A 118,920-nucleotide genomic window follows, 5' to 3' on the forward strand; every position below is an offset into this window, starting at 1 on the left:
ATGGAGCTTAATGACAGGACAGATCTGCCCAAAGATAACGCTGCTGAAGTTTCACCTCAGCTGGTTTACTTTCACAGGGAAGTGACTCCCAGCTGCCAAACACAAGGCCATCAGTCAGACAAGCTGTGTTTACAGTGTCACCACGGTGGATGACTACAGCTGAACAGCCCCATCTACTGCTGAGAAGTAAAAAGACCAGTGGTGGGGAAAAGTACTCAGATTATAGAAGTAAAATGAGCAAATGGCATATAAATCAGCAAAAATCATTTTATTGTGTTATCACAGCATGAGTACAGTCAATACAAAGCATCACTCAATCTGGCACTCAGAAATGTTACGATACATGATGTAAACATTTACAAATGAGTGAGAGCAGCTGTAATGCCTCGATGTTTAGTTATACATATGTTTACATATTTATGCTATATAGAACACAACAAATGCTCATACACAATATATGTAATTGGTCTTATAAAAAAAAAAAAAAACACACAATAGAAAAGTGTAGTTACAGTGTGCTGCCTAATACTCAGATCCAACGTGAAAGTGTCAACAATTCAACCAACACAAGTATAAAAGTTTGAGGAATATAAAGCACAAGTTTTGTGTACATAAACAGCAAAGACAGGTAAGAACCCCAGTGTTCCTTGTAAGTCATAGACATTATACCCTGATTGATATCCCTTTAAAACCGACATTAAAAGGTGTTAATATGTCCTATTAAATGTGCAAAATGAATGCCAGTCACCAAAAATGTTGGAAATTGCTGGTTGGAATTGGCATTTTTTCCCCAGCTGGTGACTTTCAATGAATGAAAGATTCAATGCAGAAAAAAAAAAAAAAAACAGCTATTACAGCAGATACATTCCCCTGCCCTGGTCGCACTGAGCATGGACCAACAGTAAAAACCGAGATAAATAAAACAAAGTATGGAAGTGTTAAGAAAATAACATAGACTGCAATGTAAATTAGAAAAATAAACTTTTAAAAAGTCAACAGGTGCACAGATGGGCTGCTTAAAAGGCACTGACAGGCAATGAATCTTGTGTTTCTCTCCCATAACAGCATTAAGTGAAATAGTGTCTGGCGCCTATTCACTGCTTTACCATTCATGTCCTAAATCCTTGAAAAAGTTACTGTTATTTCTTTTACCATCTCTCATGAAAGCAACAGCAGTAGTGCTTATTCAGTATTTTAACCATTCTTACGTTATTCCTTTTTTGCAGGCTGCTCGATCAGTTTCCCCCTGTGGTACTTTTGTCCGATCCCATAGGGGACGTGTGCAGATATGGTTCCCAGTTCCTTGGCCCCCTCAATGTGGAACATCTGGTCATCAAAGAAGATGTGGGGCTTTATTTTCTGCAGCAGGGGCCCTTTAGGAGCCCCGGCCAGGAAGAGAGCCTCGTCGATCTCCAGGCCCCAGCTGCGGAGAGTCTTCAGGACACGAGCGCCGGAGCTGGCAGCACTGCGGGCCGTGACCAGGAAGGTTCGGATGGGACAGTTCATGCGCTCGTTCTTGCCGTAGAATTTTCTCTGGAGCTTCCCCAAAGCCTCCAGGAAACACTTTAAGGGACCCTGAAAGAGCCAAAGAATGAAGTTTTTTTTACAATTGGGACGCTGTGTAAAACGTGTGTTCCTGAATGCATGTACAAATATCCTTTACACAATCATGTGTTCACAAAGTGGTGAACCTCGAGGACGCCCCTTTCAGACGTGTTGCTTCATCAAATTCAGAAAAATGTTTACAAAGCAACGAATCCAACACGTTCTGCCTATAAATACACAGAAACAACCATCAGTTACCTGAGCGAGTGGTTTGTTCTCAAACTCCTTCTCGTGCTCAAAGAAGGTGTCCAGGCCGTGCTTCTTCACAATGACCTCCGACTCGTCTGAGAAGATGACGGCGTCGCCATCAAACGCCACTCTCAGCTGAGTGTCGCTCAACTCATTCTCTGTGTCTGGCATAAACATCGTGGCTGCGGCGATACCTGAAGGGAAGGCCAAAAACACACTTTTTAATCCAACACGGATCAGAAACCTTTTCTCTGCTACCCTTCATGAAGAGATTCAAATGTAGAGGGAGCGTGCCGATCAAAGCGAGCCCGTTTTGATCATCCACTGAGGTATAAACAAATCTGGAGCCTTTAGGTTGAGGTACACATCAGAAACCCGTCTATCAAACAGTAACACAAGTGAGCAACAGAACAAGAGCACATTCTGTCTGTTCATATGGTTGCTCATAAGCAAGGACAGATGCAAATTTACATTTTAAATATTTGTTGTGTGAAAAGAGACTCTCACACATGCTTCCTGTGATGAGCATGCAGGTGATGTGTTGCCTGGCCTGAAGATTTCACTGTTACTCAGCTGTATTTCAAGTCTGTCCATGTACATTACGGGTCAGGTGGGTCTGATTTGAAAACCTGACGCGGTTGAGGCAGTGTTAGCATGCAACACATGTACTGCATGTGCACAAATTCAGCCTTCGATATGGATATCTTTTCTCATACAGCTGAAGAAGGATGAAATCTGATCACGGCTATACTGATGTTGAAAATGAGTGACGACAAAAAAGGTTAGGAGCAACAAAAGGATGTGATACAGCGTCTGTTACGTGATCTAAATGATCTGCAAATGTGTATTTACGAGTCTAAGCTGTGCATTTAATGTGGCTGCTGAAGAACAGATGCTCAGCTTCTGAAACGTTGATGTTACACACATCGTATCTGGGGGATAATGTCCGTGAATTCGAGTAAAATACAGAGGTTCTCTGCTAATACTCATCTCCTGCGAGTGGGATTATGGTCTTGTTTTCTTCCTCTGTACCTAATTTTAAATAGTAGCAGGAACAGGTCAGTATCTAATTGGTACCTAATTCATACAACACAATTACACAGTGAATCACAAGCTGTGTCATTAAGCGTTACCATCACAATCAGTTCCCCAGAGTGACGTCTTGAAATACCTTGTCAAAGCCCAAAGATATTCAGTTTACAGTGACAGAAAACAAAAGGAAATCATCAGATTTTAGCAACTAGAACTTGCAAATGTTAAGCATTTTTGCCTATTAACCACCTTTAACCATATGGCAAAATCTGCTTGACTTTGACTTATCAAAACTGCTGTCAATCAACTAATTAGTTAATTTCAGCACTATAACCAGATTCAAATTAGTGGGGAAACTGAAAAACCACTCTGTAATTATGCAACTGCTTTTTGATTGGATTGAGGATATCGATAATACAAATACACATATGAGGCCACACAAATCATGTGTTCACAAAGTGGACGCATGATTTGAGTATACGTCAAAAAGGATTAGCAAGTTACCAACATCCTGTTTTATTTCTGTTTTACGTCCCAACTTGTTTGAATGTTTTATGTCTCTCTTTGTTCATGGAGCCACAAATCACACTGCGTCTTCGACAAGCAGCAGGGGGTCTGAGAGCGAGTCACACACAAAGTCAACATCAAAGTGTTTGATTATCAGTGTAGTGCAAACACACCTCGAGGCTGCAAACATACAAAAAGTTTCAAAAAAGTGTGTGTGTGATGGAAATCAGGGTTATAACCTGACCTACCTTCCTCTATGGCCTCTGTGACTTTCTCTGGGTCCTTGGAGAGGTACAGGTTCGTCATGTAGGCCTTCAGGTAGCCTATAGGACTTTTCCCTCCTGTCATACAGAATCTCTCTATGGTCAAATCTGAAAAGTAAAGCAAGCTGAAGATGTGTGAACAAAGAAATCCCATTGTACTTACACTATAACAGCTCTTCTTCACTTCTAGTGTGTAATTACAAGACTGAGTGCTGGTCTTGATTATGCCTGCTGCTGCAACGGGCGAGCCGCCGCCGCCGCCACCGTACTAAGACAATCAACCGTGTTTGCTTCAGGACGCAGCGTACCGTAGTGATTAATGCTGTTTATGAGGCGCACTCCAACTTGGGCATGATTGTTAGTCATTAAGACGATGTCAAACAGCTCCTCGCTGTCTGGGTAGAGCTCCCTCAGTCGAGAGTTGACATGCATCAGCGCCTGTGTGAGAGGACAGACGGCGAAAGACAGGATGTTGTGTCAGAGCGTTCAACATGAGGTTACAACACAAACGTTACAACACATGAACACGGTTTCACGGTTCCTAAAAGAGAATACAGAGGCGTTATTATTATTATGTTATCACAGATATATGGGTATCAGTCTATACATCAGCTGATAGGTAACCAGATATGACAGAACACAAATGCTGAGGGTATGATTTGAGGTAGTAACTGATGGCATGGCATAGTTTGTCCACCATGTAAAATGTTCACTAATTTCACTAAAATGTTCTAATGTTCTCTTTTTCTTGAAGGGGTGCATGAATTTTATAGCCATTTTGGAGGCTGTAGTCTGTGGTGTTGTTGAGTTGCATTTTTCTGTGAAGTGTTCCTAATATTTTGTCCACTGAGCTTAAACAACAACAACAACATCACAAACTGCAGCCTCCAACTGGTAAGTGGCCACATATCTAAAAATGTAGTCATTCACATGAAGGAAATCAACACCTGCCAGCAAATATGTTTCATTGTGGGCTTCACAAAGCTGAAACTGGGGTATTTTCACCAGTATTTTTAGTGCTGCTAAATGCTTCTAATTCAAATACTGCACGCGTGATCTGTAAGTAGCATGAAAGGTCTACAACTTTCATTTCATTGAGCAGCCTTGTGTCGCAAAATGGCAAAAAATGAACCTTGATAAGTTAAGAAACTGCTTCTAGAGAAGAAAAGGAGTGAATTAGCATTAACATTGCTCCAGTGAGTCATTGATCACGTCACACCTGACATCAAGGTAGGTTTACATTTGGAGAAAGCCAAATGAAGCCTTAAACATGCAGTATTTGTTTCCAGCCGTTGTAGCAGGTCTCCATCCGTTCTCACCGAGTAACTGCACAACAGACAAGGAGCACGCATTCATTTTACAGCCGCAGGGTGCAATCACTGCATGGTGATCACGCCCATGAACAAGTTGCTAAACACATTCGGGGCTGCACAATCCCCAGCTGTGAACATTAACTAACCTTTATGGGCAGTTGTACAGCAGTTTTTCCATCTCCCTCATCTTTCAAAACATGTGGTATATTTGTATGACTGCATTCCAGGAAGGAGCGATGCAGTTTTTGAAGGCAGAGTGAGTACTGAACAACACCTTTCTGACAACGATTCAAACTATTTGGGCCTGACACTGTACTTATGGCAGCAGAGGAACATCTGGGTCAGTTTAACATTGAATGAGGAATTTACAAGTCAATGAGGATCCTCCATCAATGAGGATCCTCCATCATATGCTTCCTGATAGCTGACATTTAGAGAATGAATGAACAGACAGACACGAAAATGACCTGCTTCTACATGACTTTTTGAGGTGTGGTCTTCAGTGCAATGTGGTTTAAGATCTCTCCACTAGACTCTTGACACAAGGCTTGAAAGTATGACAGATGCAGCACATTATAATTTTTGAAAGCAAGTTTTTCCTGCTGTGGACTGTGTAAACGAAGTGCTTTCAGGCGTTTCTTGGACAACACCCTGCACAGGCTTCCTGCATGCGGGCAACCCCGGGGCTCAGGCCTACCTTGACGAAGGGGAAAGCAGGTCCTGGCTTCAGAGGCTCGTTTTCATGCTCCACCTGATGAGCCACGTACTTCTCCAGCCCTTCATCCTCATAGATCTTCCTCTCTGCCACCATGTTGAAGAGGGTGCGCGAGGACACGGCGATGGTGACAGCAAACCGAGGTTTGGGCTGGCAGAGGATGGAAAGGCGGTAAAAACATTATATAAAGCATCATAGTGCAATCACTCTAGGCTTGTTTGGCATTTAAAAAAACAACGAAGTGTGTGTTAGAAAGTACGTGCAGCTTAAAACCAAAGCTTCTGGTGATAAACTTTTCCGCAGAACACTTACTGGTCTCGGTTTGTTTGTTTTGAGGTTGTCAAAGAAAGCTTTGGCCGCTGCCCAGTCTTTCTCCTCTCCGCTATCCTCGGGAGGAGCTAAGTCGTTCGGCTTGATTTCACTCATTTTTAGAAGCTTTTCAGAGTCCGAGGACCTTCACGAAGCCCGAGTGAGTGAAAGATGAGGCAGCTCCAACAGCTCGTAAACTTCCCGGAAGTCTTCTCAAAGAAAGTGTGGGTGCGGTGGTCCGGTCTGTCCTCCAGCAGTGACGTAGGCAGGTTGCGTGGTGGGCGTGTCCTCCAGCAGTGACGTTGGCAGGTTGGACGACAGTGAGTAAACGTACATACATGTCATACAGTGATGTTTTAGACCATAGGGTGCTTCCAGCTTTGTGGCAACAGTTTAGGTAAAGTAATATACTCTTTGTGCTGGAGTGCAACTAAGTACATTTACTCAAGTACTGTACTGAAGAACAAATTTGAGATACCTCATGCAGCCCTATACTTCTATTTATTACACTATATCTCAGAGGCAAATATTGTACTTTTCACTCAATACATTTGCCTGACAATTTTAGTTACTGGTTACTTTTCAGGTTACAATTTTTCACACCCTTTTTTATCATTGCTCCCTCATGAGTTAAGAAAATTCTCCTACTTCTTAAAACAAATAAAGTTCGTTTTTTAAAAACTTGGATTAGCTGCAAAATGTATCGTCACAAGCATTAAAATGAGGCTGTATTTGACTTTTTAGAAAGACGTGGTTCTCACAGGACAGTGATGCTGAAAACAGTATCAGTGGTAACAACTGCACAGACTGATTTATCTACTACTATCTGATGATTACAAGTGATTAAATAAAAAATTTCATGTCTTGTGATCACATGAACGTAATGCTAAATACTGTATGTGAACTCAACTTGAACTCAACTTCCTTATAAAAAATATGTATTTCATCATTTAGTTTTGTTATTATAATACTAATAATAACATGACTTGAAATATTTCTTTGAAATATTTATTCATCTTTCTGATGTTTGATGTCTGGGAATCAATAAAGGCTCATCCTATCTTATCTTATCTTATCTTATCTTATCTTATCTTATCTTAACTCATGTTTACATTTTTACATATCGTGTGTTTAACATGACTGTCTTATACAGTTATTGAAATAGAAAATGCTTACACAATCCCTCTCCGTCTCACACACACACACACACACACACACACACACACACACACACACACACACACACACACACACACACACACACCATCCACTGGCACATGAATGACCTCCCTCCTCCATCACACCCCCCCACAGTTGGTAGAGTCCGGGACGGAGCATCATGGCGATAGACGGTAAGTACTCGGTCTCAGGTGTACTGCGGGACATGTGTGAAACTTTGCTGTGGGCAGAATGACAACGCCGTTAAAAAGTCACATTTTACATTCAGCGAGTCTCTTATTTTCCCACCCAGTTTATTTTAAAGACGCCGCCGTGAGTACCGCAGTGCTCCGGAGCTGGGACAGCTAGCAGCGCGGGGCTGATGCTGAAGTGCGGACACCCGCACCGATGCAGGAATGTTGTGATCCCTTCATGGGATGCGCGCGTGCTCTCTCAGCCCCGCGAAGTGATGCTAAAGTGGACAGTGGCACAGATAGTCCCCGTGCTTTGATTAACCGTTTGAAGACGTTTGTGAAATATCTGATTAACGCAGGGCAGTGTAACGATTGATCCAAATATATAAATATATATGTTTTGGCTTTAACCGAAAATCACGGCAGGCGACTTAACGTGGAAACTACTTTGTTAGGCTACTGTTCGGCCACTTGGCGGATGAATATGGTGTAATATCATCGATGAAACAGAACGCTTGAGTTTGATAAACGACCCCGCTGTTGTCAAACCGTTATTTTGTGAATTTGCACGTGACAGTGATGCCCTCCCTCGTCTCTACGGGTAATGTGTGCAGCCAATATAAAAAAAAAACACACGACGACACAAAAGTGCCTCCTCAAGGTTTTTACTGAAAGTGACCGGAGCACATCGCCGAGCAGTGACGCAAGTACGGAGCCAGTGAGGAGTAGGCGCGTGCCTTGCCCGTTGTCCCGCTATGGGCGCAGTTCTTATTGTGTCACGTGCAGCCATGCGTGCAGCAGTGTTTGTTGACACACCGTGACACCTGAGAGAGGGGCTACGGTTTCATAACTTTAGCAGTGCCTCACCATGGGCACCAGCGGTACAGGGCACCGACATGAATACATCCTGAATTCACATTTCACATATTCACAGTCGAACTGTGTGAAATGCCTCATTTTTACGAGTCATATTATATCTTAGACTTCAATTTTGACTAAGATGTAATCAGGGATCTCTTGAATCAATGCAGTTGTACGTTCTTTATAGTTTTTTTTGTTTGTTTTTTTGTAGAAGCAGAATGATGCATGTGCAATGATTGACACTTGAAGGCTGTTTTCATATTCATTTACTAAAGGAGAAAAGTTTCTTATTTCTTATTGAGTTTAATATTTGGACGTAGGAGCGTGATTTTTATGATCCCATATGTGCAACTTACTGCAATGTGATGTATGAACTTCAAACCTCCAGTGCAGAATGGACTTTACAAGGCTTATTATGGCTAAAAGTAGTTTTAAAATATAATGCAAAATCTAATTCTTATTCATTACGTGGAGAAGGAGTACATGCAGTACACGTGGACAGAGGCGTTGCTGCAGTTTGAAACTTTCAGTTTTACTTTAAAACAATCAGCACAAACTAGTGGCTCAGCAATACGCGGCTTGTTCTAGAAGCCAGAAGATCCGCTGATGTTCAAAACACAGAAGAAATACTCCAAAAATAAATGAATTGCAACTGCTTCTTTGCTTTTAAACTGTCATTAAATTGGCATCATGAGGATGGCTTGAAAGTAAAACAACTTTATATTAGTGAAGAAGTAGACAGTGAAAATATCCTCCTATGACTGTATGAAGCTCTCGTCAGAGTATCAGGGGTTTTATGGAAAGCTTATTACTGATTGCCACATTTTTGCAAGCGTTTGTCTCTGCGAGAATAGCCAACAGAGAGTTTCTCTATCATTAAGTGAATTGGTCCCAAGAGGGTCTGTCTGCTCTATGAGAGAAGAAGAGTCTGCTTCAGAGCGTTTTCTCTTCCCTCTGACACCGAGATGTCGCTTCAGACCATTTTCAGCAGCCTGTCCTTGATGTGAGGGAACTGGAACAATAAGTCCACAGATGATTTGTTTACATTTTATGAGTGGAGTTCAGGGGAGGACAATATCGTTTCTCAGGTTTCAAAACAGGAAGAAGCAACGACGCTACCCAAAGTCTTCCTATTTAGACTGTTATAGAGCCAAATCTGTGTCTCAAACTCTAGATACCTGAATTATTAAATACTGAGTTTCTCAGCCAAGACAGATAATATGTGTATGCATGTCTGTATATACATAATCCTCTGGGTGTGTGAGGCAGAGTATCATTCCTATTAGGCCTCATGGGGATTAAAGTAACTCATGTCATAATTACCAGGTAACAACAATGTGATATAAAAATGTCCCATTAACTGAGTAAAAATTGTAAAATCTTAAAGATATTTCCAGATAATATAGAAAGATCATATTATTTGTTGTATGTGTTGAAGCACACTTAGTTAACAAATAACATCCAAATAATGAAACAGTTATAGTCTTTCATTTCTGGAGTCTTGACTCAAAAAACCTGGCTACAGCACTAACTATAACAAAATTATGACTTTCGATCTAATGAAAGACACCACGAAGTACTAATTGCTGCATTTAATATGAATAATTAATGACACTGATGGGCTTCAGCTCAGTTTTGGCCCATTTAGAGAGAGATATTTAAATATATTCCACAGGAGGTAGTGCTGCTGTGGAGATGGTAGCTTACAGTGTACTCATGTATTTATTTAGAGTTATTTTGATTACCCCTGAATATACATAATATTTGAAAGGAAGAGCTCAGCAGTTTGGGAAATGTGCTTATTTGCTAGGCTCGTTTGAGGCCTGAACCAGGAGACGTTAGCTTAGCTTAGCATTGAGACTGGAAGGAGTAGGAACAGCTAGCTTGTTTCTGTCTGAAGTTAAGAAAAGTTTACTTACGACCACCCCTGAGGCTCAATGATGAACACAGCTGAGAAATAGTCCTTAGCCAGCTGTTACTACCTGCTCCCAGTCTAGTTTGCACTAAGCTAAGCTAACTGGCTAACTGTCCAGGTTTACATTTAATGGACAAATAAAAAAGTGCTATTAATCTTCTGATCTACCTCTATGCCTTTTTTCTCAAGTATCTCCCTCTCATGGTGCATTTAAGTTCACTCTGATTATGAGTTGTCTCATCTGGTACCAGCAACTCACTTTTATATTTCTTGGCATAACCATCTGGCAGCCTGAATAACCTGAGGCTGAACATATGTTTCTTCATCACATGGATTCATATTTTAACGTTCGGATTCTCAACTCTTCATCTCTCTCTCTCTCTCTACCAGGAGGGGGGAGGAACTGTGGTGTCCATGAGCTCATCTGTGCCAGACGAGGTAAGGCCATGTCACGGCCCAGCGTGCCCCCGCACTTTTGTGTCCCAGTCAGCTCAAGAGTACATTTTTGTGCGTGTGTTTTGTCTGTTTAATGACGTGCATGCTCGGCTGTTCTCCGCCACATCGCTTTAAAAGCGCGGCTGATTGATATGTCCAAATATTTAGCTGTCAGCCTCCCTTGTTCCTGCGAATTTCAGCTGAAGTTTGGTGTGCAGAAAGCGTCTCTATATAGACCTCAGAAAGCATAATGTCTGTGTGTGAATTATGCATGGCATATCAAGTTTTGGCTCACTTCAGCAAAAGAAGGCAGCTGTGTGTTCATGATTTATTCAGCTCGCAGGTTTTGTTTCGTATCGGAGGTCCATGTGTAAGCAACATTTCCAGATTGCCTACCTACTTTTTAAACAAGCATGCCCTATAAACTACAGCCAAGTTACATACGCACTGCTGTAAAACCCCAAAAGTGGGACGAGTAATTATATGAATAAATTAATGAAAGTTAATGCTCACCATGAGGAAACGAGATGATGTGTTTCTGTCTTGCGTCCCATCGATGTAGAAACATGACAGAATCATTTGTATCCCTTTGTTTGTTTGAAAACGTTTTATGTAAATGATTATTATTGATTTGATTTTTTACATTGAATGCTTCAGGGGCTGTGTTTTCATGTTTAGTCAGTATGTTAAAAAAAAGAAGAAAAAAAAAAAAAGAAAGCAGACTGAATCCGGAGGCTCAGTTCAGAGTCCTGAGTTCAGCCTCAGTTCACATGCTGAAAAAAAAACAGATTTATTTAGTTATATTTTCTTGTTTATTCTGCTCAGGCACACAAATTGTACACGCACACACTCAGAGAGGATGGGATAGGGTGAAAGAGAAAGTGGCTGAGAAGGAAAAAAAAAAAACACTTAATCTGCTTTGCTATTAAGAGAAATATCAGACTTTCCTGAGAATGACGGGTATTATAATAAAAATAACTGATAGCGGGTGAGCGGCTTCGACGGCCGGCTCGCTCCCGTTCCACTTTCCAGTGTACATCGACAGAGGGATCGGGTTTCCTCAGGCGTCTAAATTATTCAGCTGTCGTTGACATTTACAGAACAGGGCCATGTATGAGGTGTCATCGCGGCCCGGGGCACGGGGCCATAAGCTGTTCACTTGGACAGGAGGCTGCTGCGCCCGTGGCTGCAGAGGTCATTCTGCCTCAATCAACACAACTGTCAGCAGTGAGAGTTGATACGTAAGCCTGGCAAGTGCTGGACCGGACTAAGTGTAAGGGATTTATTACATGTCGGATTACTCCAGAGCAGGATAACTTTGTTTTCCCCTCTTCTTAGATCATTTACTATGTATAGCAACAGAAGTACTGATAGTGCTTTTTGGGAACAGCTGGCTTTAAAGAGGATATTCACTTAGAGAAGGTAAGCCTCCGCTGCCACAACGCTCTCTTATCTCTCTCCTACTTCTCTTGCCATTCTTGGGGGGGGTTTAGCATTCATCATTTTGGCAGGCTGCAGCAGCACTGGCTGTCAGGCTGCAGTGGTCTCTGCCTGTTTCCATGGTGAAACGAGTCCGTCCGTAAGTTCAGTCTGTAGTCAGGAGGTTTGAGAAACTGTGCCTCTGTTTTTCTCTCCTCCGCTCTCGTTTGTGCTCTCAGGGAGATGCAAGGATTCACACTGCTGACTGTTTTAATCCGTGACTGGTGATGGTGGTTGTTTCTGAAATGAGCACCTGCTACAGACCGCATGCTCCGACATTTGGGCCGTGTCCGCTTCACCAGACGCGTTGGCCTTAAACGCACTGCTGTTTTATGTCTTTGTTTTTGTTCACAGGGCTGCAACTAACAAATATTTTCATTATTGATTCATCTGAAATGTTCATTCTATAAAATGTCAGTTTTATCTTTTTCAGTTTTGTCATCTGGTTGCCAAAATAGTTCCCTGATAATTACCTGTCATTCATATAATTAACTGCCCAATTCAGCTCGAGCTGTTTAACCACAGACAGTGATGAACCCGTCGAGAATTATTGTGCAATTCTGCAGTCCCATTTTAGCATCTCTTAGCTCATTGTTTTGGTGACTTCAGTCTGCTCACTGTTCTCATCAATGTCATTTCCAGACACAAACCTCTGATAAACCCTCTGAACATGACTCGCTCAGCACCAAACAGTTAAAAGTCAGGGACTAGCTGGTGAGTGTAGTGGAGCATTTAGCCGCTACAGGATCAGGTATTTCACTCAGGCAATGCTGGAGGCTTAAAGGACAATCAATACTGGACAAACAGTCATCAGTTGGTCAGAAACATAACAACAGATGAATGCTAATGTTGCAACACAGAGGTCACAGTTTTGGGGTTATTGCTTGTACATGTATTCAAACAGTAGCTCTGTCCAATATGGAGCAAGTCTGTTAGCTTCCGGGATCGGCTTCCACACAGTGAGAAAACACTGCAGAGTGGAGAGCTCGTCCTCATCGGGCCTTTTTCCACTGTGACCTGTAACAACACAAACTGATGTAGTTAGTAAATGATGTACTGACTAGATAAGACTGTGGGTAGGAAGCTAGTTAGCCAGACATGCTAACTTTTGCAGCTAAGCGTGTGTGAGAGCAAAATAAAACCCTTGCTTACAGTTTTTTTCTTGCGTCTCAGTTTAAAAAACACCTCCCTCCCGACTCTTGAAGTGCAGAGTGTTGCTCTGAAGCTCCATATTCACCGCCTGAACATGTGGAGAAACCCAAAGCCTGACAGGCCTGCCTACAGTTGCTACGCTACGATTTGACACTCGTTGTTCACGGGAGGGGTTCGGTGAACGGTCAGCTGAAAACACCTGTGTGGGTGTGCAAAGCCTTTATGGTGTCTCTAATAAAATACTGAGGGATTCACTGTTGAATACGTCCATATAATTGCGGGATCAAGTGCTTTAACTTGAAATTCAGACAGCTCACATCACAAAGTGTGCTTCATTTTACAAGCTGCCCTTTCCGCTGAGGCATTTGGTCTTAAGAAATGCTGTTCATGCTTCATTGTCCGCCGACTTCTCCTTTTCTTCCGTTATTGCACTGCAGTGTGTCTGTGTTGTAGCCTATCAAGTGCAGGCCCAGTGCGGTTTGGCTGGTTTACTGAGTCTACATTTCAGTAAGATACAGTCCCTTTGAGGCTCTCATAAAAATAGCGCATCAGCAGCAGAGGGCTGCATGGTTACATGAAGTATGGTTGGCCTACATACACTGCTGTAGATTGTATCTGGTTTGCCTTTGAAGTGGAAAAACCACTGAGTGTTTAAAAGTACAGCAGCTAATGCTCCCCTGACAAGGCAGCATTTGAAGAGTTGATTCCAAAATAAGATGCCGATCATCAGACCGAGTTATTTATGGAATCAAAGTGGCCTTGTTTACAGCCTTGTTTAGTGTTTAGTTCAAACTAGCTTCTTTTTTTTTTTTTAGCTTGCAGCCATCTGTGTTTCTTTGTATTTATAGCCATTGGGACATTTTTTTCTTAAAAATTAAAGGCTTTGCTTTGGAAAGTTACATACCTCCATCATCGGTATTACTTGTGCTTGTCGATGTCTAATTTTGGATTTCTCCTTTTCTGTCTGCCTCTCCTTTTCCTCCCCCGTCTCCTCTCTTCCCTCCCTCTCCCTTTTGTTTCTCTTCTCTTTCTCCTCAGTCTCTCCTGAGCTTCTGGGTGTCCTATCTTCCATTGCAGCCTTCATGGCGTTGATGGCTCTGTTTTTTCTTTACCTCAGCAACAAGCTGTCAGTGGAGAGTCCTGACGATCTGTCACATCTCAGTGGCTATAAGAACAACCAGCCAGGTACTCAACACACACACACACACACACACACACACACACACACACACACACACACACATTAGGAGGATTATTGGCCTTGTTCTAGTTTCATTTGAAGACCTTAAAGTTCACCTTGTTGTTTCTCATCCTCAGACATGTGTCCCATATGACAACAAATCCAAGAAAAGACAGCTTGCATACACCAGGCTTGCAGGCTTAAATAGAAACTGGATACATCCTTTGATAATACCCCTCTGCATCACTGTAAAACATAACAACAATCCACATCTACTTACATGAAATTGAGGTTTTCATGATCCACATTTAATCTTACATCTTCAGCGCTGCATGAAGACTGATATTAATATGCGTATTCTGAGCAAAACGTGCATTTCTTGTGAGTGACACTGATGTGCTGCCAAAATGATAACAGCTGATGAGCCTTCATTAAAGAACCACAAGAGTTGTATCCCCCTTCTTTCATAGAGAACAACAAATCAACCCATCTGTGTAGCGGAGGTCCTGACTTTTTGCCAGAATGAACAATAATATCTCTTAATATGTCTTCATTAAAGGCCTACAAACACAAGGGAGCACAGCTTTGCATAGAGAATTTGTTATGAGTATGAGTAAAAAAATTAACTTTAAGGACTGGAACATCCTCAATGATGGCAGACCTCGATCAATATCCAGGTCACGGGCCGGAGGAGGATGGAAGGAAGCATGATTAGCAGTATGAAAAACACCCAGAAATGAGAACAGAGTCAGCACTGGGGGAAAACAAGGAGGATGAGAAGCAAACGTGTAAAGACTGAGACCACAGTTTTGATACTGTCTTGTGTTTTTGGAGTGCTGCTGTCCCAGTTCATAAATTAATGTACATTCGATTGTGGTTGCTTCCTAAAAATCATATCATAATGTTTGAGTATGAGACTTTAGAGTGAGAGAGCTCATAACCTCTACAGTCGCCATCATGTTTAGTGTGTGCATGCACGCGTTGGTCTCAGCACACGCTGTGATGCGGACACCACACCCTGCTAACAACCACATGTCCGTGTCAGTGCCTCTGATGAGCTAATCTAACGGTCAGCGTGGTGACGGGATCCCCGGCTGAGAGATGGCCTTCTTCAAGAGCTTCCAGCACAACCTCCCATCTGTCAATATTTCCTCCATCTTGGACTCAGTCACCAGTCGCGTGGACGACCTGGCCAACGCCGTGAGCGATGTCACTTACGCTGTCAGCGATCAGCTGACTGAGCAGGTCACCACTATCATCAACAAGGTGCAAGATGAGGAGGATGGGGAGAACACCAGCAGCCAGGAGCTGGGTCAGAGTTCCACCGCACAGGAAGGCAAAGCGAGCAATAAAAGCATGTGGCAAATGTCGAGAGAGCCAGAAACAGGCAACACAGCCTCAAAGACTAACCAGGGCAGTGATACTACAGAGGCAGAGTCCACTCAGAGCCAGCTGGAGTGGGAATGGAGGGACGGATGCTGGCGGGTTAAGAAGACAGAAGCTGAGCTAGCGGAGGAAGAGAAGAGGAAGAAAGAGGAGATGGAGCTGCAGGAGAAGAGAGAGCAGAGGAGAAAAGAAAGGAGAGAGAAGCAGCTGGAGAAAGAGGCCAAGTTGCAGAAAAACAAAGAGGAGTCCAAAGATGGAGAGCCAGAGGGGGAAACGGAGAACAGTGGACAAGACAGGACGCCGAGTGACAGCGGAGACCAATCCGCTGCTCAGCAAAGAGCCAATGACTGCCATGAACCTCCTCAGTCACCTGGTCCAGAGACTGAGAGCAGCTTACCAGAGCAGGCAAAGCGAAAAGAAGAGGGCGAAGAAGAGGAGACGATGGAGGACGGCCTCGAGAGAGAGGGAGATGATGAGGAGGAAGAGGAGGTGTCTAAGTCTTCCTCCACAGTGAAAAAGAAAAAGTCAGACAAGAAGAAGGGGAAAGGGGTGAAGAGGGGTTCGAAGAAATCGGAGGAAACACCGGACGTGGAGAAAAAGAAGGAGAAAGGGAAGAAAGGCAAGAAGAAAAAGAAAGGCAAACAAGGTTAGATGGTGTGCTGCTTCTCGTCCACCGCCTGGGTCTCTTCTTCTTCTCTTGCTTTCAGACTCTCAAGCTGAACCTTTCCAGAGTGCTGTGTGCTGCTTTTCAAGCATCTTCATCTTTGCTCTCATCTTCTGCATTACTTTAAAGGCTGCACATATTATGATTTATGAGATAAATGCAGTGTTTGACCTACAGTCTGTGTCCTGTCCAGAGGGAGTTTTATCAGACAGCGAGGAAGACAAAGACCCCGAGGCTGTGGCCCAGCAGAACACCACCTCTGTGTGGAGCAACAAACGCAAACAGTCCACTGAGCAGGGAGGCTACAGCAGCGAAGCCTCCAGCGAACGGGGTGAGAGTGTGCACATGTTCTGCTCTCATGTGAAAACATGGTTTTATTTTAACCGGGGGGAGTTACAGGAGAGTCCCCGGCCATGATAACAGCAGCACACACGCTGTAGAACACACAAGACGCTCACAGTGGATTGGATCAAAATAATCAAGGAGCACAAAATACATCACATAAAAAGATTCAAGTTGATTCGATGCATATAAAACATACAAACATTTACTTAAATGAACCTACATGATGATTACACATAGTAAAACATTCAAAACTCAAGATGCCAGATGTTTTGTTGGATGCATCATTACATGAAATATGATTTCCTTCTTTGAGTTTGAACAACTCTTGGCCCTTTTACTTTGGAAGGCTCGTCTCTCAGCCTGTGGGTCCGGCACAGTTTAAGACAGTAGCTTGACTCCGTGGTAGACTGTATGTTGAATACCTAATGAGCACAGAGCACAGTACGTCTCCACTGACGCACCTTTCATATCACATTACTGCTTCTGTATCCCTCTCTGTTACTGTCGTGAAAACAGCCAACAGCATCCAGAGGATAAAGAAAGATTCCTCCTTCAGCGAGCACAAGCCTCCCCCGTACCAGGACGAGGGCTCGGCGGCGCGGGCGTCCTCGCGTTCCCGCCCCGAGCGAGGGGTCAGGAGGGGGTCGTCCCCACAGCGCTGCGACAGCCCCCGCTGCTCCAGTGAGGCCAGCGTGGACCAGGACACCGAGAGCTACCTCAACAAAGGCTGTGAGGAGGACATACCCAGTGACAGCACAGCTGTGCTGGGACCAGAGGTGGGATCAGAGTCACTGAATGTTCCCCCTTTTCTGAGTCCTTCAGCAGCACATGACAATTCGTACCATAAACACACTATAAAAAGTCATCATCATTCCAGTAAAACACCACTGTAACCAGATAACCTGTTCACTGCACAAATGCTACTTCCCTAACAGTGTCAGTTACACTCACAGGTGATGACTGGCTCGTTAAAATGTCTAAAAGCGACTCGACCTATGTCACATATTGTGTGGAGTTTTCTTTTTATATAATCCTAAATGTTTCCAACAGTCTCCAAACCCAGAGGAATCTGTAATTTTAGGTAATGTTTCATTTTGTCACGTCGTGCTATAACTTTCAGGGGAACAGCAGATGACTCGTCAGAGAGCGAGGAAGGAAATCGGTGGTCGTGACTAAATGCAGCGTCGATAAAACTTTGATACACAACCTCGTCTGTGAACACGATCTCTGCTTGAGTCACGCCAGATAGATTTTCATTGGCAGTGACGGGAAGGAAGACAACAACTGCCAAGATCTCACGCTACTTCACACTCATCAAACTACGTCTGTTGTTTCCATTATTTTGATTGAGACGTAAAAACCTACAAGCTTTAAACAGACAATCAGTGCCAGAGAGCTATCTTTTTACCCACGTCTGTGTGAGACAAAAGTACATTAAGTGAATAGGAGGAAGTTGATGAAGGTTGATGAACACCTCAGATTCCCCATCACCATTCCTCTCATTCTCTCTATCGTTCAGGATGGCTCCGGTCCTCAGCTCCCTACAGCCTACGAGCCAGAGCCGCTCGCCAAATACGGCACGCTGGACGTCGCCTTCGAGTACGACTCCAGTGAGCAGTACTTGGCCGTCACTGTCACGGCGGCAACAGACATTCCTGCTCTCAAACAGACGGGCAACATCGCGTGGCAGGTCCACCTGGTCCTGCTGCCCACCAAGAAACAACGGGCCAAGACCGGCGTGCAGAAGGGCCCGTGTCCCGTGTTCACGGAAACGTTCAAGTTCTCCAGGGTGGAACAGGAGGCTCTGGGGGACTACGCTGTTCGCTTCCGCCTGTACAGCATCAGGCGGATGAAAAAAGAGAAGGTCCTGGGAGAGAAGGTGTTCTACCTGACTAAGCTCAACCTGCAGGGCAAGATCGCTCTACCTGTCACCCTGGAGCCAGGCTCTGAACTTACAGTGAGAACACTTTGTGCATTTATATCCCTGGCTGTGCACAGCTCTCTCTGAGGCATTGGGATATTGCATACAATAAAGATACCAACTGCAGAGCTGTTTCATTCAATTGCAAATTAGTCTAGGGCTTCAACTAAGGACTATTTTCATTATTCATTCATGTCGGCATTGTTAATTGATTAATCTTCTTCTTATTTTCTCAATAATTAATTAGTTTTTTGGCCTGTGAAACTATAAAGCAGTGGAAAATACCCATTTAAGACAAAGAAATGAAGGAAATCCTCATATTCGAGACACTGGAACCAATTTTTCCTAGATTATCTTCTGCAGTGAAGGCCAAACTATCTTGGAATGCTCTCTTTTTTGTAGTGTGTACAAAGTATAAAAACCCCGCTGATGCTTTCTTTCTTTGAGTATGTCCCTGTGTGTGTGTGTGTCATCTTTGCCAGGGTTGCGGCTCTCTGGTTAGTGTGTCTCGCAGTGCAGGAGCTCTGTCCTATCGCTCCACTGAAGACTCTTCCTTGCCAGAGATCCTCCTGGGTCTCATTTACAACTCTGCCACGGGACAGTTGTCGGCTGAGGTCATCCAGGGATGCCACTTCAAAACCACAGCGTCTGATAAACCCGTCAGTACGTACAAACGCTTCGTGTTGAGTCGTTTGAGTTCTTGAGTTTTGTGCCAGTGAAATTCTCCTTGCAATGTGCTGACACTCAAGGCAATTGTTTAGGCAAACCAGACTCTCAACTAGCGTGTAACAACAACGAATTGCGCACCATTTAAATGTTTCCTGGCAACAGCGCCAGCTTTTTAATAACCTAAGCGATTAGAGCCATGATGCTGAAGCAATTGCTGCTGAAGAGAGTTCCCATAAAAGGTGACCTTCTGCTGTGTATCAGTCTTTCACTTGAATTCTGACTGCTTCCTCTCTTTCTTCTTTCCAACCTTGTGTGCTGTGGTGTGTGCCTCAGACGGTCTGTTCTGCTGTATAAAACACTTTGTAGGGGGCCAACTTTATATCATGAGAGGTAAGTCAGCAGTGAATTACATGTAATCTTTGGGTCATCAATGTTTGAAGTATTTGAAATATGTCTTTGTTAGAAGTTCAAAGCCCAGAATGCTACATTAAATGTTGTGGATGAAGTTCCAGCAGTGTGTAAATAAACAGTGAAACTAGAGTTGGGACTGATCAGATCTAACATCAGTATCAGGTGCAGATGTTTACATGATTCACTCATCAGATATCGGACTGACGTCACTGATTCATGAACTGAGTCCAAAGTTTTAATTGTTTTTTGTGAACTGGCCCTTTAAAAACCACATATTCTAATGTACAGCACTGGACTTCAATCCCTGTCTTCACTGAGACCAGAGTTTGAGTTTACTTCCAGATGTTGTCTCTGCTTCTGAGGTTTAAATTGCTCTTTGCTTTAAGCAGAAGAGAAACATGCACCTATTTCAAACTTGTGCTGCAATCTAATGTCTAGTATTTGTTGCAGTACTGCTATCCCACCACTTGATGGCACTCTCTCACCGCTCTCCCACACCTCCTTTCAGACACCTACGTGAAGCTGACCATGCTGGACTCCAAAGGGAAAGAGATGTCCAAGTGTAAGACGGCCGTGTGCCGCGGTCAGCCCAACCCCACCTACAAGGAGACGTTTGTGTTCCAGGTGGCGCTCTTCCAGCTGTCCGAGGTGTCGCTGGTGCTGTCGGTGTTCTGCCGCCGGAGCAGCATGAGGCCCAGGGAGAGGCTGGGCTGGGTCTCCCTGGGCCTCAACAGCTCCAGCGAGGAGCAGCAGGCCCACTGGACAGAGATGAAAGAGGCGGAGGGACAGCAGGTCTGCCACTGGCACACACTTACTGACACATAGGAGGAAGATTCACGCAGGCTGAACTTCACGGCATTGACAGTCAGAGTGTGATGTGCGTGTGTGTGCTGCATACAGGTGTGAGGACAGGCATGGGTTCCCAGTCTTCACTGCCAGAGACTGCATGAGTTCCCTTTAATCTGCCACTTTTCTCTGAGGTAGACAGACTTAATTGGTTGAGGGGGAAGCTCCAGCTCCAGCCTTTGTATCGACAGAAAACGGCACCGGCAGACTGAAAATTAATGACATTTTAATCACTGAACTAACCAAGAATAGACGGAAACGCTTTGTTTTCCAGTAAATCTGCCTACAGCAAGATCTGCATGTGCACTAACTGTTTACAGGACAATGTGAAGACACTTCCAAACATTCTCTGTCTCTGAATCTTGGACCAAAGAGCTCGGTCCAGGACTAGCAGACTCCTCCCTGTTTCTTCTGGGCTTCTCTGGACTTCAGCTGCCACCAGCATACCAGACATTTCTCTATCAGCCATTGACAAAAGAGAAGGCAATGAAAAGACTGTTACAAAGGGCCTGCAACATGCTGCAACTATGCTTATAAGCTATGCTTTGTACAGTTTGTTTACATGCACATGACATTATGCAAGATCCATTTTTTCCCCTTTTATGTTTTTGGATCATCAGTCAAATGGTTTACCAGTTTTATGGCTGTTTCTCTGGGGTATGTGTTACACAAAGACAGATTTTTTTTTTCATTGTGGTCTTGCATAACTCAGTACACTATGCATCTGACGCCACTTTAAACGAGAGGAATGAAATTCTGTCTTGTGCTCGCCGAGTCTCTTACAGAATTGGACACAGCTCTGCATGCCACTGGTATCAAAGAGCAGCTTCCTTTCCTGTGTAATACAGATTGAGCCTCTCTCACCATTCAGCCTTCTGACAACTCAGCCATGTTCATTCATGTAGAAACACGGTGCTTCCCGCTGAGGAGGAATATGCAAAAGCCTGCGCAGTCCAATAAACCTGGGCTGTTTCTGTGAGGCAGTGCCGATGACAGCTGCGGCTGTGTTGGCTGTGAAGTGAGCTGGAGTGGCAAAATGAAAGTACGGGAAAAAAAAAAAAAAAGGTAAATCATATTTTCTCATTACAAGTGAATGGAAGATGTATTATTAAATAAAGGTAAAACAAATGAAAACATTGTCCAGAGCTATGAGAAATCACAATATACCTGTCCTGTCCTCGTGGGGAGCAAAGCCAATCTTGAACCCTCATCAGAAGAGAAAAGCTATGAGTCAGAAAATCCCCAAAAAGACGGCTGAAGACTACACAGCCACACCCGTGCTTCAGTGAAAAGTATAAAACCCTCTCTCTCTCTGCTGGCTGGAGCTGTGGGGTGTGGGACGCATTTTTCTCCATTCCTCGTCCCACTGATGTCAGAGCTGACCCCCTCCTCTGAGTTTGGGGTGCTTCAACCACACCTTCACTTCTGCTGCAGGGCCAAATTCTACAAAGTCAAATTTTATTCATTATCAGATGAATGAAAACCACATGTGTAACATTCCTACCAGATAAACAATCGGCTCTTGGTTGCAGAAAGGGGAATTAACAGCCACTGGAGGTTTTTTTTTTTTTAATTACATGTTTGGCTTGCATTATGGTCCAGGCGCAATTTGTGCATAACCAGCATTTCTAGTTAGAGCAGCTGGAGGAGTAAGCCAGGGGTCCTCGATGAACTTTAACCAAGGGCCTGATTTGTCTCAGCATTGTCAGGGCTGGACTTGCAAATAAAAAAAAACTTTTATTTGGCTCTAATTAGCCTATTATAGTTTAATATTTTTACTTTCTTACAAAAATAATGTTATTTTTATGGGGCAGTGTGAACAGACTTATAAAAACATGGGAAATCTTCTCATAACTAGAAAATGGTCTCAGACCTCCACCAAGGAGGTGCTCAATACAAAACCCCATCAGTCCTTAACGGGACCAAAAACTCCTCTTCAGGGTACCAGGAAGCAAACAAAAACTTCACTCAAAACAACAACTGGCCAACGAAAACAAACCAAAGTGACGCCTCTTGCCTCTGATAGACAATCTTCGTCAATGTCCAGGCCCAGTGTCACGTCTCTGGGTCCCCACAGAGGAGACAGGATGGAGGCGGAGGGTCGTCCGGTTCTGTTGTCCGGGTGAACTATGACTTGCAGATATTTTGGGACGGACTTGTCCTCCACTGGTGAGTAATACTGTTGCGCGCAATTTCTGAATCCATTAATATGCTGTAGGTCGGATGTGGCCCACCATGCTAAGCTAGCCACCGGTTAGCATGATATGGCTTCAGTATGAAGACTGAAAACAGGTGTGAACAGCCATTCTCTGTCAAAAAGGTTTCATAGCAACACCTTTTATAGTCACAGACTAACACATATATTCTCGTTTGTTGCTTTTCGGGTGTTTTGCGGAATAAAAAATGTGGCATGTTATGTCATAATGACTATTTCTTTGTTGGGACCAGTAAACTTCTTAGAGTGAGTCCCCGCTGGTTGCTAAGCAACCAGCCAAGAAATAAGAAGTAGAAGAAGAAAGAAGTCGTCCGGTCACGCCCAGCAAGTAGCCGAGTCCATAAACCCTAGTAAAACATGAACTGTCGTTTTAACACTGCGGTTTTTTGTTTTGTATTGTTTTTTCTCGTTTGTTAAACAACGACGTGTCAATGAGTGAGCTCTGCAGGTGCCCTTGGGCGATTTAGTTTCTTCTGGACAGAGCCAGACCTCATTTTCCTGTATGCTAGCTAGCTGCAGCTTCATTTTTACCTCAGAGATATGCCAGTAGTATTAAGCTTTTCATCAAACAAGGTCACTCTCTACAAGAAAGCAAATAAACCTATTACCCAAAAGGTAGAACTATATTTTTAAAGATTTGACTCACATCTTATTTTCAGACATTACCAAATACTCTGTGCAGTGATGTAGTTTGTAAAGAAGGAGAAAAGAACGAGGCCACAAGTTCGATAATGTTTTAACAATGTTGGGTTTTTATTTCCATTTATCTGGCCTTCAATGGTATGTTTGACACTGTCATCAGTCATCAGTCTGGTACAGCTCAAGCAGCGTTGCAGGTGGCTGGAGCCTCGCCCACAGTTGTGGATCAGACCCAGGAGCACATAGTTTCACAACTCCTTACACCTACAGAGTGACTGCGGCCTTCAGGGGAAATTTAGCCAACTCTGGGCCCTGAAAAAGCAGCTGTGCCACAGATCCTTGAGGGGGAAAACCAGGGCTTGAAGGAATGTGAGGTTCCAACATACCAGCCGACCCGATCTATGCCCCGAGGACAGGTTGAGAGTCAGCCAGGTAATTACAAGGCCCCTGGAGCTCCAATAAAAGTGTTCAGATGTGTTAGGAGCCAGGCTGGTTTTTCAAGTCTGGAGCAGCAGAGGTGTAAATTTGGATTTGTGTTAGCTGTAGTGCCATTTTATGATAAACAGTTAATTTACAGGGAATTGGGAAGCTGGCTCCTCATTTATCCCCTTCAGCTAAACCTATTCACTCCCATATTTTAATATTTCACCGGCGAGCCAAAGAGCAGCAGCTGCCACCTGGAACAGGTAGGGATTTGGTTTCAAAGATGCTTAACTACATGTCCGCTGACTGCTGCAGAAACTCAGTTTATGACATTCTGTTACGGGTTGACCTTTCTGAGAACCAGGTCGTCTCGCTGTCTATAAAACACATTTGCTTGCTTGAGTGCTGCTCTCAGGTCAGTTAAGTTCCCCTTCAAGCATTCAGCTGCACAAGCTAGTTTTCCTTGGCAATGAAACGAGCTGACGGCTCAATCAGGTTGGGGCCTCTTTGCGATTAGGAATAATAAACTACCATGTCTCGTCATTTTATTGAATGCGTCATTATCAGTTTAAAAAATCTTTTTAATAATATATTCAATAAATATACAGGAACCATGGACTTATGAGAGTTTTTGTTTCATAAAAGCATCCTCACAGTTAGAACCTACTTTGGGGGAAAAAAAGTCCTAAAATCATTTCAATTTCCTTTTTATAGGATATTTGTTCAGATTACAGGAATTAAGTCTGACAAGGTCAAATAAAGGACTTTGGATTTATAATACATGATGGGAAGGGCTCCAATGGATTGACTCCTGGTAAAGTACCATGCAGAGTGGATATGGGTGTACCAGACTGCATCCCTTTAGCAATCATTCACACTGTGCACCCTGAAAAAATATACTGTAAAGCAGCAGACATCGTACCTATTTGGCAAAGAAAACATTCATCAAGCAATGGTAAAAAAGAAAAAAATAACTAAAAGTGGAACCAATATGGTGACACTGTAAAGTGACCTTTCTGTCTGAGCTGGGAAAGTTAGTTCTATACAGGAGGGTGACATGAACATGGCAGGACATGGGGAGTACTTATGTTGCAAAGCCAGAACTGGCAATATATTACAGACAATAGTCCAATATCTTGGGAAATATGTTGATTTGCTTCTCTGGGAGAGAGTTAGATCTTTACTCTTCTCAAAACTGATCATTAAATATAAGGCTTAAACGTTACAGCCTGCAGCCAGTTAGCTTAGCTTAGCACAAAGACTGGAAATGGGGAAACAGCTTGTTGTTTTTACACTTTGTTTCTTGTACAGACTAAAAAAGATATTGTGTTAATTAAACAGTTTCTGAGGTGTTGGGAAGCAGATTTTGTTGCCTTGCATGGTGCCAGGGTAGTTGTTTCTTCCTGTTTCCAGTCCTTATGCTAACCTAAAGTAACTGTCTGCTGGCTGTAGCTTGTTATTTAACACAGGTACTGATGTTGTCATCTACGTCTCTGCCAGACAGCAAAAGAACATTTTTCCCAAAATCAAACTATTCCCATTAAACCTAAAATTTTTACCATAATCATAATAGTACATTTAACTTCACTGAAGGCTTTCTGTATAATTACAACCTCAATTAGACATCCAAACCTATTTTCTGTTTATTTTGGCAGCTGTTTCTTGACGATGCACTTCAGTAAGGGACATTGTAACCGTTGATTGGTTAATGTTATTACATTTAAACATGACTACTTCAACCTCAGACCAATTCTACAAACATTTGTAAACACCCTTTAGCATAAAAAACAGGCCATTTTAGACACTCATCAAAGAGCGCAAACCCTGTAAGCGTAACAAAATGACAAAATGGTGGCTGGTTCTCATGACAAATTCGAGGCATTATGGTGACCGCTGAAGTGAATTCCTTCTTGAGCACTACTAAAGATGATTGGGTCAACCTGTTTAACTCTTCAGACGAGGTCCGGTCTCGTTCTCAGACTAACAAGTCTGTGTCTGATCTCCCACAGGCAGAGGTTCTGGAAAATGTTTGTTCGACATTGAGATTTACACATTTAGACGACATTATTTTAAAAAAAGAAAGACTGTTCAATAAAATACTTCTGACCATCAGTGCTTCTCTCATGTACATGTACAAGAAGTACAGTTTGTAAGTGTAAAATGGAAAACAAAAGGGGGAAAAAGCGCTGTGGCAGCCGTGTGCTGTTGCCACTTTTTGCTCTCCCAGCTGAAACTGTCAACAGGCCGCTGGGCCGAGAGCAGCCTGACATCAGTCTGTCAGTGAATCCGTAACTGATCACTCCATTGTCAGGGAGGGTTTATTGTGGGAGAGTTTCTGTACACTGTGTACAACCACCCTCTTTCCTCAGCAGGCCGTTAAGAGGTGCAAATGACATCTGTAGTGGTTGATGATTGAGCATGATTGAAGAACACGAAAAAGGAGGAGTGACATCCACTGAAAAGGCTTGTTTTGTTGGCAGTGGTCCCTTTCAGCTTCCACTCGTCAAATTTTCAGTTAAGTTGTGGATTAGACCACAAGCCAACAGCTTTTAAGGTTAACTTGTCTATCCCCCTGGGCAAAATCCTAACCCCAAACTTTCCCTCTGTGCTTTTATCTGGCAGTCCATCCATCCATCTTCATCTCTGCTCGCAGTGCTTTTCCTTAAAACACTTGCAGTCCTTCAATCCACTCTGCTTTTGGCTCCTTGCTGTGCCACTCAGCCCCGACGCTAGATGAACTTGAAGCACTTGGTCTTGTCATGGGGTAAACGAGTCTTAAACAGCACAGAGTCCACGCGAAACTGCGTGTACAGCAGTGGCATGTAGCCGTACACCTTGACGAAGAAGTTGATGCACTTGTGGCGTTCATGGAAGTGCGAGTCATCGTGCGAAAGGGCCTGAGGGCAGCCGGGACAGCGGAAAGTCCAACGAGATGTTACCTAACACAGATAGAGTCAGTCTGTAAATTGGTCATATTTACTTTGAAACATGCTGTATTTGCATGTCATCTGTACACATTTTACATGAAAAAACTCAGAGTTTAGTGGGTGGTGTCCTTATTTGAGCCTTTCTAAAACCATAACGTACAACTAACAACCAATATAGCATGCTGCTGCAATAATTAGCATGTCCAGCTAACTAGCTAACCTAACTACAGTAGGAACCAATCGTTAATTCGAAGACGAAGGAGCATTTCATTTGATAACTACATTAGTTTGAGGGGTTCTATAGTTAAAGTGAAAAAGAAAAAAGAAAAAAAAAAGACTAACATTAGCAGCTCTTTATTGGATTTGGGGAAGTTTATACTCTTTGTTCCAGGTAGCATGTCCACCAAACACATCAGCTAGTCCTCATTCTAAAAGTCTGTTCTTCTGTAACATCGAATATGAGAACATAGCGTTTAAAAATATAAACAAGTATTTAAGCTAAGCAGCCAAAAGGGGGTATTTTTGTCCTAAAATAACCAGGACTCACCAACTCTCCACTGCAGTACAAGAACAATAAAGTTTCTTTGTTTCCATGTCATCTAACTACATGGATCCTCACCTAATGAGGATGCTAACTTTTTTGGGACATGCAGCTTTAGCCCCTTTAGATGCTTAGCACAATATAATGCATGTAGCCAGGGTGCAATTAAGATTCTCATTTTAAATGAGTCAGAGACATTAAAAGGTCATCTGGAGTTTTTAAACCAGCTCGGGGAGCTGATATTAGCTTAATTAGCTAGCAACAGTTGTGATTTCAGCTGGCAAAATTGATGGTCACTGATGAGAAATGAGGTGCCTGCTTTTGTCTACCACTGTCTAAAATCAAAGACCCAGTTACAACAGATTTAAAATTGGTAAATGTATCACCGTTATTAGTTCTAAACTGCATGTACACCATGCAAAAGGTGACAGGGATTAGCAAATGGGCCAATTAAGAAAAGGAAAAACATGCCTAAAACTGAGTTTGAATGTTGTAAATTTAGCACCACCGATGCATAAAGAGCAATTTATTTTTCTGTTTTGTCTTATTAGGACTTTGAAAGAAATATCGTCCCTCACCATTTAGGACTCTACATTCAAACTTGCCCCAAATTCATTATTCACAGGGCTTATTCCTAGCAGTGAATTGCTGTCATGCAACACACTCCATCAAAGCCGTCCTTAATTCCCCTCTGAAACACCCTGAATATTAACACCCCACTAAATCAAAAAGAACTTAAAGTGAGGGCTGCACTGACATTTCTGTTCCAACGGCTTCCCTGGCTTGATTGCTATAATTATTTGTCCAGCCATAAATATATACTCTGGTAATAAATGTCCTTCCAATAAAAATCCAGGGTAAAAATCAGCCATAGCCCACCAATTCGATCTTGTGCATTTGATTTATCATTTGTATGGAATATTGGATATGTCAGTTTGAGTAATGGCAAGGCTAAGTGGGCAAAAATATAAATACACTGAGGCCTGAGGGAGATACAAAGTTGGTCGATGCTGAGTTGAACACAGCTAGACTGCATGCTCTGCCACTGACCTTGATGGGTGGCTTGCGGGTGATGTGAGATACCAGAAAGTTCATGGCGATGTCCTCGCAGTTTATGTATTCGTCCACCATGTCCCTGATGGCCTGGGGCATCACGTAGGAGTATAGATAGGCGTAGTACTACAGAAACACAAACACACGGGGGAACTGGTGAATGATGTGGCTATGAGATAGCAAAAAGATCGATTTGGCTGGATGTTGTTGGATTTTTTGTTTGCTACGTGGGGGTACAAGTTCTGACCTTGTGGAAGAAAGCAGCTCCTGTCAGCACCATGGAGAGCTCACAGGAGTAGTTTGAATTGTAGAGCCAGGACTGATGGTTGACGTCCCACGCATGATACCTCCCAGGGAAACCCACGATGCGGTCTCTGGCCTCACGCCACACTCTGTGAGACACAGCCAAACACACAGTCAATTCCTAAATAAATTAATTAAGACTTCCTAATAATTTAGACTTAAGATCAGTTGATTGAGACTGAGTGTGCAGAATTAAATGTTCTGTAGTTGTGTTACTTCGTTATGATCATCAGTTTGGTTTCCAAGTGTCTGCCTGTGCATATGCCATGCTTTTACATCCATCTGTTTCAACTTGTCATCTATATAAGCTATGTGACAACTATTCGCCTCTTGTGAGTAATTAAGTAACCGTTCTGTTGTCTTATATTAGTATGTGACAGATTTTTAAGATATTTAAAACCAAAATGTCACTCTTGGCACATATTTAGTCGTACTGTTGCCCAGTCGCTGCTAAAAAGTCTTGGAGAATTTTTATTTATTTTTTTTCTGATTAGACACTTGGAAGTCCTTCTACAGACGAGCAAGATGCAAGAAATCTCAAAGAGCCAATGTCTAATGAGTTGTTGAATGTCTCGTGTGTCATGAGCTCATGTGGGACAACTCAAATGTCTGACACAGTCAGCTGAGTGTAATTTTTCCCTCTTTGGCGAGAGTGGAGGCGAGGAAACATTCCTGGGTAATTCTGGGGGAGTTAAGATAATTCATGAGAAATGACCCCAATTTATGCTTGCCTGAACAAGCTGCTACAGCACCAAGCTGTAGACAAGTCTGAGAGAGGGAAGGGCGGTGCACAAAAATAACATTAACGGTGCACTTGATCATTTTAATAGGTTTAAACATGGCCTTCACTTCCAGCTTTTCTGAGTATGGTATTAACAAATGAATCATAAATACAAGGTACTGAGAGAATGTTTCCCTTTTATTTTCTCTGCTTCAGTCTCAAGTGGTTGGTTCAGTTTCTCTGTCTAATTCACTGTTCTCAAGAATGTGATGCTTGTGCATTTTTGCACATTTTCACTTCTCAAGGGAGGTTTCCCTTCTATTTTACTGCTTTTTTGTGTTCAAATGTCTTTGCAGCACTTCTCCCTCCTATATCTACCGTAGTATGATTTAACCTTTCAACGAATTAAGTGTCTATACTGATATTTTAAAAAGGTCAGCACAAACACAAACCAGTGTTTAATATTTTATATTTGTAAAGAATTTAGTAGAGCTCTGTTTTCACTGTCAGGGATAAAAGTGTGTATTCTGTTGATCTGTGCAAAAACAATCCACATTCAATCCACCTTCAACAATACAACAATAAAACATGAAAACTTCCAGGGTGAGCGGATACCTTTTACAGGCACTGTGAAATGGCAAAAGTAATGACAAATGTCCAAATTTTGTCTACAGCGTCCAGCCTCATGCATTCTGTAATCATCCCTGACCTGAACCCGAACATGATCTCATCATGGCGGAGATGAGCATCATCATCAATCGACAGGATGGCCTCGGTTTCCACGGCATCCCAGGGAAGGAAGCGGTTGTTCAGGCTGTTTTTTTCTGTGCGGACAACCTGCAGGTACAAGACAAGACTCTGCTCAGCAACAATATTTCTGTCAGGCATGTGAGGCACTTCACATGTCACTACTCGCAGCAACTCTGGTTAGTATAGTTGAGTACGTTTTGTGTAATGGTACGCTCACATTTTGTGCTTCTACCTGACCTAAACAAACCTGCACTATTGATTTCTCGGCCACTAGGGGGCAGCAGAAATAAGTTGTAAACACATTATTGACATTATTTATCTATCATCTTTTAAGTTCATATGGTGAACTTCTAAGCAAACAGTTGGTTAATTACACATACAGGAGATGAAAAAATATTCACTCTCTTTTTACTCTGCTTTGCTCTCCACCAACTCCTGGGGGAAACATCTGACTCTTTAGTTGCCAAGTGCTCTACTACGACAGCACATACAGAATTTCTGCCTTTTGTGGCTGTAACCGATCCTCCTGAGAGCAGTGAGAGTGAATCAAAATAGTATGTTAACACACTCTGTAGGTGAGTGATTATCCTCTGTGGATTCATCACTACAAGCAACCCCTTCACAAGCAGTCATTTGATCTATTATTATTGTAATATTGACTATAGCAGCTTTAAGCAGCATCCTTAATCCTAAAATAACTTAGTATAAAAGTATTCCATACCTGGGTTTATTTGCTCTGTAGATCATATGATGTAGGTATACATGTGCTGTACATAAAGTAAGCATATGAGCTTGTCAAATCTTAGTGCCAAGTAGCACCAAAGACTCTTCTAGCTCTGACAAATACAGAGTCCAATTCTTTAGTTCCTCTCTTACAGCTTACCACTTGTCCATAACGTCTCTGTCACCAACTAATGGTGTGAATATGAACTACATGAATATTTAATTTTTCAGGCTTAATTCAAAAGCACAAATTTTATTATTCATGGATGTGAAACTTCTTCACATCCTCTTTGTAAAGCTGCTGGTAATTTCTCTGAACTCCTGCAGAGCTTCAAAAAGGCACTGATCCAAACAGCTCAATGAAATGTGCTTAAGCAAACTTTGCACCACCTCTGACACAACAGAAATGTTACAAGTTACTTTCTTGCAGTTCAGAGAGACAGGATAAGAAGCAGACATATTCCTTACTAAAGAAACCATCACCATTTAGAAGAGTATGTGTACATTTTTGATGAATTAGAGGATTCTTCTGAAGAGCACTCACCACAATTGGCAGGCCGATGTCTGGCCACAGGAGGTCATCTGAAGGAGGCTTGGGCGAGTTCCACACTACCACTACCTTATTCAGGTATGGCAGGCCATTCAGCCTCTCCAGAGAGTTCATCAGCACCTCCTCCCTTTCATATGTAAGCATGACCACGGTGAATTGTTCTCTGGGCACGTTCCCTCCTAGGGCTGCCTGAAACTCCTTTCCAGAACCTCCTGTACCTCCACCAATAGGCCTGAAACCAGTACCAGAGCCAAGGAATTTGGCTTCAGAGGGTAGCACTGGATCCAGAGGAGTGTGAGGGAAGAGATGGAAAGGCCCTGGGGCCCGATTCCATGCTCTATAGGTGTCAGCAGCTGTGTATGTGAAGTTGCGGAGAAAGCGTGGAGAGGCATATGGGGGCTCTGTCTCGACAGGACCCAAATCGAGGTCACCATTGTCAGCCAGGTTAGCATCAGTTCCAGCCAGTTTCCCTGCTTTGTGAGGAATCTCGTGGGCGGGTTCTTCTTTGATGGGTGCAGCAGGAACCTGAATGCTGGTTCTGATGCTGGCCAGGAGAGTGTTAAGAACATTCTCTGAGGTGGAGAAGTAGGTCTCCCACAGAAAGCGGCCCTGCCGCCTCATAGTTAACATATCATTGTCTGATAGGCTGCGCAGCAGGAAGTGTAGCTCTGTGACGCGAGGTTTGGGGACTATAATGGCAGCTTCACTCCATCGAATAAACTGGTGATATGGTAGTCTGGAGTGGTCCCCCAACACAACTGGGATGGTCCCTACCTCGAGGGCCTCAAAGAGCCTCATCCCACAGCCTGCTGATGCCACCAGCTGTCCATCTCCTGGAGCAATCACCAAGGCAAAAGTTGAAGCCTTGAGCACCTCCAGCCTGTCCTCCCTCTCTCCACAAAGAGCCCACTCAGTTGGCAAACTTGGCCGTGGGTTCTTGCAGGTGAACTCTACCAGTACCTGGTCCAAATGGCTGTCCTGCACAGCCTTTAAGGTACCAATAATGCGATCATCATAGTCAGCTGGTGGGTCTCCTTCCATTTCCTCCTCAAAAGACTGAGGCGGGGCCTCCTGTAAGCTGCTCCTCAGTGACTCCACCCTTTCCCCCTGGAAAGTGAAGAGGTATTTCCTCTTAACAGGAACTTGAGGGGGTACTTCCAAAAAGTTTGGTTCTGAGAGGGCATGAACCAGTGGGGACACAACCAAGTCGAAGCCCTCACGGTACTGCTGCTCCAGGAAGGTGGACTGAGCGACTGCTGCCCGTCCTGTGCTTACATTATACAGGAAGTTCTGTATCATGGACTTTCTAGTGAGATGCACCAGTACATGATTGTGTCCATCAGATCTCCAGTAAGGAAGAGCTTTTAATTGTTTTTCCAGCTCTGAAGGAGATGGCAGTGGGGAAGAGGACTCCTGTAGCTCCCCTACCAGCACCAAATATATACAGGCAATGCTGGGGTTATCAGTTACATATATGTTGCTCTTAACTGATGCCGCAAAAGCCTGTTTCACCAATGGGTCAAGATAGTCCGCCCATGGATAGGAGCCTGTATCATAGACATACACAGGAAACCCAGATGTAAGAGGGCAGCGCGCATAGTCGAAGCAGGAGCGTAGGCGGCAGGAGCGTGCAGACTTGGGTGGTGGGAGTCCTGGGTCCTCCTTGTCCGGCAGTAGCCTGACCGGCAATGACAGCTTTGGCTGGTTCTGGGCCATTAGTTCTTTATAGGAATGTTCTGTCTGACTGATAACATTCTTCAGCTGTAGCAGATCCTGTTTGGCGCTGTCAATGCTGCGCTTGCAGGCCTCAATGCGTAGGTTGAGTCGGGCGATCTCCCCGTTGAGCTCCTGCCTCTTGGCCTCAAGCTGCAGCAGCTCCTCGCTGACAGACTCCCGGATTCGGCACAGATCCTGCACATGTTTGGCCTCGCACAGTTCACCGCCAGGCCTTGGCCCAAAGATGCGCTTATCAGGACCTCCAGCTTCGTCTATGGTAGTGAGGTAGTAGTGGGCAATGAGTGGGAAGAAGACCAGGATGAAAAAGAGCATGAAACTAAGCCAGGTGAGACGCACACGCCGCAACACCCATGGTTGGCCACCGGCACCTACCCCACCACCGTTACGCTGCATTGTTGACTCTCTCAGTCTGCTCCTCGCCCCACCAAGGAACCGTTGCTATGGGGATCAGCAGCAGCCATTGTACGACCTTGTCAGCAAGGCAGTGGGATGGATACTAAATCATCAAAGCTGGGCTGTAACTCTGTCCTTCCGTAAAGGTCATCTGAGGCTGTTTACCTCTTCTTAAGAGTCCTGTGGATATTGGCTGGAGGTTTGGCCTCACCTGTATTCTAATATGTCCTCTGATGTATTATAGCCCACACAAACTAATGCCATTTCTACTGTGAGGTTCAGTTATTCTTCCAGCTCTATGTCAGAAAACAATCCTGCATCTGAGGGGCTCCCCTCGATGTATGATGTAGGAAAGGCATGGCTGCTCACAGGTCAGTGAGATAGCTGGGTGGGTCACTTGTTTTTATCTTGGATGTGCTCATTTTCTGGCCCCTTGTTAGGTATTCCTCTTGAGATGGGGCTTCTGAAATCTCCTCTTCCTTCTCAAAACAGGAACCTGGGAGAGAAAATAACAGAGAAAAAGGGGCCACATTCAATTAATTCAATTCAGTAATTATCTGCAGCAAGATCAAAGTGACTTCTGTTTAACTATAAGAAAGAATGAGCTGCATTTAATGGACTATGTGAGTCTCAGTGTTATGTGCTTAAATCTCTTTCATGTACCTCTCAAAACTTATGACTAAGGAAGAAATGTAAAATCCAGTTTCAATGAAATTAAAATGTCTTTTCATGAAATGAAGTAACATTTAGTAAAGCAAACTCATTAGATACGGTCTAGATATTGGTTACTTTTCTCTTTTGCATTTCTGAAGGACAGTCTTGTTTGTCATAACAGACACAAGAAGTGAATGGCTGCAGGGCCCTAGAGTCCTAAGTAACATATATATATAGTCATAATCTGTCTTTCCATCATCAGCCACTGTAATTGGTTCTTTATAAAGCAAGACTCTGCAGCTCATCCTGTTTTTCTCTGCAATCTGTGCATTGTTGCATAGTCCAGGAAAAAAATCATCAGTGTGCCGCAGAATACCAGGGGGTATCTGTTTCTTTCAATTTCCTCTCTTTCCAAGTCACACAGAAAGAGCACCAAACAGGGGAGAGCCATCACTGGTAAACTCGGCACAGTAATCGAGCCAACACCTCCAGCAAATCTCATTAAAGGCCTCCTCCTGCATCCCGACCTCATCACTGACTCAAATTACTGAGCATCCCTGATAACAGTCCATCTCAGAGAGTGATGTGGAATTATCTTCGCTCGCTCAGAAGAGAAAAAGGCTTTCACAAAGGAAAACCAGCAGCACATTCTGATGCAGACTACTATACTCTGCCAGTTTTATTTCCAAGTTTTCAAGATGCTCCTGACGCCCCTCGAGGTGTGCTTTCAGGATATATAATATAGAGCCCTATGAAATCCCTTGTATATTTTTTTTTCAGATTGTGTTAGATTTTTTCACCAACTTCTGTGTTTCCAATTTTCATTTTTCTGAATTCTGTGCTTCATGGTTTGAGCACATTTTGTCATTAGAAAGAGCGTCTAATCATGGTGGATGAATAACATTTTCACAATTCAATAAGTTTACTCAAAATTTAATGATATTGATGAATTTCATGCAACATAACATTGCACAATATATAATGAAACAGATTTATAGATTTTCTGAAAGACAGCCTCCATACACACCAGGTAAACGGGCCTCATGGAGGAACTGTTGATCCTGTTTTTATTATTAAATTCTGTGATTCAGTCTGTGTTTTCAGCATTGTGGAAATCATAGGGCCCCAGCTTTTGTTTCATCTTCAGCTCATTGCAAGAATAACCTAAAATACATCTTCCTCTTCAGCTCAGTTTCGCTCTTCATTAGGAACAGTGCAATGAGGGTAAGAAAAACTCAAGACCTCAGGAGTTGCATTTCGGTGTCCAGATGTTCTGAAAGGAAAACTGTCAGCTAAAATACACAGAACTGCAAGTCCTAGGTTAAACAGGCATCTCGGAAAGATTCTTAAATCTTGAGCACAATCTAAGATCTTTCCTTTCCACGTGAAGCAGAAAGTCTTCTTTTTGACCTCAGGCTATATCACACCACAGCACAAGCCCTGAAGATGTCAACCAATAGGCCAAAGTGCTAAACAGTCCTCATCAAATACACTTCTAAACCCACAGCACTGAGAGTGAACCCTGATTGAGCAGTGCAGTTCGGAATGACAGTCACAGACACCAGAAGCAAACAGGAATGCAGGTGGTGTTTACCTTTTGCCGACAAAACAGCTCCTCTTGATAAGGATATTATTCCCTGGGCTACTGGTGAGTTCAGACCTCTGTGGTTGTAATGCTTTCATTGCTGCCCGGGTTAGACCACAACGCAGACAGATACCATCTTAAAAACAAACATAGGGAAAAGCCGTCTTTCATTCTGTCTCAGTCAAGTAATCACTTCTCCCTGCTGCCTCCATGGGACTGGCATTTCTGATGTTTGGAGATTACTGCTCCCCCGACTATCCTGAAAAACAGCATCTTGCAATACAGCTGGCACACATGTGTGCGTGCCTGTCAAGGAGAGGAACGAGGAAAGGTACTGGCTAATCACAGGACAGACACATGATTTCATCTTCCCTGAAACGATCGACTTCCTGCTGCTACTTGTCTCCTTGTAACCGCACGTCTGAATGCACCATAAAACCTTACATACATTCAGGCTGCGTAATTTACAGTGATAGAAACAGAAAAAAATGAGAGGCTGAAATCAGAGAACATCTGATGTTGCTGCCTGACAAATTACTGAAAGGAATAGTTGAATACCAAAATACTTGCCGATGAATTATGTGTTTGACTAATTGACTTATCGTTTCAGCTACACATTTTTTATAATAATCTGTCAGTTATTTTTGCAATTAACTGATTCATTAATTAACTAAATGTCAGAAAACTGTGAAAAATGCCCATCGCAATTTCCAAAAGCCCAATGTGACATATTCAAATATCTAAAACCAAAAGATATTCAATTATAATGCTGCTGTATAAACAGAAAAACAGCAGCGAGTCTTCGTATTTAAAATTAAGTCAAACATTATCAAACTACTCACCAGTGGCTGCTTTGCATTTTCCAAATGCCAGCTTATGTAGCAATTACAGAGCACCAGTATGCATTAGATGCAGAAGTGAATGTACCGCGTATTATTAGCGACAAAAAGTGCAGCTGCAGTCAAATGAGGGAACAGAGCAATCCAGGTTAACATCAGACAAGGGTTAGGGTTAGGGGACAAAGTAACTACAGGCCAGTGGTTTTTGGTGTAGTTAGGAAGCAACATGTACGGTAAAAACCCCCAGGACATGTGACCGTTTGAACGCTGACCCTCACCCTGCTGCTTAGTGATGTGCCTGAGGTGCAGAGTGACCGAGAGGCAACTATCACAACAGTCTGATTAATTGCTGCATGACTGCCAGTGTCACAGGGGTAATGGCAGACAGATGTTGGCAAACGCTGTTGCTAAGCCTAATCTGGAGCCAAAAACATGCTGGTTTGAAGCCCGTGGCTGCTTCTGGGGGAAACACAACACACACCCAGTCACACAGAGACTAAATCTCAATCTCTTCAGTTGTAGCTTTCTAATCTGCAGAATGTCTTCTCCTCGCTGCAGTCGGCTTAATTTGACTGCTGTCTGCATGGAAAAAACACAGGAAAGCATTGATCGCTCCGGACTTAGTTTGGAGTGGGGGGGGGGGATCAATTATAATGCCATCATTACCTACCGCTGAGCTGCAAGGGGCTTTGGTTAAGCACCTAAGGGGCTGCCTTTGTAGCCATTTTTTCCACTTGTAGGCATACAAGGCAGCACAGGTGTAAGCGTGAGCTATAACAGATATGTGCCCTCATCCTTGCCTTTCACACCGTCTGCTGTTACAACATGATGCCACTGCTTAGCTGCTGTAATCGAGTAGCATATCATAATTATTTTGATAGACTTTACCATGTTGAATTACTTCCTCACAGATGACGACTAATCTCTGTATATTACAGTATAAATATTCCATTACTCGTACTGAAAATCAATACAAATGTGATATACAATCTGGCCCCTTTTCAGACACGTTCAAATCAAGAGGTCTGTAGTTTCTCAAGGGAAAGGAGGAGCTGAAGCACAGCCGCCTCGCTGATGACCCAGATAGAAAACCTTTTGCTCCACATGGTGAGCGCTGAGCAAGCAATGACTTACTCAGCAAATTACTGGTCAGGCCTATGAATATCACAGAGTGCATTAGTCTGGCATTCTGTTAATTTGATTTAGAGCTAAAAAACCTGACGAGATGCATTTAACACGGGCTTTAACATCAATCAGGATCGAGTTCTTAGCTCCTGCCAAGCGAAGGAGTGTGAAAGAATGTAATGTTTGCGGGCACTCGTGAGATGCATCACGTTGCGATTAATACCAAGCAGGTCTGGACAAAATATCTTCGTCTGAAGTCAAAAGAATAACAGCAGCAGGTGCTGAGCTCAGAGTCTGAATGAAGAAGTGGGACGCTGCTTCCAAGTTCCCAGACATTCGAGGGCAAGCGCTTGTATAAATGTTTGAACAGTCTCTGCACACTGACTGTGCTTTCTGAGACCGTCCTGAAATTCCTCTACGAAGGAACATGAAGCACAGACAGAACCGACATCCAAATATAACAGGTTTTTACTTGACCGCAACCAACTCAGCTCAAGGGTCATATCTCAATGTGGGGGGGGTGCTGAAAGGCAGAAGGAGCAGCTTGTGAATGGCTGAAAGCCGAAGTTTACGGCATATCCTGCAACAAAGTTGAGAGTAAGAGTGTTTGGCGTTTTTTCGCCTGCCCATGAGGCATCTGACTGAGCTTTGACAGTTAGTGAGACGAATTGAGGGATTTGAGGGCCGACAGAAAGATCACACAGCTTGTATTTTTAATAAGGCCCCAGGCAGCAAGTGTGAAAGAGGTAGCGAGTGCAACGGCTGAAATATTAAGAAGATGGATCTTTGATTTTCCTTTTAATGTCTCAAGAAAAAATTGCTAACTTCTAATGATAAGACTGACAGAGTCTTTCCACACTACTTCAAACACTCTCTTCCACTGCGTTATCTATGACTCACTGCTAAATCAATCTGAAAATAAATTATATACAAAGACACACTATAATAAAGCAATCTGTAATTTGTCAGACAGCCTCCTTCACAAACAATTAGTCTGGTCGGGCTTCTGGTCTTGAGGCTATACTCAGGCACAGTGATGCTTTTAGTTAAATGTTCACATCGTCCTGCTAACATGCTCAGAATGACAATGCTAACATGTTGATGTTTTCGTAGGTATGTTCTATGTTCTGTATGTTCTGTTAGCATGCTAACATTTGCTGATTACTACTTTACACAAACTACAACTGAGGTACCTGCAAGAAGCGCAGGTATCTCAGTATTTAGACATAAAAGTACTGAACATTTGGACCTGAGATCAAAGTCACATGAACGTCTACTAAGTTTCATGGCGATTGATCCAAAAGCTGGCCAGATATTTGAGTAAGACTACAGTTTCTCGCATTAAATGTGTTTTACTTTGTTACATCCAGAAACAGCACAATGTTTTGAAACCAAATTGGCTCTTCAGCAGCTTCAGAGGTGTTTGTCAATGGGGTCACTGTACAGTGTTGCAAGTCTTTGGGAAGCATAAATCACCACACAATGTTTGGACTGGTGGGAAATATTTGTACATTTTTTGCTGATTGCTGAGATATTTCAATGAGAAACAAAAACTTTAACTTCATGTTGGGGCTAGAGGAAAAGTCAGGGGATCACATAAGCCAGTAGGATTCACCTTCTGAGAGACCATGAATGTCTCTACTTTAATTCATAGCTATTTATCGAGCAGTTGTTGAGATATTTCAGTCTTTTTCAGTCGTTTTCTTCATATTTGACACAATCCAAACCAAGGAGAAAGGAAGGACTATTTCTGCAGTTTGCACTTTTATATCTGAGTATTTATCTAAAGTCGGTCACTTAGCACTGCCGCTGCAGCAGTAGGGAGGTTATATATGTACTGTGGGGCTGGGACCACTTATCGTAAATCCAGTGAGATCAATAAGAAAATAACTTATCCTTTTTTTTTTCTTTCTCCATAAATAAATGTTCTGCACACATGTTACACTGCAATAGGTGCTGAGGGCGCTGAGTGTTTGTCTTTTTTTAGCCTTTTTTTATGGATTTTCTTTGCTGTTCGGGGGTGTGAATCAGCGTTCGTATAGTCAGAAATTGTATTTCTAATCACTCCATTCTGTCCTGAACAAGCTGTACCAGCACTGCAACAATTCATTGATTAGTCTGCCGACAGAAAATTAATCTGCGACAGTTCTGTCACCAGGTCATTTTCTTCCAAGAAAATGCCAAACTCTTCCTCCCTCCTGCTTGTCTCCGTTTTATATAATTTGAAACCGATTATCTTTGGGTTTTGGACAGTTGCCTGGAAAAAATAAGACACTCAAAGATTTCCTCCTTTAGGTAATTGTGACAGCCATTTTTTCAGAGAATGTAGATACACAAACAATCAATCAATTAATCATGATTTTTTAAAATCAGAATATTTGTTAGTTGCAGCCTGAAGCTGTACTTTCGAGAAGAGATGCTCGTGAAAACTGAAGCGAGTGTTGTAAATACAAACATAAACAACTGGCTTACTGCGGCAGAGAGCGCAGGCCGCTGGAGGTGATGCTGCTGCACTTCAGAAAACCATCAAGCCTGCTGGGACTCCAGGTTGCCCTGATGCACTTCTCCCTTTACGGGGCTCTGGCTCATTGTGCTTGCAGACAACCCTTCCCATAATTAATTGTGATTTCATGGAGAGGATGGAGGTAGGGCATTCCCTGTGGAGATGCTAGGGAAAAAAAAAAAGATGGAGGCAGCTGCAGGGGGAAGCACAGTCATAGGGCTGTGTGAGGGGAGCAGCTGTTGCAGCCATGGATCACAGCTCATCTGCTGACGGCTGACTGAGCCATCTCAAGGACCCTTTTCACTGGTAAATTACAGAGGTGACTGTAGGGCTGTGGAGTGGTACTCAAAAAGTCGGAAAATGTAAGACTTTTTTTTTTAGATCCAAGAAGTCAAATTTACATTTTCTTTAGTACTTTGTTGAGGGAAAAGGTGTGATGTAATCGGTTTAGTTCTGCTTTTTTACCCTTTTTCTTTCACTGGGTTGTTAAAACAATGAAATCCAAGATGTCATCTGGCATTTTGTGACATTGTGAATGGCATTTTTTAACGGTTTCCCTGCATTTTTGGCTTCTGGCTTTGAGAAACCTGAATATGAATGCAGTACTCTGACTGAAACTGGGACACAGTGACATGTAAACACCACATCCAGGTTTCTGATCACACTGCCTGCAATGTGCGCAGGTGCATCATCAACACATTTCTGTATTAATTAGTGAGTAAAAGACAAAATGTGATAAATTATGTATTGATAGAAAAACATGTTTAAATCAACGCGAAAACTGCAACAGTAATACAGAAAATAATTACATCATTACTCTCATTTTGCTTTACTGGTGATCAAATGCAGCAGAACATTAAACCCAAGAGTCCGGGAGACAGAAAACAAACTCATCCTTAACTGCAGGAGTCACTCAGTCGGTACAGAGAGGATAAAGAGAGGCTGGACGTGGACAAGTCAAAGACATGCCTGCATCGATGCAGACAATAGACCATATTCACACAGCGGCCATTTTCCTGGCCTTGTTCAGGGAAGGAAGGCTGTGATCAAAAGGATAATGTTCTGCTGTGTTCCAGGTTAGAAGTCGTATACATTGTTTTTGCTTTGTATCGTCATATAGTCCAGGTCTAATGTGGTTTATTAAAAACGAAATATTTTGCGATACAGGCCTAATCAAATGTCTTGTTAATTACAGTTTCACAAGTATCAAATGTTCAGCACCACATCCTTCATCGGCACTGAAAACTTTCCAGAAACACTGGTGGGTGCCGCTTACTGCTGTTCTTTTTATTATCTAATAACGCTGAAGAGATGACAATGAGGCCGTTATGATCATCAGGAGCATTGCCTTAGTGATGACCCAGCGCAGGAGCAATTAAGATCGGCCTCCGTGTGGACCACCTCCTACTCAGTGCAAAATATATGAGCGCGCTGACCTTTATCTCTCAGTGTGTGCATTAAACAGGGAGAGAGACAAAGACAAAACAGAGGCAGACAAAAAAACCCCCACCCTTCACTGCCCTGTTATTTGGAGACAAGCATCACACATGACTTGATGCATATTCATAATTTTGCTGAACGCCATTTTGCACAGGCAGATGTAGACGAGACAGAGAGAGACAGAGAGAGATAACCGCAGAAAGAGAGGGAGAGAAGGAATGAGTTCATCATGACAGATGGGCCTGGGCGCCTTCCAACCTCCAAAGCTCCCGCAATATGACAAAGATTACACAGGAGAGCAATTAAAAAAAGGTGCCCGTGTCCTTGTGGGGTTGCACATGTTCGTCTTATACGATCCGAGGTAAAGCAAACACAAAACGTATGCAAAGAAACATCACCCACAGCATCCAGAGATATTGTTCTGGCAACTCGAATGCACCCGCTGACCAATCTGTGCACATCTTCAGTGCCGAGGCTCTGTGTTTCGAAGGGCTGGGAGAGTGATACAAACAAAATGCATCACACTGGCTTTGCGGCGAGTGCTAATCTGTCACTAAAGCCTCTGCTGTAAAACTGCTGTGGCACGAGCTGCCCCGCAGGGGTGAGGCGAGGAAAGACTCTCACTGTGTTGGTGAGAATTGAAAATGTGACAGCCAATTAGAGTCAGAGCAGACGTGCAGACTCACAGGGCTCCCCCATTTTTCAGCACACAAACAGCTCTCACATTTTTTCTAATGAGCTCCAACTTCTAAAAATCTCTGAAGGGACACTCTGACATTTTTAATTGTTAGTTGCCTTTTCGCTGCCAGAATCTCACACAGTAGGCAAAATTTTAATTATGCAGCCGTCGGTTTCCAAAAAACAGTTAGTTAGCATTGCTACTTTACTCCTCCCTAAATACCTAAACACTAAAAGGACAGAGTTCGCAGTTTACAGCTGGTTTTCACCCTTTAATTACAGTTCTACTGGTATCGCTTTTTGAAGTCCAATATCCATGATGAGGACTGATTCTTTTTGAACCAAACTGCAGTCAAAATGAGTCAAATTTAATGTAAAACAAAACTACAATTGAGTCTTTAAGAGAAGGGCAGGAGGTCCAGCGACTCCAGACAAGATGCACAGCTAACTGATGTGGTGTGAAAAGCTAAACATTTTCTTGGCTTTTCCTCTTCCTGCACAGCCTGCCCACGTATTACTTTTGAAATGTTATTTACTTATGAGCTGGCCTGCTTTCGAGGTTATCCACAGCATCGCAGAGGTCAGATAGTGCGTGCCTGAAGAGTTAAATGTCTTTCCAACGTGCCTGTGTAGAGAGTGTTTCGTACATTTTCTAGAATATCTTCCATCTCTGTAAAGAGAGCTGCTGTGGCACCAAACCTTGGACTGACTGTGGAGAGTAAACACACTGGTAGCCACTATTGACTTGGTTTTCCAATCATTTTCACTTTATCTAACAGTGCAGAAAATGTCTGACAGGGCTTTTAATGTGTGATAACAAACAGTAAACTTATGTAATATCTGAGCCCACATGTTGTTTATATGTGAGTTTGCTTTCCGATCCCATAAATAAATTACTGACCTAGCTTTCTCGATTATTCTACAGTCGGTACTGATGAGCTTCCTGAATTAATCAGTGATGCTGGAGCTGATCCTGTTGACTGATCAGGGGGAGAAACTGCATGAGCACGTAGTTATAGACAGAGTCACGGTTGTTAAGGAAATATTCATCAGCTTTTAGCTGTCAGGGGGGAGATATTATCCTCCAACGCTACAGTGCTGCTTCGTGGACACGCAGTTCGAGGTCGTATGTTTGAGTTTGTTTCCCACAGGTCCAAACTGTGGCCTGGCTAAACGAGACTTGGCTTGTCTTTTCCTTTGAAATAACACTTGGGTTAACGGCTCATTTGCACAGGGTGGGGCTTAATTTACAGCTTTTTCAGGCTGACATTTAAAAAGTGGTCGTGTAAAATCAGATTTTCACTTCTGAGCAGCACTGACTGGCCAATATTAACTGTGTTAACAGTTCCAATAATCGGGGAATCTCATACATATATTACCGTTAAAAGGTTTGCAAACACCTGTTCTCGTGATGTTTTTCTTCATCCCTTCATTTCTGGATATCTAAGCATTGAGAAAAACAGTATACAGACACCAAATGTATTATTTTACACTTGAAATAGTTTTGGCCCCAAAAGAAGAATAATTTAATGATCAAAACTTCTCGTCGATGTCCCCGCAGTGATGTACGACAGTGGAGAAGAACCTGTTTTTCCCCTAAACATCCTTCAATTTTGAATTTGTTTTCCAGTTGCAAGTCACACCAGATCATTATTGAACCACAGAGGTGCTTCTGCAGTCTACTCAGTACTTAGACTGAATAGGTTTAAACTTCAGGTCGAACGATTGTGGATTTTTCAAGGCTGACATAATAACGATAGTTAGGAGCTTCTCTCCTCACTGTGGACTGCTCCTGCTACACGCCAACACCACGATAGCAACTCGGAATAAAACACTCTGTCAGACGTTTAACAATTAAGCTAACAGCAAAGGATGACAACCAACAACCTGATCATACTATAATTTACAGATTAAGTTCCACAAATAACAATAGTTTGTAAAATGTTCTATTGCCACCGATTAATCAGCCAAACCAATTCATTAGCCTCCAGTTTAAACTGTGATTTGTTGGTCCACAATATGTTCTGCTGATATCCCACGATTCAGTTCCAGTAGTGCTAAACTCAAGTCTAACCTTCTATTTCTGCTGTGAAGTTTTAAAAATAGGCTTTGCTAGAGCAACATGCAGCTTGTTATAGTATTTATGCACTTGACATGCAAACAGGAAGCTGTTCCTGTTGAAATCTGCACAGACTTTGATGCTAAACATCCAATTTCTTTTACCAGCGACCGACAGTCTCTCATATTCTTATCTAACTGTTGCTCAGATGTCTCTAAGTCTCTTTCTGTCCTTTCAGTTGTCAGTCTTGTGGAACCACTTCACAGCGTTTTGCTCCCCATGTACAAAACACTCCCTTTTTTTTTTTTTTGCAAACTCATACAAAATAACATCTATTTGCAACCTCCCCTGCAACCTGAAAGCATGAAAGACCATTGGAAAATACAGAGTACTGCACCCAATCAAGCTTTTGTGGCAGCCGATTCCAAACTTTTGAACGATAGTGGAGGTCTCTTGAATGTGGAACACTAACAAGAAATTTTTGTCAAACAAGCCTCTCATCCATAGCTGTGTCCCCCGTGATGCATCAACTTCACTGTCAAGCCTCGTCTTCAGAGGGAATTTCTGTGCCTGAATTCCTGCAACTGGTGTTTGACCCATTCATTACCAAAAATCTAATTACAGGCTGCCATATGCTACTCATTTAACCATTTGCATCTACATAATTACTTAAGGGAGAGATGAAAGGGGACAGAAGAGTCTGAGGCTATAAACAGGCCTGTATGTCCACCCTGGCAGAAACAAGTAAAGCGTCACCTAAAGTGGAAATGAAACGCAGTTTCAGGATGAACATGGCCGTGTGTGGCTGCTCTGTGGCTCACTTCGCAGTAGTGTGTTACTGCCTAAATATAATACTTCACTATTTATATACCAATCTCCATATTTACTACCTTGTTGTACCTCTTTACTTTAAAAAACAGCACTTTTTACTGGCATCTGGTATAAAAGACAATTGTTTACTCATTTTCTTTAATCTTCTTCTTTGGTTGCTTTTGTGTTTCAGTGTGTATTCATATATATATATTTATACCCAGTTGTCTGAATTGTTCTAGCCAAGTGCGTATCAAACAGGTTGCGCTACAGTTAAGGTAAATTCCTTTCATTAATCAAGAGCTGGCACATTTCACGAGTCGAAATGTCACCGTCTTGAAGGGCAGGGCCAACCTTAATTAGTGGCCTGGGCTATAATCACGCTTTATCTGGGGCAAAGTGAATCCAGCCGTCACAGCTACAAGAATTCAACAGCTCAGTGTTACAACAGTTAGTCCAAGACAGGAAGAAGAATGAGGGCAGAGAGAAAATGAAGAGTCTTTTTGTATTCCAGAGTGGAAGCTGCTTCTGTGATTGAATACATGTCAGGTTCACTGCAACAGAGGCTCTCATGTGTCAAAAGAAACCTCTTTCTTTCTTTCTTTCTTTCACTGTGGCAACATCTAACGTTAAGTTGAATAATGTGAAAGCACGGTGTCCAGGTCCTGTCTTTCTATATCTAAGCAGGGTGCACATGAAAAGAGTACACGGAGGACGGAAAAACAACCGAACCTCCTCATCTCCTGATTCTGAGCCGAACATTTCCCGAAGCCAACCAAATAAGCCTTTAAGGCCGTGGGAAAGATCGAGCGCAAAACTGGCAATAATATTGTTGCTTGGTCGTTAAGAGGAAGCTATTACTGTCACCCTTCACTGCTTTTTATACACACATACACATATTTAGTTAATTACGTTATTAATTATAGTGTGTAACACCACTACTGCAGCCTCACTGTGGACTTCTGGTTTTGGGGAGTATTTGAATTGGCCCAAATATTCAGAGTAGACATATGGATGGATGACTTCCTCTGTCATGGTGAAATTATATATTACGATGCTGACACAGTAAATTATCTGGAAAATCAATTGAAGAACTGTTGATGGGTAAAATAACCAGCTACGAATGTCTGAAAAGTCAAGGTACGCCACCACATTGATGCAAAAATCAGAAAATTAATGCAGTGCCCTATTACAAGCAGAGATATTTAAAGGGATAGCTAATGCAGTATAAATGATATGGAAAATTTTCTCATTTATGTCGTCAAACTGGAGATATCTTCACGTTGCCAAACCTCACTGAGGAGAATGAATCATTTACGGAGAGCACAAAGAACAGATGTTTAAAGATGGAGAGTGAAGTTTAAAGGAAAGCTCTTGATGATGTTTGGCGCTTGTAGCCTGATACCAGTAAGGTTTGTTCAGATCTGAAAACAACACACATTTTTGTTCTCTAATTTGTTGTAAACATTATAACATCTTGAGACTGAAAACAGGAATCAGATAAAGCAGCTAATGGTGCCGTGTGGTGCTACTTTACACGCATTAGGGCCGTCATCCAATTGACTGTGAAAATTGATATTTGATTTTGGGGGGAAAAACGCAGCGCCATGCAGGATGCACTGAATGCACTGCATGACGGACAGGAATCACACAAGATGAGCTCCCTTACTCCTCTGGAGGATTACACTGCAGCCTGTTTCATGGCTGCAGCCTTCTCACTAAATCTAAATGTAGTTCCCATTAGTCACTTAAATACAAAAACATGGGACGATAAACACAGATGAAATTTGACCAAAACTTCTGGGACACCAATTGGAAACCCTCTGCCCTCTCATGGACATAATGCATGAAAACATGTTCAAATGGTTCAAAGGTTTGTGCATATTTTAGAAGGAATATTAAAATGTCATTTTTGGCCATTTTTTAACAGCCCTAATACACACAGAGGGAGGGAGGGAGAGCAGTGACAGAAAGAACCAGGCAGAACTTGACTGACACGATCCCTCAAAGATGAACACACCAGCACATGAAGCGCTTTAAAGCAGAGCTTCACAAATGCTTTCATATCATGTGCCCCCAACTGTGAACACACCGGGCCACTGGGGATGAATTTAACCGCCTTTATCCTGGGGGATCTCCACGTGGTGGTGAACAACTGTCTGCACATGAGAGAGACAGCGAAACCTTTGATGACAACAGCTGTTGTCACACGCTATCTACAGCCACGATCTCGAATTCCTCATGAATAAAATGACGCCACGTTAGACACATGCTTCTTTCCACTGCACACCTGTCACACACAGGTGTAAAAGACATTAGCGCGTCAGGGCCGCTGTATTGTGCGTAATGGCTCATGTACAAGGCTTACTCACACCGAAATGGAACAGAGCCGTCATGAATGTTATTAGTTACACCTGTATGTTTCCTGCTGATTAGTCAAAAAAGTCTACTAAGAAAAGGGCTCATTCTGAACAGAAACCCCAGTATGTCATCAAGTACACCTGCTGGTTTGGAGGCAGCAACTCCCTCACTTAGTTTTGACCATTTTCTCAGTGTAGCATTACGATATTGTGCCTTTCTCTTCCATCTGCCCTCAAAAAAAAAAAAAGTTGCAAACAGCTGTGCACTCTGAATCTGAACATTCTGCAAATGGAAGTTTAACTCCAAACATTTGCTTCCCCGACTGAATCTAATTGGGAGGCCTCTGCCAATTTCATCTCCAAGCATCAACAACCACTATGTGCCAGCCCGGCAGAATCAGCAATTTGGCCAAATCCATAAACAGGACTAGTTTGTAAGCCATGATAATCACATAGAAAAATAGCCTATGTCTGGCTAACACTCAAAAGTGATTTGACTCCACAGAGTGCTGTCCTCCTTCCCGGAATAAGACCATTTAAACATATATCACTTTGATGCTGCTCGCATGAATACCATGACAGTCACAGGAATTTCCTCTGTTGATGTGAAGCTGTTCAGCTGTTGAAAAGCTTTGAGTTAAGAACTAGAAATTACTGGCACAATATAAAACTGACCACCCCTCGCCCCACCCCCCCTCCCCTACAGTGGCTGTTAAAAATGTGAAAAATGCAAATGTCGCTCTCTAAAATCCATGTTTGATTTGTCCATTCAGGGCTACTGTAGAAACATGGCGGTGCAACGTGGTGGACTGCGTGGAAGGGGACCTACATTTCTGCCAATAAATGCCCTCAAATGCTGGACACTCGATCTGTAAGTCACATGTCAACAGACTAGCTTAGCATGGACACTATGAGCTAAGAATAAGAAAAGTCCATGTACTTGAATTAATACTGGGCCCAGTCTTTCAATACAGTGCATTTATGGCTGCAAGCAGCAATTATTGGAATTGTCTTATAACTTTCCCAATTAATCATTTTGCCTGAAAATGGTAAAAAAAAAAAAAAAAAAAAAAGTTCCCAGAGTGCAAGGCGACGTCTTCAAATGTTGTTTTGTCTGACCCACAATTACAAACACAACGATTTAAAAGTTCTAGAGATAAAGCATAGAAGCCAATCCTCACATTGGAGAAGCTGCGACCACAGAATGTTCTGTGTTTTCTTTAAACTAGGGACGTGAGTTTTGGTGCATTCTGCTTTTGATAGCCCGACACCCATTAAACTGCAACTAACAGTTTCTGGGTGATGGCCTCCAACCGGCGTGCGTCACAATTTCTCCTCCCAGCTCGCAGCGGCGTGATCTTTGGACATGGCAGCTGGGTGATTGTTCTTAATGTGGTACAGCAGAGTGCCAGTGCTAATGACAAACTGAAGAGAAGCGGCACACAATTTATATTTTAATTTGTTACCTCGTTACACCGAGCTTTGTTTAGCGTCCCCTTTTTTGACCCCACACTGCTATCGCTATTTGTTTGTGTCCATGTGTGTGTGCAAATTAATCTATGGATCGACATGCGTAACCAGACAAAAATGTTCTCGGGTGGTTATAAAATTAATGGTTAACCGCTGATATCCCTAATTGAAACAATAACAGAATTGTTGGTGATTCATTTTCTGTCTGTCGTCTAACGGTTTTAGATCCACTATCATTAGTTTAATTATAATATTGGGATTGTAAAATCCTTCCTCCTTCAACCTCCCCTGCAATATTTTACAGGGAAAACAGTTAATGGGTAACACAGCAAAATTAACACACAGGCCCTGAAATCCTGCCCTCCTAACAAATAAATCCTCTTGTTATCTTGCCATAGCAGTGGCAGCAGACCCGCTCGCTGCGTCCTCCTGAGAGCTCTTCCTCTCCCCCTCCTGTGCAGGCTGGCGTAGACCAGAACAGATTGACTCAGCCCGACAACAGCTGCCAGAACCCTGCAAGCCTCGTCCTCCAGACACTGATGGATTGTGGGAGATGAGCCAGGGTGATTAGCCCCTGACATGGGAGAATTATTGCAGTGTACCACCCCAAAAGAGATTGCACCTAAGTGTCAACGCAGGGCATTCACACTACTTTAAGTCATGTTGTTAATGCCCGTTCAGCCTTAGAAATGCACTGGGCTTGAAACCTACGTCAGTGACAACAAGTGGCACGACTGTGTGGGGGGACCGATCCAATTCATCACTTTCTAGAGTAAAAAAATGAAATCAGGGAGATAAAAAATGGCCTCATTGTGACAGAAAAAAGAATGACAGGGCTGACAATCAAATACTCACTTTTGCCTCGCAACAAAGAGTTTATTTTTAACTGCTGCAGTCACATATGGCACTTATCATGAGCTCGATGGCGAAGTACACCACAGTCCACCTCAGGTCGGTAAAAGGCGTCCCGATCTGAGAAACCGCTGCTCGGAAAAATGAATTAATTAAGAAATCCTACTTCTTGACTCGCAGTCATGGCGTGGAGGGTTGCTGTTGATTTGCTCTGCCAAAAATAAAACTAGTCTCTTTCCCCTGCATTTCTCTCCTCTCACAGCCACGAGCTGCTCTTGTCTGGACTTTTATTCATGCCATTTATTTCTCTCCGGCCCGGCGCAATGAAAGAAAATCCTGCTGTTATTCAACAAACATACAGAACAAGCTGTCCTAGGTTAATGTAGCCTAACTCCTGCTGCCTCTTAAAGCAGATGTTCATTAGAGTAGAAGGGCTCGCTCCTCCACACCGGGAACACTCAGCCATTCAAGTAGAGCTAAACCTCTGCACCCTCTCAGACAAGAGCAGGACAGTTTGACAGAAAGCAAGTCAAGAGGCAGCGGCTCCATTCGGTGATTCATCCAGACGCTCATTACAAGGACAAGGCAATTAATGCCCAAGCCTCAAGGTTCAACACCACAGCAGCCACATTCTCTCACTCTGGCCTGTGAATTTTTATCAGGCTAGAAACACGAATCAGGGCTGCAAGAGAGAAGTGTACTCCATCCCTGATACCGGGAGAGCTGCACCATCAAACCACATCCTGTCCACATCAAATGTCAGCCAAAAGGATCAAAATAAAGGTCTTTGAGTTTTCCTGAGGAGCAGCAACCTGTCCCTGATGTCAACGGTTAACCATTAATCAGTTACACACACACACACACACACACACCACAACCAGCTTCGCTAGCTAGCAGTCGGAGTTAAAAAATGAAGTGTGCTAAAAGAAGTTCAGTCAAAAATAAACTGTGTGATGCTACTGTTCAGTTTAGTAGCGGTACTAACTCTATGCTGTCATCTGGCTGCCAATCACCTGGCTGCCATGTCCAGCCTACGATCATGCTACGGGGGGGCATTAAGTCTGATGTGCGCCGGTCCGAGGCCATCACACAGCTGGTGTGCCTAATGATTGAGACAATATGACGGCAATCAGCGGGGTGGAGAGCGAGGGATTCGAAGAACTCGAGGTAGCCGGAGCAGAAAAACCAGCTCTGACCGCAGATTGCTGGACGGCTCTCACAAAACGAAAGCTACATCACGACCACCTGTCACTTTATCGGTGCTGACGGGGAGATGCGGCTCCTCGCTCCTCTCTGTCCGGCACACGTGAAGCTCGCAGAGAATCTGACTTCAGCGGTGAAGACGTGAGGTCTCACCGGCCGTGTGTTGGTCATGCTCTGTTAGTAGATAACAGAGTGCCGGACTCAAAGGAAAGCCTCTTGTATTGCACCTAATTTTTTTCTTAAAAATTAAGTGGTTAGCTCCTGCGTAATGGTACAATTTTGACTTTTAAAACAGCAGTAATGCAGATATTTGCACAAGAATCGTGAAAACACATTCGCACTACATTATTTTTAAAAGCAACAGTGACAGTCAGGTCAACTGATCGTATCTAACTGACGCAATATTAACTTGGCACACTGGCACAGTCTACCATTGACGACAGATGGAAGAGGATTTTACATCATATTTAGCTTGTGTGCTTTTGCTAGTTGCACCATAAGCCCTTTTCCCAGCAGACATTCTGACACGTCATGATGTAAAAAGATGCCACAGTCCCGGGGTATTGGCACTGTGCACACAGCATCAGAATGTTATCAGTTACATCTGTGCCTTTTCTGATGTGAAGAATTAAAATGTCCTCCATGAGAAACGTCTATTGTAGTAAGACTGCTCTCTTGATGAGTCATAGGCCAAGCGCACGCTCTGTGGCCTTCTGTCTGATTATACTGTGTCTAAAGAACTGAGTACGGGTGTAACTGGTGACATTAATAATGGCTGCTCTTCATTTCAACCCACCCTAACACACTTTCTGGCCACTTGGGGGAAGCGGAAACAAGCAGAGAACACAAAATTGACATATCAGTGTCTTTTAAATTCAGAAACATCCAGCAGTTATGGAGCAACATTATAATTCATTTGGACTCATGTTTTTGTCGACTTATCGAATTCAGTCCAATATTCACTCTCTTTTAGCTCCATTTTTGGTCTATACCAACTCCTGAGGAATATATCTGGCTCTTTAGCTGCTGAATGTTCCACTTTGTTTAACAGCTAGTCACTAACTGTGTCTGCCTGCTGCACGGCACTGAGCAGGGAAGCGTAAAAGCTCCATGAAGTGGCTGAAAACGACCCCATGAGAGCGGCGAGAATGAACCAAAACCATTACGTTCGCGAGCTGAAACTCACAATAAAGCTCTGCAAAGCTGAAGGAAGCTGCAGATGATCCATCAGTAAGAATGAGTCCTTTCAAACTGTCATTTGATCCTTTGTCACTGTGAAAATAAATCTGCTAACATGAATATGAAACTGGTGCTTGTATTTCATCAACAGCACCCAAATTTGAGGTTTAATTTGAAAGGAAGTGCCTTTCAAAAAGCTGCAAATGCTATCCAGTCACTCAGTGGGATTTATTTTTTCTAAATTCCCAATTATCAGCCTCTGTACAGGCCAAAGTATTCTACAGCGATCAAACACTGCTAATTATGCTAATAGAATGGCCTCTACACGAATGAAAATTGAGAAACACTGTAGCATCAGGCTGGTGTCCAAGTGTTTAACGAGGGCAGCACATCTACAAGCACCTTGTCACATAATGAAATGCTGATTTCGCCATTATTCTGCATTGTGGCATTTGTTCATTACAATGTGACCACAGGAGGAAAAAAAATCATTCAAAGACGGCGAAGCAATCACACTTCTATGAGAAAAAGATCAATATTCTTGTCCACAGCGGGACACACGGTGCCCCATACAGTCCATATTAATGCATGCTGTGGTCCAATCTAACCATAACGAGGGTTCAAATCACACAACTGGCTCCCAGTTGATTTTTTTTCTTTTTATATCAACTCGATCGTCAGAGATAAAATCCATACCGCCGTCTTAGTTTTCTACGGACCTTTAACGACATTTGTTCAATCACAACTACAAAATAACAGCCTTCTTTTGTTTAGTACACCGTTTACAAGCAGTGGAATAACATACTGTTGTTGTTTATGTGTCAGCGCAGAAAATAAATAGCAGAGAGGGAAGAATGCGTCCAAATCTGAAACCAACACGAGCATCTGCTGTGAAGCGCTGACAGACTGAACGCCCGGCTGGGTGAGTGACCTACAAGAACGGCAATCTACACCTCTGTCTGGGGTTACCGCTGCCCGGTCCTCCACATCTCACACAGACGCTCATTAATCTAATAATACATGACAAATATAACTGCTTATATAACTAACAAGTGAGAAAGTGTGGAAGGAACATTCAATCCAGACAGCGGTGTGAACTGCATAACCTTCGCTGCCTCTATACATTAGGTGAATATTTTGTGTTTCACGCAGCCGTATCCCTGCAATCCCTTTTCAGTTCTCTCTCCGTCATCAGATTCAGGACACTGCATTTGTTCGTGCTCAGCAACTTTCTTTTCCCACCACGTTTCAGACCTCCAGAGGCATAACATGATCAAACAATGAAGTTTGACTCGTATGCTCAACTCATTATCTGTGATGTATTAAGTGATTTGACAAAAGCATCCTCCTGTCACGTAGAAAATGCATGCTCTGATGATCCACGCAATCCTTCACGGCCACAAATGAACTGACCACAAAGCTTTGGGCCAACAACTCTGGTGAGGCCGCTCTTAAGTGCTCAACTCTGGGCTTAGAAATCTGAGTGAAGACGGATACTGAAGCATGTTATAAAAGCAATAACCTCAGTGTTCCCATAAACAGGCTAAGCCCTAATAGCAGTTACTGGAGTGCCAAACTACAAGTGGCTGGCTCTCCTGATTCAACCTATTACAGCAGGTTGTGATAAGCTCCTCTGACCCATCAGTCATTAATTGATTGCCACAAATTGCAAATTCGCCAACATCTGCTTCTTCACTCCCTTTCCAGTTTATTAGGCACGACTTAAAGTAATGCTGTGCTAACTCCTAACATCATGTAGGTTGTAATGGTCACATTTTGCTTAAGTGTTTGAGAGAGGTATTGATTCAACTTTCTGGTCATTCAGGAGGCTGTAGTTTGTGGTTCTGTTGAACTGTGCTGTGTTATAGTGAGAGGTGATTCTAATATGTAGTCTACCTTCATTTATATTGATTGGATGGAAACTGATCAATGGTGAGTTTTGTTAAAAAAAGGACATAAAACCTTTGAAAGCAACTTATTCTTCTGACATTATAAACTACATTATAGGAAACCAATACCTTATGATAGGGCAACACATTATAGCAGCAGTACCTGCCGATCTCCTCTGAATACCCAATAAATTATAATTATTACAGTTAATGCCACCTTGCTCAAGGGCAAAGTTAAAAACATGACTCACAGACTCAAACTTATTATCCACTTTTTAGACACAAGACCCTTACCTGTAAACATCAAACAGAACTTCTATTTGCATCTTATGGTTTTATGATTAGACACACAATACTAATAGCAGCTATAACAGTTTTCGTGCATAAATGCACCCAATGAAAACTAGTACGTAGCAGAAACGATCGTCGTTGTATTTAAACATTTTGACTTAAAAGGAAGTTCATTATGGCTTTCATAATCAGTATAAATTAGCATACCAGTGTGAACGCTTAGCAGTGAAGGTCGACAATAAATTGCCAGTTTTTTTTAATGAAGTTTGGCGTGACATTTTACTCATACTAAAAGAGCGGCACGTTATGCGGTTGTGGGTTTTGATAATCAAAAGGGGGGCCCAAATACTGAAAATATGTTTCGCTACCCAGCATTTTTCAGACCAGCCCTGGCAGTCGTATGTACAGACAAGTTACATCACGGCAAAGCACCGACTACACCGGCTTGGTTGACGTGTGCCCCAGCCGAGATCAAAGCAAAACAGACTCACGACTTGCAGCGACTACGGAGAGCGACTCAACTGCCTCAAAGTCTTTATGAAACCCACCAACCGTTTACATTTTCACCAATTAGAAAATCCACATCTGAGACAATGAGATCGAGAGGGCTTCGGTTTTAAAGACGGACAGGGGGATTGCAGGGGAAACACACAAGGGGCCATATGTCTCATCTGGCCAATTAGCTTGCCTGCTAGCCAGCAATGGTCACAACAAAATGCATTTGCTCTCCACTACACTTGCACACCAATGTTAGCTTCATTAGCTACTCACCCCAGCAGAAGAGTGCAGGATGTCCTAAAAACTGAGTCACAGCCGCCCGCCACGTTTGTCAAACCGCAAAAATCTCGCTGTGCTGAATTTGAGCGACTCTTCGGTGTCCGGACGAGCCTGCGGCGCTGCTGCGTTTTCAGTTCGCACCTCTCACAGCACCATTAAAAGCTGCATTGTTGGAGGGACGGCTGGACAAACAGCACCGACAGCACGCCGCAAAGCATTGTGGGAAACGGTGTTGCTTAATGTGTCACTCAAACACTTGAAAAATTGGGAAAAGCCTCCACCTAGTGGTCAAAATGGGTACTGTGGAATGATACATAGAAGAAGGACAAGATTTTCATGAATGTATATTATTTTAACATATGATAAAATATGTTTTTGTTAAAACAATATGTGTTAATGTTTTTTGTATTATATTTATTTTTTTCTGATTTGAAGATGGATATTACAGATGGCAAGGACTGCAGCACCTCTTCCTGATAGTTGTTTCTTTTTGCTTGATTTTGTTATATGCTCAGTACTGTCTTTCAAAAGACTTTCAAAAGACAGTACTGAAAAACAAGAAGCAAAACAGTGCAACAAAGACCATAAACACAGATGCCGTAAAAGAGTAATGAACAAACATACACAACCAATAATTCAGCAGAGATGATTTGATGAAATGCATGACAAGCAAATTGATTTTACCATTATGGGATGTGGGAAATAACACGAGAAGAGCTTGTTTCAATGTGCAGCAGACTATGAAATACACTTAAACAGCACATAAGTCACACAGCATGATATCGAATTGACCTTTTATTTAAGAAGGTAGCCAACTTTGTAAGTCAGACTGAGCATATAAATGTGAATTAACTGACCAAGTGAAATACGGTATCTGTTCGTAATTTCTCATTTTCAAATTTAAACGTGTACAGAAACAAATGAGAAAATTACAATCTTCTGCTTACTGATATTAAGGAAACACAGCATAGCCTTAGTGATGGAAACTCTGTCTCGATGGACCATTACAACTGTTTTGCTCTTGAAAAACTTACATTTTTGCTAAATAAAGGGAAACTACCCTATTGTATTTGCTGAAGAATTACATATTTTTTTACTTGTTTGCTTAATGTTTTCTTCTTTTTTACACCCTGTCATTCATCTTATTTCATTTGCTTGCTTATATGTGTATTTTTTGAACTATTAAAAAAAAAAGAAAAAAAGAAAAAAAAAAAAGAAGTGCATTTGTTAAGAAAAACATGTTTTCAGATGGTCCCATAAGCTTCTTACAGCTTTTCAAGGCTGTAACTTCAAGTATAAAGTGTAAAGTCTCTGGGTGGCAGTAGTGAGCCCATCAGAGAGTTAATGTACCTCAGTAGCCCTCGAAGAAGAGATTCCTTCAGCAGTCGCAGGGTGATGACGTAAAGCAGAAAAATGGAGAGAAAACACATGTCAGCTTTTGCTTTGTATCAAACGTTTTCAAAAGAGGTGGTCGCTCCTGCTTCGAGGGTTTCCCCGCAGGTATATTTCATTGAAGTAATCCGGTAGATGCTGGTTTAGTGTCTGTGGTAGACATGTCCGTCGCAGCTGCGCGAGGACCGGTGCTCAAACCAGCACAGTCCTCCTGATAGCGAGTTACTGATCAAACCATGCTACATACGTTGTCTCCCTCTCTCTGACTGACTGTGTAGCTTGACTGTGTTTAGCTTAATGCTAACTTGTGTGGTGTTGTAGGTGGCAGAGAAGAAGAGAAAGAAAAGGGAGAATGGAGGCAGTAAGGTCAACACAGGTAAAGCTCAGTTAAAGCCTGAAAGGAAGAAAGTGCGGAGGAAGCCCCGCCCCCTAAGGTCTGCGCAGAGAGAGGAGGGGCCAAAGGGAACAGCACAGGTAAGTGTGTACCTGCTGTATGTTCGTGACCACGTCTGTGAATATCTGTAGTATTATTTTTGAACTTAAAACAATCATGCTATTCAGTTGTGGTTCATGGAGTCTGTATGCTTCAGATGCATGAGGAGGAGAGTGTAAATGGAGACGGCGATGGAGACGGTGAGGCTCTGGATGCTTTTCTGGCCAATCTGGCAAAAGTCAGCAACAGCAGGGAGAGAGCGAGCAAGCTGTTCCAGTGGCTCATCAACCCCATTCCTGCCAAGTCCTTCTTCAGGTACAGATGAGCGTGCTGGCTGTATGTCTGCCTGTGAATGTGGATCGATGATTGATGTAAATACTCTAAAGGAAGAAGTTCATATCAGCAGGCAGCAAACAATGGGGTCATACGATACGAAACGACTAAGAATGCACTCTGCACAAAGGTGCCATCTTTTTCCTGGAGCGTTCGCTGGCTGATGTTTGTCCTCTTTCCTCAGGGAGACATGGGAGAAGAAGCCCATCCTTGTTCAACGTAAAAATCCACATTACTACAAAGGACTTTTCTCCACGGAGGAGTTTGATCGCATATTAAGAGAGGTAACGATCTGAAGCATTTCACAGACGCTCATCCTTAATTCATGCAGAATTTCCCGCCTGTTTAGCAATTTGTATGTTGTTATCAACACAGATCTTTCACATTCACATTTCACACACTGTTATTTTGACTCGCATCGGCAGGCTTTGCTGCCACTTCAAAGGTTGTTCTCCATCACTGGAAGAGCCCGACAAAGCCTGATTTTGCTGAGTGGTTAACATTAATTACAGACATTGCCTCTTCTTGAACCTGTAATTGCATAATCTGATAATCATCAGGGGAATTTCTATGAAGCTTGCTCTCATTTTTTAGATTTATGTAGCGAAAGAAACCAAATAGGAAGTAGATTGTCCTGTTTTTATGTGAAAATGAGTGCTGATCTTTCCCATATGACTGAATCACATTGTTTAATTTCAGGAGGATGTTCAGTATGGAGTGAACCTGGATGTCACCAGCTACACTAATGGGACGAGGGAGACTCACAATCCTCCAGGGAGAGCCCTGCCATTCACTGTGTGGGACTTCTATGAGGTAAGACCACTGATGCAGGCGGCAGATTTGTATAGTTTGTGATTATTTCTACAGCAACATCACCGTGATTCTGCATCTTTTTATGGTTGGGTTACATTCCTTATAATTGGGCCCTTTGCAGCGAGTTAGCCGCACCAGCTTCCTCAGTGGGGGTCATTAAAGTTTCGTCTAACTTTCAAATTTTCCGAGACCAACTTCATTAAAAAACAAATGTATGTTTATGCATTAAGTAATATATTAATTTTAATCTCTTCTGTGCTGCAAGCTGGAAGTCATTTTGTGTTAAGTGCACTAGCCGTGTCAGTGCACCATCTGCACTGCTTGTAGATCAGTAATCATCATCATCATAAGTCCTCACAGCACTCTTCTAAAGACTGCTGGCAGTGGATGCTGTATGAGGGCTGATATCCTGGACCTGGACCCAGCTTTTGATTGGAACAAGGTCTGGTCCAGCACGCTGCTAGCCTCCAGAAATCCTCATCACCAGCAAATTCACTATAATTTTATACATCAGTGTACATGACGCCAAGGACGCTTTGTTTAATGAAATCAATTGCTGACCCTATTTGCTCTGTGTGTCCTGTAAAGGCTGTCTGTGCTTCTTTTCATATGTTTTGGGAATGTTATCCCGTGGCCTGATTCTGGGAGATGTTTGCCTCAAACCTCAGTATGCGTCTCTCAGCCGTTATATTTATTCAAAATGATCTGTCCATGCTGACCTGGACACTGATCGAAAGGCGGGTGCTCGTCCCAAAGTGCGGCTGTTTTTGTTTTTTGTTTGTTTTTTCATTGTTGCATGTTATAAACAAATGTCTATAAAAGAAAAAATCTGATCACAAAACAACAAAACTAATTATCATCATCATTATCGTGTCTCTGTTTCCCAGAGTGGCTGCTCCCTCCGCATGCTGAATCCGCAGGCGTTCTCCTCCACGGTGTGGAACGTGCTGTCCATCCTCCAAGAGCAGTTCGGCAGCATGGCAGGAGCCAACATGTAATTATCCTGCACAGGTATCGTCCTGAAAACCTTTTTTGGATACTTTCAACTGCTATTAGATGTCTGTTTTCCTTTAACCAGATATCTGACACCACCTGGAACGCAAGGCTTCGCTCCACATTACGACGACATCGAGGCGTTTGTGGTCCAGCTGGAGGGGAAGAAACATTGGAGAGTGTACAACCCGAGGTGAGAGACAGTGAGGAACCTTTGAAACATTCACACCAACTTGTTTCTGCTCTGTTGTTGTGCTGTTTGATGTAAACTTTAACGAGGAACACACGGTGAAGCTGTTTTTCTGACTTTTTCTTAGGACAGAAGATGAGGTCTTGCCTGTGCTGTCGAGTCGTAAGTTAAAGAGAAATTTATTTTCCAGTCTTTTTTTCTCGCAGTGAAAGTCATTTATCTCTAGCTTTACACACATCTCCATAGAGAAAGGCGCCTCGTTTCATTGTCCCATCTGTCTACGTATGATCTGTCTGGAGCTGATAAACCGTGCGGCACACAGCTGTCATTGCTCAGACGTGACGGCTTTGCGTTTCCTCTCCAGCAAACTTTAATCAGGCAGACATTGGGAAGCCGATCCTGGAGGTGGTGCTAGAAGCCGGGGATCTCCTCTACTTCCCCCGAGGATTCATCCACCAGGGCGACTGCCTCCCAGATGCTCACTCCCTCCACATCACCATCTCCTCTTACCAGAAGAACAGCTGGGGGGATCTGCTGCACAGGGTACACGCCTACATAGTTAACAAAAGGCCACATCGGGGCACGGGGACATTAGCAGCTGCAAGTTATTTCCTACATCAAGCATTTATTGACAGCATTACAGGTGTGTAATAACCAATAGCATTCCCTTATATGATACCTGATTGAACCTGCAGCCACTCTATGAAAGCTTTTCCATTTGCTGATCGAAACACATTCAGTTCTTCCTGGAAAAAGCACTCGGGTGCACAGGAAATTCAGCATTTTTTGGTTTGCTGCTGCAGCGACAGCAGGTTTTAATGAACACAGAAGAAGAGGAACTAAGTTTCGTTTGGTAAATCTGCGGCTGGTGCAATCCAAAAACACCAAAGCAATGAGTGCACTCAGGCAAAGACCAAATCCTAAATAGAAGAGCCCCGTGGATTATCATTTAAAGTTCAGTTTAAAAATAATAAACTTTTTTTTAACTACAGATAAAGGCAGCGGCTTTGGGCAGAAACCTAAGTGCTTAACAAAGGGCAGCGTGAGGTCAAAGAACATTTTCCATTTTTGATTCTGTTTTTGATTTACATAGGGCAGCAGCGAACATTATTAATCTACAGCCACATTATGAAAGTACATTTCCGCAGGCAGTGATGCTTTTTTCTGTTTGCAGCTGCAGCAACAGATGCTTGTTTTGGAATAAGCAGAAGAAAAGTTAGTCTGAGGATTGATGGCCCACGTGGTGTAACACGCAGAAAAGACACCCAAATTTTAATCCAGAGATAATCCAAAGAAAAAAAATGTTCCAGTACCACCCGACTGTTTGATTGCAGAAATGCCACAGCAATGAGCACACTGCACCAACGGAGAGGACAAAGCCCGAAACACAAGAAGCGTGTGAATTATCACCAGTTTACAGTGACGATAAGTCTGTTTTAATGTGTAGGAGAGTCGTCGAGCTGTGATGCAACACATTGCATTACATGTGTACAAACTTAAAGAAAATTGGAGGAAGATAGTTCTAATCATTTCTGGGGTGCATTATTCCAGTGATACTTTGGATAAAACTGGTGGAATAGATAAAAAATTCCACTCTCAACCCCAAGACCTGCGAAGAGGAAGTTTAAACAGACTCTCTATAAAACAGTTAACCAGGTTTTTATGCTCTATTTTTTACATTCACCAAAGGTTGTTCCACTTTTTTTTTTATCTCCCCTTTCCAGGTGGTTCCAGCAGCCTTGGAAATAGCAATGGAGGAGGATGTGGAGTTCAGACAGGGCTTACCTCTTGACTACCTGACATACATGGGGGTACAGAACTCTGACAAGGTAATTAATCTGTTCTTCTGCGTTTACTTGTCACTTCCTGTCACCATCCTTGACTTTTCACCAGTGACCCGCGACCCCCTCATGTGTTTAGGATGACCCACGCAGGACAAAATTCTTCTCACGAATTGAGAGTCTCATGAAGAAGCTAACAAATTACGCTGCGGTTGATGCTGCCGTGGATCAGAAAGCCAGAGACTTCCTCCATGACTGCCTTCCTCCCATGCTCACTCCAGGTATAAGATGGATACATCTGTTTTGAGGAATTAACTTATTTCAATTAAGTCAGATGAAAATTGTACTACTGCATGAAGGCGTGGTTATACATAATGCTTCTGATTCTGTTTCATGCCAATTCAGATGAATTGGGGAGCAGTGTGAACGGAGCGCCCGTTCGGTGGGAGCGCGGCCAAGTTACGGACGTAGGCGCACAATTCACGACCCAGACCCGAGTCAGAGTTCTGCGTGCTGGATGTGCGAGGTAATGAAACTTTCTATCGCATTTCACTGCAGGAAACACCCGCTTTAATGATCCATTAACACAGAAATGTGAAAAAATGGCAACATAAAAGACGTAAGTTTATCATGTGATGTAACTAAACTTTCTGTCTTCTCAGGTTATGCAGTGATGGAGAAGCTGTTCATCTTTTCTACACAACAGACAACTCCAGAGTTTACCACAAAGAGGAGCTCAAGAGTTTTGAAATAAAAGCAGAGGTAGACTTAAAGATCTGTGGAAATCGAATGTCTTCTGCATCGTGTCTGAGCGATGGTGTCACCACATATTGTTTTTCTTTCAGCACACAGACGCCGTGGAGTTTCTGATCCATTCATATCCCAAATTTGTGACAGTGGGCAGTTTGCCGTGTGACTCTGCAGAGGACAGGGTATGCATGCTGTCTTTTGGTCATAGGCGTGTCCTCACCCTTCTCTAATGTCCGTGGACTTAGTACAACACATCCCATCTGACAGTTATTTATTCCAAATGATAAATATTTGAGCCTGTGTCATTGTGAAATTAGTGGTTTGACTTTTTCATGTGTCTTTTTTCCCCTCTAGATCGCTTTGGCTGAGCTGCTTTTCGAGAGGGGGATTATCCACACTGCAGAACCTCTGTAGTGGCCACAAACTCTTCAGTCATGCTGACTGCTTGAATGGATTCAAATTACCTTTGTACAAAATAAGATCTTCAATGCAAAACATGTCTCGTCCTGTGTAGTCTTCACTAGTTTCACTGGAATAGTCATGCTGGACAGCCTGCTCATGAATGGTCTGTGTTCAGGACCAAATAAACCAGTCTTTTCAGTTTTTTTTAATGAAATGATGTGTGTTATGCAACCAAAATCACCAACAAGCACCAAATGATTTTGATGAAAGGACATTTTTATTATTGGTTGATACAACTCAAAATATTACAGATTACTGTGTGATCCAACTCAAAAACACAGATTCAAGAGTCTTAAATATTCTGATTTGAGGGCCACCCGACAGTTATCCACACCAGAGATGACAGGACACATTGCAGGTAGGGGCCGTCTACTTCCATGTCACCTGCTCACCAGGCTTCAGCTCCCTAAAGAGAACAGAAATTAGAAAGCTTCAGAAGCTTTGAGCAACATTAGCATTAGATGACCTTTATGTGAGGCAAGTTTTTGAAATGCCTACTATCTCACAGTCAAACACAATCGCAAATTGTACTCACATTTTATGTTTTAAGTACACTGACCTCTGCTTATGGACAGCAAATGAACAAAGTAAAATGCACAAAACTAGATGCTGTAATCAGCTTTTTTAATTTACCTTCCGTACAAAACACTTTTGTTCCTGAAAGCTGTCAGCTTCTTGTCCTGCTGTTTGTCAAGGTACCATCCGATCGCAAAGCCCAGGGGCAAAAAGATGTTTGTCCAGTGGTCACGGGCAAGTGCTAAAAAGTTCACCATAGTTCCTACAGAAATGAGCACAAGACAGTGTATCACAAAATCTGTGGCAATGATTGACAGCTTCACTGCACTGCAGATCTGGAAATCACAGCCCACTGAAACAAACCAGAGCAACATTTGCATAACAGGGAGTACTGGATGCAGAGAAGAGCCCACATGAGGCCAGGATAACATTTCACTCCTGCATTTTCTCAAAAGCCTTAGTCATATTTTGCAGGTTGCTCTGTCAGCCACCAAACGAAAATCAGTGCATTTTATAAAGACTTGAGAGAGACTCCAGAGACACTGAAATCAATGGAGCCACTAGACGGTATCATACTGGATCTGCAGGAAACGATTAACATGGAACTCCATAACAAAATGACATTTTCCCCATCACGTCTGCGGACCTACACAGGACACAGGGCAACCAATTATTTTAGGACAGTCCATTTTACTATATAAGACCTCCACGAAACTTGTGTGACACTAAAGCTGATGCACAAATGGCTCATTGGACGCATTGCTGATTGAGAATTGAAAAGTTTGCACAACTAAAACTGTATTATGACAAATCATGGCGGATGCCTTTACATGCCTGCATTTTGTCTTTACACAAGCTTATTATTTGCAGATTGCACCATTTGGACTATGCTGACAAAAAACATGGAGGGTAAGGTATTCTTTCGACATCTTATTGTTGTTAACGTTTGTAAGACAGAGCTCTGAGCTAGTTGTTGTTAAGTGAAGGTAATTACTAAACCTCAATAATCAATCCAAAGTTTACTTTTCTAAAACGCCAGCGAGTGCAAGGACGACTGCTTGAGACCATTTTTTTGCGGTAGCTATGTACACAACTAGCCTGTGTATAACATTATAGCTACACACAATATGGACCTAAAATGCTACAAAATACAGCTACCTTACACACTTTTAACTCCAGCTATCATAAAATAATTGCAGCAATGCCAGCAGCTACTGGCTAACTAATCAGTTAGCTAGCTAGCATCAGTAATAGGTCTGTTTTTCGTTGAAAATGGTTCTCTGTTAGTTATTAGTTAGTTGAATTTAGCACAATCAATGTGTTAGAGTACGATGGCATAAACGATAAAATGCCATGACGTTGGAATATCTAAGATTTTACCTTATGTTTACAGCCAGTCGTGGCCTTCAGCTCTTCATTCACAAGGCAGAGGACATAGGACTCTACCAACTGTGAAAACACGACAGTGTTATTTGAAGAATAAAAACAGTATTATTACGATCGTTGGCCCTTGAGAAGTGTTATTATATCATTTCTAACCTACTAAAATAAATTCAAAGCACATTTATTCAAATATAGTGGAATGAAATGAGCATTCGGTGTCTTGTCACGAAATTAATTTGTGTTAACACCGCCGAACTTGGTACGCTCCTTTGCCCTTTCACATATGACGATGCGGCTAACGTGTTTGCGAGATGTAGTGTATTCATAAACGCTAGCCAAAATGTCTTAATGTTGGAATTGTAGAATATCCACTTGTTGTGTTTCTATCCCAACGGGTGAATATTTATATTATCTCCCATTTGATGGTATGTTGCACGCTCTTATGTCGATCCAAGTCACTTACACCCACAAGCTAAAATGTAGCTAGCATGCTAACTGGGCAGACTTTGCCGGGTAATTTGTTAACGTTCATGCTAGTGCGAACTAACGTTAACGTTAGCTTTGGCTAGCAACAAACTGTTTACTGTTAAACTGTTTAATTAACGTACGGCCCGTACTGACAATAAGCTAGCTAAGTATTCCACAGGCCGAAGTCATGCTGTATTATATCGTAGAGTTTCAGTTTGCAATCGAGATGTGTTGTTTTTTTCTTTGTTGATTGAATTGAATGAGTTTGGCTTCATTTCTAGTCGTAGAAAAGTCGTAAGCGACCACACAGCTGAACGTACCGTTAGCTAGGTGACACTGCTGTTAATGAGGATGGTTCCGTTATGGTCAGCGTGACCTAATGTTCATCTTAACTACTTTCAGAGTTACAACTGAAGAAAAATGACGTCCATTATCAAGCTGACAGCCGTGTCAGGGGTTCAGGAGGAGTCGGCCCTCTGTTACCTGCTGCAGGTGGATGAATTCCGCTTCCTCCTGGACTGTGGTTGGGATGAGAACTTCTCAATGGACATCATTGATGCTATGAAACGGTAATTATGGTATCCATGTTCTGATTGCATCAGTTTTCTGTCTGCTCTGTGAATTAAAACAAGTGTGTCATGTCCATTTTTTCCCCCTCCAGATACGTTCATCAGGTCGATGCTGTGCTCCTCTCCCACCCTGACCCTATACACCTGGGAGCCCTGCCATACGCTGTGGGCAAACTGGGTCTAAACTGTACTATCTATGCTACAATTCCTGTATACAAGATGGGTCAGATGTTCATGTATGATCTGTATCAGGTAAGAGGGGGATGTGGGAAAGCGTCACACATGTTAATTTATTTACTAATAGAGCTTGATTACATGATTACAGTTGCTTTCTTTATCATTTCCCTGTTTCCACTTAGTCCCGAAACAACAGTGAAGACTTCACACTATTCACCCTTGATGATGTGGACTGTGCTTTTGATAAAATCCAACAGCTGAAATACTCTCAGATTGTCAACCTGAAAGGTCAGTTAGTTACAGACCCTTATAGGTCAGGAGCCACCCCCTGTTTGTGTATCACAAGTGTTTCTTATCTTTCTTTTTACCTGACAGGGAAAGGGCACGGTCTTTCCATCACCCCTCTTCCAGCTGGTCACATGATAGGAGGCACCATCTGGAAAATTGTGAAGGATGGGGAGGAGGAGGTCGTTTATGCTGTGGATTTCAACCACAAGAGAGAGATGTGAGCACAAAGCATTCGTATGAAATGGACTTTTGTTTTGTTTTTTTCTTGAGGTTGTTTTTCTAGTTTTCAGTTTGGCTGTTGGTGTCATACCCTTTTTTTACTCTATTACTCTGTTCCAGCCACCTCAACGGCTGCACGTTGGAGAGCATCAGTCGCCCCTCTTTACTTATCACAGACTCCTTCAATGCAACATATGTACAACCACGTCGCAAGCAAAGAGATGAGATGCTCCTCAGTAAGTATACACACACACACACACACACACACACACACACACACATATAGATCAGGTTACTGATGTAAAACATTAAATATATCGTTTTGTACCGTATTTAATTGAGTATAATCAAAAAGGCTTATCAAATGATCAATTATCAAATTCTGTCTTATTTATGTCCCAATTTTCTTGTAATCAGATTTGTATTAGCATTAATAATAACTTAAGATATATTGCAATCACTGTTTATTTTCAATAATATTCTTTTTACCCACAGCCAATGTCATGGAGACCCTTCGTGGTGACGGTAATGTCCTGATTGCTGTGGATACAGCTGGGCGTGTTTTGGAGCTGGCTCAGCTCCTGGACCAGATTTGGAGGACAAAGGATGCTGGGCTGGGAGTTTACCCACTCGCTCTGCTTAACAATGTCAGCTATAATGTGGTGGAGTTCTCAAAGTCCCAGGTATCAATCACATATTTTCACACTTTAGGAGACTTTGTACTATTCCTTATGTGTTCATTTACAATGATAGTACCTTCATTTACCACATACATTTTGTTTTGTTCATCGGTCATAATTGTTAATCTGTTGTCTTTGTGTAGGTGGAGTGGATGAGCGATAAGCTCATGAGGTGTTTTGAAGACAAGAGAAACAACCCCTTCCAGTTTCGCCACTTGACCCTCTGCCACAGTCTGGCTGACCTGGCCCGGGTGCCCAGCCCCAAGGTGGTCCTTTGCAGCCAGCCAGACCTTGAATCTGGCTTTTCCAGAGAACTCTTCATCCAGTGGTGCCAAGACGCCAAAAACTCTGTCATTCTGACCTACCGCACCACACCCGGAACCCTGGCCCGCTACCTCATCGACAACCCAGGAGAGAGGATGCTGGATCTGGAGGTGAGCCCAGCAGTCACGATGCCCATTTTCCCATGACGGAGGGTTTCGATTTATCTCTTCATGCAGCATTGGCCCCATGGGGAGTTACTGTCTCTCACATTCAGACCCAGCTGACGAAACAACAAAATGTGTCATTCTATCTTTTGCACCATAATCCATCTTTCACTCTTCTCATTATGACAGGTGAGGAAAAGAGTGAAGCTCGAAGGCAAGGAGCTGGAAGAATACCTCGAAAAGGATAAAATAAAGAAAGAAGCAGCTAAGAAGCTCGAACAAGCAAAAGAGTAAGTGCCAGTAGAAATAGACTCGGGTCGACGGGGTTAGCTGTCTGTTTCTGATGGTGCTTTATGCCTGTTGGTGTTACAAAACACTTGATTCATATGATTTGTCTGTTTACAGCTAAAAACAGACAATTACATAAAAAGCCACCAGAAATGCAAATGGTGGTCTAGATTGCAAATCTGAAACAGGCTATTTAAATAGAAATCTGCAAATGAGTCATGATACTTTAAGACATAATTTCTGCTCTGCAGCTGAACAAGAATCTGTTGCCTGTGCTCTGAAAAATTCTGTACACATTCAATGCTTATTTCATGCACTTGCAGGGTGGATGTTGACTCCAGTGACGAGAGCGACATGGACGATGATCTGGACCAGCCAGCCACAGTGAAAACGAAACACCACGACCTGATGATGAAGGCCGAGGGCAGCCGCAAAGGCAGTTTCTTCAAACAAGCCAAAAAGTCTTACCCAATGTTCCCCACACACGAAGAGAGAATCAAATGGGACGAGTACGGCGAAATCATCAGGTGCAACAATACTGATGCATGTGAACATCAGATGGATACAGAGAAACCACACTGGTCTGTGTTTGCTGCCATTACCAATAAGCTATTGTTGTTCTTTCACAGGCTAGAAGAGTTTCTGGTTCCTGAACTGCAAGCCACAGAGGAGGAGAAAAGCAAATTGGAATCTGGGTTGACCAACGGCGATGAGCCCATGGACCAAGATCTCTCTGTCGTTCCCACCAAATGCATCTGCAGTGTCGAAAATCTTGAGATCAGGTCAGTGATCCTTCAAATCTGTCTGTGACAAGAGCAGCGTAGGTTTAAGTTCCTTCATAAATTGCCACTAGAACTGATCAGAGGCCAGCGGTACTGCGCTGTGGTGCATTGGATGGCCTCCGGGTGTGAATGAGTGTAACCGTTTGAGTGTCTGCTCAGCACATCTCTCCTGCATAAAGTCCTATCAAGAAATCTCGTCTGTGCTGCTATTAAACAATGTTTGACAAATCAGCAGTGTTGAAAAGCTTTATCCCGCCTGCCTCCCTCTACAGAGCGAGGGTGACCTACATCGATTATGAAGGTCGCTCCGATGGCGACTCCATCAAGAAAATTATTACTCAGATGAAGCCCAGGCAGCTGGTGATCGTTCACGGGCCGCCAGAAGCCAGCCTCGACCTGGCCGAGTTCTGCAAGGCTTTCAGCAAGGACATCAAAGTCTACACACCCAAACTGCAGGAGACCGTAGACGCCACCAGTGAAACGCACATCTACCAGGTCAGCTTCAGTTAAAGCCTGCTTGGTTGTTGTCATTTTATCTTTTTTTTTTTTTTTTCTTTTTGCATTTTTACTACCACTTTGTAATTGCGCTGAGAAGTTAACTGTGACAAGGTTGATTTCTTTAGCAGTGATTATAAATGCAGCCTCCCACGACAGGCCAGTGTCTTCATCGTGTCTCCTCTTTAAAGGTGCGGTTGAAAGACTCCTTGGTGAGCTCCCTGCAGTTCTGCAAGGCCAAAGACACGGAGCTGGCCTGGATTGACGGCGTGCTGGACATGCGCGTGGTGAAGGTGGACACCGGCGTGATGCTGGAGGAGGGCGTGAAAGAGGAGGCTGAGGACGGCCAGGAGCTGGCCATGGACGTCGCCCCCGATCTTGGCATGGACCACAACGCCACGGCGGTGGCAACACAGCGTGCCATGAAGAATCTGTTCGGGGAGGACGAGAAGGAGCTGTCAGAAGAGAGCGATGTCATTCCCACGCTGGAGCCACTGCCTCCACACGAGGTTAGGTGGACATCACTTCACAGCCAAGCTGTTGCAGTGATACATCATTAAGATAACAGATTATCTCCACCCTGTTTAGAATAATAATAAGTCTGATATGTTTTTTTTCTTCCTCTGAAAAATGTATTTACCTCATTCTCCCTAATTGAAAAATCCAGGATCTATGAATATGCAAAGATTTTCATTTCAAGAGTTTAAGTGCTGGTCACAAGAGGCCTCTGATTTCACTGAGAAGCACGTTCTCAGTGTGCACACGCTAATGGATTCAAGTTCCTCCATCACGCTTGCCTAAGTTGCACATTAGACCGTGACTGGCTTCCAAACTAGTTTTGATGTCCCAGAAAAATGCTCATAAGAACACACCTTAAGGTCAGCAGATGAGTGTGAAAACAGCCTTTTAGTGTCAAACACACATCTTTCTGCAGAGTGAAGCTCAGACATGCAAATGATGCAACAATAAACAACTTTTTCTTGTGAATGGAGAAGTTTTTTCTCCCAGTATGTGTCCACGAGGCCGTGTAAGCAGTTCAGACATCCCTGCGTCTAACAGTCGCTCGCTTCATTCCTCCCTCCAGATTCCGGGGCATCAGTCGGTGTTCATCAACGAGCCCCGCCTGTCTGACTTCAAGCAGGTCCTGCTGAGAGAGGGCATCCAGGCCGAGTTTGTGGGAGGAGTGCTGGTATGCAACAACATGGTGGCCGTCCGCAGGGTAAGCGTTCTTCCCACTGGCTCAGGGAGCGAGCTGTCCTTCAGCTCCCTGCAGTACTAGTCACCGCTAGCCCTCGACAGGGAAAGCAGCCAGCGCAGAAGACACATTGAACCAAAACCACGCAGTCAAACTGTCGAGCTTCTGGTTTGATTCCATAATGATTAATTATATTTAAGGCGATGTGCAAAGGAGTTGCACAGTTGATGTATAACTAGTGTTTTAATGAAATTGAAAGAATGTAGAATCAAAGGATCTGTACGAATGCATTTGGCTCCTCACAAGAAGTACATTCTGTCACCTCTCCTGTCTGCACCTTCCGGAAACTTCTGCTGTACCCTTTGAAACAACTTGCAAATAATAATTTATCGCTGCAGCAAATAGACACAGAATGAATACATTTCCATTGGAGTATTTATTGCCTCCGATTCTGTCGTTTGAGTCATCGGAAGCAGCGATGCGCAGCTGAAAACTGTCCCCATAAGACACACTAATGCTGTCGTGAAGCAGTGTGACACATTCAGCCTCTCCCTTTGTTTGATGATGGATTGTGCATCCCGAGCCATCAGCGCTGTTCAGAGCAGCGGGCAAGTTGTTTCAGACGTAAGAAATACGAGTGGAGTCTAGAGAAGCAGAGGCAGGAGGCTGTAGATGTATGTGGATGTCTTTCGATGTGTGTTAGCTGGTGTTGGCAGTGAACCAAAATATGATTGTTAGCTTTGCAGTTAAGTGGTGTTGTTTACAATGGAATACAGTGTGGGTGATGTGGTTTGACTGGCAGGATTAAGAGTGTTGTATTTATGAGCACAGTTAGATAATATAACAATTAAAACACTCAATTTAGCCTTGGAGATGAAATCTAATTGTTCAGAATGTCACTATCAGTTTGATAGTTTTATTTCTGTATGTAGCTGAGAATGACAAAAAACAAGTGAGGTTCTTGATGGTTCAGGGGTGAAGCTTTATTTATTTACGTGCTATAAAATACTAGTGCTTAACACAAACTGGAACATTAAGCGCAAAGAGAAACAAATACAGCCTGTCTAAGTAGGATGAAAAACCCCAGCGGCATATGAAAACATCCCACCTCAGAAGAAACACACACAAGAAAAAAAATCACAGGCAGAACTTAAGAACTAAAGTAAAAGGAAAAGTAGGAGCGAGCCAAGATACCAACAACAAAATGCATAATTGACAAGAACTTAAAATAGACGCAACCCAGAAAGTAAAATCAAAGAGAACAGAGACTGTTAAAGGAGTGTGTGCGCGTGTGTGTGTGTGCACGCTATTTAAATGGGAGAACTGGAAGTGGATTGCTTCATTAGACATTTAAATCCCAAGTCTGTGAACGTCTGTGTGAACGAAGTGGAAACACGTTTATTTTTGGAGGTCGGCTGCACAGAGCTTGTGCATTGGTGTTTAAAAGTGAAAGCGTGTTGAACAAAGTGTTTATGAATTCCGTGCGTGGACCTTCATGACCTGCGCATGTTTGTGCTCTTTGTCCAGACGGAGGCCGGACGCATTGGCCTGGAAGGCTGCCTGTGTGACGACTACTACAAGATCCGGGAGCTGCTGTATCAGCAGTACGCCGTGGTATAGCAGCAGCAGCAGGAGCAGGAGGAGGAGGAGGAGGACGTGCTGCAGACGAGCAGACCACGGCAATACAGAGACAATCCTTTACGAGGACTTTACCCAGAGGAGCAGAGTGTACCACACTCGGGCTACCTCTGCCTCAGGGGCGGCTCCAGCTGTTTCACTGCAAACCTTGTTGTACATTTTCCCTTTTATAGTTCTTTTCCAGATAACCTTTTTTTTTTTTGTACTGTTAGTTTACCTCCACAAAGCGAGAGGCAGATGCTTTCCCCTCGACTGACCTCTCTGTGTGGACAGACTCCTATTCCTACAACTCCTACTGTACAGTAGCATCTAATGCACTGGATGGACTAAAGGATGCGTTTCCCCTCCGATTCTGTCATTAAAACCAGTTTTTTTTCAAATACGCATCACTGTTGAAGGTTTGTCTCAGGTGTCCATTGTTAGAGCTGGGACCGAAGCATTGAGTATCAAAATTTGGCATCGACTCTTGGCCCAATTCTTAAACTCCGTCCAAGTTCACTCATTCAATACTCCCTGTATAATAAACACAGCAGTTTCTTCTGTAGTGAGTAGTAAATCGAGATGGACAACTGTAATTATCCCATCCATCTGTAAAGTCGTGCACACGTCATGGACCTACTTTTTTGTTCCATTGTTGGAATTTTTTGGTATTTCATGGATAAATTTCACTTAATTGGACTAGATTGCGCATTCAAATATGGTGATAGAGGACATATTTGTAGCACTCTATAGTGAAACCTTAGTCTTTTTGAAGTATTCTTTGATTGTATATAAATATATCATTTGAAACCACATTTAATTCATGTAAACTTATGTATGGCTGCTTGTGCAAAGACAGCATTTTTATAAAGTTAGTAACCTTGTAAGAGACATAAAAATATTCCAAATCAGAGCAGCAAAGGTCAAAGTGTGCAGAGGTTTAGCTCCTACTAGAGGCCAAGTTATAGAAAAAAAAAAAATGCAGCATACATTCAGTGAACGATTTGGTGTCATGAGCCCAAAGGGAGATAACCCTGATGACATCAGCGGAGTAATTTTCTCAAGTAAACTGATCTTCATGTGTAAAAATGGTGAAAGTCCCCTTAAATGCATTCGAGTTTGGTGTATTTTAAAAGGTTACTATTCCTCAAACGAAGGCACTGTATCTCTACCAACAGTACCCGTCCATTTTCAATGTGATGTTGTTATTGTTTTTGCACGTGCTGTTTGTTTATCACCACGCAAGATTTACTGCTCACTAGGTCAGCTAGTTACTGCAGTAATGGAGACATTTTTCAGCCGTATCCACCTGGCCTCTGAGTAGCCGTATCAAATCTGCCCATGCAGCAGGACCATCTGGAATACAGTGGTGCGGTGACATTGTCCCTGAAGTGATAACTGGGATTGAATATAATTCAGCCTGCTATGTAGTGAGCTAGAATTACCGTTCTTCACTTTATATTTTAGGCAACTGTCTCCCGCAGCAGAAAAAAAAAACTGTTTACCTCTGTGGCTGTTTGTGACAGGCTAAAAAATAATGAAACGGTTCAGCAGTTTGTTTTCTTATCTTTTTCAGGCACACATGGATATACAGCCTCACCTCTGCTGTGCTCCAGCGAGGTCTAACCGGTGTATTAGAAAGTTGGGTGATAAGAGGGGATGTTGCTGGCGTTGAGGACGGAGGGGAGGCGGGGTGTCATAGCCGGAGAGATGTGTCCGCTGCAGCCGTGGTGGCACATTGACTCGGTTGATTACGTTTGCAGCGTTGTGTGAATCCCCAGGGTAGATCCTTAACACAGGCAGCTGCGGAATGCCACTTTTATGGATATACACAAACAACCGCCCCCCGCCCCCTCCCTGGCACTCCACACAGGCACACACACACACACACACCTCCCTGCCTCCCCACAATTCCTCTTCATCATCTCCAACTCTCGACAGCACATCATCATAGTGGTGGAGACTCCTCCTACACTGATAGCCTGTTAAGCAAGCACAGGGGGTTCACACACACACACACACACACATAGACATACACAGTCATCTTTCCATCAGTTTTGGGGACATTACATACACTTACACTTCATTTACCCTAAAATTAAATGATATACTCACTGTCCTTATGGGGACAAAACAGAGTCCCTGCAAACAGATTTATATCCCCACATTGAGAGTAATACATGTGCACACACACACAAGTAGGACAGTGAAGGCAGCATTAGACAGAGTGTGTGTGTGTGTGTGTGTGTGTGTGGGGGGGGGGGGGGGGGGGGGTGATCATGCACATGGTTGGAGGAGTTAGACTTGAGCACGGATGGCTGGCTGACGTGCAGGCCTGTTTTTATACAGTTGCATAACATACAGTTTTGCACTTTAGAAACATTAAATTTTAAATGCTCTTTTTTAATCCGTAGCTCACACACACACACACAGACACACACACAATCTTTCATGTCCAGAAACACATCAATGAGGCCTTTATTTATTTCTTCCCCCCCACCCCCCCCTCAGTAACCTGTGACAGACAGAAGCTGAGTGAGAGATAGAGAGCTGGAGTGGAGATGAGGAGGAGAGAGAGGAGCTCTTCTGTGCCACAGAGCATGCCAACCCTGCCCAGTCACTGCATTTCATTTTGATAATTGACCGAGAACGCCAGAAATGTCCATCAGCTAATCCTCTTAGCTTTCATAATGCTGACTCTGTCACAGAAGCCCCTGTTTTAATGTAACGAGCAGCTAAGCCCAGAGCACAGGGCAGAGTCGCCCTGGGGCACTGAGGCCACTCTGCCCCCTGGAGGCCAGCGAGAGATCTGCTCTCAGCTCAACAGGTGCCCCGCCAATCTGTCGGACCACAAATCAAATCATTAATCCTGAACCTGGCTCCAGGGTGACCACCCCTCTGCCTTTCACGCTGTACTCACTGGCAGGAAGCTGTGCTCAAACAGGAGCATCTTGGTTGTGTGTAGCCATTCATCTGTGTGGATTGGAGGATGAATGAGCTTAATCCCTTTTGAATTCCCGGTCTACTCACTAAGCAGACCACTTAATGCCAATGACATCAATGTAATAATGTGAAAAGGGGACGGATTTCTATGAAACCTCACAATATTCAAACATAACATAAGGCACAAAAATCCCATGATACCCGGCTCTAAAAATGGAACTTGGCCTTGTCACTCAGCCCAAATGGACATCATGTTGAAATTTCTGGAGCTTTATTACTGTTGTTGTACAAGCTGAAGCACAGGTTGTTAATGAATACAAAGCAGTCCTTTGACATAATGACAGTTTCTAGGTATTTAAAAATCTGTTACAACATGCCTCCATTTTTTTCTAAAACATTAACCATTGAAAATAATTAAATTATAAGACTTTTCAATATTTTAACCCTCAAATTAACAGAAAAATAATAAAAAATTAAATTAAAATTTCTGTCTTTCACTGATGTCATATCATTCGTGCCTTCACTTACATTGAAATAAAATCTGTGAACATTAACACTGATTGCATAAATTCAACATATAGAGTGAGCTTTATACAGTTGCTTCAGGTTTACTTGTGAGTGAACCACTCCTAATAACAGCAAAAATAGCAAATTTAGGCTATTTATTGGACAATGCTAGCAGTGGAAATAAGTATCCTGACATTTGTTAAAAATGTATATAATGTATAAAACAAGGTTTTTCTGTTTTTCACATTCTGGCGAAATCACATGAATGCAACTAACTAGAGCCGTCAGTTGATTAGCTTAGCTTAGCTTAGCATGAAGACTGGAATCAGGGCCAGCTAACCTCGCTCTGTCCGAAGTTAAAAATATATTGCTGTGAGTTAACACAGAAGACAGGTGGACTTTGGAGGAGCGTTCAAAGTCAATGGAAGACGTGACGACACATCGGACGAGAGGAGAAAGGAGAGCGACTGGAGGGAAGAAACAGGACGAGCTGGAGTTTCTGGTGAGCTCTGAGATCAGTCGTAGTCAAGCTATCTAAGCTAAACACAACCATTCTCCCACACTCAGACAATTTCTGCTGCTAGCTAGCTTAAAGCTAACGTCTGCGCAGTTGGTGTATTGGCTGTTTGAATCAAATGAACACAAATGGTCCAGTTAATAACTGAGCTTTAGAGGCGCTTTGAACAGAGCTAGGCTAGCTGTTTTCCCCTCTTCCACTTTTTATGCTACGCTAACTACCGCCGTGATAGTTAGCACACATGAGAATGATACTGACCCCTGACAATACAGATAGAAATCTGTTTGTGTACTATATTTAGAATCTAAAAGTCTTTTTTTTTTATACTCGGGAAAGTAAGCTGAAACTGTCCGTTCCCCTTCCTGTTTTTAGCCTTTTCATTTCCTCCCTCACATCTTAATTCCCCTCTAGGCCCTTGCTTGCTTTTCCTCCATCTCTTCCCTAATTCCTGTCCCTGTGGGTAATCCCTGTGTGCCAGCATCTTTCTGTGGTAATGGTCCTTCAGTAAAGCAACCACTTTTGCCCACCCGCTCTTCAAGATACACATTAAAAGGCAGTGTTGAGCAGGAATCCTGAATTACAACATTACGGAGGTGATCCTCTTATGCAACCTGCTCTTCACACCCGTCCACAAAGCGGGAATGCTCACGAGCGCAAATCCACGAAGGCACTCGCTGCCAGATTATCCGCAGTCCACAATACTGCAGCTGCCATTTTTCCTTTCTGATGAAACAATGGGTTTTGTTGGACGCATTCGTGGCTGTGACTGATCCTAGCTGGCTCTCTGGCACAGACATGAGGATGACTTAGCGATCATGTGTATGTGACTGGATATTTAGGACAGATCACATGAGATTGTTTTGCTTGGCTTGTGTACAAACAGCACATTCTTCTCCTCCCAGAGCAAAACAAACCTGACCAGTTGGTTGTCTGTAACTTGAGGCAATGCAGGGAATAGGATCAGGAAACACGCTCTTGGATGAGGGCAGTATCAGCCTCTTAGCAAACTGCATTCTGGCTGACATGTGGTTCCAGCCAGTCAGCAGAATGCAACCTGGCTGGCCTGCTCTTTCTGCTCAGCACATCAGAGGTAACCGGCCCTATCTGATGTGACATGGCTGACACCGCCTTGAGAGCTGTGAGGAGGCCCTGCCGATGATTAATTCAAGCTCAGAAAACACGATGAGGATTAGCTCTCTCTGTGTTTACCCCTGCAGACGTCTCTCCTAAACTCAGGATGCCTCTCTGGCATGACACAGGGCCGTGTAATAAGGCTGAATCATCCGCAGTGAACAATGTTGATGTGAAAACGAGTAGAGGCCAGGCCGAGGAGTGTGAATCCAGAGAAGTGACTCAGCACTACAACTGTTTCTCTTCGTGCAGTTCAGTTTAGATGCCAGCACTTTGAGTGGTGGCCTCGGATGGCCAAATCAGTCTGCTTGCTTTAACTTGTAGCGCAACACAAATGAGGTTTTGCTGCATCAGACAAATGCAGATAGTGTCAAAATATTCTTTTAAGTACCCTAATGCTTTCTGTTACATTCTCTGTTGAGGCAAATTCGAGCCATCTCCTGCCAAACGATGAGCTTGATTCCAGAGCGGTGGACTTGAGACTTTAGCCGGATTTAAGTCACAAAAATGGCGACTTAAAACTTGATGGCAGTGACAATTTAAAGGGCCATCTGTTCGCTTTCTTTGGAACCACATGTCACAGTCTGCATCAGCACATGGAGAGCTGAGACAGCTGCTGTGATCTTTCCCTCCTCTGTAGGTTCCACCCAGGGTTCCATGGAGGGTGCCCCGGGGCAATTAGCTGCTGACCCCTATTATTCCCACTCAGACATGTATAATGAATATACATCATGTGAGATCATCTGAATTAATACGGGATTTAAAAGTAGATTTTCATTTAGTACCCCGTCTACAAGACTGACCTCTGGATTATGTAATATGCAGATGTCACCTTTAAACCGCTGTGACTGAAGTTTATTATGTGCTTTTAGTGTTGCATACAGTATCACCAAACAAATTTGCCATCAGCAAACCACCACAAACACAACATGGTGATCCTAGATCCTTCAGAAGCCCTGAGTTTCTGGGGCCTCAGGGCAGTTGCCCTCTTTGCCTGGTTGGTAATTCACCTTTTTGTTTCACCCTGAAGTCTCTTCATGAAACCTTAAGAAAAATTAAGTAAGTGGGCCTTTGAGGTGAGATGGCTTTGCCACTCATGCTAGGCTCTGAACGAAAGTTCAAATGCTGTAGAATCTCAATGATAACTCTTCAAGAACCTGAAAGACTGAAAACTGACTTTCAGTTCAGCTGTCGACCATATTGTCTGCCCAGAGAAATCAGTGTTTGCTGCCGCTGTTTACACTCCTCCAGACGTCAGGAGCTGTATGAGGTCATCAGCTGTCACATGAGAAAACAACCAGATGGTATTTGTATTGTAGCTGTTGATTTTAATCAAACAGACTTCAGAGCTGTTTTACCTAAATTCCACGAGCATGTGCACATCACCACCAGGGGAAGAAATACCCTGGACCACATTTACATGAACATTCCTGGAAGCTACAAAGCCCGACCCCTAGCACTCTGGACGTGAGTAGCACAATCTGCAAACTGGACAGTTCAGATTTAAGCTCACATCTCCTCCATTGTAGTGCTTAACATTGGTGCCCCCCAGGACTGTGTGCTCAGCCCCCTGCTGTTCCCACTGTACACCCATGACTGCATCGGTACCCATCTACAGAGCATCAGTAATGTCAGTGAGGTGCCTGTGAAGAGCCACACAGATGCTAAAGGACAATACCCACCCCAGCCACAGCCTCTGCATCCTGCTGTCTTCTGGCAAGCGATACAGAAGTATCCACTGCCGTACCACCAGACTGCAGAGCAGCTTCTTTCCTCAGGCTGTGAGACTCAACTCATCCTCTGTACTCCAGCATAAAAACTAGTTCATTTTTCTGACTTATTATTTATTCATTCATTTATATAATTTTTGTTTTCTGCATAGTATTAAGGGAGTACAACTAGCATTGTGTTACACAACGCTGTGTTAAATGCTAAATAAATTAACCCTGTACGTCGTACTTTGAATTATCTTATGAAGACTTGTGACCTTGACTGAGTCTTTAAAGGGCAACCCATCGATTTGCACTTTTATCAAGTTGTGGGACTTAGAAGAGACAGATTAAAAAGGAATGATCAAACTGATGCAACAGTACTCAAAAACACTGGATTCTACATTTCCTACAGTGCAATAACATCTTTAGTTAGACCCTCTAAATACCCACATTTTCCAAGCTCTACCCCCACGTTTGTAACTCAGGCTTTCTGTTAAAAATTTGATGTCTCAAGCATCAGGGATGTTTTTTTTTACAGGCTTCCAAAAGCTCCCTCCAGAACCACCGAAGAAATTATACAACTGTTTTCACAGGCTGAGCAGTAATCTTCATGACAAGTTAACTCATCTCTGTGTGTTGAATCGGTGGAGTGCCACTTTCAAAACATTTCTGATAACTTTTCCATCAGAAAGCACGTTCCAGTCCTCGTGCCTGCTTATGAATAACAACACTATGACATTAACAACTCCTACTCACCCTCCTACTACACAGTGCCTATAACTTTTGTGTCCAATATGGAGGTGTGCGGGGTGATGAAATCACACAGCAGGGAAATCTAGTGGCTCACTGACTTTATTGCACACCCCTCCACCCCCGATGCTCCAAGTGAATGAAGTGAAAGAACTCACCCTCACTTGCCCTCTGCTTCAGAGTACTGCTGGCTGTATTAATACAAACTTTGTAGCCTGCCTCTGCAACTCCGATGCTATCTTCCCAGAATGAATGGCTGCATGCCTCTGCTGGCATAACCTCTGTGGCCAGTCTCAATGGGACACTCCACTGTTCTTTGCAAGGGGAAAAAGGTTGCTCTTTGCCTGCCCACCCTTCCTTCTCATCTATGCAGACAAAAGAATAATGAAGTTATTTACGTGCAGCTCATTACAAAAGGCTAAGTCTCCCTCAGATAGAGCCGATCTCTTTCCTCTAGCCACTGTCCATCGTTAGGCAGCAGAGCGCCCAAAACGGTGAGACCTTCATCCAATTTCACACCATCCTGATGCTAAAATGCATAGAACCGTTCCAAAAAGTCTAATTGGTGTCTTGGGCCCAGGGGATGAGGGTGATGTTTTGATAGGTGAACTGCAGCTTGGAGGAGGGAAGTAAGAAAAGTGACAAAAAGATTTGGTTGAACTGTTAACTGAGTTAGTCACCAGAATAATAAGAAAGGAGTAACAGCTTGGAAGCAATTAACATAAAAGTAAAGGAATATGTGACACGCTGAGATATTTCATCAGAGGTGCTGAAGAGACATTTTATTCTACGGTAGCAGAAGCGTATTTACAATAACTAGGTCCGCATTAACATTTTGCCTGTGGAAAGGGTGGACAAAATAACATGAACACCCCGCAATATAAAGTACTCCAATGCAGCACCACAAACTAGAGCATCAAATTGAGCATGAAAGAACATCCTGGTCCTTGAACCAGTAAGTTGGCAACAAACTCTTAAATCAACGCCCTTTCACAAGCTTTTTATGCCTTTTTCAACCACATCTCATGATCTCCTTCAGCAGCCTCAAATATGACCATAAAGATGACCAATTTTTGACCATAAGCTAACAAAGGTAACGAATTTCTACTGTGTTGGATTGCATAATATACTGCACAAGTGACCATTGCATTTAGTCCACCCCATGCAGCTACTGAATTAATACACCTAACATGTGAGTAAAGGCAGTCAGAAGCCGCCTACTGTACACCACCCTGGCACTTATCATGTGTTATGAAACTGAGGTTTTTGAGAGATAAAGAAATAAATCAGAGTCAGCAGGAGTGGACACACTGTTTTCTGGAGCATAAAAAACAGTATTTCTTGCTGTTACAGTATACAAACACTGTATGAATCCTAATGTTTGGTACTGTCTGGGGTTGACTGAGCTGACTTATGTTGTTGACAGCTGTATGGGTGTATGGGCTTTTTCATGTCCTGGAAGATGAAGACAGCAGAGCAGGAGATGACTTCCGCCTCCAGAATACACAGATTAGACTCTCTGTTTCTCCTCTCTGCCCTGTTTACTCTTCACACCTGAGCAGGCATACAAATAAACCTGCAGTGCTCCCACAGAATGCTCAACACTCGTGATTAATATTTTATTTTTCCTGCAGCTCAGCGAGGAGCTTATGCAAGGAGTAAAATCAGCAGGTCTCCGGAGACATTTCCTGTGCGTGTGCGTGTAGACCGAGCTTGTACTGTACTGTTAGTAACAGCCGTTGGCGAAAGTGGGCTCGGCAATCGTTGGCAGGTTGAGGAAAATGAAAGGGAGCAAAGCTGGAGATATTTCTCCTCCATCTGTTTACTTACTTCAGATAATTAGTAAAATACTGTATTAGTTACAATGCCAGCAGTGATTAATAGACAGTGCCATGCTTCCGTCTTTGGCTCAGTGTCACCTTGTCATCTCTATCCACCACAAACATACCTCAGCAGAATCAGCCCTACTTATACTGTACATGGGATATCCCAGCACTGTGTAGCTATTGTGCAAACACTCCAAAAGGACATACTGTATTCCCACTGCCCTTTTCTCCCTTTGTATCACCTAAACACAGAGAATTTAAAGCTATACTCAGAGTTAAAGTCTCCTGTGTTTCAGTCATTGTATTGACCCGCTGACAAGGACTTTGTCACTCTATAATAACATCAAGTCAGTCAAGTCTTTGTCAGACGGCTTTGTCACTTGATCATTACTTATGTCACTGCTGCTACGACTGATGCTGTAGTTTCTCTTGGGAGAACAGAGAACAGATGGAGTTTGCCCAGCTGTCATGGAAATGCAGATGTTCACTTTTCCATTTTTAATCCTTAAGGAAAGACTTTGTGACTTTTGTTCAACAGAACCCCTTGTGGCCACAAGTTGCAGTATAATCTACAACCCTAATTCCAAAAGAGTTTGGACGCCGCGTGAAGCATTATAAAAACAGAATGCAGTCACTGCAAACAAAGTTATAGAGTCTGCAGGGAAAAAAATGGAAATCTAAACATCTGCAATGTCATGACAACTGGGCAAAATCCAGCTGCTGATGGATGATTAAGTCATCCTCGTGCTAAGATTGTTTTCCTCAACCGCTGTTTTCAAGGTCAAGAATGAACAATGCACCTTAAAAAAAAAGCTTGCAGGGGGAACTTAACGGGACTTTCTTGGTTATTTCAGTCCTTCAGTGTTTCAGATTTTATACCTCGCCATGCTGTAGTTATGTGTTATCATAGAAAATAAAAGGAGCTGATAATCATTCTTAATCGAGTGACACAGACTAGTTTTTCAGCTTCATTCTGTACATTTCATACAAGCCTCTGACAGCATCAAGAACCTACAATTCTTTGTATAACTGGAACATATTGTCAGTACATTCAAACGCCTACAGTAGATTTTGCATCGAAAAAAATATCCCCACAATTACAGAAGCACAATGTCAACTTGTATGGCCCTTAAAGACTGTAATCTTAATCACTTTATTAAATGAATAAACCAAATGAATCATCGCAGCAACAATGGAGTTGGAAGCTGAAATGAGCAGCGCTGAGTCAAACGACAATTGCTGTGCAACACTCACACGGATCGTCGTTAACACCCTTGACATCATCTCATTAGTGATCTGCAGTGCAAGGACATGACACATGCTTGGCATTTGTATCAAACAACACATTTACTTTGCACTGACTGCTCCTTTTGACATCTGCCCACATTCAAACACTCTTACAACGCAAATCTCTCACTGTCTCCCTGCAGCTAAAACCACAGTTCACACAGGTTATTATCTCTGGTGCAGATCAGCCGCCGTCCGCTGGGTCCTGCAGACGGCAAAGGAGGCCATGTGTGTATGTTTGACCAAGCCACGGAGTGTAAAGCAGTGGCTAAATCTCTGTAAGCAGGCCCTGGCATTGCTCCCCAATTGCCTGCCTGCTGTGTGGGCAGGGGCCTGGAGGGGACTAATCCCTTGGCATGGGCACGGGTCACACATGTTGATGTGTTTGTGTGTGTTTGTGTGCGTTCACGCAGAAGACCCAAGCTGCAGGAAAAAGGCGAGACCTGGCGACAGATTCCGAAAACCCCGACTAATAACCTGCAACGCCTTTCATGCTTAACTAGCAGCCTTCACACAAAATCTTGGCTGTTCCTTGGAGATGAAGGGTAATGTTTTTGGAGGTCTGCCTCGTACTGTACCGACAGGGACAGTCCTGGTCTTACATAACCTCGGTCTGCAGGAGATTGCGTCGGAGTGTGAGTCCTTTGACCTTTACATGCTGCTCGGTTTTTGCTTAAGTGGGCAGCAGCGGTGGCTGTAAAAGTTGACATGCTGCTTCAGCCATCTCAACCTGTGTGTGTAGATGACGACGGGGTCAAGGCAGCTTTGCTGTCTGCTATGTTGGCAGTTAAGGTGACCCACGGCTGTCCTGGAGGCAGTAAGAGCAGCTTCTGCTCTGCAGCCTCGCAAGTCCACCAACAGTTGGGCGTGCTGTTTGTAATTTCAAGACAAGGTAAATCATTTGACATTTTGGGGAAGGTGCTTATTCTCTTTCTTGCAGAGCATTGGATGAAAAGATTGAAACCAAGCCTATCTGTTAAAAACAAAAAGCTACAGTCAGGAGTTTGTGAGCGCAAAGACAGGACATGGGGAAACAGCTAGCTTGGCGAGGGTAATAAAACCCTACCAGCCGCTATAAAGCTCACTAATTAACATATTGTATCACATTTGTTGTGGACAAGATGTAAGTGCACCTGGCCAAGAAATAATTCAGCACATTAACTTCTATAATATGGCAAATTGTTTGTTTTTACAATCTGGTTTTTGTGCGGATTAAACAAATAAGCTTTGGAGGTGCTGGTAGGCAGATTTTCTGAGCCAGGCTAGCTGTTTCCAGTCTTTATGCTAAACTAAGCTAACTGACTCCTGTCTGTAGCTTTTGAAGACAGACTCCAGAGTGGTATTAATCTTCTCATTGGGTGACTTTCCAAGAAAGCGAATAAGTAAATTTCCCCAAATGTGTTCATTTAAAGCTTCTGTAAGTGGAAACATCATGTGCTCTCAACTGAATGGGCCAAACTACTGTGTTAAAAGCTCAAGAATGGGAAGTGACTTAATGATTCCCCGAGTCTATAAATACAGCTGGATGATAACAGAGGAACTCTGCATTAGAGAAAACAGCAAGGCTTTACTTACAACACTGCTGTAAAGTATAGTCTATTAGCGAGAGTTATCAAACAAACAGCTTTCAATCTCTCTCTTCTCTGTGTTGTGGAAGGAAACAGTTCAAGAAAAACACAAATACACAAGAGAGATAATATCTTGGAAACATCCAGTCTGTTTCCCAACCACAACATTAAATTACACTTGAATCGGCCATCATAAAAGCTGGTGTCCGATATCAAAGTGTTGCATCCATTCACATATTGATCTTTCCATACAAGGTAGGCTTGAGAGTCCAGGGAATAAAACTGCCCAATTACTCTCTGTAACACAGCCACAATCATTAAAAAAGTGACAGCTCCAGGTGATGACAGCTAACACCAAACAATAGGTGAGCAATGTCGCCTGACCTTCAGAAATCACATGCTATGAAGTCTCCAGAACTCTTGAGTCCTCAGCAGCCTGCATGGGCGCCACATTTACAGGACTGCCAACGATCAAACAATAATTAGGGGTGTAGTGGAGGCTAAATCCAGCGTTATAAGCTGACGTATTCATTTGTGGAAAATTCATTTGACACGTAAATGTAGTGAAGAGAGGCCCTTTCATATTAATGCTTTTCAGAATATACAGAACGATTGATTTTTCTCAGTATAATGGTAATTGTTTGGCTCTGGCTGCACTGACTGCAGGACTTATATCACCCACATTTAATTTACTACAGCCACAGTGACATAAAGGTCCCCATTACATTATTCAGCTCTAGTATGCACAGGTCTGTTTGTGTGAAGCAATTTTCTGAAGGGCATGACGCATAAACCATTGCAATCTTGGCAAAAACAGCCTTCAGGCAATGAGAAATTATTTCATGGCATAAGATTTGTGCCTGAAGATCCATAACCTCAATTATTCAGCATGATATCAATTGAGGATAGCAGGTGACTTGTAGGCCGGCTATTAAAGGGGCTGTGCTCGGGATCCAGAAAGATATTGGATTTGGTTTCGTAACACACCGGTGTTTGGTGTGTCGGGCTTGTTTTGAGTAGCATGATAGGACTTGCCTCGTCGCACAAATCCAACCCTACACGTTTGATCTCGACGCACAAATAAGGTGACATTCTCTCCCCACAGGGACCAGGTGATCCACGAGCAGCTGTCCGGAGGTGTCAAGGTGGACAGAGCAGAGGTGGAGGAAGGAGAAGCGTGATTCTGTCTTTGATGGCTGTTCGCACATGCAGCCCTCGGGAAAGTTAAAGGGGCCCGGTCTCATTGAAGTGGACGCAGAGCGCATGGTAGCAGAGCAGCTGATGGTCCTCTCTCATGAGCGCGGCTTCTCTGCACTGAGAGGGATTCGTGTGAAGGGGGAGGCGCCCGAGCGAGCCGACCGCTGCCCGAATTCAACAATTAACCTTGATGAACACAGATTGGTTTCACCTAACAGACGCAGGTGCGTGGAGTGGAGCAAGTCCATGTTTGTGACCGGACACTGACGCATTTTATGCCAAACACACGGATCGAGGATATTGCAGCGGATGTTTTTTTTTTTTTTTCTTTTTTTTTTTTTCCACGGGACAGGATGCGTGTTGCAATGGAAGCCCGTCCGATACTCATCCTCTGGCAGAATCCAAATTCGGGAGCATCGCAGAATTGATTTGGAGACCTATATCGGAATTTGACCGCCGTGTCATTGATTAGTCTTGCAGTCCCAGCAGCGGAAAAGCGTCTTCTTAGCGGCAGCAGCCGAAAAAAAAAAAACAAAAAACAAAAAACTGTCCGCTTCACTACTCTTCATCTGCGCCCTGGACGGCTTGAAATGAGGACCACATCCCGGCTGTGTTGCGTGTGAAGAGGCAAGCGGGGTTTCTTCGGCTCTCAAGGACGCAACAGAAAAAAGTGGCCGCCGGCCGAGCTGCGAACCATGGAGCGGGACGACACCGACACCGCGAGCGTGTCCAAAAAGACAATAATTGCGAAGATATTTAAAGTTCGCAAGAGGAGGGAGATGCTTTTCGTTCAGGTGTGCTTTATCTGCAGTGTCCTCTTCGTGGCGTGGAGCATGTCGGCGCTGTTGACCAAGACAGGTGAGTGGGGAGAGACCGCTGAGATGCACCGGGGCACAGGGAGCTGAGGACGGAGCAGAACGCTCGGGGATCTGCAGTGAAATCATGCACCCACACGCACATCAGTTCATTGTAATTGCAGGGGCACCTCTCATCGATCAGGGACAAACCAGTATGCTTTAATGTCAAGGACATGGGATCAAAGCATTATATTCGTTTGGATTTTCAAGTGGGAGCCAGGTTCCTATCCAAAATGCGTATGCGTTGCCGCTGATTTTCTACACATTTAGATGAAGTGTGCATTAAAATGCTGCAAACACATGGATGCGTTCGGCGTTTGTGGCCCATCACAGTAGAAAAAAGTCAGCTGCACATGTTATTGTCAGGTCACAGCATATTTTTATCTCAATGTTGGAGTATACATGCGTCTGTTTGTCCGTGTATGCCGCAGTGTGCGCGCCTTGGCAGCGGCACGTTTTTAATTTTCAGCCTCATAATCACGGCACACGCACGCTTCACGCTCCACATGCACGCAACGATCAAGTCACCGAACCCAGATGGAACACAATTAGGTTCTGGTTTGTTCGCGCGTTGCCCTTTTCGCCCCAAATGTGCCGCTTTTCTTTTTTTTCTCTTTTTTTTTTTGGCGCCAGACGCATCCTCGGTCACACTACACCGGAGCTCGGGATCGTGGTTAATGCTGGCATCATCGCGTGTGGCCCGGGGCTTCACACACCATTGCACACACTGGATCACTCTCTAGCATCAGCACCGCGCTTCCAGGTTCCGCATGGCCATCGAGGGATGCTGATTTTACGCAGAGGCCCCCGACCATCATTTTGGCCGTGGCGGGGGTGTTAAACGCTGGGCTTGCTTATGCTTGAATGTTGCAATATTCATAGCTGGTGCCCGAGGTGTGCGCTTAGCTAACGACTCAGATGGCCGATCATGTGTGATGCGTGTGATGCCCACATGCACACACAGACACACACACACAGACACACACACACACACACACACAGACACACACACACACTCCAAACAACCTACCCTCCCATGCACACATGTCAAAACTCTTACCTCAGGCCCGTGCAAACGCTGCCACGCAGAGCATCCCACACAGCCTCACACACAGTTATGTAATCTAACGAGCAACCTTGACATTTTGCTGGTGAAGAATGATATCTGACACACCAGAGGGATCAGAGGTTAACGAGACAAAACACACCCCTAGGACAATAGTGTTCATATGAAGGGAACAGAGAAGCTGTGTTCAGTGCCAACATGAATTTTGCAAACATTTGCAAACAGTGCGGGGGAGTCTTAACTGCTGCATGCATTTAAATCAGATTTTTTTTGTTTTGCATGAAAGAAGAGATCTGCCCCCCCCAAAAGTGCTTCTAACCCTAAGCCTCAGCCCCAGACCCTGTCCATCTGCAACCACTTAGGCCCCAGGACTGAAATCGGTTGTAAATTCACCACAACTACTGCCTGACTGTAGATCTCGGATGTATCGGGAGTTTTATTAATTACATTAAAAACAACAAGAGGCTTAAAAGATTATTCTGGAATGATATCATACAGACGAGTGCAAATCTCTTATATCCAAAGGCAGGCACTGGGAGCCAAAGTAAGCCCCCCTCGGTCACTAATGGCTTGCCTTTTTTTATTTTTTTTTTCATTTAATCAAGTTCGCCTGACCCACACAGTGATTGTCATGTGGGAGCTTTTGACAGAAGGCGTTTCTCGTGAATTTTCCGCCCGTTTGACCAGCAGCAGCTGTGGTGGTGGCGATGGTGGGATTTCAAGGTGACATGCACGAGAAGTGCTCGATGTGAGAGGACCAGAAATCCCCTCTGAACCCACGAGACCCAAAGCTCGCCATAATCAGATCTGTCTAATTGAATAGCTGTGGCCTTCTCATCTTTCAGCCATCACAACGGGAGCAAGCATTTGTCATGTCACAGTAAAACCTGTGCCCTGTGTTCGCCACACATTTGATTGATAGCAGCGTGCGGGAGTGTCTATGTGCTGAACGGTCCAGATGGATGGGATTTGATGTACTACTCCTGGGCTACATCTCCATAAAGAGGGGTGGGGCGCAACACGCTGTCATGCATGCTGATCAGAGCTGCGTGTGAGTGGTGGAGCGCTGCACGGGGAACTGAAACAGGTGTTTTCAGAGAGGCAGGGCAGGACTCGGCTCTGACAGGTAGCTACAGAAGGCTGACGGTGATGGCTGGGAGGCGGGGGCCGTGCTGGAGATGTTTGTGGTAACTGGAAGTGAATGTAAGGAAAGCATGTTCACCGCACACAGAGAGGTTGATGGATGGTTGTGGTCCATCTCCCTGCTGCTGAGCTGCCTGGGCAGACCTGGAGGATGACATTACCGCTGTGCCATGGTTGCCTGCACTCTCGTCTCCCTCTGTTACTCAGTGTAGTCTGACAGAGGTGTCGTCACAGCCATTTTTAATCTTTTAATTTTTAATGTTTCTGCTCTGAAGTTGCAGGTAGATTTAGTGTCTCTTCTCTTGGCACTACAGCTATCAGACTTTCAGGTTGGTGTTATGTGCATGCAAACAGTGTAACACACATGAAATGATGATTTATTGTAGGGCCAAAATGAAGCTCCACCAAATTCCAGTGGGTTAATCAAAACCTCCATGTTCTTCACGGTGCTAAAACACCATGGTTATTGAATGTGAAGAATAATAATCAAAGCGAATCGCACACACAACAGGCTGACCCTCTTTCACCCCGAGCCCGCCAGGAAGCACTGACAGAATCATGTCTTCGTTGTTTTCCCTTTCAGATGCTTGGCAGGGAGAAGGCAGTACGCTGAACAGCCCATGTTCTCTCTCTCTCTCTCTTGCACGCTGCCTTGTTTAATCTTCCAGGAAACGACCTAGATTGTGTTTTAAAAACAGAAGATTTCACAGTTGCGGTCAAGTGATTCTACACCAAACTGCCTGGACAAATTGCATTTAGGCTGTCATGTATAATCCCAAGACTTTACAATAATACACCATATCCGAGCCAGTTTATCATGTAGATGTGAAAAATCAGCCCATGTCCTCTGCACATGACTCTTTTTTTTCTCGCTATGTATGACAGACGTGATTATTTCTTGGCACGGTGCTCCACATGCTTGTTGCGTTTGCAAATTGGCATCTGTGTCCTTCCCCTGGCATTAAATTGGACAGTGTTTTCTTGTCAGCGCTGCTAGAACAAAATGAAAGAAAAAGGGGAGAACCAGAGGCAGTAGAGGAGTGAAAGCGAGCTGGTTAGTGAGGAGGAACAGGTTGGAGCGATGTCTGGAGGGTTTGGTCTTTGGGATTGGAGAGCTGTGGGAAGCAGCTGCGGCCGCCTTGTGTACAGTCTGTTTGTCCACTGCCTGCTGGTTGTCAGGCTGTCTAACTATACTGGATTGAAAGCCATTTAATGAAGACTTTCCTGTCAGTTCACTAAAACTACCCTCAGATCCTGTTAGATTACTTCAGAAAAAACACCAACTGTAAGGTGGGAGAATAGAAAATGAATAACCGTGATGTGGAAAGCACTGTTTTTTCTCTAAATTTGCTCTCGATATTAAAGAACCAGATCGATACCAGATTACTGGCTTTTGAGATTTTAACAAATTTGATATAATATGTTGACTCTCATCAGCGTTGCTCCCAGCCTCACCATGCAGCCGTTATCTGAGAAGAGAGATTTTGGGTGGTGGAGGGCAAAATGGAGCTAAAAGGAGAGTAAACGTTTGACTCATATATGCAAATATGCACCGAGGGGCACAATATGCAGTTGCTCACACAATTGTCGATTGATTGACAGAAAATTGATCTGCACTTAATGTAAATGTAGTTGTTTTGGAAGCAAAATGCCACTCACGATGTGATGATGTTGCCTTAGTAAATTGGGCATTTTTAAGTATTTTCTGACAGTATTTTCTGATTTTATAGACCAAATGATCGAGAAACTAATCAGCAGATCAAACATGTTTGTCAAACTTTAAACATAGCTTTTGTATTTCTGTGTTGTAATTAGCCAGCGTTGATGATGATAATGGTCTATTTATGGTCTATTTGATCTAGTTTTAATATATTCTCTATGAAATTAATGTTTTAAGCAGTAAAATTTTCCTTGATGTCTTCACATATATATCAGACTTCAGATTAGCTCAATGTTCTTCAATTTGTTACCCTTAAACTAGTTTGTCTCAGTCATTACTTCCTCAAAATAATTTCCAGAAGGGGAATCAGTCTCCTGAGACTGATCATACGGAGACTTTCACATGGTGAGGGAGACTTTTACAAGCACTTGAGATCATGTGAGTCCTCTGCTGTAAAGAAAGTCTTTCACAGCCAGTGTGTAGCCTACAACCAAAAGCTGGGAAGAGGCAGCCTGTTGAACAACTTGCCAGTCCACAGGGTATCCCCGAGCAATCTGCTCATAACTGTGGAAGCTACGTCTTTGTCAGCTCGATTCAACGTTGCATTTACATGGTGAAATTTTCAAAAATCTCAAGTTTAAAGCGCCGCTCAGCTCGTTGGCATGAGTTTACATAATAGATTTTGGACTGCGGTCCTTTTATGTCCTCATTACGGAGGCTTAAGAGCAGTTTAATGAAAAATGAAACGTGTATGCTCCTCCTCCCACTCTCTCACCCCAAAACATAATGGCACAGCAGCTGCATGTTGGTGTGTTATTGCTGTTGCCAGATGAAAATGTCATATCTACATAAGCGAAAACTTTTAAGGGATTAAAGAAAGGCAACCTTGTTTGGATTAATGGCTGTGATCATGGATGTTTTGGCTCATGAAACATACTCGAACAACAGCGGCCATGTTAGTTTTGATTGCTGTTTTTAAGACGTGCAAAATGGAGTGTCGAGGTCTCTCTGCAGTGAAAGAAAAGGCTTTCACTATCGTTCTTTTAGCGCTAACTTCCAACATGCTGTGCGCTGTGATCTGTCTCGGATACAAGCTGAGATGTTTACGCTGAATGTATGATGAGTAAGGCTGTTTTGTTTTTCCGTTGCAGGCCACGGGATGGTCATGGAGGTGCATCCGAGCGCTGACCACTGGGGAAGACGTCTAATGGCTACAGAACCAGGCAATGAAACAGAGCAGAAGAACTGTTCAGAGCCGGGTAAGTCATTTTTTTAAAATTATTAACAGGGGGTTAAATGGCGGCTCCTCAAAGTGACGGACCAACATAGAACTGTCACCCGACTGCAGCGTCCTGAGCTCCACGTAGCGTTTTAGCATCCTTAGGTTCATTGTTTTGGCTCACTCTCACTTCTCTCATTAATCACACCTGCAAAAAAAAAAAGCTGCACTGAATTGCAGAAAAGCAAAGTTAGCGAGTAGCAGGTGAACGTAGTGGAGCTTTTAGCGGCTAAAGAGCCAGATATTTCCTTCAGGAGCACTGTTTAGAGAATGAAACAAGCTCACAGGAGAGTGTTCACACTCCTCAGGTGGACAGAAACATGATCGCAGATAAATGCTAATGCTAAAAAAGGAACTGCTTGTTAACTTTATGAGGTGAAAATGCCCCAAGTAGGCAAAAAAATCAATGAAAACTGCTTCAGATTAGTAAAATCAATAAAGCTGTAGGTTAAACTCCAATAGTTGTGGCGTTTTTCAGTTGTTATGATGCTTTATTTCCCCTCCTTGTCTATTCTGACTCCCTTTCGCACTGTAATAAGCACTGAAAGGGATATTAAAACGGTCAGGTATTGATTCTGTTACAGCATCTCTGGTACTCTTAAAGGAAGCAGCATTCTCTGTAATTAGTTTTAGTGTATGCTGACAGTTCCTCTCACACAGCTGACGTCTGCTTCAGGCTAAAAGCAGCAAAGCTAAGTTTTTCATGAAATGACTGGTTGAAGTGGTGCACATGTGCCAGCATCATTTGTTTGTCATTTCCATGTCATTTGAATTGCCTCAGCCTTGAGTTTTATTTTGCAACCACTGGGTCACTTGTTCTGTGACCATCATGCCAGGGTCAGAGGTTGAGGCCACTTCACAACACATGTACTGTGTGTACCTCTGGACAACCTGCTTCAACCACTAGAAAAACCTCTAAATGTAAAGTCACAGAGTGGAAACGTAGATGGAAAGGAGACCTGTTGAAGGAGGATTTTTAAGCCGCGGGAATAATTATTTAGCTCAAATGGGGTGAAACTCAATATAGGGACTATTTCTGTTTTGTATTTGACGAGCTCACAGGGGATGACACCAGAGCGCAGACAATTTAGGAAGTAATTTTCAAAATGTACCATTTTTTTTTTGCAGCATCACAAGTGACCCAGTAAAGGCTAACTGGCTATTACTTCATTACTGGTCACAGCAGGCAGAATCCCTCAGGGGATTAGTGAATCACTGGTGCTGTAACCTGCTATTTTATATAGAAACAAGCAAAACAAATACTTTTACACCCCTGGCTTGGAGCTATTCCATTTTGAGTATTCAGTGTGAACTTTTTCAGATTCACAGTGGGTTCCTATTGAAATGACAAGATTATGTGCTGCAAGTTTTCCTGCTAATCCTCCTGGATTACCTTTTTTTCTGTTCAAATGTCTTCCGCTCCGGAGGCACCAGACTGTACTTCACATTCCACACATTTCTCATCGGCTCTGGTCCTCCTTCCTCCTTTATCCCACTGCTGCTCTGCCGTCACTGTGAGCTGATCATATGACGCTTTGCTCTGGGTCTCGTGAATAATCCTGTCATAGCTGCAGACTTCAGGCACCTCAGCTGACAGGTTGCTCTGTTTGGGCCTGTTGTGGGCAGTGAGTGGCTCTGATTGTAGCTGCCTGTACAGGATGTTATGCTGCAAAAACTGCTCTTACACAAGTCACTTAGACTTGGAGGACAAATTTTCTTAAAATGGAAAAAAAAATCAGCCAATAGGTGAAGACAATGGTACTTGTTCTTGATGGAGTTTGATATTTTTAAAGAATTGTACGTAGAAATGAGGGTCAGTAAACTTGAAATGACTTCAGACCTTAAAATCAATGTAAACAAATGTGCGGCGGTGCACAAAAAAGCTGATTGTTTGTTGGGTGAAACTGTAATCACGTTAAAGGAATTAGGGGAATTATTGCTAATGAAACCAAATCCAATCAGGGACACGAGGAAGTTTGAATCAGGACGGCTGCTGATGGTCTGTGGAAAAGCCCGATCTTTCCAGGATGACAACTTGTTTACCATCCACACATTTCCACAGAACCGAGCAGACGTCCTGGTTCATGGTGAGCGGTTTAATCTCCTACATGAGTCGACCACAGGGCTCATACAGTAATGGCGGCTGGTGTGCCCCCCTCCAGGATAAGGCACTGACCGTGGACGGACCCTGGCCTGATTGGACGAGAATTATTATCGGAGGCTTTTGCTTTTATGCTGAGTGTGTGCAACATCCGAAGCTCTGTTTTAATTAAGCTGCTGTTTGTGGGCTGCATAGATTCCACTCAGCTGTCTTTGGTCTCTCTGCCTGTTCCTCATCATTATTTCTGTGATCAGCGAGGGAGCCCTTTTCTGGGTTCGCAGGGTGTTAATGCTTTGCTTGTCCTGAGACTTGTGCTGCTAAGGCAGCCATTCATCATAAGTGCCTCTTTTATTGGCTATTATAACTCCTGGAAAGCACAAGGTGCTGTCCGGACTGTTTTTTTATGCCCCTGCTTGATTACCGTGCGTGCTTGTGATCCACAAAGTACTAAATCACACTGCATGGGGCTGATACAAATACTTGAGTCACATGCAGACCTTGAGTAATATCACCCCTGCCGTGCACCAGTCTCATGACGAATGGAACAAACATACTCACTGTTTCACCTAAATTTGACACGTCACTGTAACTGGAGAACAAAAGTAATGGCTGCTTTATTTTGGAATTCAAATGGTTTATGAGCTCTGTCGGGCTGTGTGAGGGCTCTGATCACACACTTGAGGTTTACTTGGGGACACAGAATATTAGATTATACTCATATATACGCCTCCCCCCAATGTGAAATTTAGTGATGCCAACTGTGGTGTGCAGAAAAATCAGAGAGGGGGCAGAGCACCGTGGCTAATGTTTGCGTAGGAGGAATAATTTGCTTTTAATAAAGATGCTGCTAATACCATATATTGAAAACTCCCACTTGGGTGGCGTAATTGGCCCGGCAGAAGTAGACGACAGGGCAGAAAGTAGAAGTGAACAACAAAGGAAAGGTTTTACTGTGGCTTGGTTTGTACTATGAATTAATCCGACGGGATTTGATTATAGTGGTTTTAGATATGGCGTTAATCTGCTCCTGGGAAGGGACTGCACATGTTGCATGTTCAGCATGAGAAGTGGTCTGGGTGAGGAGGAACCGTCGGTACCCAAAGCAAATGTATCATCACCCGGCAAAAGCAGCATTTTTCATTTGGTGTAAATATTTGTTCACGAGTAGAGTATGACTTCTGCTCTGCTTCTGAAAACAAAAGACAGGATTGGAGACAAACTGGGAGACAAAAATTTGGCGGCAACTCCGGGGGTAAACGTGCCAGCGAGTAACAGCCAGTCCATGCTGGAATGCAGGTTTGTCAACTCCAGGGAAACACCAGAAGGAGGCTTTTTAAAAGGGAATTACACAAGCAGGGATTATACTGCTGTGCATAATGGAAACTGACCTCGCTTTGCTTCCCGCTTGCATGCCAACGGTGGAACAATGCAGCAGAGAGGGGAGTACAGGCACGAGCACCTGCACAGAGCACTCTCCGCGCTGCGCGGTTCAAACACGCCTGACCTCTTTATGTATTTATTCATTCACATTCTGTTCCGTTTCAGATTTGCAGCCTTTTGTTGCTACTCGTAAACTGTCCTTCTGTTCTGCCTTTGGTGCGCAGGACTGCCTTTTGTTAAATCTGAGGCTAGAGAGGACATGTCGGCAGGTTTAAAGACGCACAGGTATAGTCACAGCATCAAGGTAGCTCTGCTCTCGCTTTGGTGTTGCAGATCCATACCTCACCCTGAGGGAGTTGTTTACCTATTTCTCCCGCACACAGTTGAATGCATACGCTTCACAGCGGTGTCCCCTTTAGGTTATTGAACCAGGAGTCTTCTGGTCCACCAGCTTGGCCTCCCTCATACACATAAAATCACATCAAGGCAGAAGGGAATTCGGGCTAAAAGTAGACGTGTAGTAGGTATGAGTGTGCTCATGCAGGTGAAATTGCATGTGTTTAAGTGCTTACAGGACCATGTGAGAGCAGTTGTACATGTGATGTGTGAGCATGTTGAAAGTATTGACCTAACAAGAGGATAATCGCGTGTTTTGGGTAAACCAAGCCCCTGCTTTTTTCAAAACTTTCCATGTGACCCAGAGATTTTCCAATGAGGCAGCTTGCGATGTTGTTGTCATGTTTACAAGAAGCCGATGCCGGTCGCAGTCGAGTCATGCTGCTCATTGATGTCTGCTGGAGCGAGCTAATTATCTAATGGACTAATAATGACCCAGAGGAATCATTCTCCTCTGAAGAGTCTCTTGACTACTGTACTGGAGTGTCAACTGTATTGTGTTAATGACCTGGCTGGTCTGCGGGGCGGAGAGCGGGTTGTGACAGAAGGTAGCGCCAGGCTCTCTGCCAGAACATCCTGCTCACATGATAAAATTATTTAATGTATGATGGACTTCGACTATTTAAAGATTCAGTAGACGCAGGTTTGCATAAATGTGTTCAGAGCACGGCTCCATCGTCGTCTGTGTGTCGAATAAAATGGGTTTTTTGCTTTGGAGCGTTGGGTGAAGACTGGCCTGCTCTGAACTGTCCTATCTGCGGGACAGACGGCACTCGATACTGAGCCCCGTTATGTAACGCCACCGTAATATCTGGAATATTATCAGATTATGGCATAATAATTGCACAAATGTAAAGAATGGCTGGCATGCTCCGGCTTTAATACGTCGATAAATTAGGTTATCTGAGGGGATTTTTTATGTTAAGACTTAAAACTGTGGAGAGGGGAATCTGTGGAGACAGCATATGATTGTTTTTATACATTGCTCCAGAGGAGTATATGCTTATTTATAGTACTTGGAATAGAAGCAGGAATCTGGTGAAATTGAGTTTTAGGGACTGTGCAAAATTACTGTCTGGGAGGAGGGTGAGCCTTATGTTTCACTTTAAAACCCTCCCCCTGCAAAACCCGCACTCAAATATCTCAAAACAACAATAATGTATTAAATTGGTTCAACTTTGAATTATTTCCATATAGCCAACAATCCTGTATTAAGGATTGAATTAGTAATAGTCAAATTTGAGGCAAATATAGGAAAACTGTGATTATTGTCATCACTGTTTTTAAATCTGCAGTGAGACAGCAAAAGGAAATGACCTTGTCTGGCCTCTCAAAAACAGTCGGGGCGCTCCTCTGTGACCCTCCTTTCCGCCTGATATTCATATTGTCCACAGTTCAGGCTGTGATGGCAGCCCTGCATCTCATAAAATCCTCCCAGCACTTCTTGCGTGGACTTCTGAGGTTGAGATGAGGAGGAGGAGGAGGAGGGGGTTTTGGGAGGCAGATGAACAAAAGTGTTGCCAGTAATTTCTTGCATAAGCGGCACAGTCAGGTGTCCAAACAGAGAATCCGAGGTTTATTTATAGATTTGCAGCTTAGCTTCTGAAGAGAGTTGTTTTTTTCCTCCTGCCTGCCGTGCCAATCCAGACGTCCCTTGTTCACGTTGTCCCTCGTTGCCTCCAAAAAAAGACAACAGTCTCATGCAAACACGAGAACAGCAGGATAGATAAAAGTTGTGATGGTTTTTTTTCCAGATTTGTACGATCATAAAACCTTTGTTCACCAGGACAGAAGCAGCTTGCTTGGCGCCACTTAAACATATTAACCTGAAGATTCTGAATTTCTGGCGTAATTAATAACAAACTGGCACGTGCCATTTGGCTCAAGATGCCAAATGTTTTTATAGCTGTACAGGTCTGAACCCCAGTGTTATACTGCATGACGAGCATATGTCTGACCATGACACACATTCCCTAATTCTAGCTTCTCACTTGTGAAGATATGCTGCCATTCTTAATCTTAGAGTAAATGTTCATCAGGCACAACAAGGAAATTATGAAAGGCAGTTTTCATTATTGATTAAATCTGCCAAAAATTCATGTTGTACCTGCAAATGTTTGATTAACAAACGTAAAAATAGGAATTAATTTCCTTCAACACAATGCATCATATCCATGCACCTTCTCAAATTTATGCAATTCCTGTGAAAATGACACTTTCAAATGAAAAATTCAACCGAGCGACGACATATTATTTATGATTCTATTTATGGCCATCATTTGAGATGCATCACTTAAGCAGTCCGTCTGTTTTCCGGCTCCTGTGTGTACATCCTGTCCTGCCCGGCTGTGGGAGTATGGACATGTCCGGTTTGACCTCTGCAGCGAGGAGACACAGACGAACCCTGTAGACGCCGTCTGGTTGAATGTTTACAAGGATTGAGAGGTGACCGCTGCCTGCCTGTCATCTCTCTGCTGTCCCAGTGCTGGCGCCTTTTAAACACCTTATGTGATCACCTATTTTTAACACACTTCCAGCCAGGCCTGATTGCATACAGTGGCAGAGGGATGAACGCGTAGCTGAAGGACATGGATGGCAAAGGCGTTTAATTATTGATTAATGGCAGACCTGCAGGTTTGGAAGCCGAACATGGGAGCAGGGCGTGAAAAGGCTCGGACAGCGGGAAATTCAGACCCCATACTTCTCCCATAGATTTCAGCTTTCATGTTTTTCAGAAGCTAAACAGGTGACCTTCAGCAGCTAGAATAATGCATGACTGTGGAGCTGTTTGTGTGTGAGGTATCAGTAGGAGTTTAGCCTTCTGTATTGGCATCAGTTTGTTTTCAGTCACCTCTGTCGGCACAGCTGACAAATCCCGTAATTGATTGCACCTTTGCTTGTGGCCGTCGGCTTTCCGACACGTTTCATTCAGCACATAAACCCGTCAGAAATTAAATGAGCTAAAGCCGCTCGCCACAGTCAATGTTGCTGTGAGATTCCAATGTCACCCAGGTTGTTACGACCCCTCCCTTTCTGCCTGCGGTGCTTCAGCTGGCCTCTTCCTGCAGGAGCTTGCAATCAGGGAGGGTCGATGGAGGGTAATGTGATGGCACCTGTGCATGTAACCACCAGCATTTTCCACAGTTACATGCACACTATTATTCAGGATATGACAATATTCCAATTTTTATATGGGTCATGCAAACAAAACATTCTGGTTGGATTTTCCAAATGAGGCCTTACTCCAAATGGAGCATTTTCCAATTAACACGTGTGGGACATGCAGACGTTATCCAGGTTTTAGGGGCATTCACTGGACATGTATGCAGCACATTGAGATTTTGCAACAGTTTGCAATCCTGGCAATTGCAATGCTGTTAGTGGGCTATTCATTCTCATTGGCCATGTTAACAGCTTAGTAGCAATATTTGTGTTTTAAGGCAAAAAACAGAATATTTTGTCTACTTGTGTCTCTAGGCTTCACATCTCAAGATTTTGGGTTTGGTTTAACATTTTTGCTGCCTTTTAACAGACTAATTCCTTGCTTAAATGCATCTCCACACCCTGTGCTTTTCTGTAAGAAGTTATTTCCAATAAATACACAATAGGCTCGCCTGGGATGAGCCCCCATTTTGTCGTGAACTGGCTCATGGTTCAGGAAAAAAAAGGAGGAAGAATACGTGAGAGCTTTGACCCAAATAAAGCACTAGTATGGGGAATTCAGTGACGTAGGTGTGTGCATGGGTGAGCGATGGATGTACTCTGAAAACAAACCAGATAAACAAAGGGGACCATGCAGGAGCTGAGAGAGAGAGGGAGAGAGGGACTGACCAGGCCAGCTTTAAAGGCTCCCCAGGCCAGGTGAACCTCCTCTCTGTCTGGCTTCTTCCTGACAGGAGGTAGAGAACAGACACCAAGCTAAACAGGCAGAGCAGCCTCACAGGAGGGGTCATCACAAGATGTTCTGCAGTTTCTCATTATATTTTAAGGGCATAACCTACAATTACTCATGCATTCAACTGTATTATCCTGTCTTCTAATCAGTAGCATTTACTGTGTGCTGCAGCGTTGCACATGAGACACACAAACTCCTACAAATCAGGGTCGGATTAATTCATGTCCCGCTGCCAGAAATAGCATTGCAGATTCTGTTGTGTCGTGGCTCTTTGTTCTGTTGCAAAGATAACGTGTTAGATGACATGTGGAGATAACAAAATGTACCACATTTCCATATATGTGATGTAATTGAGTGAAATCCAGGAAGCATGCAGCTGATTAAGTGGGGTTGGACTAAATATTGTGGAGTATTTGATTTGCCTGTGCAGTGTTCCAAAGGCTGCGCTGACGCAGTCATGTGTGCACACCGTCGGATATCATAAAAACAGGCAGTGGTGAGGTTGGGACAGATGCAGTGAGAAGTCTCAGGTGAGCACTGTTCCACTTCGCGAGTCCATATGTGACAAGAGCTCATATCTTGCCTGTATTTTCTGTTGTAAACAGCATTGTTCTGCTGGCTCAGACTATAACATTTTGCTGTCATATTATTAGTGTAGTTGAATTTTTCAGAGTGCTGAACATAAATAGTACCACTGCAGTTCCCATCTGGGTATTATTTTGTAGCTTTGCCAGTGGCGTGGCTCAAAGGAAATACCTCAACTGTCGGATGAATTGTTGTGAAATTTCATACAGACATTCATGACTCCCAGAGGATGAATCCGACTGACTTCGGTGATCCTTTCAAGTGCCACCGTGAGGTTGACATTTGTGGTACTGAGTGAATGTGTTGCATACAGTCATTTCCCCGTCAGGATGAATTGTATTAACGTTGGTGATCTCCTGACTTTTAATCTAGCACTATCGTTCTTTATTCTTTAACGGATCCCCAATAGCTTCCACAGTGCTTGCTAGTCTTCCTCGGATGCTCATTAAAACCACACAAAAATCCTCATTAAAATCCTGCTGCATCAATAAGACCAAAAAATGTAATATAAGCCAAGCATAAATGTCAAAAAGCCATCATCAGGTCAAATTTTTAATTTGTCCAATACATACCACACTAATGACCATAAGCTTCAGCTCCTCAGCTGTAGTTTGTGTTTAGTGCTAATTAGCAAATGTTTGCATGCAAATGCACTAGATAGGATGACGAACATGGTCAACATTAGACTTGCTAAAACTGACATTGTTAGCACCTCTTAGTATTGTCACACAGGTGGATAGTTTACTCTGCCTGCCTAATAAGGCTAGCTGTAGCTTAGAGATAGCCCTAGCTTGTGTAAGCAATATGCTAGGTTATGCTGCAGGCTTGTTACAGGGAGAGGCAAGATGTGAGCTTGCAGCCCGGGCCCAACAGGGACAGGTCGGACAGAGGCCGCCCGCCGCAGATGCCGGGTCCCTTCAGGATGACGGCCAGCTTCTGTCTCCAGCCAGGTGCGCTGTGGTGCGGTTGTGCTCCCACAGACCCGAGCCGTATGGTGGTAGCATGACCGCACTGTGTTCCAGCTGGAGCTCTGGATGATAGATGACGAGTCCTCAGCATGGGAGGTTTTTCTGCCTGCTTGCTTTAATTCTGTATGACTTCAGGCTCTTAATATAGCCCAGGCTTTTACATCAGTTTTTTGGGAGATGTCATGGTTGACTGTTCTTGTTCCTCTTCCATGAATAGTTATGAAGTCATTGGCTGCCGAGTGGTGTGACATACTGCAGGCTGATGATGATTTTCAAAAAGTGTTTAGAGCCATTTCAGTCCTTTGAAAATTCAAAGCCCTTGATGTCGTCTGAGTTTCCAGCTGTTTTTGGATGATGATCACAGGCTCTTATTTCACTCGCGTTTGACCCCTTCTGGCTGCGGTGCCCTGATTTTCAGGTGTACAAGACATTTTTGCTGTATGAGATAATCCAGTGAAAAGAGATGCAACGAGAAGACAAGGACTAACGCTCCCATAGGTGCCGTAACCAAATGAATTCAGTGTAATCCTTCTGAACCAACAGGGCATCCCAGGCTCCGTCGAGGTGGGGCGGGGACATCTTATCTTGCCGTCGTGCCGCTGATGTGTGGTGACTGTGACATTTCCTCTCTCCTCAGCAATACACGAGTTCCCCGATGACCTTTTCACCATCCAAGAACGAAAGAGTGGGGCCGTTCTGCTGCACATCATGGCGGTAAGAGGCCTTGCTTTTGTTTGTTTTTTAAGACGCTGCACCTGCATCTCCCATCACATCAGCCCCCAGTCAACGCTCTCCGCGGAGCTCAGCTGGTTGCAGGTGCGTTTCGGAGCTTTTCACGTAGCAGCCCCACTACCTTCCAGGCTTTAGAAACTAAAAACGAGCAAAGTGGGGTTACGGTGGCAATTTTTTCATAGTCAGATTGCTGCAGAGGAGCTTTTTAATGTTCTAATGATATCATATTAAAAACCAGCACGCAGCAAACTCTACATAGACGTAAACTCACACACAGATTAACATGCTTTCACTCGGGGAGATGTGCAGGGAAAGAAAGAACTGTGGGTGGTTAAGGTCAGTAGTACATCTCTGCAGTTGACTTGAGACTTGAGGCCATGAGTTGTGCATGAATATCCTCTAAATTTGAACATGGAGGATAATTCTTGTCCTGTATTTATATTATATGAGCTGCTTCTCCACATGAAAAACTGTGATTGTCTGCATTCGGTCACGCTAAGCTCCACTGACCGAACATAAAGACTCAAGCCACCTGTGGAGTTACTCAGTATTGTTCAGCAAGTAATGCTCTTCATGCTGGATTTAACCGACTTTCTTAAGTTTCTTTTTGTCAAATGCAACCCAGGGCTGTAGCCAGGATTTTATATTTAAATCCTCAAGTCTTTTAATAATCTATTATTTTGTTGGATTGTAAAATAGGTTCACAATTTTTCAAGTCTGCCTTAAAGTCTTTTTAGTAAAAAATTCCCTTTTTTTTGTTATTATATGCCTCCACTGCAGCTCAGCAAAGGGAACACAGGGAATTTTATACTACAAGACAGTGACTTTGGGGGATACCCACTTGATTTGTCTTGCTCAGTCTGCTGAGGCCTCAAATTGGCTTAACATAAAATTTTGAATATATTTTTGCACATAACGAGGGCTTTCTGAGGATTTTGTTCTCCATCTCTGACACTGGAAGCTCATTAGGAAGGGATCTCTTCATGCCCAGTATGAACAGGAGGAATGATTACAGCGAACAAAAACTGTTCCAGTGCTCACAAAGCACCTGACTGTTGCTTTAAGACACATGTGAAATGACTTGTTGGGCCAAAAATAGAAGATGATGATGCTGAAACCTTTAAAGTCACATAAATGGATAAACAACTCCAGAGGACATGACCTCATTGTCGTCAGTGCACCGCACGTCTTCTGACTTTTTCATAGACGTGACAAGTTTACAGGCATGATGAATGGGAGCCAGTGCGAGCAGAGGTGTAAACTGTAGTACATTGCCTTCACGCCATGGTTATGCACTTCTCACTGCAGTGAGTATATTAGCACGCAGATCCTCACCTTGCTGCCTTGGAGAGTAGCAGCTCATACCTTATTTCTTCTAAACCTTCATGAAAGCAGAAATGCAATAAATTTACAGTGTTAGAGCGTTCTGATCCTTCACTGAAGTAGTAATAGTACACCATAAAAATACACGTATTTAAAATCTTAAAAGTATGCAAGTGTCATCAGGAAAATGTGCATCAAGCATTAAAAGTGAAAGTGCTCATGTAGAAAAATGGCTGCTGTGACTAATATTATCATACCCAGTATTAGATTATCACTCATGCATTCATGCGTAAGCAGTGTTTTCCTGCTGTAGCTGGTTGAGGTCCGGCTAATTAAAGGTTTTGTATAGCACTACAGCTACTGATCATTATAATTATGGATTAATGTGATTGTTTTCTTGATTGACTCTTTGGTTTGTAAAACTCAGAAAATAGTCAAATGATCTACTTGTGTGTGCTCCTTTGGATCTTTTAGTTTATAACAAAGCATCAGATTTTATAAGCAATTCATATGTTTTATATGCAAAAATGTGTAAATCTCTCAGATAAAATGTAGGAAGCAGCTCTGAAATGTAGTGTAGTAGAAGTATCCACCTCAGTAGCTCAAATCTGTACTTCAGTATAGTACTTGAATAAACGTACACCACTAAACATGATGATGACTGCTGGGTGTCGTGGTCTGACTAAGTTTGATGTCACTTCAGTTCTTTTCAGTGACACATAGTAAGCTGTAATCCAATGCACTTCACTTGTGCTTCATTAAATATTATGAAGTCATAATATGACTTGATATTGTCTTGGCCTCACTGCTGAGAGAGAGATAAAAATGTGCGTGCAGGGTCGGGTCTCACTGCAGTCCTGCACTGCCCCCTGTGGACAGCAGAGAGCACAGCATGTCTGCTGGAGCTGTGGTGATGTCACAGCTGATCTATAATTTATAGATCTCTGCTCAGCGACTGAAATAAGCTCGATTTTTCAAATTTTAATGGAAAGCGGCTTGTCACGAAATTGATGTTTGAATTTAATGCAGGTCTCATTTTAATAGGGTGCTGTGCTTTACAATTCCCCTTCACCCGTCCTTTAGCAGGAGAATATCTTGCTCTGTCCAGGCTCTATTAACTCTGCTAATTTCTGCTGATAAAGGACGTATCTATACATGGACACACACTTGTATCCTCACTCTGTCTTGTCCTTGTCACACACCCTGTTCAACCTTAACTCTGCTGGTTCTGTCTGCAGACGCTCTACATGTTTCTAGCTCTCGCCATAACGTGTGACGAATACTTTGTGACATCGCTGGAGAAAGTCTGTGAGGTACTTGGGACTTGTAATCTTTTATCGTTTAGCGCTGCAGTCACACAGTGATGATCTGCCTCTGTAAGCCGTGCAAACCGCTAATCTTTGCTTTCCTTTCTGCAGAAATTAGATCTGAGTGAAGATGTTGCAGGAGCCACCTTCATGGCAGCTGGCAGTTCTGCACCAGAGCTTTTTGCATCTGTCATAGGTACACACACACACACACACACACACACACACACACACACACACACACACAATCAGTATGTGCATACACTCAAACATTCCCAGATGGTTGGAGTCACCGCTGATTGTGATTGGCTGCCTCCCTGTGTGCAGGTGTCTTCATCACCCACGGTGATGTGGGGGTGGGGACCATCGTTGGCTCAGCGGTCTTCAACATCCTTTGCATCATCGGCGTCTGCGGGATCTTTGCTGGACAGGTGTGTTTTGTGTATGTGTTTGAGGGCGGGACTTCCTGCTGCGGCGGCGTCTCTCTGTTTATTCATAGACTGCAGAGCAGCACGTGTGTGGCATAAGTTTTTTTTTTTTTGCTGAGGGGAAACAAAACCATCTGCTTCAGTTAGTTTTAGTGGAAATGGAGGAAACTCTGGAGGCGTAAAGGCATCATAAATCTGTTTCTTCTTAAAGCTCTTTTGTAAAGTAAAATTTACATTACAAGACTTCACAGAACTCTGTTGCAAACAGTTAAAAAAATGTGTTTTGCATTTTTCCCTGTGAAATCTCAGGTGGTGATATTGACCTGGTGGGCAGTTTTCAGGGACTCCTTCTACTACATCCTGTCTGTTGTGGCTTTGATTGCAGTAAGTTGACCACATGTATCTATCAATGAACACCACACCTGGCTTTTCTTTGAATGTTGTTTATTCTAATCTAACATGCTATCTAATAGAAATGTTTCCCTTCTTTTTTCAGTTCATCTACGATGAGAAGATAGTTTGGTAAGTTGCTCATCCAGTTAAACTGCACATGTGTCCATATTTTAGAGACTACATAACATTTGAAAGAGGAAATAACACAGTTCTGTTATGATTGTAAAGCTAAATTCATAATCAGTAAAACACAGCCTCGATCAGAGGTCGCTGCCACAGCCTCACTTGGTCTGATGTGAGCATTAGCTTGTGGTGGCTAACGTTAGCAACATTTAGATAGATGTTGCTATAACTCATATAAATGATTCAGTTTGTCATCTTACACACTCTTTGCTTTTGTGTGAAGGGAAATATAAGGACTTTCCGCCTAACTTAACTCATTTCTCTCTCAGTATACTGCCAAATAATGGTTGTAGCAGGCAGATACAAGGACCTAGAAATCTTCATATTTTCATTAATTGTTAAACCTCATTCTGCTTTTTTTTCCCCCCTCTTTTATCAGGTGGGAGAGTTTGGTGCTGGTGGTCATGTACGCTGGATACATCCTGGTCATGAAGTGAGTTCTGTCATCCAAATGCACTTAAATTAAAAGTACTTGTAACATGTAAAGATGGTCCCTGTGACTGATACATTATTATATATGTCATTATTGTTGATACAGATGCATCGATGTGTAAACACTGATTTACTGTTGTATCTGCTTGAAGTGGAGATGGCTTTAGCTACTTTATTCACAGTTAACATAAAATTTTTGTATACAGGTACGAGTGTGTGTGTGTGTGTGTGTGTGTGCATGGGGAGAGATGCTTAAACTCTTACATACTAATACCTGTGGGCTGATGAGTATGACCAACTGTGCACTCAGTGGTTTCAAAAGAGAGGAGCGGGCCTCCAGCTGGAGGGGAGTGTCTCATTCATGTCGCCTACCCAGATGTTAGCTGAAGATTCAGCCTTCTGGTGGAAAGATTGCACCTCTAATGAATTAAGTGCAATTTTTATGATGCAGCTTCACACAGTGGGGACACAGTTTTACAGTTTCTCAATTGTGGGTCTTTGATGACATCAAAATGCTATTTAAATGAAACTTACTGTGCATTTAATCTCCCAGTTGACAATTATCTGAATTCAAACCATTAAATCCTTATTTCAGATGTATTTGATTTCATGGAACTGACGTCCCATGACACATGCTTGCGTCCATCATATTTTAGCCTTTCTTTTTATCTTGAGATTATTCTAAAAAGGATCAGTCTTTTTAGTTATTTGTCTGGGGTATGCATCATCTGATCACTGTTTTGGGTTACAAAACACTGTCCTGATAACTTCTTGTCTCCAATCTCTTTTACTGTATGATGCAGAAAATACAGCCTGCGTCTATTACGCCATATTTGTGTCTTTACAGTCCAAGCCGCATAATGCCAACCACGTCGCCCTGTGCCGCTGTCTCTGTCCAGCTGGTAATCTGTGTTTCACTCAGCAGCAGCCTGCTCTCTCCCTGCCATAAGAGTTTAATCTTTCTCCCTCTGCAGTGGCTAAGAGCACAGGCTTAACCGGATCACTCCTCTCCTTTCTCATTTGGAGGAAAGAAGTGCTTACTGTAGGATATGCTGTCATATGTCTCCCCTCTCCCAAAATATCCACTGACCATTTTTGGGCTGTTCTAGCCAAAATGGAGTAGAGTGGGTTTTATATAGCGCAATCAGTGCTCTGAGGTGACCTTCCAGGGCTCGGCTGTGGTTTTGTTTTTCCCTTCTCAAATAACGTGCGTGCTGCCAGTTGTAAAACTATTAACCACAAAGGGGAAAAAAGCACAAAGTAACTTTGGAATTTTAAATGATGACAGTTTGTTTTTGATTCTCGGGCCTAAACTGACCTGATCTGAATAACAGCTTCATGCTATAAAGTGACAGTTTGTAGATTTCTCATAATGTCAAACTAAACTAAACCGCTAATTATGTTAGCATTTGCTTGACAGCTGCAATACTATAGGCAACATTTATACTGCCACTAAAGGCGATTTAGCATCACATGTTGGCTGATGTAGTTTTGATGAAAGGTAATGCTTCAGCTAAGGTAGCTATAGCTAACAAGGCTAATGTATTTAGCAGTGTTTTCAGTCAAGCTAGCTGGCCTTTTCACCTGATTGGAGGTTGAAGGAAAAAAATAGAGCTATGCACTTCCACACACTCAGTTTAACTTATTTAATTACAGTATTATTTACCCAACTGTTATATTTTTGACTCATGATCATCTTTTACAGCCTTTTGATGGTTTTGGGCCCTACAAAATGAAACATGCTGCATCCTTAAACCCTATGGGAAAACTTAGTAAAAACAAGGTAAAACAAGATGTGGAAGTGACCTGATAGCAGTAAATTATTTTATAACTGGAAAAGAAAGAAACATTTTTAGTATTAATGTGAACTTCTGAAGGCGTAGAACCTCTGAAAGGGATGGAGCAGCTCTTATGATGCCAGTGTTACATCTCCACACATTTTGTTCAAAGGCAGCAGCGGGGTGTTCAGTATTTGTGATCCATTTTTATGTAATGGCACTCAATGGTCTTATTTGAAGCCCTGTTTGGCTGATGAAAGCCCTGTGATTGGCTTTTGGGAACATTTTGCTGGTACTTTCTTCTCTCCTCTGATGCAGAGCAGCATATTTCAGCCATTTTTGGTATAGCTGAGGATGTTTTTTAGAAAGTAGGCCACCTTAACTTTAAATTCATTCTATGGAAGTATGAAGAGTAATTGCTTATTTTGGCTAATTAATGCATACTATATCTATATTTCAAACAACAGGGGAGCCTTTTATCTGACGCTCATAAATCCATTTGACACCGAATGTCCCGTCTTGTTTATTTCTTTCCCTTTTGGACTCTGGTTTGAACTATTTGACTATCTCTAATTTAGGGATTATGTTTCGTCTGTCTACTAGATTCAACTCCAGCATGCAGAGATTTTTCATGGGGAAGCCCAAGAAGAACGTGGCCAATGGTAACGCTGCGGCCAGCAGTGAGATGGAGGACGGTAATACTAGTTATGACTATGTTTGGGATGACGACCCGTCATCGCCTTTACTCTCAGCAGGTAAGGTTAATCAGACAGGCTGGGTACCCAAGACTATTTTCTGCCAGGAAGTTAATCAGATGTTGACTGTGCATATGAAATTTGAATATATTAAATAATTGGACTTTGATTCTCTGGAAGGCTGTGGTTGTGGCTTTGCTCTTCTCTGCTGAACTCACTGGATTTTCTTCTGCTTGTACTGTGTTCTGCTAAAATTTTCTTAAAGCAGCGGATCAACATTCTGAGTAAATACACTAATTTGCTTTCTTGCGCAGGGAACAGACTTATGCTAGCTTTTTCTTGCTATTTTCAGTCTTTATGCTATGCTAAGCTAACTGCTTGCTGGATGTAGCTCCATATTCAGTGGTGTAAGTTTTTGTATGAATTTAACAAACAAGAGTGTTAGTGAGTGACCTTTAGAGGTGCTGGTAGAGGGTATTTTGTTACCTTCATACAGACCTGTGCTACCTTTTTCTTGCTGTTTTCAGTCTCAACGCTATGCTAAGCTAACTGGTTGCTGGATGTCGCATCACATTCAGTGAACAGACATGAGTGGTATCAGAGTTTGTATGAATTTAACAAACTTGATAACATGTTAATTAGTTAGCTTTAGAGGTGCTTGTAAACAGATTTGTCACATTCAGATTGAGCGAGGCTAGCTGTTTCCCTCTATTCCCCCCGCTACAGTATGCTAAGCTAACTGGTTGCTGTCTATAGCTTTACTATATTAGGTATACAGGCATGAGTGGTATCAATCTTCTCAACACTCAGCAAGAAAGCAAATAATGACATTTCCCAAAATGTCAAACTATTTAATTAAAATATAATTCTGCAGAACCACACTTTTTTACATTTCCAAGGATCAAGAAAACTTCAGTCTTTTGACCTCACTGACCTGCACTGCACTGCAAGCAACGGTTTGTCAAATTTTTCCCTTTTCTTCGTATTTTTAAACATTAAATATGTATATTCCTCCATTAGTTTTCTCTACCTGCTAAGTCCTTTTCTGGGTGATAAGCAACAGAAGCTTATCTGAGCATACAGGGGGCACAAAATGAAAGGCTCTTGTTAAAAATGGGAACAGCATAATGAAGATATTCCATAATCTTTCTTCGGTAATGCTTTTTAATGTCAGGAGACTTTGTTGTCTTGGGTTTCAAATGATTTAAAAACTTATGGAAAAATGTGCCTTTTCAAAGTCTTTAATGTCATGTTTGGGGAAGAGTTCCTCGAAGCCACAGTTCTCTGCTTCTTCATTTCCTGCCTTTGACCTTTCAAAAAAAAAAAAAAAAAGTCTAATCAGTGACATTTAACCTTTCCCACTTTGGCTGCATTAGTTTTAACACGCCTGTCTGTTTAGCCTTACTAAATCTACTCTTGCTTATTGTCAACAGTGTTGTGCTGCTGTGTGCCAATTCTTTCTGCTTGCATACTACTTTTCTCCTGCCGGTCTCTGGGGTGTAGACCCACTCACTCCTGAAGTGGTAATGAATTTCACAAGGGGAAATGTTTATGCCTGCTCTGTTTACACACTTAATTTATGTGCATTCTTGCATGCATAACAAGTCAAATTAAGGCTGAGTTAAACTAATAAGCGTACTGTAGAACTTTTATATTCCCTGTGCACTGCATCTTATATTGTGAGCACAGAGCAAATGAATTATAGGGTGCCAATTAAACATTTTAAGGTGTGTGTGTTATTGTCAGAGCACAAGTTGTATTGATTGTACTTGACCATATGTTCAGTGTCTCAGCCACCTGCGTAGCCGTTCGAGATGGTCGGCTCAAAGATGCCGGAGGTTACATCTTTCATGTCACAGATTTTGAAATCAATCTTGGTCAACCCATAAATATTCACAACTGGTAGGCAAACATCAAAGCTGCACCAGGCAATTTGGGAAAGCTATTTGAAGTTCAGTACCCAGAAATCATGTGATGTAAGGGCACACAACACACTTGCTTTCACTCAACTTGTGTGTTTTATACACCAAAGGGATGAGGGCCCGGGTTGAGTCCAGGGGTGATTCCCTGAGGATTTTACACTCTTCCTCATTCATAGTTGCATATGTACCTGGGCTACATTATGCTAATACTGCATATGTAGGTTAATTTAGACTTAACGTGTTCACTGGCAAGTCCTTTCCTACATTGTCACTGTCCAAAGAAAACCATGTCTCCAAATTTGGTGGTTTTTTTCTGTTTATGGGCTGAAAGAAATGATTCTGCACCTTTGTTAACTAAGCTATTTAAAATTTGATTTATCTGAAAAATACATCGTCACTCATGAAGAGCTGCTGTTTTAGAGATGCATGGTTTTTTGTAGGACATTTTAAATACTCTTAGTTGGCAAATTTGGAGCACATTCAACTGAAGACAGTATTTTATGAAGCACTGGAGTGAAAATGTCCAAACCTATATACTGTAGGATGATGCTGTACAGCTTGTTTTGCTGGAAATACAACAATTTTGTGTCCTTCATCAGACAATACTTACAAATCAGTTCCCTCATGTCTGTTGAGACAACAAGCAACACGAAGGCACCAATATCAATTTCCAGGTCACGTAGAACACGATGGAGTGGAGTGAAAGGAGGAATGATGCTCAGAGCTTTGGAAAGCACCCCACCTTGTCTAGACGCTGTTGTTTAGGGGACATTTTGATTTGTGTAGGCATTGAATCTGTCTGCACCGAGGCCACAGTGTGATTTGGGGTAATGCGAGTTGTGTACGTTGACATAAAAATCTTGCCTGGTGCAGCTTTAAGTCTGACATGGTGACAAAATGACTGTGCACAGCGTCCATTAATATTCCTCAGTAACTTGGCCCCGGACACTGTAGTGCTGCAAACTACAAAATTACACTACAAACTCTTGGAGTACAGAACAGAGCTCTTGATGGCTGTCCCCCTCTTAAAGGTGGAGTGAGCGATTCTGCTGAAAGATTATTTGAACTTAACAGCCAAACAAGTACACGCCTCCCTTCAGTGCTCCTTCAGTGCTCCTTCAGTGCTCCTTCAGTGCTCCTTCCTTTTAATTTGCCCTTTAGGATATTCCAATTGGCTGCAACTAAGTACATGCACTTGAATAAAACAAATAAAATGTATAGAAATGAATGAAAATACAGTTTTGTGCTTGTCTGATCTGGTAGATTGACGCACAGCTCATACATTCATTTGTATCATATCCCTCCAACCCCATCAGTCAAGCCCAGCAAGGCTTACAGCCGTGGATCGGTGGTGATGGTGGATGAGATCATGAACGCCAGCCCTTCCAAGTTCAGGTTTCCAGAAGCTGGCCTCCGCGTCATGGTCACCAGCCACTTTGGACCCAAGACCCGTCTGCGCATGGCGAGTCGCCTCATCATTACAGAGGTACAGCTGCACGTTGTTGCTCCAATAAAAGGATTTAGCTGCTGCTGGTATATTGAGTGGATACTATTTTCATTTTTTTTAAGCCCTCAAGCATCTCCTTGTCTCACTCAGTTTTCCATTTCTGACTGGAGAAACCTTAGAAATATGGCGGCAGCCCAGCAGTCACAGTAGCGCCGTGTTTGCTCATGTGCTCTTTGACTTAGTTTCTTTTTCTTGAAAGCGCCAGAAGTTGGTCCAAGCTGCCAATGGAGTGGAGACACAAGTGATTGACGGGAAGGTTGAAATCGAGAATGGAAACGTGCCAGAGGACAAGCCGACCGAAGAGGAGGAAAATGACACCATCTCGCCATTTCATATTCCAAGTATGTGATTTGTGCATTTGCTTGATTGATGGACCACTTTAGAGGGTAAAAATTATACAAGAATGATATCATTTTGAAACATCTTTGACATTTCAGACATATTTGTCTGTCTCTATCTATTTTAAGTCACCCTGTATAGGATCCTTCCTCAAATTAGTCAGTGGCCTCGTATAAAATCAGGAGTCTAATCTCTTGTGCTAATGTGCATTTCTGCTGCAGAGGGCATTGGCAGCAAGGTGAAGTGGCTGATCTCATGGCCTCTGCTCCTGTTGCTGTTCTTTACCATCCCAAACTGTTCTAAGCCTCGCTGGGAGAAATACTTTATGCTCTCCTTCATCCTGTCCACTGTCTGGATTGCCGTCTTCTCCTACGTCATGGTCTGGATGGTGAGTGCATGGTTTGTGTGGGGAACGTCTAGACTGTAGTGTAGCTCCTGATGTCCTGAGCATACTCTTATCCATTCATGGTTTTATCCATCAGGTTTATTCTAAAATGATCCAAAACCAGGAGAGGCCTGGAAAGTCAGGCTGCAGTGGCTGCAGTGTAGTCCTTGGGGGCAAATGTGCCCATCAAACTACACACACTAAAAGTGCTTATTTTTGCCAGGCTTATTCACAGGCTTATTCTGAGTACAACATTATGGAAAGGATCCCTACAGAGAAGGACATTAACAGGTTACTTTAGATCCTTGAAAACACCAGAGTCACACAACAAGACAAACAAATGAGCAGCAGCATTAAATCAGCAGCCCCCTTGTTCTGCAAGGTAAAATTACCGTTTTTTTCAATGGAGTCTGGTGGCTTTGAGCACAGCGATATAACAGCTGTTTCTGGTTAAACAAAGAGGATCTTACTCTGAACAAAAAGGTCTGCCTCTGCAGGGATTCTTTCCATAATGTTGCCAGACACTTAGAATAACAGTTTGAGTCTGTCAGTACAAAAACAAGCACTTTTAGTGGATGTGCTTTGATGGCAGATTTTCCCTAAGGATTACATTGCAGCCATTGCAGCCTGAGTCGCATCTGCTGGCTGAAGTGAAGACTTTTTGTACCTGTTAGGCATTCAGACACATAAATATGTAAAAACAGGGCCCAGGTTTAAAAATACTGGAATTACCCTTTAATTGTGTTATTGTTGAGCTCTCACACAGTGTATATTTCTCTCAGGTGACTATAATTGGCTACACTCTGGGAATCCCTGATGTCATCATGGGCATCACTTTCCTGGCGGCAGGCACCAGTGTCCCAGACTGCATAGCCAGTCTCATTGTGGCTCGGCAAGGTATACCTTTCCCCCTGCAACATGTTTAGATTGAGCTCTTGTAGATTTATCATGACACAGTGGAGAGCTAAATGGATGCTGTGGTTACTCAGCACACGTTTTAATAGCACTAGTCCACCAGGACATCCTAATTTCCTTTGATGATTGAAATAAACAAGACAAATAGAGTCTTGTTTGTGGTGAAAGTGTTTTTTCCTTTTGTTAAGTGCAGAGACCGATATCTTAATATCTCATTTTTATATCTGTCTACGTCGTAAGCAATGCACATGCAGTTGGAGTTGAACATGCATGAGTGCATCTTAGCTATAAGTGATAAAACTTGCACAGATACACAAAGAGATGCACTTTGTTTGCATTTTCAAGGCGAGTACTTTTACAAAATCGTGTTCAGAAATGTGTTGTCTCCTACGTGCACAGAAAATAATTGAACACGTAGGAAAGTGAAGAGCCTGACAGAGCACAGGAACAAGAGGAAATAGTGCAGAGCTGTTTATAGACATCACAGTGCAGCCCTGTGTCACTGCCTTCCCAGCTGAATAAGGTTGCAGCCCTTGTGAATATCAGAAAGTACAGAACAGCAAAATATTAATCTGCTCTTGGGAATAAAGTGCTTTGACCTGAAAGTCAAGATGAAAAACTTCACATTCTTGCTTAAACTTACTTTTTTAATAACTTCATTTGGTTTTGATGCAGGTTTGGGAGACATGGCGGTGTCCAACACTATTGGGAGCAATGTGTTTGACATTCTGGTGGGACTGGGGGTCCCCTGGGCGATACAGACCATATGTGTCAGCTATGGATCAGAGGTAAGGAGCTTATTTATTTTCCAAGAACTCAGAACTTGTCATTTCTGTATTATTGTGCGAGTGAGAAACAACCAAAATCCTCATCTCTCCTGCTGAGACGCTCCTCATCTCTGATACTGACTGTCAAGATTGAAGAGCTACAGATGAGTTGTTGATCTCTCTCCGTCTTGTGTGCTGCAGGTGATGATTAACAGTCGGGGTCTGGTGTACTCTGTGGTGCTTCTGCTGGGCTCTGTGGCCCTCACGGTGAGCAATACTTCATGTTGTTATGCTACACTGGTTCCACATGTTGACCATGCTGAGGTGCACCGTATGCGTTTAAATAAAAAAAAAATCCAGAGTACTTTGATATAGATAAATGACATCTCTGCTTGGCTTGTCTCATGACTGACTGATGCACTGTTATGCAATAGTGACTGAACCATGTTATATAATTGGCTCATAATGTTAAAATTCAGTATTATGAACACTTGGAATGCAGAGGAAGTGATGCACTTTTCTTTTTGGGATAAGCAGAACAGATTTTGGTAGTTATACTGAATTTAAATCAAGCTCTGCAGTGATTTCAGTTTGTTGAACACATTCAGTGAGTTTCTGGGGCTCGTAAACAAACCCTGCACACACATCAGGAGTGTGACACACTGCTGCACAGTAACTGCTAATCATATGCGTATTGGTCGCACAGGTACGTGCAAGTTAAGTGATATTCAGTCCAGGGAAGTGATGCAATGGCCTGCAGAAGCCACCCTGATGTATCTGTGCATGTTCAGGTGCTGGGGATCCACCTGAACAAATGGAGGCTGGACGTGAAGCTGGGCGTGTACGTCCTGGTCTTGTACGCCATCTTCCTCTGCTTCTCCGTCATGATCGAGTACAACGTCTTCACCTTCGTCAACCTGCCCATGTGCGTGGAGGAGTAGAGCACAGCAGCATGCCTCGGATACCAAAACCTCAACGTTCCCATAGCAACCCCCAATCTCTTTTTTTTTTTTTCAATAATACTGGACCTATCTGCAGACTCTTTCTCCTTCCTCGCGCTCTCTCCCTTGTAATCCTTTCGAATATGAGTCTCATTTCCTCAAGAGGCAGTACACGCTGTAAGAGTGGACTCCATTCTGTGTCTCTAATTTGTCCTCTTGTCACACAGTGCCAGTCCTTAATGCCCATTATTTCGGGCATTGCCTGTTATTGCAGTAAAGTCTTTATTTCCTCTGTGCGCCTGTTAACTTTCTACCCATCTCGCATGCCTTTAGATGTCGGGGACCTCCAGAATCATAAGTGCCCCTGTTGATTGTTGGTATGTGTTTTCACCGTTTTCACATTGTAGATTTCCACACGTTCCCAAAGCTTTTCCACAAACCAAACCAGAGTCTATGAAGAAAAAAGATCCTTGCAGTCATTCCTAAAAGAATTACAGAGTTGCCCTCGCACCCAAAGAAAAAGTACACTCCTTTCCCTCCTCTCGCCCCCCTGGAGGAGGGCTTTGTCCTCGGCAGCTCCCCTCCTCCGGCCTGGACCCAACCGCCCTGGCATGGCCTTTGGCATCAGGGAGCAGATACTGTTAGTGCTTCACTCGCCCTCTGCACCGCAACTCTATTCAACCCTCATCTGCTTGATCAAATCTGCTTTTTCTTTCCAAAAAAAAAAGAAAAAAAAAAAAAGACATTTTGTCAAGACACTTGGTGTCAAGATGTTTCACAGTCCAGGTCAGTTGACTGTGAGGGTGTTATGCATATGCAGCACGGCACAATGTAAACTTGTAAACACTTTTTTTGGTTGTTTTTTTTTGTATTTATTTTTTTCAAAACAAGGTTTTGTCTAGTATGAAATATGGAGGAGAGCGTGTTGCAAATATAGGACATTGCCTGTTTTTCACTGAAACAAATTGCACATGGAAATGCTTTTCTTGCTTTGTGCTGTAAGGAGATTTGACCACTCAGAGGGGCGTCTGGCTGGTGGTGGCGGCGACTCCACTCCAGTGTTGTTTTCATTCAGTGATGGGTCAGTCCACTATTTCCTCTGCACAACTTCAGAATCAAAAACTGGCTCCAGATCTGTGGGATGCATCTGATTTTTGTCATCATCAGGTGACGTGCTCTCGTCTCGAGACAGCAGCAGAATGGAGGTCGTTGTTTTAAAAAAAAAATGCAAAGAATCCAGACGGTTCTCAACACTGACTGTCTGCTATAACACCCTCTGGCCAGTAGGGGGTACTGCAGCCCCTCTACCCAGGACAGGGGTGCCAACCACAGCCGTTGGTTATCAGGGAAACTCGGAGAAGGACAACTCCAGGAGGTGTCGATGGTGATGGTCTCTTGATTTTGAGTTACATGTAGATATTGCACTTTAACAGCCGTCCTCTCATTCTGAATCAACTAGTGCTTCCTTCTGTGTGTGTGTATTTTCAGTGTATATGTGTCTGTGTGACTGTGTGTGTGTGAGAGAACATTGTGTGTGTGTGTGTGTGTGTGCGTGTGTGTGTGTGTGTGCTCAGTATGGGCCCACGCCACCCTTCTCACACCGGGCTCTCGACTCTTGAACGGACCGAGACCTTGTAACACCATGAGCACACCCACCTCTGTCTGCAGTGCATGCTGGGACATTAAACCGCAGCTCCTCCACAGCACAGCAAAAGGCTGAGGGCTTCTGGGCATCTCCATGGAAACAGCCCGACCCACTTTACGAAAATCGGCAGCTACGAGCTACACTGCAATCCAGACATTTGACATCATGCAAAAATGCCTGTGAGGAGTCCACGAGTGAGGTGCAGAGACTAAAAACTGTGTGGGGAGTGTTTTAAGTGTTGAAAATAATCCTCTGCCACGCTGTTGGCAGCAGGCACTTGTATATGCAATCTCAGTTTAAAGAATTCTATGTGACTGAAGGCCCCTGCAAGATTGCCATATAAAAATGGGGGATCCCGTGGAGATGTGACGTCAGTTTGTCTAGTAGTACTTGATGTGTGAGCTCACAGGTGTGTGTGACAGCTGAGGAACTGAGCCCAAAGGATGGACCTTTCTGGATCAGTGGCTTTGAGGGAAGTCTAATTCCCCACCCCTCCTCTACTCCCTTTTCCCCTCTTTCTCCACTCTCTCTCCCTCTTGCACAAGGGCATTAACTCTCCATCGACCCTAGCTGAAGGAGCAGCAGGGAACGTATGGATGGATGGCTCTCCTCCACCGCCCTCGGGACTTTGTCACTTTTCAAAGGACCTGGATGTGAGCAATTTAAAGAATTAGACAAAAAAAAAAAAAAAAAAAAGCTGGACCCCCTTAAGCTGCTACTCTATCGGGGTTCAAACAGCTGTGTTTACTGGACGGAGGTGACCACACAGGGCCTACAGACTCCTCCACACACCCACTGATACCCTTGTACACCTCCCTCCCTCCCCCTCGACCTTCTCTGTGGGTCTTCTGTCCAAACGGGACCTTCTTTTTGATGCGTTTTGTGAGGAAGGCACGTCTGTACTGTACTTGAGTTGATTCAGAATGTGCAGTGTTAAGGTTATATTATTTGTGTGTGTGTATATTTTTGTTGCTGCTCTGTGTGGTCATGTCCCGGGTTGCCAGGTTTGAGTGGTTACGCCACAGCAGGGGAAAAAACACCGCTCCTCGTTTTTGTCCTCATCTCGACACACAGCGTACGTTCTCACCGGTTGTCTGACTCGCATCTTTGTACCCAAGTCACTTTTTTTGGAAGAGGAGAGAGAGAGAGAAAAAAAAAAAGTAGAATTCAGATGCCATACTTGTCGTAGCTCTGCATAAATCCAGATTGTATGGAAATCCTGTGTACAAACTAAGCGCACACACGTTAGAAAACACATATTAAAAATGACAATTGAACACAAGAGAAGACCAGTATGTGTTTCTTGATTGAATGCGACCTGATGCACTGTGAGCTCAATGTGATGTGGGAGTTGTTTGTCAAGAGTAATAAATGATTAAAAAATATATTTAATGTAAAGTTAGTTACTATAAAACATTACTGAGGACATCTGTATAACTTATATGAATGTATTGTCTTGCTATACTGGACATATCCAACCAATGCATTTTACTGTAAAGCAATAATGTGAAGAAAAAAAAAAAATAAAATGGCAAAATAATTCCTGTACATTTGTCTCATAAGTTCTTGGATTGTTTGTGAAATACATAAATTAAATGAAGCCATTTGTACATGTATCTGTTGTGCTGTTGTCTTTTTCACAGCATATGCTGATATTTTCAAACTATTTGATGATTTTTACCCCATATTTTGGATAAAATCAATGGTGAAAGTTCTCTACTAATATACAATTTTAATGTACTTCTGTATTTCCATTCTGATGCACTACACATCTGGGGAATATAATGTGCTTTATGCAAATCTTACATCAAAAAACATCTGTCTGCAGAATGACAACTTCTGATTTTTAGAGTACATTCTCCAGATAATACTCATAATTTAGTATTGTATCTCAATAAAATGTAGGGGCTTGAGGGAAACGCATTAGAAAAATAACCAACTACATTTCCCATAATGCAACATTTCCTTCCAGGCCCATAAACATTGTGTGGACAGTGAACGCTCCACATTGCAGACAACCTGAAATTCATGTGTAAAATTTGTAAAATGTGCCTTTAAGTTGGATTTTGATTGCAGGACTTCTTCTTGAAATGGAGCATTTTCTGTTATTTGCTTAAATTATTGCTTTAAATGTAAATTTCTGAAGGTATGCAGAACATCTTAATCATCTCCCAACAATACATTGTACTAAAAAAATGGTCTTTTCTGTAATCTCCTCTAATTCTTTTCTGCAAGATTTAACAGAAGGTGACAACACTGGAGGACAACTTAGAACTTGCTGACTGACATTTCTTTAAATGACACATTACAGCTTTCACACTTTTGATATGAGCAGTTTAAGATATGTAATAAATCCTTCTTGGCGAAATGACCCTCAAGGTAAAGTTAATGAGTTTGATGTACTACTTATGGCTACTCTGCTGCACCAGAAGTCATTAAGTCGTTTTTTAAGAAAAGTAGTTTATGCCCCCTCCAAAACTCTTAAATATATTCTTGCCATATCACCCCGGCTTGATTGCATCCTTTCTTTCTTCATTCTACCGGCCGAGCTTTTCTGCAGCACAAAATTTACAGATTTTTTAATTAAAGTTCCAGCATCCTCCCATCACATCAGCTGTGGATTAATTCACACTCAGCCAGCGCTCAAAGTAATACCATGCAACAATACCTTTAATTTTTGGGATATGTGTGAGATTAGATAGCAAATAAATCATCCGCCATTTGGTTGAAGCATCCCTGAAAAGAATATTGAAATGAATGAGTCCCACTTGTGATTGAGATGTTGCTATGACTGCGTGTATTTCTCCCTGAGTGAATGATGAATAATGATTTATTGGTCCTTACTGGAAACTTGTCTTGTGTGATAATCAAGCTGAAGAGCGCTGCACTTAGACAGACAGGGTGATTGCAAACAATCTGTTATTTATAGTGACAGCTGGCAACATGTGAAGAGTCCATTGAGGGGCGAGT

The 118,920-nt window shown here is 43.1% G+C and overlaps 7 protein-coding genes across 10 annotated transcripts; 4 read left to right on the forward strand and 3 right to left on the reverse strand.

Moving 5' to 3' along the window:
* Window positions 1-249: 249 nt before the first annotated feature.
* Window positions 250-6,194, reverse strand: LOC143336447 (cytosolic 5'-nucleotidase 1A-like). Its single transcript, XM_076756641.1, has 6 exons — window positions 5,937-6,194; window positions 5,607-5,774; window positions 3,905-4,034; window positions 3,582-3,704; window positions 1,804-1,988; window positions 250-1,575 (listed from the first exon to the last, which is right to left on the reverse strand). The coding sequence occupies exons 1-6, from the start codon at window positions 6,048-6,050 to the stop codon at window positions 1,210-1,212; spliced, it is 1,086 nt and encodes a 361-aa protein (XP_076612756.1). The 5' UTR covers window positions 6,051-6,194; the 3' UTR covers window positions 250-1,209.
* A 1,001-nt stretch (window positions 6,195-7,195) lies between these two features.
* syt14b (synaptotagmin XIVb) lies at window positions 7,196-22,964 on the forward strand. 3 transcript variants are annotated; one of them, XM_076756563.1, is made up of 9 exons: window positions 7,196-7,285; window positions 10,452-10,499; window positions 14,166-14,312; window positions 16,551-16,688; window positions 17,219-17,478; window positions 18,222-18,659; window positions 19,106-19,286; window positions 19,626-19,682; window positions 20,212-22,964. In XM_076756563.1, the coding sequence occupies exons 1-9, from the start codon at window positions 7,273-7,275 to the stop codon at window positions 20,526-20,528; spliced, it is 1,599 nt and encodes a 532-aa protein (XP_076612678.1). In that variant the 5' UTR covers window positions 7,196-7,272; the 3' UTR covers window positions 20,529-22,964. The 3 variants fall into 3 exon arrangements, 2 of the variants coding, with proteins under 2 accessions (XP_076612678.1, XP_076612677.1); XR_013078522.1 differs by lacking the exons at window positions 7,196-7,285; window positions 10,452-10,499; window positions 14,166-14,312 and adding an exon at window positions 14,358-16,339 and having other exon boundaries at window positions 17,823-18,659; window positions 20,212-21,669; XM_076756562.1 differs by lacking the exons at window positions 7,196-7,285; window positions 10,452-10,499; window positions 14,166-14,312 and adding an exon at window positions 14,358-16,339.
* A 529-nt stretch (window positions 22,965-23,493) lies between these two features.
* extl3 (exostosin-like glycosyltransferase 3) lies at window positions 23,494-55,436 on the reverse strand. The gene is made up of 6 exons (XM_076756561.1): window positions 55,233-55,436; window positions 31,389-34,020; window positions 30,081-30,208; window positions 28,595-28,739; window positions 28,345-28,473; window positions 23,494-26,765 (listed from the first exon to the last, which is right to left on the reverse strand). Exons 2-6 carry the CDS (start codon window positions 33,522-33,524, stop codon window positions 26,556-26,558), a joined length of 2,748 nt encoding a protein of 915 aa, XP_076612676.1. The 5' UTR covers window positions 33,525-34,020; window positions 55,233-55,436; the 3' UTR covers window positions 23,494-26,555.
* A 1,171-nt stretch (window positions 55,437-56,607) lies between these two features.
* Window positions 56,608-62,532, forward strand: riox1 (ribosomal oxygenase 1). Its single transcript, XM_076756566.1, has 15 exons — window positions 56,608-56,738; window positions 56,952-57,104; window positions 57,221-57,378; window positions 57,581-57,680; window positions 58,096-58,209; window positions 59,097-59,203; window positions 59,288-59,395; window positions 59,520-59,554; window positions 59,757-59,935; window positions 61,117-61,221; window positions 61,313-61,454; window positions 61,579-61,699; window positions 61,836-61,935; window positions 62,019-62,105; window positions 62,278-62,532. The coding sequence occupies exons 1-15, from the start codon at window positions 56,652-56,654 to the stop codon at window positions 62,335-62,337; spliced, it is 1,656 nt and encodes a 551-aa protein (XP_076612681.1). The 5' UTR covers window positions 56,608-56,651; the 3' UTR covers window positions 62,338-62,532.
* A 48-nt stretch (window positions 62,533-62,580) lies between these two features.
* On the reverse strand, window positions 62,581-64,350 carry ndufb1 (NADH:ubiquinone oxidoreductase subunit B1). The gene is made up of 3 exons (XM_076756567.1): window positions 64,282-64,350; window positions 63,019-63,163; window positions 62,581-62,791 (listed from the first exon to the last, which is right to left on the reverse strand). The coding sequence occupies exons 2-3, from the start codon at window positions 63,156-63,158 to the stop codon at window positions 62,755-62,757; spliced, it is 177 nt and encodes a 58-aa protein (XP_076612682.1). The 5' UTR covers window positions 63,159-63,163; window positions 64,282-64,350; the 3' UTR covers window positions 62,581-62,754.
* A 213-nt stretch (window positions 64,351-64,563) lies between these two features.
* On the forward strand, window positions 64,564-72,458 carry cpsf2 (cleavage and polyadenylation specific factor 2). The gene is made up of 15 exons (XM_076756565.1): window positions 64,564-64,709; window positions 65,155-65,321; window positions 65,414-65,573; window positions 65,681-65,786; window positions 65,874-66,003; window positions 66,126-66,241; window positions 66,501-66,688; window positions 66,829-67,119; window positions 67,303-67,403; window positions 67,725-67,928; window positions 68,031-68,183; window positions 68,456-68,678; window positions 68,870-69,187; window positions 69,763-69,897; window positions 71,401-72,458. The coding sequence occupies exons 2-15, from the start codon at window positions 65,173-65,175 to the stop codon at window positions 71,491-71,493; spliced, it is 2,367 nt and encodes a 788-aa protein (XP_076612680.1). The 5' UTR covers window positions 64,564-64,709; window positions 65,155-65,172; the 3' UTR covers window positions 71,494-72,458.
* A 12,229-nt stretch (window positions 72,459-84,687) lies between these two features.
* slc24a4b (solute carrier family 24 member 4b) lies at window positions 84,688-114,599 on the forward strand. 2 transcript variants are annotated; one of them, XM_076757149.1, is made up of 17 exons: window positions 84,688-85,786; window positions 90,806-90,913; window positions 100,896-100,972; window positions 103,552-103,626; window positions 103,732-103,816; window positions 103,948-104,051; window positions 104,358-104,432; window positions 104,545-104,570; window positions 105,004-105,057; window positions 107,438-107,529; window positions 110,768-110,937; window positions 111,164-111,299; window positions 111,519-111,685; window positions 112,465-112,579; window positions 113,273-113,385; window positions 113,566-113,631; window positions 114,156-114,599. In XM_076757149.1, the coding sequence occupies exons 1-17, from the start codon at window positions 85,624-85,626 to the stop codon at window positions 114,303-114,305; spliced, it is 1,776 nt and encodes a 591-aa protein (XP_076613264.1). In that variant the 5' UTR covers window positions 84,688-85,623; the 3' UTR covers window positions 114,306-114,599. The 2 variants fall into 2 exon arrangements, with proteins under 2 accessions (XP_076613264.1, XP_076613263.1); XM_076757148.1 differs by having other exon boundaries at window positions 84,691-85,786; window positions 111,158-111,299.
* Window positions 114,600-118,920: the final 4,321 nt, after the last annotated feature.

The sequence above is a fragment of the Chaetodon auriga genome, chromosome 18 (genome assembly GCF_051107435.1).
Source record: "Chaetodon auriga isolate fChaAug3 chromosome 18, fChaAug3.hap1, whole genome shotgun sequence".
Taxonomy (NCBI): Eukaryota; Metazoa; Chordata; class Actinopteri; order Chaetodontiformes; family Chaetodontidae; genus Chaetodon; species Chaetodon auriga.

Coding starts and splice junctions, on each gene's coding strand:
- extl3 (XM_076756561.1), bottom strand. CDS start 33,524: ATGCAGCGTAACGGTGGTGGGGTAGGTGCCGGTGGCCAACCATGGGTG. Junction 30,209..31,388: donor ACATCGGCCTGCCAATTGTG/GTGAGTGCTCTT, acceptor TTGTACCTGCAG/GTTGTCCGCACAGAAAAAAA. Junction 28,474..28,594: donor GAGCTGCTTTCTTCCACAAG/GTCAGAACTTGT, acceptor GTGTTTCTGTAG/TACTACGCCTATCTATACTC.
- slc24a4b (XM_076757148.1), top strand. CDS start 85,624: ATGGAGCGGGACGACACCGACACCGCGAGCGTGTCCAAAAAGACAATA. Junction 112,580..113,272: donor TCTCATTGTGGCTCGGCAAG/GTATACCTTTCC, acceptor GTTTTGATGCAG/GTTTGGGAGACATGGCGGTG. Junction 113,632..114,155: donor TGGGCTCTGTGGCCCTCACG/GTGAGCAATACT, acceptor GTGCATGTTCAG/GTGCTGGGGATCCACCTGAA.
- ndufb1 (XM_076756567.1), bottom strand. CDS start 63,158: ATGGTGAACTTTTTAGCACTTGCCCGTGACCACTGGACAAACATCTTT. Junction 62,792..63,018: donor AAAAGTGTTTTGTACGGAAG/GTAAATTAAAAA, acceptor TGTTCTCTTTAG/GGAGCTGAAGCCTGGTGAGC.
- LOC143336447 (XM_076756641.1), bottom strand. CDS start 6,050: ATGAGTGAAATCAAGCCGAACGACTTAGCTCCTCCCGAGGATAGCGGA. Junction 4,035..5,606: donor CTGCTTTCCCCTTCGTCAAG/GTAGGCCTGAGC, acceptor CCTCTCACACAG/GCGCTGATGCATGTCAACTC. Junction 1,989..3,581: donor CACAGAGGCCATAGAGGAAG/GTAGGTCAGGTT, acceptor CCTTCCCTTCAG/GTATCGCCGCAGCCACGATG.
- cpsf2 (XM_076756565.1), top strand. CDS start 65,173: ATGACGTCCATTATCAAGCTGACAGCCGTGTCAGGGGTTCAGGAGGAG. Junction 66,689..66,828: donor TGGAGTTCTCAAAGTCCCAG/GTATCAATCACA, acceptor GTCTTTGTGTAG/GTGGAGTGGATGAGCGATAA. Junction 69,898..71,400: donor ACATGGTGGCCGTCCGCAGG/GTAAGCGTTCTT, acceptor CTCTTTGTCCAG/ACGGAGGCCGGACGCATTGG.
- syt14b (XM_076756562.1), top strand. CDS start 15,409: ATGGCCTTCTTCAAGAGCTTCCAGCACAACCTCCCATCTGTCAATATT. Junction 17,479..18,221: donor CAGCTGTGCTGGGACCAGAG/GTGGGATCAGAG, acceptor TCTATCGTTCAG/GATGGCTCCGGTCCTCAGCT. Junction 18,660..19,105: donor AGCCAGGCTCTGAACTTACA/GTGAGAACACTT, acceptor CATCTTTGCCAG/GGTTGCGGCTCTCTGGTTAG.
- riox1 (XM_076756566.1), top strand. CDS start 56,652: ATGGAGAGAAAACACATGTCAGCTTTTGCTTTGTATCAAACGTTTTCA. Junction 57,105..57,220: donor GGCCAAAGGGAACAGCACAG/GTAAGTGTGTAC, acceptor TGTATGCTTCAG/ATGCATGAGGAGGAGAGTGT. Junction 59,555..59,756: donor CTTGCCTGTGCTGTCGAGTC/GTAAGTTAAAGA, acceptor TTTCCTCTCCAG/CAAACTTTAATCAGGCAGAC.